The sequence below is a fragment of the Aplidium turbinatum genome, chromosome 5, assembly GCF_918807975.1.
Source record: "Aplidium turbinatum chromosome 5, kaAplTurb1.1, whole genome shotgun sequence".
Lineage (NCBI taxonomy): Eukaryota > Metazoa > Chordata > Ascidiacea > Aplousobranchia > Polyclinidae > Aplidium > Aplidium turbinatum.
Window position 1 is genome coordinate 18287856 of NC_137476.1, and position 144179 is coordinate 18432034.

Consider the following 144179-nt stretch of genomic DNA (forward strand, 5'->3'; position numbering starts at 1 on the left):
TTTTCTTGTCATGAAAGGAGACAGCATTGGTGGTCAGCAACTCTACATTGCTTTTCGTCGCAGCAACTCCTAAGCGAGATACGAGGCTTGAGGAGCATAGACTGACGCTGGACCCTTCATCGATAAAAGCATAAGTATAGGTATAGTTGGAGGGGTCCCCAGCCCATACCTTAACTGGTAAAACCTTAAAAATTGTTGTCCCAGATGTAGCTGGCACAGTTGCGGACGTTGTTGCTGAGATGCTCTTCCTCGGGGAAGAGGGACTTTCCACTTCCACACGGTTTACATGCAGAAGTGAGTTATGCCTCGATCCACACGTTGCACAAGATTTCTTAAATCTGCAATCAACCACTCTGTGGCCTGCTCTCAAGCAACAAAAACACAGTCTATGCTTTTGCACCAGGGTTCTTCTTTCTGCAACAGGTTTTTGTTTAAACATCTCACACTTCCATAGGGCATGCGACTCTGCACACAAACAACAGGACTCTTGTTTATGGTTAGCAGATTGGGAAATCTGCTCTTGGATTGTGCAAACCGAAGCACGCTTGTAGCCACCTTGCGGATTAGATCGAGCCAGCGATGGTTGTGGAGCTCTCTTAACATCTTTGCCTGGTTGCATAAGATGGCCATATTGGCTGTCGGCTCGAGAGGCTGCATCCTCGACCAAGACTCTTAAATCACCAAACGTGGCACAGTCCGATCCTAAGTGATTAACATTAACGAACTGCTCCTTTAGCTTATAAGGAAGTCGCAGGAACAGCCGTTGAAGCACCTCATCACTGTTTAAAAGATGGGACTTACCCCAGCCATCGAAACTGACTTCACACTTATACATCTTGTCGCAAAGCTTTGTGAGGCCCGGCGCATCCCACTCTGAAATAGGGGGTCCTTGCAGCAAATCTTCCTTCACTTTGGCCATGAGTTTTCCAGGGTTGCCAAACCTTTTTCTCAATCTATCCCATGCCATTCCATATGCTCTTTCACTATTTTGCAAGCAACTCAGGCCAGAAATTACTTCCAAGGCCTGGCCTACACAATTGTCCTCCAAAAAGGCGATGCGATCTTCAAAGCTTAGATAGTTTGACTCAATGTATCGTTCAAAACGCCTTTTAAAGTTAAAGAACTTTAACACATTGCCGTCAAACTTCTCCAGCGACAACCGAGGACCATGAACATTTTGAAACCCTGCACTGAGCTGGGGTTGAGGCACGACGATGGGAAATTCACTACTATTATTAGCTTCAGTGCGAAAGGGAGATGTGTAAGGATTAAGAATATTACTAGCACTACTGCTGCCCTGAAGGATACCCTGTTCTGCTTTTACAGGTGGTATCTTTACACCACTCTCACGGGGTGTCACGTGACTGCTAGACTCAGCAGCTTTGCCTGTGTCACTGCCTGCATCCATAACTACCGATGATGTTTGATGTGACACTTGCTTGGATTGCTCTCGACAGCTTCGAATGAGGGTAGAGCATGCTTCAAGAAAACCATAAATGCTTTCCCCCATACGGTTCATCCTAGATTCTATTGAGCCTGATTGCTGTGGTTTGCATTTGAGTAAATCTAAACGTTTAAGGGAGAGCTTCCTTTGAAGTTCAAGGCATCTTTTCTTTACCTCCAAAACTTCAGAAGAACTCAGGAAATCATCACTTGAGCATAGCTCCATGTCGATGGAAGTTATGCCAAGCTCGATTTCAACCAGCTCTTGTTCTAACACAACGAGACCTGGCAGCTCTTCGCTACTGTCATGTTGACCACTAATATTAGAGGCGGCCTCATGCTGCTCTGTTGAGCCACTAGCATAACCATTTGGCTTACTCCGTCTTGGGGTTTGCTTGGGCTTTTTACGAGCCATAATTAACACACAGCAATATACAAGCTACAAAAAACAAAATCTGTACGGTACTTACCTTAGGTGAGGTGACAATTGACCTTCACGATATTACGGAGAATGTCAGTAAGCAACCTACTAAAATTACAGGGTTTAACGGTAACCAGTTCTACCTGACTAGAACAGTGGCCTGACAGAGTACAGGCTTAGAAGCTTCAATCTTTGGCAGACCTGACAAGACTGCCCAAAGTGAAGATCTATTTACAAAATTTAAACAAAGTTTACAACGTGGCGGGCTCAAAGGCACAAACCAAAAAATGAATCCTTGGCAGACCTGAAAAGACTACCCTAGGATAACAAACAACTAGTTACAAAGTTCAAAGAAACTTTACAGCATGGCAGGCTCAAAGGCACACACCAAAAAAAATGAATCCTAGGCAGACCTGAAAAGACTACCCTAGGATAACAAACAAATTACAAAATTCAAACAAACTTTACAGCATGGCAGGCTCAAAGGCACAAACCAAAAATGAATCCTTGGCAGACCTGACAAGACTACCCTAGGATAACAAAACAAATTACACAACTAGCTAAAGTGAGCTAGACAAAGGCACATACCATAAATGAATCCTTGGCAGACCTGAAAAGACTACCCTAGGATAACAAAACAGATTACACAACTAGCTAGAGTTAACTAGACAGGCATAACCTTGCACCAAGCAAAGGTATGTTTTATAAATGATGTCTAAAACGTTTTTTGCCTAGACTGGATAAAGTGCAGGCCTTACTTATTAGAAGAAATGGTGTATTGAAAACGACAATAATAAAACGAAACAAACAGTTGCTTACCGAATTCTTACATATTCCCTAGTCACTCCAAATCTCCAGTTCTCCAGATTTATAAAACAATGACCACTCCAGTCCATGCCAAAACGTAAAAAGAAAGATCAACTAGCAAAAATTGTTAATGCATGGCCGGGTCACTCAAGCATGAAAATAGAATGGAGCAGAGATACAACAATAATATTAAATGGGCGGGGAATCGTTTCTAACAGTTAATCCGGCACTGGATGTGCGCTTGAGCAACTTTCAGGACTGCTCTCCATTTAGCGGCACCTAGTGAATGGAATAAGTTTCCGGCAACAACACTTCAACAATCGGAAAACTTCACTCTGCCAATATCAGTGACCGGCCCTGCGTCAAGAGTCACTGCAAGTTTGCGTAACTACCAGGAATAACCAATCAAGGTTTTGTCAGTCCGAGGATAAAGATTCAAAACCAACCAATTTGCAGTGGGCTACGTTAGCGATGTCAAAATAAATGTTCATGAAAAGAAATTAAGTGTTGATTGCAGGAACATGAAATCCATGTTCTTCGGACGAAAAAGCAATGCGAAATTCATGAGGAATCAGAACAGGGCAAGAAAGATTTTTTTGTTTTCAATTCAATTTCATGTTTCTTTGTATGGTAGTCATGATGAGTTGAACAATATTGTAACAAGTAAAGCAGTAAAAATAAATTTAACAATAGAGTACAGGAACAAAACCAACAAAAGAAAAAGGTAGCAAAAATTTCGTCTCGATTTGAAAAAGTTTGTTTCGAACAACTTGTGGTTGATGCTGAAACCAAGTGGTTGATGCTGAAAGAAAATTTTTGTTATTGCAAATTATGTCATTGTTCAATTTTCCAATTTATAAAGCATAATTTACTTTTGCATGAGAAGACTCAAAGCACAAGATACGAGAAAAGGCAACGTGAGCGTGAGCAAATCAATAACAACATTTGTAAAGAAAGACACATCAAACAAATCTATGAGAATTTTTGATATAAAATTCCGTGTTTCATTCATACTAATTTCAGTCATACATACAAATTCATTCATACCAGAACCATTAATCTTGGAGAACTTGCTGAGCAAGAATGTGACATTGTTTGTATGAATTTTTAATTGTGTCAGTTGTTTTAATTGAAGTGTGTTTTAATTGCTTCATATTGGGGACTGGCTTATTTTGTTGTGTCTTGTGGCTTAAAACGCTTTCTGCAACCTGGCAACCCTACCCATTCATGCAAAACTGCTAAACCATTTAGGATTAGCAGACCTACCCAGACGCGCCTCCGCCTGCGTTTTGCCATGCAAACATAGCATAAAAGATACCAATGAAGAAGCAGTTCATGAGATACCGCTTAATTGCAGATCAGAAAGTTGGAAGGTGAGAGATTGTACTGTAATAGTTGACTTACCGGTGCTGATACATTATATCAGTGGTGCTCTTATTAACAATTTATCTAAAATTGACATCATTAAAAACACCTGAAGAAGTAGCCTACCGGTACCGCCTTAAAAGGTTATAACAATTGAAATCAGACAAAACTAGGCCAGTAACATGTGCCATATTCCCCTTAATGTTCTTCAAGTGAAGATACTCATAATGTTTCAGAATAAAATCAAAAAATAAGAAATGGCCTTGATCGCAAATATAGTAGATAGAACTTGGATAACTCGTCACCCCAGGGGGAACAGAAAAAGTGACGACTTACGCAAACTGATGACCAATGCAAACAGCTAAATTTAGCCATTGTTTTGCGTTTCATTAATTTTATGGTATATCGCGACCTATTGCGATAGTGGTAAAGTGAGACGAAGAGGTAAGCGAAAAAAGAATTTAATTACGGTACACAATAAAGTACAGTACAGAAATAACGCACTTAACAGCTTAATTGAAGAACACAGATATTTTTGACTGAGTTTTGCTTGCAAGTGTCTTGTCAACCAAGTAGTCATGCATTTTTGATAGGGTGCAACTTAGTTCGTACCCTGAACAGTTCGTACCCCAGTTGGTACCCTGAAAAGATTGAGAGAAAAAATTAAAAAAGCGGAAATCGCTGATTGCAGTTTCCGCTAACCCTAATCGTAACCCTCACCCTAACGCTAACCCTCGCTGGTCGCAGTTTCCGCAAACATTTTTCTGCATTTTCTGCTAACCCTGACCATAGACTACGGTAATCTATGCTCTAACCCTTGCTGATTGCAGTTTCCGCAAACATATTTCCGTAGTTTCCGCTAACCCTTACCCTAACCTTAAAGTAATCTATGCTCTAACCCTCGCTGATCGCAGTTTCTGCAAACATTTTTCCGCAGTTTCCGCTAACCGCAGTTTCCGCTAACCGCAGTTTCCGCTTACCCCAACTCTAACCATCGAGTAATCGATGCTCTCTAACCCTAACCCTCGTTGATCAAAGTTTTTGTAAATATTTTTCCGCAGTTTCCGCTAACCCTAAACTCCGATCAGCGGAAACTCCGATCAGCGGAAACTCCGATCAGCGGAAACTCCGATCAGCAACTTTGGCTTTGTGCTGTTAAACTGCGATCAGCAACTTCGGCTTTTTTTAATTTTTTCTCTCGATCTTTTCAGGGTACAAACTGAGGGTACGAACTGTTCAGGGTATGAACTAGGTTGCACCCTTTTTGATAGTGAGCTTGCAAAATGCGAATTCGCCACTGTCTTCTTGGCATAACATATAGGTAGTGTTGGAGCTTTCCAACCATCTGCAAAGCTTCTTTTGTAGATGGAGGTGGCACAGGCTCTTCTTCCTGAATAGCACTTCTCTTATCGGCAACAGAGCATGTGCGCGCACACCCGCAATCGACCAGACCAACATACTCCACGCATGTGCGTCTGGCTCGATAGAGTGTGTGCGTGCACACGTCTTAGCGCAGTAATTTCTTCTCGAAAGAGTCTATAAATGCCATTTTGTAAAAAAGCCTATTTGCTAAAACTTGCATTTAGGGTCACAATCAACTTTACAACAAAAAGTTTTCAATTTCAAAGACGTCTTACGCCGGTATTCTGCGTTTTCGTGACGACGCGGCCAAACTTTTATATGTTGGTCACATAAGCGTCGATTTTTTCTTAGAAGAGAGGAATTCTGGGTGGGCGAGAGTTTTCAAACAGATTTCATTGAATCTGTTTGTTTGCAAATTTGCAATGGTTCAGTCTTCGAAATTAGCATATTTTTACTTCGGCAAAAACGTTACCGAGGCCAAATTGCCTCGGCAATTGCTGTGAACACTTATTACGAAAAGATTGTACTAAAATATGTAAAACGAGAAGCTAAAAATATACTAGAGTACTCTATCACGAACGCATTGTTTGATTTGTTGTGATGTAATAATACAAAAAGTAGCGATAAAGCGAGCAACGTGATACGCCATGGATTACGCACGCTGTTACGGTAATTCACGTTAAAAAACTCACGGGGAGGGGGAAAGTAAGTTAATTTTGGGTTGATTCAACGTTCAAAGTCAGCACAAATCGATTTAATTTTCCCGGCGGGTTATATTGCGTAACAACAATGCCCAATAAGAAATTTACGTTTGTTTTACATTAATTCGACATCTAGCGACGTTGAATTATCATAAAATAACGTTAATTGCTCAACCAGGTACAGGTAACAAATTAATAGCTCCCTGCGAGAAGATTGCCTTGATTTACGTATGCACTAACATAATTTCGGCACAATTAGGACACCGCGAGCAACACAAAGTCTGTTTGATGAACTAGTCAGAATCGGTGTCATCAGATGCTGTATCAGCTGGACGAGATAACGGAAAGCGAGGCGCAATAAGGAGAATAGATGCTTACAATAATTTGACGTCTACTGGAGTTAAATCAATGCAAATAGGGTGATATTTCTATAAAAGATTCTCCCAGATGGGCACGTGTCTAAGCGCCGGCGAAGTAGGAAGTAACCCAAATAAAACATCCAGCAATAGTAAGATTGAATCAACATCCTAGTCTGGTGTAGTCTAAGAAAATTAGTTTTTTTTTTAAATCTTGTGGTCCTTGCAAGCGCTCGTGTGGCTTCGGCATTTGTATTGCTAATGCGCCATTCCTGCATCTGCGTCGGCAATTGCCGATGCTAATTTCGAAGACTGTGGCTGGTCTTTCTCACAAAGACTGTGTTTAGCGTCGCTGCAGCAATTAAGCTTTAATAGGTTTGATGTTTGCTTTCTTGCACCTTGCGATCTTATGAGCGCTGCTAAACTAAACAAACTTCTTTTATGTTTTCCTTTGCGACCTAAAAAGCGCGTGATTTGTGACCTGTAATCTTTAAAGTGGCGCCTTCGGATTTGCCGCATTTTGATTTGTAAAAAGCAAAGGTTTGTAAAAAGCGATTGTTTCAGTGCGTTTTTAGTTTGTATCGGTTATTTTATTGTCATGTTCATTATGATGTCATATTGTCATACTCCCTTACGCTGACCCGGAACTGAAGTTTGATTGTGACGTAACGAAAGTGAGACCATTCGGAGAAAAGATCAAACGTGGCTTTCTCTCACCAGGAATTGCCAGCGTGTGGCAGTTGCCGTAGCAACAACAATGCAGTGAGTGCCACCCTTTTTTCACGCAGCGTTGTTGCGGAATGGCTTTGTTCTGTCGGATACCTAGCAAGAGACATAGCGTAAAACAAGAAGTTGCGCTGCAGTTGGTTGGATAATTCAGCGTTTAACAAAAACGGAAATAATTGTAACGAATACTTCATAAGTGTCATGAAAACAGGGTGGGCGAAACATATTTTGCCCACCCTCGTTTCACGACAGGGTGGGCGTCGCCCACCCGGCGCACCCTATTTCGACGCCTATGGTTGGTCATATATTCAGATCCGTAAGTGCTAGAGACTTCATTCTTGGTGCTATGGATGCAGAATGTCCATTTTCCTATCACCATTCAATACATTTATATACCCAAAAGTCTTTACTTTTAGAGATTTTTGCTAAAAACTGATTTTTGCCATGTTGTCGTAGGGATTTATCCAAAAATAATCTTAAAAAACATGAAATTCAACAAATAATTCATGCTAAATGTGCATATTTATACTGGTACCGGTATGTATGATAGTTTAAATCCAGCTGCTTTACTAACTGCTTTTCATTTGTTTTTTGAGACAATGCAATTTAAGTGGTATAATTAGCACACTACAAACTGGCATAAGCCAGTTATATTACAAAGCAACATTACAAAGCACGAAACAAAGGCAAATATCAAATTAGCCATAGCTAGGCCATTAACACAACTTGTATTTGCAATAGGTTCAGACTTAAACAATATCATAACCAGAAAATCGTACATGTGGTATATCTGTAATGACCACCAAAAAAACGCAGATAAACTAAAATGGGTGGTCAAATTAAGAGAAACAGTGAAAAACTCTCAAAAATGCTCAACATTTGCGATACAATCTACTGTACAATGGGATGGCCAACTTTTGCATCCTACAACACAGCACACTCAAACAAAAATGCAACACATGGCTATACTTTTGCAATGCCTCATTGAAGATGAAGAGATCCTCTTGTCTCTAAGTGATGTGAAAAATAGTGACTCTGAATCTGAGATAATTCAACAATTACAAAAATATTGTGTTGATATATCCCAAATTGTTGGTTTAGTGTTTGATACCACTTCTGTGAACACTGGTTGTAACAAATGTATTGTGATTCGTCTTGAAGAATATTATAGATGAAACCTCCTTCTATTTGCTTGCCGGCACCACATCTTTGAGTTAGCATGTGGTGTTGCATGCAAAACTGTTTATGGACTGGAGAGACATCCTCTCCAAAAGACATCACATTTAATGCTTTAAAGGAACTCTGGTCATCACTGAACCTTAATGATTACGATATTTGTGACAACAGTGCTTGGCCACGATGGACTAAGACCAGATGTGAAGATGTGCTGATGTTTTGTTACCTGGCCCTGAGTATTCAAACAAATTTACAGATTATACAGAACTTCTTGTGCTTTCTGTTGTGTTTCTCGGAGGAGCATTACCAAAAAAGGAGAACTTTGCATTTAAAGCTCCAAGAGTCTGGGTGCCACCAGTTATGCTAGGTGGATGGCAAAGCTTCTCTACACTTTTAAAATTGCTTTATTTCAATCGCAGTTGAAAGCAAAAAGTGTTTTCAATGAAGAAGTTCTGAATAAGATGTATTCTTTGGCAACTTTTCTTTCTCTATATTATGTAAAAAGCTGGTTAGAGTGCACTAGTGCATGCGATGCCGCACTGAATGACTTACTGCTGTACAAGCAGCTGAGTAAAGATATTCCATTAATGAAGAATGGTGCATCTTATCTCCCTGCTCAATTGAGTCACATTGCTGAGGAAAATTTGAAGAAGCTAGACTGCTATCTCTGGTATCTAACTGAACCCTTGGTGGTGATGAGCTTGTTTGGCGAAAAAGTAACTACAACGGAAAACTTTACTTTGAGAAAATCCTTTTAAAATGCAAAACAAAAAAAAACAACCACAAGTCAGGCTGTCGTCAGCATAAACCAGATAACTGAACAGCAAATGCCCAAAATCATCAGCAAGGACACGCAGCTGCGAGATTTATTTGGCTCAGAATCATGGATTCTTCTGGACACAATGGGAATAGACTCTTCTTTTCTAAACAGCCATCCAAGGAAATGGGCAGAAGACAGCAATTTCTTGAAAGATGAAGAAATGGTTCACAATATTTGTGTTGTTAATGATTCATGTGAAAGAGCATTAGGTTTGTTGACAAAATTCCACAGCAACCTCATCACCACAGACAAGCAACAGAAACAGTTTTTATACAAAATAATCCAACAGTTTTCGAAAGAACAAGCTATTAAGCAACATCATCCAAAAAATTCACCAAACAAAATATGATCAAATACTTTGCTTAGCTTCTAACACAAAGCTTATTGAAGACTGCTATAATGCTATATAGTAGTTTTATAGAAGTTGTGTTATTCAGATTGGACTCCAGGGTTAAGTTGTAGATTATTCTGCATTGTTGCTGTTAGTTTTATCTATTTTTTAGGCAAGTTAATTGCTTTCAATTTTCTTTTCAAAACATTTTTGCTTGTATGTAAAACTAATGTCTCATATGGTATTATCCTATACACTGAATAGTCCATTATTTTGTGTAGAGTATTGTGATGTTCTGCCACAAGCTTGAACTGCTAGCATGTAACTAGCTTACTGCAACATATCAGTGCTTAAACAACATAATTATACATTGCATGCTAGAGTAATGAGTATGAAATAATGTAGTTTGGTATATGCGACATTGATTCGTAAATGTAATGGTACATTCACTTACTCAGTAAATAACTGGTTTGGTGATGTATGTTCATTAGCTAATTCTTTTCTTTGATTTATAGCAATCACTGCCTGTCAGCTGAATATATACCAGAAACAGGTGTAACATATCAGCATAAATATTCATATTTCCATGAATTTTTTGTTGAATTTCATGATTTTTAAGATTTTTTATGGATGAATCCCTACGACAACATGGCAAACAGTAGTTTTTAGCAAAAATCTCAAAAAGTAAAGGCTTTAGGCTATATAAATGTATTGAATGGTGATAGGAAAGTGGACATTCTGCATCCATAGCACCAAGAATGAAGTCTCTAGCACTTACGGATCTGAATATATGACCAAAATAATGAATTTTTGGCCACGTCGTCACGGAAACGCAGAATACCGGCGTCAGACATCTTTGAAATTGAAAAATTTTTGTTGTAAAGTTAATTGTGACCCTAAATGCAAGTTTTAGCAAATAGACTAAAAAATCCAAAGAACTTTATTTTTTTGGTACACCCTACTATTGAGGGCTAACACTATTGAGTCACTACTGCGCATTTGCCTGGACGGTCCTGACATGGAGATTTACAACCCCGCACCGGCAGTAATTGCTTGGCACAACGATTCTATAACGCGAAAACCACGGAATAAGTGATCGTAGTTGCTTTTGTAATAAGGAAATTTGGATTGTTGTTTTCAATTGTGTTTATTGCGTCATTACACGACTGTCATTAACGCACTGATTTATTTGCAAGCAATCTGCTCCAGTATACTTCAGGGTCGGTTAATTAAGCCATCAAAAAAGTCGGACTGAAGGAGGAAGATGCAAGGGACAGGGTGAAATGGAGAAAAGGGAGTAAAACAATTGCTGCGCGGAAACAATCGGCCACCTCCATTAGTGGGGAACAAACCGACGATGGATTATGATGATGATGATCAACCATTGCAGAGTTATTCTGTTGTAGAAAATCTTCTACAAACACGACTACACAATACTGTAGTGTGATTTTGTGCAAAATCTAAATGTAAAAAATATGTCCGGTTAAGATATTAAATGTCCGCTGAAAGGGCCAGTTCGGTAGGACATGCTTGACCGTCAGAAAAAAGTACAAATTTCGAGGCCTGAGTCTACCATGCAAAATTGATCCATGGTTCTCAATGTTTTCTTATAGAAAGTATGCGTCAAAGTTTGGACAAAAACGCTAAAAATTACAAATGAAAAATTTTTAAAAAAATGTAACAATATTGAACTATACTAGAAAACATTTGAAGTGTATTTTTGATTGTGTTTCTAGCAATTGTTATACATTTGACAACTGTAATGTACCATGTGGTCCTCATTGTCAATGAACAAAATGGCAAATTTTGTCATAATCTTCATTGCTCAGTATGTATTGTTGGCCAGAAGAACCGTGGATACTCGGCACAGCAATTGAACAAATAATGTCATGAAATGGAATCCAGCATGTTTGTTGAATGTTGATGTTTAGGGTCAGTTTAAACATTTGTTGCTTTTGTTATCTACCGTACTATCATAAACTGAACATTGAAGTCTTGCTTTTCATAGCTTTTTTTTACAAATAATGCCAATGTATATAATAATAATAATAACAATATTTATATAGCGCCACATCCACAGTCAAACTATGCTCCTGGGCGCTGTACATGACAATGGTGATAATTAATACGGTACATTCAGTCATAATGTTCATTGAAATAGAACGTTTTCAAGCGAGCTTTGAATTCATTTAAATTTTCAGCTTCTTTCACACAACTAGGCAATCAGTTCCAGCAACTGGCAGCAACAACTGGGAAGGTACGATTTCCATATTGTGTCTTACATGAAGGGTTGCACAAGAGCAATTGATGCTGAGAACGCAAAGTTCTGGCAGGTTTATAATGAACAAGCAAAGTGTCCAGATAGTTCGGAGCAAAACCATGGAAAACTTTATAAATTAATAGACATATTTTGAAGCGAATACGATACAATACTGGAAGCCAATGCAGGGATTTTAGTATAGGAGTGATATGCTCACGTTTACGTGTTAAAGTAATTAGCCGAGCAGCAGCATTCTGAACTCTTTGAAGACGCAAAATAGTACAATGTGGAATGTTATTTAACAATGAATTTGAATAATCAAGCCTGGATGTCACAAGTGCATGAGTTAAAGTTTTACAAGCATCAACATTAATAAACTGTCTGATGGAACCAATATTTCTAAGATGAAAAAAGCAAGATTTAACAGTGGAACTGACAAAGTTTTCTAAACACAAATGTTGATTTAATGTTACACCAAGCAATTTAATTGAGTTAGAAGAAGAAAGATTGATATTACTCGGGGTAAGGGTCATGTCATTAAACTTTGAAATACACTGTTTCGGAGAAAATACAATAAACTCACATTTTTCTTGATTCAGTTTCAACATATTATAAGACATCCAATTTGAGATATCAACCATACATTTTTGGAATTTTGACATAATACAACACAATGAATCTTCATCAGTAACACGCAAATACAATTGTATATCATCAGCATATGAGTGGTATGAAAGCCCATGTCACTTTATGATGTCAAACAGAGGTTTTATGTAGAGGCAAAACAGGACAGGGCCGAGAACAGAACCCTGAGCAACTCCAGAAGAAAGAAATGTTGCAGAAGACATTGAGTTGTCAATTGCTACAGATTGAGTTCGATCATAAAGATAAGAAGGGAACCAGTCAAGTGCTATTCCTGTAATGCCAAAATCTGATTTGAGACGATTTAGAAGAATTTTGTAATCAATGGTATCAAAAGCAGCTGATAGATCAAGAGAAAGTAGAACAACGCTGTGATTACAGTCAAGTACGGTAGCAATATCGTTATGGATTTTTAGTAAAGCTGTTTCTGTGGAGTGATGTTGACGATAAGCAGATTGATTGATATCAAATAAATGTTGCACGTTTAAGAAATCATTTAACTGTCTGCCAACTACTTTTTCCAATATTTTTGACACAAAAGATAGATTGGACACAGGGCGATAGTTCTTGAACTCTTCTTTGTCTAGACTAGGCTTTTTTAAGTGTGGACGAACAATGGCATGTTTACGTTTTGGGGGAACAAGACCACTTGTATATACCAATCAGAATCAAATGTGCAAGACACATATTGGCCTACATTTGCATCATTTTCTGGGAGTTATGATTGACCAAATGACCTCGTGCCACATCCACACAAGGATATGTGAAATATCATCTGACAGACACATTTTTAAAGACTGACATGATTGTGGCATAAAAGTATGATGTGATCTCGTGCCTGTTCTTGTTTTACACAATGCATATTGCATATCGCTTTTCCAATTCAAATTTTGTGTTGAGGTCTTGAATTTCAGTTGAAGAAAGCCAAATATATTGAAACCCAAAAATGTGATTTTGCTCCCATTAGAAAAGATCTTGTGCTGTGAGAATTTGGTTGTTGATTGCTGCTTGAAGACTTGCACATGCAGCTAATGTGTTGGTGATTCCAGCAATTCCAGTGAAATTTTTTTTTCTCAAATCAAAAAAGTGGAGTTCTAAAAACTTGGCATTTGACCCAAAATCACCATTAAAATTGATTTTGGGGTGTGGCACTTTTAATTGGCCGTGCCACTCGACCCTAGGGGTCGCGACGGGGTCAAGCTTCATGAAATCCGCATAACTTTACAACCGTACATGCTAGAAAATTGAAATTGGTCTTAAAAGATTCAGAAGCTACATGTTTCTATCTGCTCTAAGAGCAATTTTTACCCTAACTGCAACCGAAATTGTTTTATCAAAAGAAAACTGATATTTGTATTAAACAAGCATCAAGCATTGTGAGTCGATGAAATGCAAGCAAAAAAAGCATTTTTGGAAATAGAAGAGTGAGAATTAAACAGATTTTTTGACCTAAAGCTAAAGTTGTAAATGAATGCATAGTCCAGTCAAGAATATAGAACACAGCCATTTGACACTTCAGGCATGTTGATGAACTGAAACTTAAAGGTACGACAACAATAAGTAACTCTGTATGGTCACTGCTGAGTACTCTATGCCTGTTCAATGTTCATGAAGCACATTGTTTCTTTGTGTCGAAGCGTTTCATCAGACGTCTAGATTTAATTTTCTGTTTGATGAAACCGTCACGCCTGTCATATCCTGCTACAGAGGATGATGCATCTGTCACCAACTTTATGTGCCGTTCAACTCTTTGATTGTGACTGAAGGCGAAGGCGCAGTGGACTATCTTGAATGTCCTCAAGTGCGGATCGACTTAGAGCTTTGATTAGTGGAGGTTCACAAATCCCAGGGTCATTAAGATTGATAAGCTTGTAATACTTCCTTGCCTTGATGTTGATTTTAGGAACAAGAAATCGACACACACTGGAACTAACATTTGTGCCAGCCTCCTCATCTGATTGTGCCAGGTCACCTCCTTTTAAGTTGTCATTAGGTGTAATGTTGACTCCATGTTGCTGTAAACATCCTCTCATCGCCAATATTTTGTTCACAGCAATTCTGCGAATTTCTTCGCTGCCGTCTGCCAGCATGCCGCCAGAATATTCTCCGGATGTGAAAAGAATGCATTTCTTTGCACATCCTTTAACGAAAATTTCCTCGCTTTTTTGGACGGAAACTGAACGATTTGCTGGACAAGATCGAAAAGATTTTTTGCCCCATCTGATATTTTATCTTTGTGCTTGATTTGGAACCATGCGGGGAAATATACCTTTTAGCAAAATTTATCCAAAGTATGCAGATTTGCGGACGCCTTTGATATTGAAGTATAATATCGCAGGATTCTGCATGCAAGAGTAAGCCACCTCAAGTGGAAAATTGGCCCTATCTCCAACATTGCTAAATCATCGTCCACAATGACCAAGGAGAGTTGCCCAACAAATCCTTTAAGCATAGTGCTGGTTTGTGCTGAGGTCACCGACACGGAATGGCCCGTTTCGGCGAGTCCGATGCGGAGAGTCCGATTCGGAGAGTTCCCTATTCGGAGACAGCCTTTTTCGGAGAGTTCCCTATTCGGAGATTTTTTTAAATTTTTTTTGAAAATTATTGAGTACCGTTTTAACGTCGCTAAACGTTGAAATCGTGCAGAAAAAGATAGAAAATTATCGGGTATTGTAGCCTATTTATCATTGCCGTTTTTACATCGTTGTTGCAACGTCGCTAAACGTTGAAATCGTGCAGAGAAAATAGAAATAAAATGTTTACACAATTAAATGAAAATTCGTCATGTCAGTTCAGTTAAGTTGTTTTTATTTGTGACCATCATTTCAAAAACAATACACGTCAACATAGCAAAGGTCGAGAAAAAGGTAGAAGCGACAAAACGCGAACGTTAAAACGTGCTTGTGACCAAAGTAAGTGATTAAGTTGAAAGAAATTTGGCACGGCCGCAACACCTTCAGAAAAATTTAAGATACGGTATGAAGGGAAAATAAAAAAAGATGTTACACAAAAAAATCACGTTCATGTCCATAAGTTAGTACTTTTGAATAGTTAAAATGATTACCAGTAGTTTGGATCAACAAATGTGTGGCTTACAGCTTGGATCTAAAGGAAATTATCGGGTACCGTAGCCTAGTTATCCCGACCAGTAAAAATTTGTTCCAAGAACCCAGTTAGCCTAACAGTTCCTTTTTACATTGTATATACTGTAGTATCAGATAACCAAATGTGTGGCCTATCGTTTTAACGTCGCTAAACGTTGAAATACCATAGCCTAGTTATCCCAACCAGCAGAAATTGCCGTTTTTACATCGTTTTAACGTCGCTAAACGTTGAAATCGTGTAGAAAAGAGAACTTTAGCTGACTAGGCTACGCATACTAGGATATTCCACAATATCGTTTCTTTTATAGTTGAAATTATCGAAGCTTTAGATGAGTGGGGTTTAGACCTAACCACTGAGATCGTAAATCATATTTATGACACCGGAAAGACCCTAGTGATATGGTGCGTTCCATATTCATAACTTTACCAAAGAAAACCGGAGCAACAGAATGCTCACTCCAAAGAACAATCAGCCTTGTGAATCACCTAACAAACATCTTACTCCGAATCATGATGATGAGATTGAGACCAAAACTACAATAGGAAATTTCAACAGCAGAGTTTTTATTTGTTCCAGACAAAGGGACCACAAAAGGAATTTTTACATTAAAAATGATAACATGGAGCGATGTATATCCGATTATTTTGTTTATTTAGAGAATTTTGTATTTTATTCCACGATATCGTTTCTTTTGCATTCTTGCATTTTATCCAGTGTTTACCTTTGAGTGCCTTCCCAGACGGCAAAATTCTTCATTTTTACATTGATTCAACGTCTGCAGACGTTCGAATCAATGTAAAAATGAAGAATTTTGTTGTCTGGGGTCGTTTAAAATATGTGTTTTACATCAAAACAACAGTTTTCATGATTAACAATAGGGGTTAATGAGATAAAGTCTCAGCAAAAACCTGTCAACTGAAAAAAGACAGTTGCCAAATAGCGTTTGCCATAAAAGATGAAGTTAAAACCTAAGTGGCAGTTTAGAGTAACTTATAATTTTTAAATAATTAATTTTAAAAATTAATAATAATTACCGTATTTTACGGACCATAAGGCGCACTTTAAATCCTTTTTTTCCTCATAAATTGATCGTGCGCCTTATGGTCCGGTGCGCCTAATGTATGGATCAAGTGCGGTAGTGCTGTATTGCCTACACTCAAAACCAGTACCGATACTACTATTATATATGGTCCGGTGCGCCTTATGGTCCGGTGCGCCTTATGTATGAACAAAAAACTGATCAAAGCAATTTATTGACAGTGCGCCTTGTAGTCGGGTGCGCCTTATGGTCCGTAAAATACGGTACTAATAAACTTTTTAAAAAAATTCAAAAAATCTCCGAATAAGGAACTCTCCGAAAAAGGCTGTCTCCGAATAGGGAACTCTCCGAATCGGACTCGCCGAATCGGACTCGCCGAATAGTAGCAGACCCTCACCGACAACCTCATAGGGCAATAATGGAAATGGTTTGAAATTGGTTTGAATTTTTCAATTGGCCAATCCGAAACACAACCATTTAGTTTTGATCCAATCTTTCCTGAGAAAGTAGTAGGGCTACGTGTTGTCCCGTGTATAGCAACAAACACATGTTGCAATGGCAGTTCATTGCAGTATAGAAGGCATATCACTCACTGCAATGGATGTTCTACCTTCTCTTCCAATGCTCTAATTAAGCCATCAGTTCCTACAACTGCAAGTTTGTCGCCCAGTTTAGTGTCCTTGATGGCATCATTGACGGTATTTGCAGTTGTTCTTCCTTTCCCATCCTCAGGTGTGACACGAGTCAAATAATACTCTCCTGGTTCTCCAACAATGACATAGTGCTCTTCCAGGATTGACTGTAAATGGATTTTGAAATATAGTCTATGTTGTTCCTCTTGTAATTCGAAAATGGACGACAATTCCACAATCCACACAGTAGGCTACTTGTGGTTGAGAGCAAAATGATAAAATATCAGTTTCTTCCATTTAAATCATTTTCTGTTGCATTTATGGTTAAAATTGCTCTTAGAGCAGATAGAAACCTGTAGCTTCTGAATCTTTTAAGACCAATTTGAACTTTCTAGCATGTACGGTTGTAAAGTTATGCGGATTTCATGACGTTTGACCCTGTCGCGACCCCTAGGGTCGGGTGGCACGGCCAATTAAAAGTGCCACACCCCAAAATCAATTTTAATGGTAATTTTAGGTCAAATGCCAAGTTTTTAGAACCCCACTTTTTTGATTTGAGAGAAAAAAAATTTTCACTCCACCCTATTGGTCATGAGATGTAGCAAAGAAATGCCACTCAGCTTCAATTCCCAAATCGTTCAATGATGGCAAAGATTGATAAAATTTTTACGGTTTTTGTATTGTGAAGCAGCACCATCGCTGAAATAGATTATTTTTTTCACATAACCAAGTGATTTGATAAGTGGAATTATTTGGTTAATGAATGCATGCACTGTGCTTGAATGTTCCAAGTGATCTAATATTGCAACCAAACTATTTAATGTTAGAGCTCCATCTTTTTTGTAGTATATTACAAAATGGTGAAGGGTTGCTTGAGTGATGTCCCAATGGAACCCCTGCACAGCATCTTGGACAATGAATGGGTAGTTCTCAGCAAAATCAAGTATAATATATAATACTGTACTACGACTTCATCATCAGCTAAATTTTGTTTAATTTGTTTCAAGTAACTCGGTTATGATTTGCTAATGAAGTGATGGATCTTCCAAGCTGTATATATTTGGTACAATGCAACTCAGCTCTTCGGAGTTGAGTATCTGCTTTGTTTCTACTTTTTATGTTTGATTGTAATATGGATCACCTTGAGTTGAGTCTGATGCAAGTAAATATATAAATAATAAATAAAGCAAGAAAGGTGTCAGCAGGCCTCGAAATTCCGGCGGTCATGTCCGCCATGACCGCCGGAATGACCTCGAATGTCTGCCGAAGCCGACTCATTGGTCGGTCATAAATGACCGCCGCAAAATTCTTGACAAAAATAGAGCTAATGCAGCAAAAATATAGCCTATTTTAAATTTGAATTGTTGCAATTGCTTGTTTAACGCGAACAAATACGTAGCTGAAACAATAATAGTACCGTACAGGCAATTGCTTTAAAGATCACATTAGAGTGGCGTGGTTAACGAGCTGATGGAAAAAGTAGCCATTTTTACATCATTTCAACGCCTTGCAATGTTGCCTTGAAATAAAGTTGTCTGAACTTTTCGGCAGGATATGTATTCTAATTTTAACAATGAGGATTATTGCGTTACATTGATCGTTTTTTAAAAATAAACGTCACATAGAAGCAAGTCTCAGCTGGGTTCCGCACGTGCTTAGGCGAATGTGGCGACCGTATTCACGCCGATACTGATAGAAATAGAATTTCTACACATAAGGGAGGGTGTTAGATTAACACTATTGTGTTAGTTAGTTAACACTAACATTATTGAGGGCTAACACTATTGAGTCACTAATGCGCATTTGTCTGGACAGTCCTGACATGGAGATTTACGACCCCGCGCCGGCAGTAATCGCTTGGCACAACGATTCTACAGTATAACGCGAAAACCACTGAATAAATAATCGGAGTTGCTTTTGTAATAAGGAAATTTGGGTTGTTGTTTTCAATTGTGTTTATTGCGTCATTACACGACTGTCATTAACGCACTGATTTATTTGCAAACAAAAAATATGTCCGGTTGAGATATTAAATGTCCGCTGAAAGGGCCAGTCCGGTAGGACATGCTTGACCGCCGGAAAAAAGTACAAATTTCGAGGCCTGTGTCAGACACTGATTCAATAAAAAGTCATCCAGGCCTTTTAGCTGCTCAGATAATGTCGTTCTATCAGTATGAGCCCATTGCTTGTACCTTATAGTATCATCAAGATCATATTTGTTGCTGAATGTATCAATTAAATAGCTCTTCAAACATTCTCTGCCAGGGCAATTATTGCAAAAACTCATGATGCATTTTTTGTTAGAAATGGAACACACCAATTTTTCCTAATAGTCTGTGTGTGTCAGCTTATCAGGTACTACGACTTGCATTAACTTAGCATTCTGATGGTACTTCTTCTTGATTGCAATTAAAGAAAATTTAATACCAAAAGTACGAAAAAAAAGATATCGGCCAGTGTAAAACACATAAAGATAATAATGTCTTAAACTTTTTGCATAAAACGTCTTGCAAAAATTATTTATTGGTTTACAATGTCGTTTGTCAAGCACATAATATTGCTACTGTCACCAAGAAAACTTTATGTAGCTTATAGCAAGATAAAATAATGATCACCCCTACTCCCCTTAAATTTTTCATTTGTAATTTTTAGCGTTTTTGTCCAAACTTTGACGCATACTTTCTATAAGAAAACATTGAGAACCATGGATCAATTTTGCATGGTAGACTTGTCATATCTTAGTGAATATGTGAACAAAATTTCAGTGCAAATTTTCAATGGGGTCATGGGTAACTGAGATGTTAAAAAGACCCCACTTTTTGCTTTTTTTCATTTCGACCCATGTTTCACATTAAATACCTCCCAACCCCTTTAATATTTTGTACTGAAATTTTTCAACAACATTTCTACTAAATTTCAGCCAAACAACCAATCAAAAATAGGGTCTTGGCAACGTTTTAAAATTTTGGAAAATTTACCATTAAAATTACCATTAAAATTGATTTTGGGGTGTGGCACTTTTAATTGGCCGTGCCACCCGACCCTAGGGGTCGCGACAGGGTCAAACGTCATGAAATCCGCATAACTTTACAACCGTACATGCTAGAAAGTTCAAATTGGTCTTAAAAGATTCAGAAGCTACATGTTTCTATCTGCTCTAAGAGCAATTTTAACCATAAATGCAACAGAAAATGATTTAAATGGAAGAAACTGATATTTTATCATTTTGCTCTCAACCACAAGTAGCCTACTGTGTGGATTGTGGAATTGTCGTCCATTTTCGAATTACAAGAGGAACAACATAGACTATATTTCAAAATCCATTTACAGTCAATCCTGGAAGAGCACTATGTCATTGTTGGAGAACCAGGAGAGTATTATTTGACTCGTGTCACACCTGAGGATGGGAAAGGAAGAATAACTGCAAAACACGTCAATGATGCCATCAAGGACACTAAACTGGGCGACAAACTTGCAGTTGTAGGAACTGATGGCTTAATTAGAGCATTGGAAGAGAAGGTAGAACATCCATTGCAGTGAGTGATATGCCTTCTATACTGCAATGAACTGCCATTGCAACATGTGTTTGTTGCTATACACGGGACAACACGTAGCCCTACTACTTTCTCAGGAAAGATTGGATCAAAACTAAATGGTTGTGTTTCGGATTGGCCAATTGAAAAATTCAAACCAATTTCAAACCATTTCCATTATTGTCCTATGAGGTTGTCGGTGAGGGTCTGCTACTATTCGGCGAGTCCGATTCGGAGAGTTCCCTATTCGGAGACAGCCTTTTTCGGAGAGTTCCTTATTCGGAGATTTTTTGAATTTTTTAAAAAAGTTTATTAGTACCGTGAAACCTTACAACTTTGCCCAGATATCATGAGTTAGCTGACAATTATATGTTGTAAATTTTGTTGTAAAGGAGGTAATTCTTGTTGCAATGGCTTATCTGGTGTGCAAAGACATGTGCTAAAGCATGCAACAACTTAAATTATCAGACGTAATCTTTTTCATTATTTTTTTTTTTGTTTTATTTTGCTGGGCAAAGTTGTCCACAAAGTGGCAACTTTGCCCACAGCTAGTTTTTTGGCTATATTTTACACATTTAGTTGTGGATCAAGCAATTTTAACATGGTATTATACAACTTTGCCCACAAGCAGTGTTTTTAAAAATAACTTACAGTAGAAAAATAACTTTCTGCCTAATTGGTAGGGACTTTATACAATTGGTTACCCTCATGGTCGCGATTAGCCACACCAGGCTTAATGATCGTATATTGAAATCAACTTGTTTATTGAATGGGAAAGACGGTGGGAAAGACGATAACCTTCTCGCGGTTCACCCTGTCAGTACTGATTTTTCAGGAAGCTAATCATCGTCTAGGCTTGCGGGCTGACAGCCGCATAAACACCGAGTGGGTGGTAAAAGGATAAACCCTCGGCCCAACCTCGGAAAGATGTCTAACTTTCAACAAGCACCTTCAAGGCCCAACACTATACCATGGGAAATCACCATCGGCACATGGAATGTACGAGGCCTTAATGCTGAAACCAAAAAGCAAACTCTGGGCAAAGACTGCCAAAGCTACAATATTGACCTCTTATGCATTCAAGAAACCAAAATCAAGGACCACCAAGAAGTCAACTTACAAACAGGGCACAAACTTGTCCTGCTGCAACAAAACAAATCAGTTCATTATGGCTTGGGATTTATTATTGGCCAAAGACTGATCAACCACGTTGTGAACTATAAGTACGTTAGCGACAGAATTGCAATTATGGACCTCGCTATTCCAACTCGAAATGGTAGTCTAACAAAAATGCGACTGATCAACGCCTATGGACCAACCTCTGAAAGAGCAGCAGAAACACCAGAAAATCTTGAAAATTTCTATGCAGAACTTCACACTGCTAGCTCCACCCCCGCTAACTGGCTTACTTTTATATGTGGCGACATGAACTCCAAACTCGGAAAGCTTACCCAAGATGACATTGACACGGGCCTAAACGCATGCCTGGGCAGTTACGGCACTGGCCAACGCAATCTGAACGGTAATGCACTCATGGATTTCCTTTCTGCCAATGGTTACTTTGCTAGCAACACTGCCTTTCAACACCCAAGCAGACACCGCACTACCTGGACGGGATTTATTAAAGATCCAAACAACCCCAACTTAAGTAAGCCTATTTACAACCAAATTGACTACGTCATCTGTCAACAGAAAGCACGCCCTCTACTACAAAACGCAAGGTCTTTTGCAGGCACGGACCTAAACTCTGACCACAAGCTTGTTTCCACGAAACTAAGAATTGATAAAATTCATTTAATTCACAAACGCCATCCAAAGAAATCCAAGCAACAGAGAATCAACATCCATCGTCTGAGAGATGATCGAAAGACCCAGCAATCATATAGGAAAATTCTGAAGAATATGTTGAGCGAATTAGACCGCAACGATGATCCAAACACAACTATAAACCATCTACTTGACTGCATGAAAGTTTCAGCCATAAAAGCTGCCGGCATCACAAGAAGCAACCCACCACAACATACGTTTGATCAACAAGTAGCAGATCTGTCCAAACAACAAAAAGCCTTAAGGCTACAAATTTATCAAAGCACAAACAACATGGAACGCTCTAACCTCCGAAAGAAACGTACAAACATCCTACACAGCATATCTAAAAGATTAAAGGAGGTTGCAATAGAAAAAGCCAACTCTTTGGCAGAAGAAATATCCGCATCTGAAGACAGCAGTAAAATGTTCCAAGCAGCAAAACTACTTAAAGCGAGAAAGCCTCCTACCCCCATCATGATTCAAGATGTCAATGGCAGTTTTGTGCTCTCAGACAAAAGCAAAGTAGAGATTGTAAGAAAATGGTTTCAGCAACAATTTACAGATTCAGATGATGAACCAATACAACCATTCACCGGAGAAGCAAGACCCTTGCAAACACCAATAACCACTGAGGAAGTGTCTGCAGCAATTTCTTCTTTGAAAAACCGTCGTGCTGCTGGCCCTGATAACGTCAACAACGAACTCTTCAAATTCTCCAAAGACATAACCTCCGGTTTAATATCACAGACTATTAATGAATCTTTCAAACAACACAAACCAGTAGACACCATCGGCGAAGGCATACTAATTGCTATACCAAAACCCAAGAAACCAAAAGGACCACCAGCTAATCTTCGACCCATTGTGCTCCTCAATAGCATCAGAAAAATCCTCTCCATCATCATTTTGCATCGGATTAGAGACAAAATTGACAGCTTCACAGGACCCTTCCAAAGCGGTTTCAAACGTGGCAGAAGCTGTGCTGACATTGTCTGGGCACAACGTATGCTCGTTTCAGTGGTAATGGCTAGAAAATGGGACTTCCACAAAATGGGAATAGATATGTCCAAAGCCTTTGACACCATCAAACGCAAAAAAATCCTTCAAATTTTAGACCAAGCTGGCTGTGATGAAGATGAACTGCGACTAACCCGCGCCCTGCTAGCTGGCACGAAACTGTATGTGCGCATTAACAACGAAATATCCGCAAACTTTGAGACTACCATCGGTTCCCCTCAAGGAGACAGCCTCTCCCCAATACTCTTCACCTGCTACCTATCTGCAGCATTGAGCTCAGTGCGAGAGCAGTCCTCCAGACCAAACCCCCCTATATCTGACACATGCATGCCTTTGGAAATGGAGTATGCAGACGATGTTGAGTTTCTGGATGAGGAAAGACAGCCACTTGATATGCTACAATCTATTGCTACAAAGAACCTGAAAAACTACAATCTTTTCATGAATGAGACTAAAACTGAATTCACCCACATATTTCTTGCAGACACAAATGAAACTGATACTGATAGCCTACCGATTCGAGGAAACGAAAAATGGCGTACACACAAACTTTTGGGATCATTATTGTGCAGCACTGCCGATGTCAAATCCCGCTGCAATTTAGGCAATGTCGCTTTCAGATCACACTGGAAACTATGGAGCAAGAGATCGAGAATCCCATTACAGTTGCGACTAAGATTGTACAACGCGTACTGCATCCCAATTATGATCTACAACTGTAATAGCTGGTCTGTTACCAAAGCAAGTCTTGAAAGATTGGATGCCTGTCATCGAAGACATTTACGTGTCATAACTGGTCATACTTGGCCAAACAGTCTTATCTCGAACAAAAATCTCTACAAAATATGCAACAGTGAACCATTGTCTTGCAAGATCTCCACCATGAGATGGAACATGTTTGGACACATTCTGAGACTTCACCAGGACTCACCTCCTCAGAAAGCCCTTGAATTTGCAATAATTGGCAGCAAAAAGTACCAAGGCCGAACCGGACGTCACCGTACCAATTTATTACAACTGCTGAGATCTGACATCAGAAAAGCTGGCCTGGGATCCTTGCTCAGCACACCACATCTCCATCGATTGCAAAACATCGCAAAGGACAAAACAGAATGGAGATCCTATCAACCTTGTTGAAAGACTGATCGAAGCCAGCGGATGCCAAACGATTTGGCTACACTGGCGGCGGAGACAGTTACAATAATAATTATTGAATAGAAATTGCTAACATAAACAGTAAAGAAATATGAACAACTACTGAACGACAGTATCATCAATCATGCACCTTTCTGTGACACAGCGGCAACAGTGGATGTTACAAAAATGAATTTTTGGATACCAACAGCAAAACGATTACAATACATGTTTTACAGTTTGTGACAAATTACACAGAAAAGAAAATATTGTTTCGTCGATCAAAGATTGGTTCTGGAAGAACGCGAGATATGGCATCAAAGTCCACAAAGGTCTGATCCTTATTCAAGGGCCATGAGTACTTGTCACAAGACAAATTGTATGGGGGCCTTAAGAATTTGACTTAAACTGAATTGGAAACTTTTTTTGTGATTTGGCCTGCATACAATTTGCTATTGTCACCAGTTGTGTTTCGGGAGGTTGAACCAATATTAAATTCCACCACTACCCAATTAGACACCATTAATTCATCTTTGTTTGGTTTTGAAAGAGCTGCTGTTGTTTCCATGTCGGCATTGATATAGATTCCCATATTTTTTCTGCACAACGTCGTCAGATGTCATATAGTGCCAAAATGTGGTGATTTGGAACGTCAACCTGGTAGACTGCACTAGTGATGGAGCCAGCTGTAGCTCTGGAACCAGAGCTGTGTGCAAGCTTATCCTAAAAATTATAACTAAACAACAGAGAAAAAATCATAGCCATCAATCCCGCTTGTTTCTGCTGATTTAAAAACTGCTAGCAATTAGAGATTTAGCTGAATGAGGTATCACCTCATATTCATGATGCTATTTTAACCAATCACAGCAATGTGTCTCTTAGTGACCTGTAATCAAGTTCATGACCTTAGGTACAAACTTTATAAAAGTTATATGCAAGAAATAGGCAGTTTGTATTTGCTGGAGTGATCATGAGGAGTGGGCAAAGTTGTACCCAAAGCAAAAAATAAGGGGTCACAACCACTAAAATGCCCAAAAAAATATCCAACTTCTTTGAATTTAATAAAAACTCATTTGCACATACTCATGAATAAATATAGAAGCTTTGCATATGGAAAACACTCTGCATGGGTAAATGACCTTTGACCCCCATGTGAAATTTCCGACACATAGTTTTTGCATTTTTTTCCCTTGTATTTTCATTTGGAATTAACTTAATGAAAATAATCTTACAAAGTTATTTTTTTCTGCTGAAACAATTGATAAAATATTCATATTTAACAATATCATTCATTAAACAAAACCAATAAATCATGAAAACCGCATTGTGGTTGGATATACAAGTCACAAATTTTGGGCAAAGTTGTCCACCCGGGCAAAGTTGTAAGGTTTCACGGTACCGTATTTTACGGACCATAAGGCGTACCCGACTATAAGGCGCACTGTCAATAAATTGCTTTGATCAGTTTTTTGTTCATACATAAGGCGCACCGGACCATAAGGCGCACCGGACCATATATAATAGTAGTATCGGTACTGGTTTTGAGTGTAGGCAATACAGCACTACCGCACTTGATCCATACATTAGGCGCACCGGACCATAAGGCGCACGATCAATTTATGAGGAAAAAAAGGATTTAAAGTGCGCCTTATGGTCCGTAAAATACGGTAATTATTATTAATTTTTAAAATTAATTATTTAAAAATTATAAGTTACTCTAAACTGCCACTTAGGTTTTAACTTCATCTTTTATGGCAAACGCTATTTGGCAACTGTCTTTTTTCAGTTGACAGGTTTTTGCTGAGACTTTATCTCATTAACCCCTATTGTTAATCATGAAAACTGTTGTTTTGATGTAAAACACATATTTTGAACGACCCCAGACAACAAAATTCTTCATTTTTACATTGATTCGAACGTCTGCAGACGTTGAATCAATGTAAAAATGAAGAATTTTGCCGTCTGGGAAGGCACTCAAAGGTAAACACTGGATAAAATGCAAGAATGCAAAAGAAACGATATCGTGGAATAAAATACAAAATTCTCTAAATAAACAAAATAATCGGACATACATCGCTCCATGTTATCATTTTTAATGTAAAAATTCCTTTTGTGGTCCCTTTGTCTGGAACAAATAAAAACTCTGCTGTTGAAATTTCCTATTGTAGTTTTGGTCTCAATCTCATCATCATGATTCGGAGTAAGATGTTTGTTAGGTGATTCACAAGGCTGATTGTTCTTTGGAGTGAGCATTCTGTTGCTCCGGTTTTCTTTGGTAAAGTTATGAATATGGAACGCACCATATCACTAGGGTCTTTCCGGTGTCATAAATATGATTTACGATCTCAGTGGTTAGGTCTAAACCCCACTCATCTAAAGCTTCGATAATTTCAACTATAAAAGAAACGATATTGTGGAATATCCTAGTATGCGTATCCTAGTCAGCTAAAGTTCTCGTGAATTACCGTAATACCGTGCGTATCTCGTTGCTCACTTTATCGCTACTTTTGGTATTATTACATCACAACAAATCAGACAGTGGGGTCGTGATAGACTACTCTAGTATATTTTTCGCTTCGCATTTTATATGTTTTGGTACAATTTTGTCGTAATAAACGTTCACAGCAATTGCTGAGGCAATTTCAACTTTTTCCGTTTGGTCTAAGCAACGTTTTTGCCAAGTAAAAATATGCTAATTTTGTAGACTGCATTTACCAGGGTAACTGACGCGTGCCGCAGCACTGCCGCCGCTAATTTCAAGGACTGGATTGTCACAACATAGACAATGTAGCTTAACACTGGTCTACCTTGGCCCATTGTGCTGCAATGTTGGCTATTGTGCTGCATTGTCCTGCAATTCAGCTGAATTGGAAGCAAGGGAAGCATTGAAACAGGTTAAATGAGCATTCAATGAGGTTAAATGCTGCATCATACAAAACTTTCAATTATGACACATCATACGCGCACTGGCACAGTGGCGCACTGCCGCACTGGCACAGTAACGCGAAGCGAGCATGCTACAACGTAAGCGGTGAAATTGTTGAGGAGTTAAATCATTTTGTAATTGCGAACCATTAGAGCGTAACGTGTTTTTTTATTTGGTCATTCTTGTTTTTATTCCTTTCCGTTGTACTGTATTTTGGTTTTGCGTTATTTTGAACGCGTGTTAGTGTGCAATAAAAGATTTCTGCCGCCCGGTGTTGCAGTTTCGCTGATGAACGTTGAAGAAACGTGTGTCTGTTCTAACATTCTCAGATAAAACACAACAACGTTTCTCAGCGAAACTTAATGTTGTAGCTAGTCAGGAAGTGCAAATTTTGGTTTGTATCAGCTACATACTTGAAAGGAAATATATAAGTAAAAATGACCGAATTTTTTCAAGTCATTTCGGACAAAGGACCGAAAACTCTCAGCGAAAAAAAAACAGCCCACTTGGTTTCTCCCAGTTGGTCTTGCCCAGATGTCATGTACCGTCAAGTTGAGTTCAAATGAACAATTATTTAATATTTACTAGCTTAGTAGCACTCAAAATACAATACTGTATGGTAAAGTAGATCTGTGGATATATACAACTTTCAAGATGAAGAGTATGGAATGGAACATATTATGCATATGTTTATATGCTTGTTGACGTCAACAGTATTGGACTAAATTTTATCAATACGATTTAACTTATCTTGTTTCTCATATGGCGAGAAATAAAATATTAGAGCTCGACCGATATATATATATGGGTCAGCCGATATTTATCGGCCGATATCAGGAGTAGCCGATATATTGTATCGGCTATTTTTTGCTGATAAAAATCGGCCAGCAAAAGCACACTCAAAACCAGTCATACATGCCTTTAGAAGAAGCACGAGTTGCTCAAACGCGCATTTAAACTCTCTCATTTTAATTACGTGCAAGCGGCTGCACACAATCCATTTTTGCACGCAGCACGTGGAAGGGCGCTCTTCTAGCTGCCTATTTAATTGGTGCTGCCTGGTTGTGCTTCTGTTTATCTGGCTGGTGGCGGTGACGGGTCTGCTACTATTCGGTGAGTTCGATTCGGTGAGTCCGATTTGGTGAGTTCCTAACCTCTAACCCCTAACCCTAATCCCTAACCCTAAAATGGCAATGATAATTAGGCTACGGTACCCAATAATTAAAAAAAAAAATTGAAAAAATCCCCCGTTAAGGGATCGGACTCACCGAAACGAGCCATTCCGGGTGGTGACACCGGTCTTTGTTGTGTTGGACTGATTTACGATAACAAAAGATGTTCTCTTCTTGGTATGAATGCTGAGAAACCAGGCCTCGAAATTCCGGCGGTCATGGCGGACATGACCTCCGGAATGACCTCGAATGTCTGCCGAAGCCGACTCATTGGTCGGTCCTAAATGACCGCCGCAAAATTTTTGACAAAAATAGAGCTAATGCAGAAAAAATATATTTTAAATTTGAATTGTTACAATTGTTTGTTTAACGCGAACAAATACGGAGCTGAAACAATTAATAGTACAGGCAGTTGCTTTAAAGATCACATTAGAGTGGCGTGGTTAACGAGCTAATGGCAAAAGTAGCCATTTTTACATCATTTCAACGCCTTGTGCAATGTTGCCTTGAAATAAAATTGTCGGAACTTTTCGGCAGGATATGTATTCTAATTTTAACAATGAGGATTATTGCGTTACATTGATCGTTTGTTAAAAAGAAACGTCACAGAGAAGCAAGTCTCAGCTGAGTTCCGCCTGTGCTTAGGCGAATGTGGCGACCTTATTCACGCTGATACTGATAGAAATAGAATTTCTGCACAGAAGGGAGGGTGTTAGACTAACACTATTGTGTTAATTAGTTAACACTAACACTATTGAGGGCTAACACTATTGAGTCACTAATGCGCATTTGTCTGGACGATCCTGAGCTGGAGATTTACGACCCCACGCCGGCAGTAATCGCTTGGCACAACGATTCTATAACGCAAAAACCACGGAATAAGTGATCGTAGTTGCTTTTGTAATGAGGAAATTTGGATTGTTGTTTTCAATTGTGTTTATTGCGTCATTACACGACTGTCATTAACGCACTGATTTATTTGCAAGCAATCTGTTCCAGTATAGCCTACTTCAGGGTCGATTAATTAAGCCATCAACCATTGCAGAGTTATTCTGTTGTAGAAAATCTTCTACAAACACGACTACACAATACTGTAGTGTAATTTTGTGCAAAATCTACGTATGCAAAAAATATGTTCGGTTGAGATATTAAATGTCCGCTGAAAGGGCCAGTCCGGTAGGACATGCTTGACCGCCGGAAAAAAGTACAAATTTCGAGGCCTGGAAACTATGTTTTTTTAACTACAATTTGAAACTGTTGAACTTTGATTATTGAATTGAACACAAAACAGTAGGCTATTGCATTTGGTTGTTTCTTTTTTGTTTGGTGTTTTTTTTTGTGATTAGTGTTACGGTAAGAATGATTTTTCCATTACAGCAACCAATGCACAAACTTTCTTGGACTGGTTCAGGGGACTGGTTTGTTGCTTAAAGTGCCTCTGACAGGAAAATAAATTCGTTAAATTTACCTAAGATACCAAAGAGATGACACTAACAAACTTTCCTAACCAGAAAATCATAAAAAATATCAACAGGCTACTATGTTACACGCTTGCAAACTTTCGTTCACTTTCGGCAAATCTGATACTCATTCAATTGCGAAAATAAAAACGGCAACACCGCTGTGACATCATCATGGGTGGAAAGGATTCTTTCTTTCTCTGTGGTGAGTTAGTAAGGTAGGGTACGACTACTGCAAAACGTCAACGTGTGTGGCTCTATTGGTCTAAAAAGCATGTGCAAAATGAGAATTACTGAAATGAAAAAGTCAACTTATTATTACTATCAGGTTTAGATCAAATAGGTTGAGTTTATTTTTATCAAACAGCATCTCAATTCAATTAAAATTGCAGTTTTTCTAAACTCTTGTAAGTTGTAGGGCTACATTTTTAATAATTTTTTATTTCTCCTAATCTGGCTTGCAGTGTAACAGCAGTATCTCGCAAACATTACTTTTAATTTATGGTTGAGGTAATGCCTGCAGTGACAAAGACGTGTGCTATCTTTTCATGCTTTCAAACAAAACAAGATGCCGAGAAGAAAATAGTCAAAGTTTTCTTCAAGTGTTCGAAAGTGGATGGACCATACAAAACTAGTCGTATATGTTCTCTTCACTTCACTGGAGATGATTTTGTTAACACCACCAACCCGATTTGGATCTTCCCAGCAATGAGTGGCGTGCTGGGAACTCTAGGTGGTGCGTTTGCCACAAGTGCGAGTCTATGTCCCAGCCTGTAGTATTCATGAGTCCCTTTCATTTATATTCTCATATTGATATTGCATGAACCGGTGTGTATTTATGTTACTTCGCACATGCAAACGGATTTATGTTACTTCGCACATGCAAACGGATTTTACGATTATTAAAAAGAAACTGTAAGCAAGCAAAGTGTACTAGTGAGTAAAGGCAGAACATTATACAGCCCAATGAATGTGTATATTGCCATGAAGTGCTACAGACGAAAGAACTTTTGAAGAAAGACACATCTAGCTGTGTTACCAATTTGACCGATTTTACGCCACACTTACATCCTGCAGTTCTGAGGACTTTTTTTATGAGGAGCAGGAAGAACTAGAGAAAAAGCCATAAACTCTAAAGAATGCACACTAAAAGAAGTGATTTTATTTCGTTGCAGGCAGAATCGGTAATTAGTCGCTTACAGGCATGTATTGGAGTGGATACTATAAGGTGATGCTCTCGGAAGCAACAATCGGATTGTGCTGCCGTCATGCATTGTTTGGCGAATCTGAAACAATTCTCAAGTCCAGATGGCCGTTACACCGGATTTCAATGGCCAACTGAAGGCACATTATGAGAGGGAGAGAGAACTTTTATTTATTTATGAATAGTGATGAATGATGATGAATTAAATATGAATGATGGTTCGTACGATTTCTTCATTTTTCACTTCAAGTATATTTTAGGTTTTGTAGGAACGCATCCAGTACAGTTTTATTAAACTGCAAAAAACAATAAATCTTTGAAAAAAGCTTGTACCAACTCCGACCAAACTGTGATCCACCAATTGCATCTAAAAAGCATTAGTTTCATCCGTCGCTAACGACGCCCACCCAGGATGACGTAACACCACCAAAGTCGTCCCAGAGCAGTAAAATATGGAGTTTTGCCTGTGGTGGCGCTGCGGAGTAATCGTTTTGTGTAAATTTCGCCCTAACCAGTCGAACTTCGAGGTTAAAATTAAAACGTTCGCTAAGCATAATTCTGCGCTAGGAAAGGCTTAGAAAAGTTACTATAGGTAGGTCCAACCTGTCAGGGGCACTTTAATAACTTTGTTGGTAACAAATTTTTCGTAGTTGATATATATCAGTATCGGCCTAAAATTTTCATAAACATTGGTATTGGCATCGGCCTGACAAAGTGATATCGGTCGAGCTCTACAAAATATTCTAAAATGGCTTTCACACTTTACAACTGTGTTTGCAATTTATTTTATAATATTAATTTTCCATCACTCACTTTACCGTAAGTTATGTGTTCTGTATTTGGTTTACATTAACCAAGAAAAGGTAGTATTTTAAATAAAATGTTTTCTTTAGAGCCAACAAAAGTGAAGTTTTGAATGAAGAATTGCTTCAGGTTTGTCATATTTTGTGTTTTAAGTTAATTTTGATGAATTTGTATGTGTAAGATTTTACTTAGAACTACAATTATAAAAAACGCTACAATCAGCTACTAAACCAGCGATTTCCAATCTTTTTTGATGTATTTCTCTCTTTGCTGGAATTGGAGCTTTTCATTCTTACCCTATTACATCAAAAGAGCATATTACCGAAACAAGTACATATAACGTCTTTTATGATCAGTCAATCACTCAGTTTGCCCAATGCACATTCTGTGTTGGACTGCTGTCATAGCAAAGTTGTTGCATCTTTAGATAAGCTACTATGGTGATAGTGTGAGTTGTCATTAAACAAAGGTAAATCAACAATGCTTTCAAGTAAAAATAAACCTGCGAGAGCAATTTTTACTTTGTTGGAGATCATTCATCAGTGGTCCATATCCAATTATTCATATGGTTTGATCCTTAATTCGTCTATATTTGGATTTGCCTGCAATTGATTGATGATGCAAGTAATTAGTGATTGTGATGCTTATGATGTGCAATTCAAAATCGTGATGGTGAGGTTCCTTATGTGGAGGGTATTAGCCTTGTGGATTCATGTGCTTCTGTGTAGTCGAAAAAAAAATCAGCAACCCTCCGTGGCATTGCACAGAGTAAGACTGCAGTTAAATAAGCTTCATTGTCTTGACACATGCCATCAAGTGGGAGGTTCGATTGCTGCTCGAGACACATGGATAATTGGACCATAGATGATCCCAAACAAGGGTGAAACTTGAGTATGGCGTTTTCCATTTTCGTTTGATCGGGGCCTTAATAACTTTACAAATCTCCACATCCTCTTAACTTTTTTATAATTGTGTTTGTGGCTGAAAGCAAAAAATTAACATCCAAATTTAAAGGATTTTCTGTTTTTTTTACTCTTTCCACCTTGTCAGAAAACTTCACACCCCTTAAAGCAGGGGTTCCCAACCTTTTTTGCTGTCCGTTCCCCTTTGTCAGGTCAGAGCATTCTTCGTGGGAGCAAGTCTTTTAGGCGCAGACAGTTAGACGCCGGTCAAATAGGCGCGCACACTGTGGCGTCTGGATATTTAGGTGTGGAGCACTGTGGCGCCCGTTCATTTAGGTGCTATCCCTAGTAAAGTCTGCAGATTGTATCAGCTTGGCAGGTAGGGCAATGCTTTTCACACAAAATGTTATATTAAACAGAACAAATGTCATGGCTTCCGTGAGTGAAGCTGCTTTATCCGGAAGTGCTTTCCATACAAAATGTTATATTGAACAGAAACATATATTCTATTTTAATGCGCGTGTTCGGCATTTATTTGTTGTTAGTCCAGGTTTGCGTCGGCGAAAGCTTTATCAATTAATTATTCAAGTTGCCGAACATGACTGAGTTCACTTTTAGTGAGTCATATAATAATTACACTAAACATCAGTAAAAAATACATCGTAGCCTGTATTCAAGCGAGTGGTAGGCTTGAGTGAAGAGTAATTTAGTTTTCCGTCAAAACCCCCTAGGTTTAATAACGAGCAAAGTCACACCATTATGCTTGCAACATGTAGCCAGGGTTGATATGCCCTATAGAAATGAATTCATGTAGTAGAGAGTTGTCTCATACATACTCGCCACACGACCAATCCATCTCGAGTAGACGTAATTGCGAAAGATAACAGATTAAGTAAGGTTCCATCTAGCTGCAACCTGTGTTCAGGATGCATAGCAAATGTCCCGTGAAGATGTGCTAATATCAAGTGTATCAGAGCATTGTCTCGCACCTCATCTCCACACTCGCATTAACAAAACAACGTATTTTTCTGTTCAATATAACATTTTGTGTGAAAAGCATTGCCCTACCTGCCAAGCTGATACAATCTGCAGACTTTACTAGGAATAGCACCTAAATGAAAGGGCGCCACACTGCTCTACACCTAAATATCCAGACGCCACAGTGTGCGCACCTATTTGACTGGCGCCTAACTGTCTACGCCTAAAAGACATGGACCTTTCTTCGTACCCCAAAAAAATCCTGATTGAATTTTTCAGGCATATATTGCTATAAATTAAATTGCTTTTATAGCTCAATTAAACGTTAAACCGATATTTCACACAAACATGCAAAAATTACCAAAAGAAATTAAATTTCAGTTATTTTGTTTGTCACTTCTCAGTAAGATATTTGTTGTTGCTTCATTGATAAAATTCGCTCAAACGTTGATTCGATTTTACTCAAGGCAACACGTAAATCATCTTCCTGTTGCACTGTTGCAGACAATTTTTGTACTTATTCTTGATATACATCATGGTTGAAAAGCCACTTTCACAGTAATAAGTTGTTGAAAAGAGAATTAATACTGTCATGGCTTCCATAGCAAGACTTGGGAAAGATTCATAGCAAAGCACCAAAAATCATCTAACTTTGATTTTTCAAATAGCAGTTTCAATTTTTGGCAGCTTATTATTTCGATGATGTTCTTCAAATTATCCTCATCCGACACTTGTGTTAAATCAAAAAGAAATGGATTTAGCCTACAATCCAATGCTGGAAATAATTCAATTCACCAGCAAAAAAGTAACCATCGAAAGAATCAATCAGCATCTTTAACTCGGAAATAATTGAATTTTTGACATTTTGCAGCAAAGAGTTATTTGCAATTTGATCAAGACAAGGAAAATTAGCAAGGTTTCCAATTTCATTTTCAGCAACAGCAAGTAAAAAACACGTTGTTTATGAGACAATGAGGCTTCTTAGCCTACCAAATAAACAGACATAACCCAGCAACTACACTACATTTAACATTATAAAAACAAAAACAATAAACTAACGTTTTCGGCTAATTATACAGCTCTTTTCAAGCCTATAAGAAAAATATTTTTTAAAGAAATACTAAAGAATAATACACTATCACAACAAAAATATGGACAAATTTAAACATTTGAGTAACTTGCTTAACTAGCTCACACAAAGTGATAACTGAAACTTACGCAGCACAACGGGTCAAGTATTTGAGAGGTAAAATTAATTAATTGTTCAGAAACACTGTCATGGCTTCAATAACAATTTGCTTGAGTCTTTTTCTGAACAATTAATTAATTTTACCTCTATTCTCTTTGTGTATTATTCTTTAGTATTTCTTTTAAAAATATTTTTCTTTTAGGCTTGAATAGGGCAGTATGATTAGCCGAAAACGTTAGCTGATTGTTTTTTTTTATAATGTTAAATGTATAATAGTGTTGTTGCTGGGTTATGTCTGTTTATGGTTTAAAAAAAAGTTACCTCTACCCAAATTGTATCTACCAAATAACAACAATTACTTGTAGATAATTTTTTTTTTATAGCAAAGGCATTTCATAGCAAATGGCATAATATCTACAATTCCAAAATAAAACTATAGCCTACTGTAAAATCTGTTTGAAAAGCTGCTCTGTGGCACTAGGATCTTCGTACCCCTTGATGTTTAATCTCGTACCCCCAAGGGGTATGAGTACCCCCGGTTGGGAACCCCTGCCTTAAAGGTTTTCTATGCTTCTGTTGCAAGTCGTTTATCCAATGTTTTGTTTTTTCAAGCAGCCTACTAATGGGAAAAAAGTTTAAGCCTTGAATTGATTTGCCCTGTTCCATTCTTGTCCATGATTTTTTGCTGAATAATCCGATGGAAACTTCATTGACCTTTAGTTACTTGTTCCAATTTGCTCAAAACAAGATTAAGTTTGATGTATCCTACATTATATATATCTATAACTTATGTAATAACATCTACATGAATGGCCACATACCACCAGAAATGAATGAATCCATTCTTGTCAAACTGTTAAAGAAGCCAAAAGCCACACAGTGTACAGAATTTAGAACCCTTAGTCTGATGAGTCATGTATGATATATACCAAAAAATTTTACCAGAAGAAATAGAAACATCATTGAAAATAAAATTAATGACAATCAAAGTGGTTTTATGCCTGGAAAGGGAACGCTGTCCAAGGAATTTTCGATATGAGAACTATATGTGAATGCTACAACCAAATCAATAAAGATGTTTATACCTGCTTTATAGACTATGAAAAGGCCTTTGACTGAGTTAAACATGAAGAATTGATGCAATGTTTGGCTGAAAAAGGTTTAAATGGAAAAAATCTGCGACTGGTAGCTAATCTATATTGGACGCAAAAGGCGTATATTCAAATGGAAGATGGTTTATCTGATTCAATAGACATAAAATGTGGAGTTTGTACCAGAGATATATATTATCTTCATGTCTATTCAATCTGTGTACTGAAATGATTTTCAGACAGATTGATGGAATGGAGGGTATCCGCAAAGGAGGTATGAATATATCCAACCTACGGTATGCAGACGATACTGTTTTGTTGGCGGAATCAGCAGAAGCACTCCAAACAGAAAAAGAAAAAGTGAACAATACTGGAAAGGAATATAACATGAAAATCAACACAAAAAAGACGAAAACGATGATTTTTACAAGAAAAGAAAATGTACCTACTACCAAGTTTAAATATTACTATTGACGGAATGCTGGTCGAGCAAGTCAAAAGCTTTACCTATCTGGGACACACAATAACTAAAAATGGCAGATGTGATATGGAAATTTTGAGGCGGTTAGAAATAGCAAGAAACAACTTCGTAAAAATGAAAAAAAGACATTAAACAACACGCAAAATTAATATCAACACTCGAAAACGCTTTATGAAATGCTAGTATATATGGATTACTTTACAATGCAGAAACATGGACACTATAATCACAAATGGTTGAATGACTTAAGGTATTTGAAATGTGGATTTATAGAAGAATGCTTAAAATTTTTTGGAATCTTGAATACAAACCAACATGGAAATTCTACAAGCAATTTAATCAAGAAAATTGAAATATTTTGGCCACATGATTCGCAATAATTATATTCAACGACAACTACTAAAAGGAAAAATGAACGGCAAACGAAATAGAGGCAGACCACCAAGAATTTGGACTAATGATATTGAAGACTGGTCAGTAGGGTGGATCGAAAAATCCAAAAATTTTATTTTTCTTAGCTAGTATGTCAAAAAGGTGCGAAATACCCATAATAACATACATGCAAATTTTTTTGGGGTTTTGACAATTTTTTGATCGCCCCCCGCAAGGTTTTAATTTCCCTAATATCGGGTTGGAGAAACTGTATCATAAAATTGTTCAAAAGCATGAATACTGTGTGACTCACTTATGCGCTTTATGATGTCATAATAAGCGACTTGTGTTTAAACAAATAGGCTACAATTGACCGTTTTATCACCATTGCTAAAATACTTGGTTGGGTATCTCAACAATTAGCTGATGCAGTATTTGATTCTTCAAAAGAATTCTAGATATAAAAGAAGCTTTGTAGTACAATTATTGGAATTTGCTTGCACTGCAGGTTCCACAAAGTTTAATAAAAGTTATATGTGCTTCTTACAGATTAAAAGGCAGTTCACTTAGACTAGTACGGGTAACCCTACTGGGCGATGGCCTAGTTTTATTATTACTTGGTGCTTCCCTTCCCCAATCTTCACCATTCAGCGTATAGCAGTGTGACTGCACTGGTGAATGTAGCATTGATCTGGCGATGCGAAACCCAGGATGCTTGAATCACTCAGACACTCACGATGGCTGCTGACTACAGCTAATTAATAGAGCCCTTCTATGTCAGCGATAACAATCCGTATGGGAAACTGCAAGCATTGGTTATGTTCATTATCCGTGTTTATGCTCCAATGTGGTTCACAATAAAATCACACTCATCTTGCAAAGATGGAGCTAGATACATTCACCAAATGATAACCACATCACGATATCTTAGTCCGAAGCACAAGAAAATTATCAACCCAGTTATAGGCTACACCGCAACTCATACTTTGCTCATCCGGAAAATATAATTTTGGCTATGATAACTTACCATCGACCACATATTCAAGAACTAGGCCTGCGTAGAGAGATGAAAGCTAGAGCTGCAAAACCCAGCGAAAAAATACAAAAATTTAAAGTTCCCCCAAAGCTTAATTTTGATGCAGTGAAATACTTCGAATTGATTAACTGAACAGATCTTGCTATCACGGAGCCTCATATAATTAAAGCAATGACGGATGCTGAGCTCCGGCAATTCATCATGATAGATGTGACTCCCACTGTATTTTTCCCCAAATTTTCATGTCACACGCAGGCTGTTGAAAGGCTCTTGGAACTGGTTGCCGACGCATCTAAAGCAGTTTGTGGACCGAAATATCGAGACGGCTTCTTCATTCGTGCCCGAATTGCTTCTCGTCAGTTAATGCCAACGTTTGAGTCTAAACGTGACTTTACTCACTTTAATTTGTAACTGTTTGTTATATTGCTTGCAGTCTTTGTATGCATGAGCGCATAAATTAATAGGAAGTGACTTTGCCAATGGGCCACCTGTCAACCCAGTCATATAAAGTTTAAGCTTGTGAGTCTATAGTCGGCCATCTGATGGTGAATGTTAATAGTCGTTTACCTGTTGAAATCGCGGTTGGCCATCCGCCAAGTCACTTTAAAAGTAATATGCTGAAAGAGGGTGAAGTCAAAACTCTTAATTACGCACATTTTCATTGTATTTGGTGTTATATTAGAACCTTTTGCCATGTCTGCAAAGCGAGTTAAAATCGAAAAAAAATTTGCCTTGCAGTTCTTGTATGTATAAGTGACTAAATTTGAATGTCGCGGGGGGAGATCAAAAACTTGTTCAAACCTCTTCAATTTTTTACATTGTGTTTTGGTGATGTATTGGCAACTTTTGCCATATCTAGCTAATTAAAATTGAGAAAAAAATTTTTTTTTGCCATTTTTGATCCACCCTACTGGTCAGGACTTATATACATAACTGTTTGTGCAAGTTTGTGTACTAAAGTAGAAAAATCTCACAACAGAGAAACTTGGCACCTCATTGCCTCCAACCAGACTTGGATAACTAGAATTTTTCTTGTCTTTCGAACTTAGAATTATAATTACCAGTATCTGAGCAATTTAATCTTTTACAAATTATGCTAGGATCAGAATTCATCATCAGTCGTTATCTCCGCCTGCGGCAGATTGCGCATCAACATGGCTTATTTGCTTCCAAGAGTGGCGATTTTGAGCCAACTCGCCCAGTGTCGTCAAGTGGAGTCCGGTCCATGATTGAATGTTATCTTGCCATCGTTTTGGTTGTCTGCCACGTTTTCTTTTTCCTTCTACTTTGCCTTCTGTGCAAACTTTGCTGATTCCGAATTGTGATCTTTTAGTGTGGCCGAACAGTTTTAAAACTTTTGATTTTATTATTGCTGCAGTTGGATGTAGTTTTGTCATAGTTAGAAGATCTTCTATTTTTGTGTGATCAAGTAACCTTTTGTTGGTCATGCTTCTCATGATGTGATTTTGAAAGGTAGTGAGTTTTTTCATTGTTGATGATGTCCAATTTACGCATTCTAGACCGTACAGCACGACTGGTAAAACGTAGGTGTTGAAAATTTTTGCTTTCAGTTTGTCTGGGAGTCTATTGGATGTTAGAATCTTTTTGTTCTTTTCAAATGCTGCCCAGCCTAAGCCAATTCGGTGTTGCACTGCAGTCTTTCCATCGTTGGTTGCGGATAGTCGGTGGCCAAGATATATGAATTCTGGTACTTGTTCTATTTGTTTTCCATAGAGAGTGAGATTGAGTGTGTTGTTAGTTTTGTCGGTTGTCATACATTTGGTTTTGGACACATTTATTTGGAGGCCGTATTTAGCAGCATTTTTTGACAGAGCATCTAGGAATTTTTGACATATTCCTGCATTTTCAGTTTAGAATTATTCAAAATGGCCATATCGTCTGCGTAGCTTTTTTGCATCACGAGAGTATCTAAAATTTGGTAAAATGATTACCGACTATAACTGAAAGACAGTACCGTTTTGGGGCTCCATACCCACGATCTAAGGAAACCCATCAGGCCAAGAAGCCATACGATAAAGAAATATGCATACTACCATAAGGTTCTCACTGGTGTGTTGCCTTGCGGTCGCCCAAACGAGCAGTTTGAGTCAGCCTCAAATTAAGTAAACGCGCCACTGCTGAATAATAACATGTGTCATATATTCTACCAGCCTGCAATCCCACTGTGCTATATTACAACGAAATAACTCCACCGCCTTTGTTAGATGTTTTTTACTCACCTAACACATTTTCCCAAAGGTTCCTTGTCCACAAAGTTAGATGCAACGTATACTGGTCCAGAATCTTTCCACACAGCAATGGTTTGATCATCTCCAAGGTACAGTTGCTTCATATCTCCCCTCTTCATATTATTGGTCTCTTTTTTTGATGGTAAAGATAGATTGTTCATTCGATTTTGCCTCATTGTCCCCAAAACACCTATCCCTTTCTTAGACAAATGATCTATCAAATCCAGGCTCGTGAAAAGATTGTCGCACACAACCTTCGATCCAGGAATCAGTCGAGCACTTTCCACAAGGCCATAAACAACGTCAGGCCCTTGACTGAATCCATACTTGAAAATGTTTGTTTTTGCTCCAGCGTAGCGGACACAGTGGATTAGCTCTCCAGAGGGGGTGCACATAGACCAAATTTTAAACCCGAATCTTGTTGGCCTGCCCTTTATAAATTGCTTTAGAGGGTGGGGGCCAAAATAACGGATCATTGATTCGTCTACAGCTACGTACTCAGTTTTTTCAACAAATTTGGCTGCTGTCTCATTCAAAGTCTCAAAAAGAAGGGCAGCTTTCCAAAATGGGTCGTCTTTCGGGTGGTTTGAGTTGGCGAAATGGGTATAGCGCATTACCTCATCAAACAGATTCCTTGACATGGCTCTTCTTGCCATCACATTGTTTGTATCATCTCTCCTCTCCCAATACATCCTGCGTGTGGAAGGGGTGATGTATCCCGTCATAAACATTATTGCATGACTTGCTCTTATTAAAGAATTATCCACCTTTGACTGGAAGGCCAATTTGTTTTGTTGCGCTGCATACCTCTTGGTCTCTTTCACTACTTTGTTCACAAAATCATCAGAGATGAAGAGTTTCATAATATCATACGGCGTTTTCACATTATCAGGATCAATGGGTAAATTATCATGGCTGAATTTTTCAGCTTCAGGAAAAGGAGGAATTATTTTCCCTAGTTGATTTTGGGCGGTAGACTGGATCCTATCTTTGTTTCTGACCCGTACAAGTGGTATCTTTTCTTCTGTTAACTCTTCTTCACTTGATGATGAGCCAGGAAACACAATTTTTCGTGGACGGCCCTTTCTTTTTTTAGTTACAAGTGTTACTTTTCCAGTTAGTTTGCATGATTCTGCAAACTTTCTCTTGGCAGGTTTGTTGTACGATAGTTCTTCTTCCAGGTCATTTAACGCAACGGGCGTTGACCCAATATCTTGTGCTGCCAGTAGGCCTACTTTCTTTACATTTCTTCTTGGGTTCCAACGCAATGGGTTGACTTTAGATGGTTTCGGTAGCGACTCTGTCTTATCGTTATCAAATGTAGGCCTCTCCTTATCTTCAACAAGATCCATGTCTTGAATGTCTTCATTCTGATGAATCACTAATTCGCCTTTCTGGTTCAGGATTCCTTTTCCGACATTGTTAACGTTTTTGACACCCTCATCTTCATTTGCACTGTCCTCCTCGCTCACGTTGCCGGATTCATCAGGAGGAAAAATTACAATGTCTGTGGGCTCCTTGGGTGGATCCTCTTCTAAAATTCCCAAAATTTCTTGACCAGTGAAATGAATTTTCCTATAAAGAGTACAAAAAATAAATTAAAGATAGGCCTACCTACATGAACATTTACAGCAAGACCTCAATTTACAGTGCAATAATAGTGAAAGCGCCCAGAATAGATTCTGAAGCACCACCGTCTGCACACGAAAATGATGACCTAACCTACTAGGCCTACCCCAACTAAAAGGCATGGTTTTGAAAATTAAATATCAGCGGGTTACAAATAATGTTCGTTTTTGCATCTAACATGAAAACGTACGAATTCCTATAGCATTAATTTTTTCCACGAACTTTTTGTCTCATTTGCATATTTCTGTAAGTGTAGCCACTACTGGTTACCGCGCGGCGCGCGTAACTGTTTTTACCGATTTTCGCCCTCCAGGTCCAAATCTAAACATTGAACTTGAAAAAAAAACGTAGCCTGGAGACACATCTAAGTTAGTTTAAAAAAGTTGAGAAAAGAAGTTGATTGTGGTCATTAGTCTAAAAGTAATTTTTTACGAATTGATTAAGAATTCACCCTAACCCTACATTTTTGAAAAGCTTTTGTGCACCGCAAAAAAATAATGTAAAAAAAATTACTTCGATGGGCGTCGAACCGGTGTCCTCACGAATATAAGGCAAAAACAAAACCACTGAACCAAACACGCCAACGAAAAAAAGCGTTTCCATTCACACGCTATAAACACAAACTCTATGCGAAGTAACAAAAAGTTTGTGAGAAAAAACATCTCGTGTCCGGGCGAGTGCCCAAGCGTCCCTACAAGGACTCACCTAACTTCTAACTTATATTCAGAAAAAAGTATAAGAGAAGAATAAAATATTTCGCTTTGGGCACGTAGCTAAACATATTTATAGATTTATCAAAACACAAAGTTGATAAAAACACAATGTTACATACCTCGATTTGTAGGTCACAGTTTGTGTACCATGTGCTGGCTCCATATCTCACAAAAGGTCTACCTTGAACGTTGTAGAGTGAACACTAAAATTTGTTTAAGAAAATACTCTTGCGCTGCTTCAATAGCTATAATGTTATTCTAACCTCAGCAGAAAAAAAAACGTTATTATCAGCAATCTGAAGAAAGCAATTCAGAATCTAAAATACCCACTTTTCACGTCCTTGTAGGAATGTAGGGACGCGCGGGCACTAATGAGTTAAATCAAGTAGTTACAACAAATGTGATACCAATCAACATATGTCTATCTTATTTGGTTTTTGAGTTATGGCGACTTTTAAAAAGCTGATTTAGGGGTGTCAGGAGGTGGTGGTAGGGGGATCCCCTGACCCCCAAAAGTTGTTTGGTGTCATTTGACCTTAAATGGACACCATTTATCAATGGAACAAATTCAATTTCCAAAATAAGGGGGAGATGATGCACCCTAATGCATATTCATCATCTCAGATTTTTATGAAGTTTGGTATATATTAACTCTCACCGATCTATCTATAGAATAAAATATCAAACTCAAGTATCCCACTGTTTTTTCCAATACACATTAACGAATTGTCAGTTTTGTGCTGAAGCAACAGTGTGGAATACTTTGTAAAGCGTACAAGCGAGTCTCTAGTTAACAATGCTGCCATGAACTGGGGGTTTTTTTTCGGTCATTTATCGGTCACCGATTTTTTAGCAAAATGTCCGAAAAAAGTATAGTCAATTCGGTCAAAATGTCCAAAAAAATATATAGTCAATTGACTATATATGACCAAAAACGACTAAAAATGACCAAAATAAATAAAAAATGACCGAAAGTTTTCAAGTCATTTCGGACAAATGACCGAAAAGTCTCAGCGAAAAAAAAACCCAAGGCGCCCCCTTTTCAAAAAACCTTGGGGGGGGCGAGAAAGGTGATGATGTCATAACCATAACGTTATTTTATTCAATTAAAATAGTCTTTGATGTTTGAGATGTTTGCAAGCGATTGTCCCCTCAAAAAGACAGGTTCAACTTATACACGGGACAAGCTGTTATCTCCAGCTCGGCAGTTTTCAAAATGAACACATTTTTGCTGCCGCAAAATCATTGCCGAGGTAGATTACGGAGTGTGTAATGGCTTCGGCCGCAGTAAAAGCTTTGAATATGTTTTTTTGCAGTGATTTAAACTTAATTTTTAAATGTAATGATTTTTTGTCAGTTCCAAACTTTATGCACTTGTTGAGCAATATGCAAGGCTCACGAGACTAAACAGCGGAAAGAGCTGTTTTTAGAGATCAATTTTTTTATTTTTGTGTGTAGGATATAATCGTTCTAATTACGTGACATTCCATGATCGTTGAAGTCGATGTCAAACCTTAGTGGCCGCATAAAACAATGATGTCAGGTTAGCTAGGTCATAACAGCGGTAAGAGACGTCGTTAATGCAAGCAATATCTGCGACCAAGACCATTAAACACCTTTTCTTTTATCAGTATTCGATTTAAATTTTCACACATTGCGAACAAAACAATGCGTTCTGTTGAATCATAATTGATCTCACAGCGGGAAGACCTTGTTGAAAATGGCGCGTCTAATTTAGCTGGTTCAGTTAATATTGCAGTGAATAGTTATGTCACTATTCCAGCAGCGTAAGTTACTCTACCATCTACTTTGAAATTTCCATACTGTATGAGAAAGCCATGCGATCAGCTGCTGTTTTGCGGGCAAGATCATCGTAGGCTATTTTTCGTTTTCGGCATTCTTTAAGTCCGTTTAAATGATCTAAATCTCTTTCGCGAAGTGTTTTATCTTTGAAACCACTTGTAATAACCATTTTTATTGCCCCTCAACCATAAATTTACGGGGGGCGCCGCCCCCCCGGCCACCCCGGAAGTCGGCGCGTATGCTGCCATATTTACATCATTTTAACGTCTGGCAATGATGTAAGTCTACATGACTGTATTCACAGGTTGAAAAGCACATTGAACATGTACGCTCAGCGTGTCAATCAACCTACAAAAAGTTGTCTCAATGTATGCAAAGTCATGGTGCCGGTGACTATGACAAAAGACTGGTAAGTTTCATCACATTGTTTAATTGGTGTTTTTATGAAGAAATTGTAAGGGATGCAGTTTAAAGTCTCACTATTTTGTTGCATGGCGTGTATTTTTGTAATTTAAATGTTTCACATTTTAATGAAATGCATTTTTTAACTAGCAGTAGCATTCACTATCAACTTGTTTATGATTTTATAAGACAGCTAAATTGTTTCTACACTATTTTTAGTGATGGAACAACCTCCGGGCCGGAAGTGATGGTGGCTCTGGCCCGGAACCAGAGGTGTATGTGCGAGCTGTGTGTGTGGCTGTGGTTTATTTCATGACTTTGAATAAAAAAAATTGTATTGTGGTGGCTTACTGCACTACTGCAGCAATACAAGAATAGGCTGCACAGTGCACATTAGGGTGTACCAAAAACTAGAGCTCGATTGATATATCGGTTAACCGATATTTATTGGCCGATATCAGGAGTAGCTGATATATTGTATCGGCTATTTTTCGCCGATAAACATCGGCCAACAAAAGCACACTCAAAACCAGTCATATATGCCTTTAGAAAGAGAAGATACCGTACGTCAGTGAGGGCAGACATCTCCAGCATGGCGTTTACCTTAAGACCTTTGGAGATGCCCTGCCTGGGCAAAATGTGTCCGAGGTACTCTACCTGAAGTTGTGCAAACTTACACTTGTCTTTTCTACACCTCAAGCCTTTTGAGTGAAGTCGATCGAGGAGCCGTCTAAGATTCTGGAAATGCTCCTCAGCAGTAATGCCACTGACAAGAATGTCGTCTAAGTAGACTGCGACCCCTGGAAGGTCGGCTGTAAGGTCGTCCATGATCTTCTGAAATAACCTGGAGCAGAAGATATGTCAAAATGTAAAACATTTTGTAAATGTACGCTATGGTGAGTGCTTAATGCGAGTCGTTTTCGACTGTCAGGACTAGAGATGTAAAAAAACGTTTTTTTTTTGTTTTTAAAAAAAACGACCTCGTTTTTTTTGTTTTTTATCATTTTTTGTTTTTTTATTCGTTTTTTTTGTTTTTTTTACCTATTTTGACACTAAATGTCACAATATGCAGCAATTAGGGTAAACTCATTGCAATAGCGTCTCTTTCAACAAACAAACAGTCTCATAACTCGTATAACTTATTTCAAATCAGACTATATGTCTGGTATATTGTTTCATTGCAATTTTGTAGATCTCAAGTCTCAACACACAAGCCATAAAGATTTCTCATTGTCTCAAATAGTAGTAACAGTGTCCTATGGTTGGCACATCTCAAGTATTGTCCGTAATTTGGTTCAGCCCGTTGTTAAATGCAGTACCACAGTCGTGTACAGTTTCGAAGCCACCTTGGATTTTGGTTATTATGCATGTTAGGACCAGGTGGTCAGTGTCCTGTTTCTCTGCTTCACAAAGGCACTTTTGACCAGCACACCACACCTTTTCCAGTACAACGTCAAGAGGTTGTTCCAGTTGATGTGCATTTGGTGCAAACTTGATGAAAACCACGCAAGCGGTTCTCGAGTTATAAGTGAAATAACCTTAGCCGCTAGGTGACTTTATAGATAAAAAGCAATAGAAAAATGGCAATATCTCAAGAACCGCTCATCAAATTTGGATAATTTTTAGCTTTACCCCTTGTTTTCTGGGTGGGCTATCTGTTTATGAACATTAAAGCAAGTTTTGGCTACTACTTTTTGAGATAAAAAGAAATTAACTCGCTGTACTGTACTGCTCGCTGTACTAGTGACTGCTCACTACTGCTCAGCCTTGTGCTGAAAGCCGGGAAGAGCGCCCCTTTCTTCACAATGTCCTCTGCCCTGGCGCCTGCTGGTTTTGTTGGCTCTTTTCTTTCCACAAAGATAAGAGTTAAACTGACTGGTAAAGCGGTGGTCGAATACCTTTGTGGCAGAATTAGTGGTGCGATACTGACGAGCCCAGCCTCATGGACGAAACACGGTGTCTATCGCTGTCAATTCTTGCTACAAATCGGCTGCCGAGAAACAACCTCTTGTCGTTACGCACCGATAAAGCCATGATGCGTAACTTCAAAAAAATATTTTTTTTGAATTGGGTAGAGGAAAGATAGATGAAAAGTTTGGCAAAGCAGTGTAGTGCTAAAGTCCCAACTTTTAGCCCCAATCACATTTAAATGTATTGAAAGATGGAACATTTTGATGCTTTTTATTTTCCCTGAAGAGGTTCAATACTCCTTTGTGATGTCATAGTCATGTTTGTTTTATCTTAATCACACCATTGTGCTGTCATACACTACACATGTTTAAAAGAAATATGGTTGCATTTAATCCATCCAATCTGAACTAGTTTGCAGGACTTTGAGACTTCTGCACTTTTTTGTTTTTGCCAAACTTTTTGTCAATCTTTGAGCTACCCAATAATTTTTTTTTTTTAAGTTACGCATCATGATTTTATCAGTGCGTAAAGACAAGAGGTTAATTTCTTTTTATCTCAAAAAGTAGTAGGCCTAGTTCCCAAATAAAATAAGTTTTCATCTTTGATGTTTGTTTTGTATTTTTATCCTGCATTGCGAGAATATGGGTAAAACTTTATACTTGTCTGGAAAAGTACTATGAAGCATTTATTCCTTATGTGAACACTGAGCAGTGCTGAAAAACTCCATTTTAAAGGGAAAATTTCTTCATTCAGGATTGGTAGTTACTAGCAATAGCCTACAGTAGTCAACATGGGTGGTGGGCATTTGAAGGGAACATTAACCTAAACCTTTTATGAGAAATGCACGTACTTTTGACAGCTAAAAATATCAGTGATAAGATTTCTTGCATTATGTCACAAATGATCTGCAAGAAGCATCAATGACAAAGTGTCTAAGACCTTACAAGTTAGGCCTACAACACACGAAAAGAATACTTCTGTTTCAACATTTATAAAACATATACATCGTTGTTAAGCTATCAGTTAAACATGTTTAAACAAGCTATTGGCAATAGCTTGCATTAGTAAATTACCACAAACAAGGTAATGTGTGTTCTGAATAGTGCCATCTTGTTTTTGCCAAAATTTCGTCAACCCATTGTGTGTGTACAAGAATAACCAGTCCCGGTATACTACAGTAACATCGTAGGCTAACTTCCATAAAAGGAAAAAGAGATTAACTCATCTACATTATGTCATGTATCAAATTGCATTAATTCAATGTTTGTCGGGTCTACTGCCACAAACATGCCTGAGAATGAAGAAGAAAGTGAAACAACGTAGGACTATGCAAAAAAACATATGCTGCTGCCAAGCACAAACACTCTTGTGCAAATTTCAGCACAACCATAAAATCATTTTTACTAGTTTAATGTTTTTCAAGAGCACTATAATGAAACTAACCTGCAAATTGTAAAAAATTTGCAACTTTTCCAGAAAAATATGAAAAAAAAACAAAAAATGCATGTTTCTTTTGGCCCAAGTTTTTTTTGAAAAAAAACACGTTTTTTTTTTTAAAAATACGGTTTGTTTTTTTTAAAAAAAAACGGTTCTTTTTTTTTTGCATTTACATCTCTAGTCAGGACCAAGGCGAATCTGATTGTAGGCATTAGCCAAGTCTATCTTGCTGAAACCATACCCACCACCCAATCATCTTGGTGACGTTGTTCTTATTCTTGGTAACGTTTTTCGTGTTCTTGGTGACGTTCTTCGTGTCTGGCAATTTGCTCCTTCGTCTGGCGTAGTTGGTTAGCTATTTGTTGTTGCAGAACTTCGATCAGTTTCTCCATGATTCTAAAATCCTGTAGAAATTCTGTAAGGATCCTGCCGGCGACGCCAGAGAAACTATAGCCAAATTCAAAAAGAGGCTGTCGATTATTTTTGCTCTGAAGAAAATTTATCAATATCTCTTTGGTAGATCATTCATTTTAGTCACTGATCATAAACCATTGCTCAGTCTTTTTGGCCCGAGAAAATCGACACCTTCTTTGGCAGCAAATCGTTTGGCTCGTTGGGCACGGATAAAGTCTTCGATGAAATGGAAAGTGCGGATGACATTGATATCGTCTGCGCTATCGATGCTTTGGATTTGCAGGTCCAGACCCCAAATGCTGCCTCACTACGTAAAGAATCTTCTAAAGATCCTTTCATTTCCACGGTAATGTGTTTTATTCATGAAGGATGGCTGGCCAAGTCTTCTCCACGAGACCCGGTCGAACCGTTTTGTAAGTACGCAGACTCTCTTTCTAGTTACGGATGTCTACTTTACAGCTCCCGAGTGGTCATTCCGTCCAAACTTCGTCCTCACCTGTTTTTTGTTTTTTTTCGGTCATTTATCGGTCATTGTCCGATTTTTTAGCAAAATGTCCAAAAAAAATATACTCAATCCGGTCAAAATGTCCAAAAAAATATATAGTCAATTGACTATATATGACCAAAATTGACCGAATTTTTTCAAGTCATTTCGCACAAATGACCGAAAAGTCTCAGCGAATAAAAAAAACCAGGACTCCTCACATTTTTCAGTTGCTTCATGAGGGACATTTCGGCATTGAGAGAATGAAACAGTTGGCAAGAACGTCTGTTTACTGGACAAACATCGATCGAGACATAACGGAACTTTGTCACAAGTGTAGTAGGCTACCTATGGCGAGTACCAACCGCAATCTAAAACTCAGGTCCAATCATGGACGATTCCAGAAGCACCGTGGAGTTGCTTTTTCAAAATACCCATGTATTCATGCTACTACTTCCTTATCGTCAACAACTACTATCAACCTGCTATAAGAAGATTTTGCTCATTTCGGCTATCCCCATACTATAGTTACTGGTAATGCTACTACTTTTAAATCCACTGAATTCCAAACTTGCTGTAAGGAGAGGGGTATGGTACACATCACGGATGCCCCTTACCATAAAAAAACGAATGGTGTGGTGGAGCGCCTCATGTGTACATTCAAGCAAGCACTTTGCCAATCTTTCTCTACCCCCGAAACAGGCGTCTTGGAGTTCCTGCAGCAGTGTCAACGCCCCCCCCTCTCCGGGTGGCTACTCTCCAAGCCAATTACTCAACAATCGTCAGATTCGAACCAGTATTGACACGCTTCTCCCCACATCGTCTCAAGTGGTACCCAGACAAAACACTTGCAACACGGCGGAATGGCCCGTTTCGGCGAGTCCGATTCGGCGAGTCCGATTCGACTAGTCCGATTCGGCGAGTTCCCTATTCGGCGAGAGCCTTTTTCGGCGAGTGCCCTATTCGGCGAGTTTTTGAAATTTTTAAAAGGAAATTATCGGGTACCGTAGCCTAATTGCAATTGCCGTTTTTACATCGTTTTAACGTCGCTAAACGTTGAAATCGTGCAGAAAGGAATAAAAATAAAATGTTTGAACTATTAAATTAAAATTCGTCATGTCAGTTCAGTTATTTTTATTTTTGACCATCATATCAAAAACAATACACGTCAACATAGCAAAGGTAGAAGCGACAATTCACGTCAACATAGCAAAGGTGTAGAAAAAGGTAGAAGCGACAAAACGCGAACGTTAAAACGTGCTTGTGACCGAAGTAAGTTATTGAGTTGAAAGAAATTTGGCAAGGTTGCATCACCTTCAGAAAAATTTAACATATGAAGGAAAAATAAAACAAAGAAATTGTTACAAAAAAAATAATGTTTATGTCTATAAGTTAGTACTTTTGAATAGTTAAAATCATAGGCGCCTAACTATTTTTTTGGCCGTGGGGGCGAAAGCGTGTTTCATCAGCAGCAACGTAAATTCAGCGAAATGTCACGCAGATGGATGACGTAATTATGTCGTCACACTAGAATTGCTTTTATTGCCACACTCGGAGTTATCGCTACGTTCGACTTACTGTTAATTATTATAAACAAAGCTCGACCAAAACACATGCTGTGCGTCTGCGTTGGCTAGCGGTTGATGGACTGCGACTCTTTAAGCTAAGCGCAACATAAAGTTTAGCAACGAACTAGATTTATTAGCATGAAACAAGAGACGAAAAGGTTTACTAAAAGGTATACTGTAAATGGAATGAAAATACTAACTTGATCATATGCTTGAAAATATACCTGTTGAAAGCAAAATCATTCATGTTTACATCAATTCAACAGCACGTCACCTTTAATAAATTTAAAAGTTGCTGACATCCGTAAACAGCCCTTGACAAATAGTTACAGAGAGACGTTTGATTAAGTTTTCGACTTGACATTGCTCCCTTTTCACTACAATATCGCAACTTATGGCTGACCACTGACCAGCTTTCAAGTTTCAATTCGCTGTAATACGCCCGTTTTCGTGTTGCAGATGAAACAAAAGATGCGCACATTCCCCGCCTTTGATCGGGTTTCTATGGCAACGGACGTGTGTGCGCCATGCAGTTTGCGCGAGTCCGTTGTTGTGTTGATTATTCCGCTTGTGCGACTGTGGGCAATGCGGTTTGTACCAGCCCTTGTTGCGTTGGTTAGTGGTAACCTCGGGCGAGACTTCAAGTTCATTTTCACAGCAACCGATTCACTGCCGCAACAATTCTCTGCAGAGGTTTCGACTTTCGAAAGCGACAGCGAGCCTGTTTGCAAGCGCATTAAGTTAAACGCACGCTGCGTCAACGTAGCAAATTATGTTGTTTTTGGGTGCATTCAACATCTGATGACATTGAATCGACTCAAAATGGTAGATTTTTGTTATGTCACAGGCAGCAAAATCAGTCATTTTTACATTGATTCAACGTCTGCAGACGTTAAATCAACGTAAAAATGACAGATTTTTTTGTCTGGGGTGGGATTGTAGCATCGCTACTCGTTCTAGTGATTATTTACTGCGAAGCTGTTGCGGTTTGCATTTAAAAATGTTTTCCTGCTGCCGATCGCTAGTTCATCTATTGTTTTATGTATCAATGCCGCATAAAAAGTTGCTCCCACGCGGAAATATGCGTGGGGAAGTATGATTAGTTTGGATCAACAAATGTGTGACCTACACTCCTACAGCTTAGATGGAAAGGAAATTATCGGGTAGGCTACCGTAGCCTAGTTATCCCGACCAGCAAAAATTTGTTCCAAGAACCCAGTTAGCCTAACAGTTCATTTTTACATTGTAGTAACAGAATGAAATGGCTAACCAAATGTGTGGCCTATCGTTTTAACGTCGCTAAACGTTGAAATCGTGTAGAAAAGGGTGCTTTTGCTGACTAGGATACGTTGAAACTGAGAAACATTCACAGAAGCCCTACGATACGTTGCATTTTTAAGATAATGTATTCAGACGTTGAATCAATGTACAAATAAAATGTTATGCTAAATGGGTTCTTGGAACAAATCGTAGGGCTTCTGTGAATGTTTCTCAGTTTCAAAGTATCCTAGTCAGCAAAAGCTCCCTTTTCTACACGATTTCAACGTTTAGCGACGTTAAAACGATAGGCCACACATTTGTTTAGCCTTTTCATTCTGTTACTACAAACAATGTAAAAATGAACTGTGTTCTTGGAACAATTTTTTGCTGGTCGGGATAACTAGGCTACGGTACCCGATAATTTCCTTTCAATCCAAGCTGTAGGCCACACATTTGTTGGTCCAAACTAATCATTTTAACTATTTAAAAGTACTAACTTATAGACATAAACATGATCTATTTTATTTTTTTTTTGTAACATTTTCTTTGTTTTATTTTTCCTTCATATCTTAAATTTTTCTGAAAGTGTTGCGACCGTGCCAAATTTCTTTCAACTCAAGAACTTACTTCGGTCACAAGCATGTTTTAACGTTCGCGTTTTGTCGCTTCTACCTTTTTCTACACCTTTGCTATGTTGACGTGTATTGTTTTTGATATCATGATCAGAAAGAAAAACAACTGAACTGACATGACGAATTCAAGCACGTTTTAACGTTCGCGTTTTGTCGCTTCTACCTTTGCTATGTTGACGTGTATTGTTTTTCATATGATGGTCAGAAATAAAAACAACTGAACTGACATGACGAATTTTAATTTAATAGTTCAAACATTTTATTTTTATTCCTTTCTGCACGATTTCAACGTTTAGCGACGTTAAAACGATGTAAAAACGGCAATTATAATTAGGCTACGGTACCCGATAATTTCCTTTCAAAAATTTCAAAAACTCGCCGAATAGGGCACTCGCCGAAAAGGGCTCTCGCCGAATAGGGAACTCGCCGAATCGGACTAGTCGAATCGGACTCGCCGAATCGGACTCGCCGAATAGTAGCAGACCCGCAACACGGATGCCTCCAAAGATACAAAACGACATTTTAAACCAGGAGACCCCTGCTATGCGCTATCCTTTACTCCGAGACGGAGCCAGGACCCTCGTTGGGTTCCAGCCGAAGTAATTAAGCGACAAGGCAGCCGAATCTTCCTGGTACGGCTATAGCCACATGGTCCGACGTGGAGGCGCCATATGAACCAACTACATCCTCGTTAGTCGTTATGCATCATCAGAGGACCTGGAGCCTGGAAAAACTCCTATACCAACAGTCGACTCCTCCGCTGTTTCCTTCTCAGCTCGAACGGATTTGGACGAGACACCTACTGTACCTGAATTCGGGCCACACAATCCACGAAGGTCGAGCCGTCGCCTCAGACCTCCGGCTCGTTTCTGACTTTGAGTTTTATTAATTTGGTGTCCTGTTCGTATCTTTCTTTGTGTATAAAAATTATCGGGGAGGTGTTGTAGTCGCCATTTAATATACGTTGATATTATGTAACTTGTGACCAGCGTCACTGCATAATCACATTCAGCGTTTTCTGGTACAGACGTTGGAATTGATTACCACTGCGCGTCGTAATCAATTAGCGTGCTGTACCACGTTCTCAGTTGCATGACTTGCGTTTCTTTGTTGCTATATATTGCGTTACGGTACTTTGTACAATCAGTTAAGTGAGTATCAAGAGGTAGGCTAAATGAATTTTCACTTACTTGGTTTGCTATAATTTTTATACTACGTTTTGTATGTTGACAGTTTATTTGTCACTGCGACCTTACTTTATTTTTATTATAGGCTATGTCTAAAAATACAACACTGGTATAATCTGCAGTATTACCATCAAGCGCCTAATGAAATAGACTTTACTGGGAATAGAACCTAAATGACCGGGCGCCACAATGCACCGTACCTAAATCAGGCCTCGAAACAATTTTTCCGGCGGCCAAACGTGTCTGACTGAAGCAATCTGTTTGGCAGCTAATCACAAGCACATGGCGGTCATCGGAACTTTGACACGCATCAATAATGATTTATCGCATTAATAAAGTGTGTTGTGATATCACTTACATCCTGCTTGTCGTCAGACATCAGCTGCTTGGTCAATCAATATTGTTAACAATTCAAGCATAGACAGACAGTGTGTATTCTGATTTAGCCTATCGGGTGCTTTGACTGAGCACTTTCCAATCCTTTGTGATTATAAGTGGCAAAATATTGTATTCACAAGACCGCTTGCGTAAAATTTTCTGGGAACTTGATGGCAGACACATGCGGCGACGGAAGGGCTACGCCCGGCGGACAAAATGTCGATTCTTGTAAGTTAATCGCGGCGATGGTTGCCTTCAGTTTCGAGGCCTGCGTTGATATCCTGTCGCCACAGTGTGTGCTTCTACTGTATTTGTAAGCCGCTTAACTGTCTGCACCTGCAAGAGGTGCTCTGCTTTTTAGAGGTCTTGGTGAAAGTGGTATACAACCGTACGGTTGGAACATTGATTATTATGAAGTAGATATTATCAAAGGCCGGAGGTTTTGGCTTCTGGCGGCATTGCAATTTCCGGCCAGAACATCCGGCCTCCAGTCAATATGATGCCTCTCGTGCATTAGGCCTACTCAGTATTTTGTGACAACTGCATTTCTAAACACAATATAAAATGTAGAAACGCTTATCTGAAAACACATTGGCCCAAGCTATGCAAGAAGCATGCAGAACTCTACTCAGTGAAAACGGATCTAACCAAAGTCTTGGGTGAGTATATCTTATGGTAAAATGATTTGTGTCAGCAACAGTTCAAACTAGAAAGTTGTTCTTCACTTTACAGTGCTGCACATGCAACCCTGCACAAAGAGTCACAAGTCTGCTTATAGTGCTTACTAGGGTGGCTCTTATTTGGCAAAAAATGAAAAAAAATTGAATTTTGTGTGGGACACCCTTTTAAAAGGTGAGGTTGTAAGAAAAAATAACACCTGTAAAAAATTTTTGAATTTCAAATTGATTTAGAGGTGGCCCTCCCCCCCTAAAGTTTTGCGCCCTCCTCCAAAATACAAAACCTGCATATCTCAAAAACTGCTTGAGCTAGAGATACGGTTTTTGTGTCAAAAGATGCAGAAAGCATGATTTCCTATCTGCTTTCTGAACAGTGATTGCGTCTATCTTGAGTAGAAAAGCAGTTATTTAGAAAAAACCTGTTTTCGGTATTCTAGCACAAAACAGTGCTAAACAAGTATTGTGGCCCAACCTATTCAATTAACAAAGTTCATAAACTAACCTGTAAAACTGGTAAAGCAATAAACGAAATAAGTATTCTTTAACTTTTATGCATTCATGCATAGCTAAAATAACCGTTTTTTATCATATTCCTTGGAGAAACTCCTGAGCGTGGAATCCGCTTTCCAGCTTCAGGTGCTATGCATCGCACTTGTTGGATGGCGAAGGCGATTTATGCAAAAAGCTTGATTTGCATTCATGGTATCTGTCCGAAGAAATGGTTGGACTAGCCTTGTTTGACTCTTGATTGTCTGTGGAAAGTAAAAAGCTAATGGTGGCAACCATGTTAGATGAAACAGGAGAACGTCCACCAAGGAGACCAAGCATCAAAGTAGATGCGTTTCTTAGCAATAAGGGTCTAGAACAGTATTACACCTCTGATTCAAAATGGCTTCTTCAGCTGTTGGGTGAAGATGAAGCAATAATTATACTTTCAAAGGATCTTGCTCATTGGACTGAAGATGGTGCATTTATTCAAGCTTTACACATGGCGAAGGGACTTTCAGTAGTGAATGACAGAGCAGAGAGAGGAGTTGCTTTAAGTCTAATCCAGGATTTTAACAAAATCTTAACTGAAGATGAGCCACAACTTCAGTTTCTTTTGCAAGTTGTTACTGAACACAGGAAACTGTTTCCAAATTCCAACAAGAACAATATTGTCGATTCTTCTTCGTTTAAACCTTCTTTGTTACTCCAGGGGTCAAGGGCTCTGTCTTTTACCACTCTTGGGCAGTGGCGATGCGGTTTAGATGCTTGAGCAAGTGTCGAGCAGCAATCCTTTGATTCGTCCATTTATCCATTGATTCGTCATCCAGTTCAAGCAGACCACGCACCCCATTTGGCGCAGTTACAGATGGTGTGGTCTGTGGTTTGTTCCTCTTTGCCACACTCACAGATTGCGGATGGAGCCATCCCCCATTTGTGCATGTTGGAGCGGAATAGTCTGACTCCTGTAGGCTAGCCCAGTACGCAGGCGGTTGAGCCGCACCCAGGCCTTCCTTGGCAAATTATGCATTCCGGTTGGATGGGGGCTGGTGTCGGAGATACAACTTTAGAGTCTTGAGGAGTTCTTCTTCCACTCTGAGCTCCATTTGTTGTCCTCCCAGGTAGTCGCGCTGATGGATTGGTCTTCAGCGGTTTTCATCAGGAGTTGTGCATCACATACAAATGGTTGTCTCGATTTCAGTTGCCGAGGATGCTCGATTGCTCGCTCATAGACTCATAGAGACTTGAGTGGAGCAAGTGGTTGGGGTTCGTAGTGCGGCGAGAAAGAGACAGGATGGCTTCTTCGCGACGAAACTCAGTTGGTTGGTTGCCTGCAAGGACAGGGAAATTGTCCGATGGTGTAGGTCGCAGACATCCTGTCACGATACGCAAGGCAATATGTAAAATATTGTCGATAATATCGCTTCTTCCAGTACTGACCAGAATTACATTTTGAAATGAATATTGTTACCAGTGTTCCCTCTAAGGTGCAAAAATTAAGACAAAAAAACGAAATTTTGTAGACGGTTTCGTGGTCACAAAAAAGGTTGTAAAATCAAGATTTGGTCAAATGCGTTTTTTCTAAATAACTGCTTTTCTACTCAAAGTAGATGCATTCAATGTTCAGAAAGCAGATAGAAAACCATGTTTTCTGCATCTTTTAACACAAAAACTGTATCTCTAGCTGAAGTGGTTTTCGAGATATGCAGATTTGGTATTTTGAGGGAGGGCACAGAACTTTAGGGGGGGAGGGCCACCTCTAAATCAACTTCAAATTTAAAAAAAATTTGCAAGAGTTATTTTTTCTGACAACCTCACCACTTGAAAGGGTGTCCCAAGCAAAATTCAAAAACTCAATTTTAAGAGCCACCCTAGTGCTTACTGCTTATGTGACTGCTGGAATGTTGTTGCATAAACTTTGTCTTCCTATATTACTTCACATAGCTATAAGGGACTTAACTCACTTGAACTTACGAGTTGTGACGCTGTGTAAAACTGTTTTTGATGAGGACAGAACTATTTCTATATATTATATAAGTTCTTTTTTTAACAAAGTGCTTAGTAGCCTTTACACCAAGTCATTTTTCACCATACCATTGCCATATAGTGCAGCGGGTTATCATAACCATTGTGCAAATTATGACTAAAGCATGAAATTTTCATCAGTGTTAGTACATACCATAAGGTTCACTTTAAGATTGGGAGGTAAGTCAGATTTGACCTCTGATGACCTTGAGAGGTCAATGACCTAAACATGACCTAAATTACAGGTTTTCAAGATTCTGGTGCAGTAGGCTATGTCTGTCTCGGAAATTATTTGAAAGACATGTTATGATAATTATTAAAGCATGATATTTTCACCAGCGTTAGTACATAATATCATAAGGTTGATTTTAAGATTGGGATCATCATCATCATAATCCATCGTCGGTTTGTTCCCCACTAGTGGGGGTGGCCGATTGTTTCCGCGCAGCAATTGTCTTGATCTCTTTTCTCCATTTCACCCTGTCCCTTGCATCTTCCTCCTTCAGTCCGACTTTTTTAAACTCATCCTTCACTTGTTGTTTCCACGTTCTTCTTGGACGACCGCGTTTCCTCTTCCCATCCACCTTTAGATCTAGTGCCTTTCTAATAAAACTTCCTTCCTCCCTCCTTATCACATGTCCATACCATCTTACTCCATTTGCCCTTGCCAGTTGGTCTATGGTCTCTCTCATCTCTAGCATATCCAACAATTCTTCAGTAGGGATATAAGTCAGATTTGACCTCTAATGACCTTGAGAGGTCAATGACCTAAATTACAGTTTTTCACGATTCTTGTGCAGTTTGTTTGTCTTGTGAATTATTTGAAAGACATGTTAAGATAATTTGCTGCAGTTTAATGTACATTAGACAGAGGCTATAAAAGCTTGAAGTACAGTGAGGCCAGGCGGGCCTCAGACACATGAATAGTACATATCGGTAATGATATTCAGACAAATTATCCATATTGCCGCATAAATGTCGAGGTGTGTCATCGCAGCTAACAGTCTCCCGCTGTTTGTTTTTTCGGTCATTTGTCGGTCATTGACTGATTATTTAACAAAATGTCCTAAAGAAATATAGTCAATTCGGTCAAAATGTCAGAAAAAATATAATATAGTCAATTGACTGTATATGACCAAAAATGACTAAAAATTACCGAAATAAATAAACAATGGCTGAAATTTTTCAAGTCATGTCGGACAAATGACCGAAAAGTCTCAGCAAAAAAAAACCCAGGGTCTCCCGAACATGCGCATAATGCAGTGCACTTCAGTGCAGCCTTGGTGCACTTGCAGCAGCCGGTACACTTCTTGTAGTTGCAGTGGATCAGTTCTTGGCAAGAGTTTGATGCCTCTGGCAGTGTCGTCCAGAGAGGCTGCCACCCAGAAGCCTCCTTTGTCCAGCCCCAATTAGATGGGATCGGAAACTTAGGATTTAGGACCAGAGTTCCAGCAGTTGGCCTGGAAAGAAGCTTGATATGTTGCTGGAATGCTGCCTGCGAAGAAGGGTTGTTTTCTAGGCTTGCGTGCGAAGAGCTGTTTCCAAGCGTCGTTCACTTTCATGATGTCGCTGGTGCGGTCATACATCAGCACTACAGCAGTGACATTGACTCTTCACTGACATCACTTCACATGCGTAGTAGTTCTTCGAATGCATCAGTCACCTCTGGGAAAACTGTCCAAATCTCCCAGGCAGTCTTCTTTCCTCTGCCAGCGAATGCAGACACAGTGTCGCACCCTATGAGGGCATGAAAGACCGGGAGAGTAGCACATCGTCTGGGGTTCATGACAGCAGCCAAACGGTGAACAGTTATGTACCGGAAGCTGGACCTAGTACCAAGAGCTATCCACAGCTCGTCAGGGTTAACGTGGTTGAAGGAAGCCACAGCCAGTACCACAACATCAGTATCTACAGTACGTATGGTCAACTTCCTCATCCCCTTCTGGACAGCATCTTCCACGTAGAAGCATGCGTGTATCCGCCTCCTCCTGAGAACATGGGGAGAGGTTGGTCAAGTCGAACTCAGCAGGAGAGCACGCAGGACATCAATTCCACCATAGGCGCCGACTTTTCAAAAAACCTTGGGGGGCGAGAAAGGTGATGACGTCATAACGCTGTTTTACTCAATTAAAATAGTCTTTGATTAAGCTTAGTGTCTTGTTTATATTGACACCTAGGTTGCAAACGGAATTTATTAGAACCACTGCTTGAAACGATTAGTTTTACGCAAGCAGTACTCCCAGTCGTAAAATTTTTGATGTTGTTAGCTCATAATTGGAACAGTTGGAAAACAAGCCGATTCATTTCCTTTTCGTGCAAGTGAATAACAAGGATCAAGACAGTGAAGTTATCGAAATGAAACGCAAAAAATATGATCTCAAGCAGAGTGGAAACCCGCTATCAGTTTTATTAGCTTAGTTTCGCTCATTTTGCTAATTACTTAGCTTCAAAGCGTTAACAGCAGCGAAATGTTTTCTCTTCTGTTTTTTTAAGGAAAGTCTTTATCGAATACCGTATATCAGTAAGGTAGCCAGGAATTTTGAAAGGGGGGGTTTTGACAACCCAGCGGCGGGGGTCTGGGGGGTTTCCCCGAGAAAATTTTAAAAAATTACTTTGAATTTGGTGCATTCTGAGAGCATTTTCAACAAAAATGTGGGTATGAATATTCTTGTAAAATAGTGCTGTCCGGTAGCATAACAAAAGGATAAGATCATGTTTTCTTCGGCATTTTTCGGAAATAAAGCTAAATCTCTATGTTTTCTTGTTGCTTAATTCCTGGCTGAGATTATTGAATGTTTGGTATTGGCAAAACTCGCTCTTTTAATGCAATTTTGTTTAAAATTAGGCAATTTTTTTTTGACTGAAAGCATCATTCTCAATATTGTGACGTCACACGCGTGCCAAAAGGGGGATTGTAACACCCAACCCCCCCCCCCCCCTGGCTATGCCATATACTCGAGTATAGGTCCAGATGTTCGCAAGTAATTTTCCCTCAAAAAGACAGGTTCAACTTATACACGAGACAACCCATACAGAATAATCCGTAATTTTTACATTGATTCAACGTCTGCAGACATTAAATTAATGTAATTATGACCGATTTTGCTGTCTGGGAAGCTCGGCAGTTTTCAAAATGAACGTATTTTTGCTGCGGCAAAATCAGTGGCGACGTAGATTACGCAGTGTTTGAATACGTTTATTTGCAGTGATTCAAACTTAATTTTCAAATCTTTCTTGTCAATTCTAAACCTTATGCACTTGTTGAGCAATATGCAAAGCTCACGAGACAAAACAGCGGAAAGAGCTGTTTTCAGAGATCAATTTTTTCATTTTTGTGTGTAGGATATAACCGTTCTAATTACGTATCATGATCGTTGAAGTCGATGTCAAACCTTAGTGGTTAGCTAGGTGATAATAGCGGCAAGAGAGGTCGTTAATGCAAGCAATACCTGCGACCAAGACCATTAAACACCTTTTCTTTTATCGGTTTTCGGTTTAATTCCCACACATTGCGAACAAAACAATGCGTTCTGTTGAATCATAATTGATCTCACAGCGGGAAGACCTCGTCGAAAATATCGCGTCTCATTTACTGGTTTCTTAATATTGCAGTGAACAGTTACGTGACTATTCCAGCAGCGTAAGTTACTCTACATCTACTTTGAAATTTCCACATGTATGAGAAAGCCATGCGATCAGCTGCTGTTTTGTGGGCAAGAGCAACGTAGGCTATTTTTTGCTTTCGCATTCTTAAAGTCCGATTAAATGATGTAAATTTCTTTCGCAAAGTGTTTTATCTTTGAAACACCACTTGTAATAACCATTTTTGTTGCCCCTCAACCATAAATTTACGGGGGGCGCCGCCCCCCGGCCACCCCCATCGCCGCCCATCGGGCGCCGCCCATCGGCCACCCCCACTAGTGGCCCACTAGGTGTAAAAGCACCACAGGTGCATACATTTCCTTGCCATCAGCAATTGGAAGACGAATGGTCTCTCTTGACAAGAAACCAAAGAGTTCAGTCTTGTTTTGATCAACACGAAGGAAGTCCTTCCAGTTCTTAGGCATAACAGTAAAGGGAGCCATTCTATTCCCGATGCCCTTACCCCTCCTCTGTCTGGTCGTCGCCTTCAGGCTGTCATATACATTCCAGACAAGGCCTAGTCTTTGGACCTTTTCCAGTTGAGTGAAGATGTAAGGTGCAAAAACTGTATTCATATACACTTCAAAGGTCTTTGCCGCAACAGGATTAAGCATTTGAACAATAGCTGCCCCATCAAGGATTATGACATCAACCACATGTGCTCTTGCGGTTTCAGTTTGGTCTAATTTCAGGCAGTGTAGTAGATCTGCTTTGACTTCAATGTGCAGTTGGTCTCCTGTTGATAATGAAGGCGGAGCTGGCTGGTTCTCATGGGAGAAGAACTGGTCAAGATCCCCGTCACGTGATTGACATGCAATATACAGCCTCGAGAAGAGACTGCAGTCACTCTTCACTGCTTTGACTGCTTCTTGGTCTGTGGCCGACTGAAGAACGGCATCTTGTTCTTGGTCAGTGTGTCTGTAACTGGCTTCGTGCATAGTTCCAGCCTTTCTTCAACAAACATTGTTTGTATATTGCTTCTCACCAAGGGATTCAATCTTCCTCACAGTTTCTGCCACTGGAGTTTCCACGATGTCGTGTCAAGGACCAGTAAATCTTGAAAGCTCTGTAGAAAGGGATTTCCCATCTCTTGAAACAATTCCATAAGCACTCTGACATCCTTCACAAAGGCTGTCTGTACTCCAGGTTTCTGGTCATGGTGAAGATGCCTGATGTCGTCACGTCCTCTCTTCGTGGCCTGGTGTTCAAACTCTGTAATGATATTAGCTATTTCTGGCCCTGTCACCATCCAGCGCCTGAGTGCTCCTGGATTTCTTGTCAGTCCATTAGCTCCACCAGACCCTTTGACCAGTAGCGTTGTTCTGCTCATGACATTGGTCGATTGCCATGGCAGAAAACTTATTGCTGGCCTTGTGTACCACAAAGTTTCCAGACTTGAATTCTGCAAGGATATCTGGGTGCTTGTCAATGAGGTTTATCATATCACGAATGTGTACAGAAAGCCACCTGGAATATTAAAGTGCTTCGTCGTAATGGCAATGGGTGGCACACTTGTGTACACTGAACGCTGTTTTTTTTTTTGTTGAGACTTTTCAGTCATTTGTCCGAAATGACTTGAAAAAATTCGGTCATTTTTTATTTATTTCGGTCATTTTTTCTGATAAAAATATTTCTATTCAAGTAGCTGATACAAACCAAAATTTGCACTTCCTGACTAGCTACAACATTAAGTTTCGCTGAGAAATGTTGTCGTGTTTTATCTGAGAAAAGTTAGAACAGACAAACGTTTCTTCAACGTTCATTAGCGAAACTCAAACCTTTGACATTTTGACCAAACTGACTATATATTTTTCAGGTCTGCTACTATTCAGCTAGTCCGACTCGGCTATTTCCCTATTCGGCTACAGTCCGATTTGGCTAGTTCCCTATTTAGCAACAGTTTTGAATTGTATTTTGTATTTTATTCCACAATCATAGGCGCCGACTTTTCAAAAAACTTTGGGGGGCGAGAAAGGTGATGACGTCATAACCATAACGCTATTTTACTCAATTGAAGTAGTCTTTGATTAAGCTTAGTGTCTTGTTTATATTGACACCTAGGTCGCAAACGGAATTTATTAGAACCGCTGCTTGAAACGATTAGTTTTATGCATGCAGTACTCCTAGTCGTAAAAATTTTGATATTGTTAGCTCATAATTGGAACAGTTGAAAAACAAGCCGATTCATTTCTTTTTCGTGCGAGTGAATAACAACGATCAAGACAGTGAAGTTATCGAAATTAAACGCAAAAAATCATGATTTCAAGCAGAGGAGAAAGAAACCTGCTATCGGTTTTATTAACCTCGTATCGCACATTTTGCTAATTACTTACCTTCAAAGCGTTAACAACGGCGAAGTGTTTTCTTTTCTGTTTTTTATCGAAAGTCTTTACAGTCTTTTATCGAATACCGTATATACTCGAGTATAAGTCGAGATGTTCGCAAGTGAATTTCACCTCAAAAAGACAGGTTCAACCTATACACGGGACAAGCTATTGTCTCCAGCTTGGCAGTTTTCAAAATGAACGCATTTTTACTGCCGCAAAATCATTGTTGGCGTAGATTACGGAGTTTGAAACGGCTTCGAAAAGTTAAAGTTTTGAATACGTTTATTTCCAGTGATTCGAACTTAAATTTCAAATTTCATGATTTCTTGTCAATTCTAAACTTTATGCACTTGTTGAGCGATATGCAAAGCTCACGAGACAATACAAAAAGAGCTGTTTTAAGAAATCAATTTTTTTTATTTTTGTGTATAGGATATAATCGTTCTTATTACGTAACATTCCATGATCGTTGAAGTCGATATCAAGCCTAAGCGGTCGCATAAAACAATGATGTCAGGTTAGCTAAGTGACAATAGCGGTAAGAGACATCGTTATTGCAAGCAATATCTGCGGCCAAGACCATTAAACACCTTTTCTTTTATCGGTTTTCAATTCAATTCTCACACATTGCGAACAAAACAATGCCTTCTGTTGAATCATAATTGTTCTCACAGCAGGAAGACCTCGTTGAAAATAGCGCGTCTAATTTAGCTGGTTTACTTAATATTGCAGTGAATAGTTACGTGACTATTCCAGCAGCGTAAGTTACTCTATCATCTACTTTGAAATTTCCATACTGTATGAGAAAGCCATGCGATCAGCTGCTGTTTTGCGGGCAAGAGCAACGTAGGCTATTTTTCGCTTTCGACACTCTTTAAATTCATTTAAATGATCTAAATCTCTTTCGCGAAGTGTTTTATCTTTGAAACACCACTTGTCTAAAACACCACTTCTAAACCCCACTCATCTAAAGCTTCAATAATTTCAACTATAAAAGAAACGATCTTGTGGAACAAAATACAACATTCTCTAAATAAACAGAAAGCGTCCTTAGATTTGGAATCTTGTAGTAGTTGAGGATTCTAATATATTCTAACTTTGCATACAGACAGTGACGTAGGATACATGTCGATTTTACGTGAGCAAACATTTCAATTTAATAGTTCAAACATTTTGCGCTAAATTTCATTTCAATTTATTTTTCTTTGTTGGAATCCAATAGAAACGATATTGTGGAGTAAAGTACAAAATACAATTCAAAACTGTAGCCGAATAGGGAACTAGCCGAATCGGACTGGCCGAGTAGGGAAATAGCCGAATTGGACTAGCCGAAACGGGCCATTCCGATATTTTTCGAACATTTTGACCGAATTGACTATATATTTTTTTGGACATTTTGACCGAATTGACTATATTTTTTTTCAGACATTTTGCTAAAAAATCAGTCAATGACCGATAAATGACCGAAAAAAAAGAAAAACAGCACTGAAGGCAGAGGTGTTACCGTCTTAGAGGTGAAGATGTCTTGCCCAAGCACCAATACACCAAGATAGTGTCCACCATTAAGGATACACCAGTGCCATGGAAATAATCCTTGGCCGTAGCAGAGCTAGGGTTATGGTCAATATTATCAACATTCCTAGTAATGAACAGCTCTTGGCGCAGCTTGGGTGGGAAAACAACTTCTTCCATGGTGAAGCGCTGACAGACGCCATTGGCAATCTCTGCTGTGAGCTGTAGTAATATATCATACGAAACACACATCCCTAGGCCAAAGAGTGGTCACAGCGTGAATCTTGAGGGTCAGGTAGAGTGGGAATGGGGTTTCTCTCTCGCGGTTGTGGCGCACTGAGGTTGACTCCATGCAGCATTAATGCTTCACATTGTTGAACACCAGTAGCTGCGATAGTGTAAGCTCAACAGTTGTGTTGGCCAACTGAGTCTGGTGCTTGATGTTCATCCTATCGAGGATCATGTTAACCAGAGCAAGGAGGGGTGGTGTCACAGAATTTATCAGAAAATCAGCTCGGAATGCACTTGCTCAGCACGGAACGCAAAATCAGCTCAAAGGTGAATCTTGTCTCAAACATTTTTCTACGGACTACCTGTGCTGCTCTTACTAGGTACATCATATCACTCTCATGACCATAGGCCTTCCTCAGAGCGGGAGCGGGACCTATGTCTTTCTTAAGCAAGAGAAGTGTGTCTCGGCCCTGCAAATGCGCTCTCAGATCAGGAAGTGCAGAAAGAAGCCTATCCTTCTGTCTGGTTGTGTGTACCCTGTTGGTTACCGTGGCACCCAGCTGCTCTAATCTGGTCTTGTAGAGGTTAGCCACGTGGTAGAGTTTAAATACAGGGGCATTGTCCTCATCTTCATGCATATCCTCCATGAACACCACCAGCTCAGCAAAGGCTATGCCATGCAATCGATCATCGTCCTCGTCTTTGAGTGATGCTGGTCTGATTTTGTTGTATAATGCACGGAGACAGTCGCGATGGTAGTTTGCCTCGATTGCAATCAGGTCTCCTGCAGACAGCTTGGCCTTCAGTGTCCTGCAATTCAGTGGCCAGCTGGCTTATTGCAGAAGGAAACAGCTCGGTTGACTGTGGAAGCCTGTGGGCAGCTGCTGATCGTGTGCTGCGCAGGGTTGAAGTACCGGTACCAAATTGTTGTCCTGAAGCGGATTCTGCTCTGTTCTGGTCAAATATTTTTTGTTGAACTTTAAACGACATTTCTTGTGCCACTGAGCACTGTGTCTCCTCAAGTTAGCTTCTTTGTCATCGCCATCATCCAGTCTGTTGACGTCGAGTTCCATCGGCATGTGACCAAGTCCCTTGAACTGGCTGAGGTCTTCTTTCAATGATGCATAGCCAAAACCTCTCGGTTTCATGGTAGATCTTAGTGGGCACTGCAAACTAACAACCATTGCTACAAGAGCAAGAGTGTAACACTTCCATCCTTGCTGCCTGCGCACTCTGCACATGCGCGTTAACAAATAACAATCACCACTACTGAAAGAATAAAAGACAAGTGTTGCCATTGTTGTTTCAATCTTACAAAATACAGTAAGCTAAATGCAAAAAGCCAAACAGAAAATTTGGAGCCAAACCAATATGAAAAAAAGCCAAAATAAGGCCAAAAGGCCAAACCCAAATTTTTTGCCCTGGAAACGACTTCAAAAAAGGCCAAATTGGTGAAGTTTAGTCGTAAAAGGGCCAACCTGGCAACTCTGGTAATAATGACCAACACACTCACACAGTCAAAACTCTGTAGAATGTGTACACACTTTTATTATAACACCTATGCATGGTTTGTACATCATACACACGTTTAAGATTAAGCAATGACGTCAAATATCAATATTCTGATACTTTGAGGTCATTGACCTCTCAAGGTCATCAGAGGTCAAATCTGACTTACCTCCCAATCTTAAAATGACCCTTATGGCATGTGCTAACACTGGTGAAAATTTCATGCTTTAGTCATAATTTGCACAATTGATTTGATTATGAGAGGGGATCAGCTGTACTTTTTTTTTAGATCAGCTGTACTAATAGGTTAATTTGATTCTTAAACCAACGACTGAAGGACAAGGTTAATTTTAAAATTTGATTGAAGCGAGCAAGAGATTTTTTTCTGGTGCAGAAAAAGATTGTATCGACTGCAACCCCTGGCATCCGCTATCAGAGCTGCGCTGATTATTGAAATTTTTTCACCAGTTATCTCAAATGTATTTTCTCTCCTTGTAGTAGTAGTAGTAGTAGTCCAGTTTTAATCCGGTGATGTCCCCGTTACCGAGGGTGACCGGATTCACTTCCAAATGTAATCGTCTTCACACCCTGCCTCCACATCGATCTGTCTAACGCGTCCTCTCTTGTTAAGCCCACCTTGCTGCTTTCTTCCTCCACTTGCCTTTTCCACATTTTCTTGGGTCTTCCTTGTTTTCTACCGGAATGGCCCGTTTCGGCTAGTCCGATTGGGCTGATCCGATTCGGCTAGTCCGATTCGGCTATTACCCTTTTCGGCTACAGCCTGATTCGGCTAGTTTGATTTGGCTGATCCGATTCGGCTAGTTCCCTATTGGGCTACAGTCTTTATCGGTTAGTTCCCTATTCGGCAATTTTTTGAAAATCCAACGATAATCCTTCTGTAATCCAACAAAATCCAACATCGTTTCTTTTGCACTCCGACAAATTTAGCGAAAAATGTTTGAATTATTAAACTTCTTTTATATTTGAAATTATCGAAGCTTTAGATGAGTGGGGTTTTGACCTAACCATTGAGATTTTAAAACTAAAAAGCGAATTAAATTTATTTTTGAACTATTACTGTTTGCTCAGATGAAATTGACATGTATCATGCGTCGCTGTCTGCATGCAAACTTAGAATATATTAGAATCCTCAACTATTACAAAACTCTAAATCCAACGACGCCTTCTGTTTATTTACAGTAGAGAATTTTGTATTTTGATCTCGAAGCTTTAGATGAGTGGGGTTTAGACCTAACCACTGAGATCATAAATCATATTTATGACACCGGTTACATCCCTAGTGATATGGTACGTTCCATATTCATAACTTTACCAAAGAAAATCGGAGCAACAGAATGGTCACTCCACAGAACAATTAGCCTTGTGAATTACGTAACAAACAGCTTACGGTACTCCAAATCATGATGATGAGATTGAGACCAAAACTACAATCGGAAATTTCAACAGCACAGTTTTTATTTGTTTCAGACAAAGGGACCACAAAAGGAATTTTTACATTAAAAATGATAACAGAGAGATGTGTCCGATCTCCAGATCTTATCAACGCTTACAGTGAGATGATTTTGAGAGACATCGAACATATGAATGGAGTAAAGGTTGGGGTAAAAAGTGTAACAAGCTTGAGATACGCTGATGAATGATGATACAGTCCTGGTAGCAGAATCTGCAAACGATCTACAGGACTTATTAAATTGTGCTGTCAATAACAGTACACCAATGGGTTTAGAGTTAAATTCAAAAACAGAATGTACGACCGTATCAAAAAAGAAAACTTATCCAAATTGCAACCATACACTCAATGGTGTGTTGCACTCAATGGTGTGAAACAAGTTGATAAATTGAAATATCTTGGGTACACTATAACTTGCAATGGCAAAGTGACACTGAAATTAAAAAGAGAACCGCTATAGCAAAGGATACTTTCAGTAAAATGGGCACAGTCTTCAGGAATCGCAACATGACAACAAAGACCAAAATTAAACTTTTGAAAGCATATGTAGAATCAATTCTAACCTACGGATGTGAATGCTGGACAATAAGTAACGATATGATAATAAGAACAGTTAGATGGCGCCAGATGCAATTTGTAGGTCATATTCACAGACATGGAGATTTGGAAACATTTGGGATGGGTAAAGAAGCAGTGGTCGTCAAAGATTAATTTATTTAAACAGATTGAATCAATGGACCACAAACACAACAGTCAAAACGAACGATTTTATACGAATGGCAAATGACAGAAATGTTTGGAAGACCATGATCGCCAACGTCTGTATCAGATGAGACACATAATCATCATCAATCGTTTCTTTTGCATTCCGACAAAGAAAAATAAATTGAATTGAAATTTAGCGAAACATAAAAAGCGAATTGAAGTTATTTTTGGACTATTAAATTATAATGTTGCTCACATAAACTTGACATGTATCCTGCGTCACCGTCTGTATGCAAACTTAGAATATATTCGAATCCTCAACTATTACAAAAATCCAATCCCTAGTTTAACAAGTCAATACAATCAATACGGTACATAACAAGTAGGGTGGGTCGAAACGGACTTTTTCTCCGATTTCATTGCTACAAACTTTCTTTCTTGCGAATAATCATAAAACGACATTCCTGAAAGTTTGAGCTTGATCGAACATCGTCTTCATTTCTAAAAATCGCGATTTAGGCCAGTGTTCACTACCTGTGAAATAAGTAGGGCCAGTAAAAGTCATTAAAGTCATATTTTATTGGTAATGCAGAAAGTTGTCAAACCGATAACAGTGAAACAACGACGTTTCTACGGTGTCTATTTAAGAAGTTGTAAAGTCAAAAAAAGTTATATTTTCTGTTTTAGATCATAAAATATGACTTCATTTTTACTTCAAAATACAAAGATTGAGCCGGAGTAACTTTGTAAATGCAGTTCAAACAGCTGCTGTAGACATTGAAATTTGATAATTTGTCAATAAGGGAGGTAATGAGAGTTCTCACGCTGAGTCTCACGAAGCATTGGAAGCAACATTTTTATTACTTTCTGTAGCCTAGTAATAGCGCTTGCTGTTTGATGTTAATTTGCATTGTGACATCATCTTGACACATTATTTTGCAACACACAATCCAGTCTCTGAACATTATAAACACTTGCAGTAGGCCACTACGTCGCTAATAAACTGAACCGTCGTAACTTAAAAAATGCAGTTTTGAGAAAATTGAATTTTAAAGTTCACGCTGTGTTTGCTGTACCGTACATTGTTTGATCTTTCTAAAAGTTCTCTAACGGAAAAACATGAAAACTATATATACATTGTTTTTTTTCATGGAGCTTTGTTGTTGAAAAAAAAAAATACAATTATTTTTTGCAAAAATTGAACGTTAGAAAAATGATATGGACATACGATAGTTTAACAATAAAAAATTGTCGAAATGTAGTTACAATAAAACAGCAAAATTGTTATGCGAAATAGAAAGAAATATAAGTAAGCCTTAAATATCAACATGCAAAAAACGATTGAAAGAAAAATTAACTAACAGAAAAGGGAGTGTTAACATGAAACGTGTAAAATTACTTTCAGAGCAGAGTATCGTATTCGTAAGTCCCATTTTATTATTTTATTTTTTTGCAAAACTATCGTAACTCCAATTTACGATAGTTCATCGTTCTGTATCATCAAAACTAAAGCAGATGGACTTACGATGCTTTAACAAAATAAACTGTAGTTTATAAAGATATCAAATCAATCAAAAACGCAATTTTGAAAAATTTGGTCTTACGATAGTTCAGCTTATTAACGGCGACTAAGTCAACCAGTGCGGAGACCTCAAGAGTCAAGGGTACTTTTCGACTACAGAGCTTTGACTCTTACTACTAAGTAGCTGGTTTGGTAGGTAGGCCTACACATAGGCGCCGACTTTTATTTTTGCACGGGGTGGCAGATAGCACAATATGGCAACCTATAAACTTTCAAACTGCATGTTTTTGTTTGATTTTTACTAAGCATTCGAAAATTGCATTTTTTTAATGAAATTTGAAAATATATATTCATTTAGGGGGTTGAGCTATCAATCATCGAGATAATTTTATGTCCGAGTATTTTATAGCTGTCATTATTTATAGCGATATTGAGCAGTTTAAAATTTTTCAAAAAAGATTTTTGGGAGAAGCAATGGAAAGATCGTATTTTATTGATTGATAAATCCCATTGTAAACCTAACAAATGTAACAATGACTTATGAAAAGTAACAAATAAAACGATCGCAACAACAACAAGGAAAAAAATCGTAGCCACGTGTTGCGTAACCTTCACGTAGCTTGCTTGATGTTACGCGAGTATCATGCTTACGTGACAAAAACAATCATTTTCTTCGCAATACTGTATTGGTTCCCCTCTTGCTTTACGTGGACTTGAAGCGAAAACCAATGATCAAAAAAAGATTTAAACGTCCGTTCAAATTACATTTATTTGCACTGCAGTAAGTAATGTAACCTAAACGGGGTGGCTGCCATCATGCCATAGAGGTTATGGGGTGGCGTGGCTGGCCACCCCGTAAGTCGGCGCCAGTGGATGCATAAGACATTTGAATTTTTGTAGTGATTTTCCACCGAAATAGAAGTGTTTTGTTAGTTGTTCGAGTGTGTTATTGTTCAAAATACATGTAAAAACTTACATACGAGTTATTAATTAGAGATTAGCATAAATTTGATGCTTTAAAACAAAGTCATATATTATCATATATTTCAAAAAATAAAGTCATATTTTTCAATTTTTTAGGTAAAAAAATGGCCCTAGTAATAAGTAATAGCACAACGTCACTATCAAAGCAGTTGTAATTATTACGGTAGGCCAGTCCGTGGTGCATTCCCAGGTCCAACGTCAATGCAGGTGAAACAATGGTTGCGATTATTACAATTCAAGTACTTGACATTTCTTATCACATTTTCTCAAATGATCAAAATATAGTCATCATAACACACATTATTACCTGATTTGTTGCCGCACAAGTGTGGATGCGAGCCTTGCATTTGTCATCACGTCGGGAACAACGCCAGTATTTCTTAAGCCCGTCTGGACTATATTGAGCTAGTTGAAACATGTAGCCATCATGCAGAAAAACCTCACCTTTGCGCTGCGTAGCCTACTAATCGATTCCTCTGCCATGATCAAGTAACATCAACTGAGAGTCTAACGATGAAACTAACCAAAGGCATTTCAGGTCATGTAACGTCGAAACCCAGGTTTACTCTAAACTGCCACTTAGGTTTTAACTTCATCTTTTATGGCAAACGCTATTTGGCAACTGTCTTTTTCGTTGACACGTTTTCGCTGAGACTTTATCTCATTAACCCCTATTGGTAATCATGAAAACTGTTGTTTTCATGTAAAACACATATTTTGAACGAACCCAGACATCAAAACTCGTCATTTTTACATTGATTCAACGTCTGCAGACGTTGAATGAATGTAAAAATGACGGATTTTGCCGTCTGGGAAGGCCCTCAAAGGTAAACACTGGATAAAATGCAAGAATGCAAAAGATACCATATTGTCGAATTAAAATACAAATTCTCTAAATAAACAGAAGAACCGGACATACATTTCTCTGTTATCATTTTTAATGTAAAAATTCCTTTTGTGGTCCCTTTGTCTGGTACAAACAAAAACTGTGCTGTTGAAATTTCCGATTGTAGTTTTGGTCTCAATCTCATCAACATGATTCGGAGTAAGCTGTTTGTTACGTAATTCACAAGGCTAATTGTTCTGTGGAGTGACCATTCTGTTGCTCCGATTTTCTTTGGTAAAGTTATGAATATGGAACGTACCATATCACTAGGGATGTTTCCGGTGTCATAAATATGATTTATGATCTCAGTGGTTAGGTCTAAACCCCACTCATCTAAAGCTTCGAGATCAAAATACAAAATTCTCTACTGTAAATAAACAGAAGGCGTCGTTGGATTTAGAATTTTGTAATAGTTGAGGATTCTAATATATTCTAAGTTTGCATGCAGACAGCGACGCATGATACACGTCAATTTTATCTGAGCAAACATTGATAGTTCAAAAATAAATTTAATTCGCTTTTTAGTTTTAAGATCTCTATGGTTAGGTCTAAACCCCACTCATCTAAAGCTTCGATGATTTCAACTATAAAAGAAGCGATATTACAACATTCTCTAAATAAACAAAAGACGTCGTTGTCCATTTTATGTGAGCAAACAGTTCAATTTAATAGTTCAAACATTTTTTGCTAAATTTCATTTCAATTTGTTTTTCTTTGTCAGAATGCAAAAGAAACGATGTTGGATTACAGAAGGATTATCGTTGGATTTTCAAAAAATTGCCGAATAGGGAACTAACCGATAAAGACTGTAGCCCAATAGGGAACTAGCCGAATCGGATCAGCCAAATCGGACTAGCCGAATCGGGCTGTAGCCGAAAAGGGTAATAGCCGAATCGGACTAGCCGAATCGGATCAGCCCAATCGGACTAGCCGAATAGTAGCAGACCCGTTTTCTACGACCCTCCACTCGCAACTCCAGCACTCTTCTCAAAACATCATCTTCATCCCTTCTCAAAACATGCCCATACCACCTTACTCCATTCGCTTTCGCCAACTTATCAACATTTTCATTCAACCCAAGCAAGTTCTTCAGTATTCCTTTTGTCCATCAGCTTCACACCACACATTGCTCTCACCATCGCTCTCTAAGTTCTTCTTAAAATCGCCAATTCGTTTTCTCGTAAGCACCATGTCTCACTTCCATACAGCATTGCAGATCTCACACAACTAGTATAAATGCTTTGCTTGTTTAATTATATGGAAAATGATTGCCGTTAGTAAATGTATATATAGAATATATTGTATAATGTATATAGCTTATAATTTGTTTTGTTGGTGTATCACTCTCTCTCTCTTTTGCACGTGAAACCGATTGTACTGTCTGGGCTTTAAAATGTCGATTCTACCTGGTTAACAATTAACATTAGTGATCGTATATAGTATACCAAGGGTCTCAAACATCCGACATTTGCTTGGTTTTCAGAGCAATTTGAGTTAGAGACCTTTGGTTTATAGGCATTTTATGTACACAATTGCCACATCACTTTCCAATGTTGCAGCATTATTTATTTAGACGTGCCATGAAAGTGTGTGCTGAAGCTCAGAGTGGACTTGCCAAAGAAAAAGCAATGTATGAAATGTTTGTAGATGAACAAATCATTTCTCCGCTACAAAATTTAGTGGAAGTAAGTTTTCATTGCTGATAGCATTATTGGTTTCCAATTCGTGCTGGGTTCAAGTAACAAAAATTTACTGTTTAAGTAATCAGTAATTTTTAACAGTATGGTAACTTAAGTAATCCGTAATTCATACAAATCTAGTAGTTATCAGTCTTTAAAACATCAAAGCACAACATCAAAATTGTTACAACCCTCACATATTCAATCATTCATTTCACAAACGGTCAATAAAAGCTTTTGACTTGTTCGATCAGCATCCCGTCAATAGTAATATTTAAACTTGCTAGTTAGAAGTAGATAAGTTCATAAGGAAGTAGTCAATGGCCAAACTATCTTTCAGATTCCACGGAAGACTAAGAGAATAAAGAATTAAGGCAGAATTTCAATGTTTTGTGCATTCACTTTTTTAAGTCTTAAATCTATTGTCTACGCTGGACATTACATTTCCTTTGCCGACACCTGACCCATGGGTTTGTTCCAACCGATACAGACATGGATGTGCCTAGCCTCAATCGTCTTCGTACGACGTCGTGGTTTTCCGTTTAAACATGCAACAAAGGGGAATGGCATCTTGTGAATATGGTGCTGAGAAACAGATCGCAGAGCAAATCATCAACCATCTTCAGATTGTACAATCTTTAACCAATCTAAGGTAGTGTACGGTCAGCGTGTCTTGGATGGGGAAACCGAAGATTGGCCGCTCTCTAGTAGCCTTTCAGTGTAGTCCAAGAGCATCATGAACCTGGCTTTGAAAAAGGACCATCGGCCTTAGAACCTGACACGAAGAACACGCAATGATTACATGTGCACCATGTCATGTGTTCTGTAGTATTGTGTTTACTAGCAAACGCAATGTACCTTTTGAAACCTTTGCTTTTCTAATATTACTTAAAAATATCAAATTAACGAGAAATTCTACAAGGTGATAATAAGTAAAAGTTTTCAAGAGATTTATAGCGCACTTGAACCCACTCCTATTTAGACTGAATAGCTGATGAAAGTAGCGAATCTTGCACGAGTTAAGTGTGAAACTACTTGAAAAAAAAAACTTTGTCCATCACTTTTGGATAAAACGTTTGAAGTCTGTTGTTCAACTTGTATAAGATATCATTTTTGCTTTGTAACATTACAAATTTCAATAGTTGTAAATACATCTTTATATCCGTTGAAAGAAATATTTCAGTTGGCCCAACAGGTAAAAATTGCAATTTGACATTTCCTTGCTCTCACTTCCCAATTATCATCACTGTTCAATTGTTCATGCTGTGGGAATATAATTTTGTTATGTAACTGCAGACAGTGCGCACCGTGTCAGCCTTTCGGCCTCCTCAGTGCAGTAGGTACACTGGGTAATGGGTATGGCCGCAGAGATATATTATACCTCCGTGTGACGTTTTCCCATTTGTGGAACCCAAAGAGCTCCAAAAATGGTAGTAACGCCAACCTTGCCAAAGTGCTCAACTACAAGCAGTGACCTTTGCGCAATGCGCAGCAAGGTGCCTCCAGAAAAGTGCTCAATAGGCATATGCCAAGAGCGTCCATAACTGCAGAGCAGACGGTGCACACCGTTCCGGCCTCCTCGGTGCAGTAGGTACACTGTGAAAACAATTATACTGTGTAATTAATTACTATTGAATTGCTTCAGTTGTTTGTTTCGGTCACGTGATGATTTTTAAGATGTCCGTAGTAAGTAGTTGCAAAATCTTTATTTTGTTCTTGACATGGCCTTTTGTTTTTATATACCTTTACTTGCAAATATTTTATAATTTAATGCGACAGTCAGTATGCTCATGAATTGTTAAAATCCCATCGAGGTATAAAAATTGTTTGGCACTTTCATTTTCAACATAAAGTTAGTAGTATTTTTAAGTTTCTAAGTTTAATCTTCATTATTTAAAATTCTATTCAAAATTTTAGGTAGAAATTCCAACCGTCCAAAAACAACGAGATCGTTTAAAAAGGCTGGTTTTGGACCGAGATGGAGCTAACCAAAACTATCTAAAAGCACAAAAAGTTCTTTTAACACCGGGGATCAACTATCAACAAGCATCCGCAAAAGCCGATGCACTGAAGGAAGAATATGACCAGGCGGTGACACGCATGGAGCAATGCAAGGTATTATACTGGATCTGTTGTCAGAAGTCATAATATTACTTGAGGGTCGACGCATCTTAAACCTATAGTTTTGGCGAGTGACTGACTATTCATCTTGGATGAGTCATCACTGGGCGCATTTCGCTTCAAGACTATTTTTTCACATCTGTTCTATTATGGATATCTTACCATGAACCAATGTTACACAAACATTAAGCAGCAAAGATTCGATCATGATTGTCAGGATTGGTGAATAATTATATTCCGCTTTGCATGCTACATGTGTTCTCTAATTCAGTGTTCTTCAACCTTTTTTGTGATGGTGCACCATTAAAAATGTTGTGACAAACTCGTGCACCTATTTTACTTAAAAGGCAAATCGAGGTGAAAAATGATACGAACATCATCTTACAAAGAGGCGATTACTCTATGATATTACAGTAGAATTCGCCTATAATGGCTTCGTTTATAACATCAATTCGCCTATTACGTCACATTTCGCTCGGTCCCGGCAAAATTCTTATCTTTTATGTACATTGTAGTTCGGCTACAACAGCATCGCCTATAACGTCAATTCGCATGTAACAGCACCCTTTATTAGTCCCCATACGTCTTTTGTTCGTTTATAATGTCACTTTAAGCCATCACCTTCACCACGAACGGTCAGTCTTTTAATCCAGTTAGTGCTGCTGCTTGCAGGGACTTTAATTAACTGAATTTTTTCTCGCGTGAAAAACCATCACGTGTAAAAAGCAGCTCTACAGCTGACCTTTAAACAACTCAAAGCAACAGTTGTACGTGCAGTACTGTATAAACTATGTAACAAGCTGTATTGCGCAAATTTCCTGTACCTTTCGCTGTAGGTTATTTTTTTTAAACAATTTCTTTGTTTACTGTATTTTCTGCGTGATTTTTGTCAGTTTGGTGGTACACAGTAAACCTGACTGGATTATACACCTCTTTCTTTAATGAAAAGACAGTTTTGGAATAGTTTGCAGTAGTTCGTCTATAACATCAATTCGGCTATAACGTCAGTTTTCGCAAACCCCTAGAGGTGCCGTTATAGGCGAATTCTACTGTACCTGAAACAAGCAAAGAAAATTGAAGAAATAATATTTAATAACTTTTTTAGCTGAATTTTAATAACCAAAAACGATTAGTTATATGGCTGGCGGCTGAGTAACCGAGGGGTGAGAGTCCTGGTACCGCAATCGAAAGGGCGCCGGTTCGACCCCGCTAAAGAGCGTGCCCATCGAGACTGTGTCTTTGGCAGGACATTTTATGGCATGTTTGAGGGTGGACATAAAGATTGGCTTCATTGTTATTCCTCGACTACAGTGTATCTAAATCTTCAAACATTTGGTGTAAGCCTGGATAGCACAAAAAAGAAACCAAGAACTCAAACCGAGGAATGATATCCATTTCAATTCCGCCCCTCGTCAGTGTGTGATTGCATATTTTTAAGATTAGATTTCACTCAAACAAGATAAATTACCCTCGCATAAATGCGTAATTGGCATTTGAATTAGCATGCGCAAGTTGCCTTTACTGCTATATATTCTGGCAAATATAACTGGTTTACCCAGAAATCAGCTCATGGATCTTTTTAAATAATGCTTTCGATTGGAGATCAATTAAATCTTCGAGTTCTGTAAAAAGTCTATCATACGTGTGGCATTCTCTTCAGCGTTAAAATATTCTTCAAAACTGTTCTGCAATAATCTAACATGGGATTGGGCATCAATAAGTGGAAGCAATTGCTTTTGAAAATTAATTTCGTGATGGTTTTTTTCTTCATAGTATTGACTTTGGACATAGGCCTGTAGTACTTTTAAAAAGATTTTTTTTTTCCTCTGCGAAGTCAGTTAAGTTCATTAAGTTGTTTGAAACGGGAGGCCATATACCGGTACGCTGCAATTTGTGCTAACCAACAATTGTCATAAAATTTGCAAGCACCTTGGCCATGCTCTTCTTTTAAAAAAAACCCACTTCTTCTCTGAGTGGAGATAGTCTGAAAACTTTGCCTCTGGAGAACCACTGTATTTCCGTATGCAAGAGTAATTCTGGGAATGACGCATCTATTTGTTTACACAACTTAGTGAATGTCCTACGCTTTTTTGCATGGCTTCAAATACAGTTAACAATATCAACAACTTCCTGTAGTAGTTTTGTAAAAGTCGTATCATTTTCGTCATATTACCTCTCCTTTTCATTTTCTTTGAGCTTTAAGAGGTAGGATGCAATGAAAAGAAACACATTTAGAAGAAAATTCTTTTTTTAACACCGTTGATATTTTCTATATTGCTGCTGCACCATCTGTGATAACTGATTTATATTTTCTTCAACTGAGTGATTTCTCCTTCATATAACCACCCAATATCTCAAATATAGAATTGGCGGTTGCATCCACTCCAAAAGGTTTGCAAAATAAGTAATGCTCTGTGATTTTTTTACGTGCAGAATCAGCAAATCTACAAAACACAATGAGTTGAGCTTCTGAATATAGGCTACATCAGTTGTTTCATCTAACTGGATGGCGAATGAAGGGCTTTCTTTTTCTTTTTTTATCAACTAAGTTTGTTGTTACACTTAGACATAGGTTATAAACTGTGGTATCCGTCAAAGAAATTTTTGAAACTTTATCAATTAGGCTATTTCTTTGCCGCCCAGGTATCAAATCTGCTGCTTCAATTTCAATGTAGCAGAATATAATAATAATTTCCATCTGTTACAAATTAAATACTTGTCATTGTTTGATTAATTGGTTGTTTTTGCTAATAAAAAAGCTTTCGTGAAAGGCATCTGTTTAGTGTGATGAGATTGTGATTCATCCTTGTGTAGGCTACTCTTTCGTGCTGGTGCACCCCGAGCATATTTTGGTGCAGGCGTGCACACCGGTTGAAGAGCACTGCTCTAACCCATGCCCAGATTCATACAATGCAAAGCTACAAGTAAGTAGGTAACTTCGCACTTAGCAGACCAACTGAAGTTGCCACTCATCTGTTATCTTCTCAACCCAGCAATGGGGAAGCGCACTAGATATTTATGCAACGCATGATACGCCACAAAGCAACGCCAATGCTGCTTTTTCTTCTCAATCTACCAGGCTCATTCAACAATAGTAGCGCTTGATAATATTTTTCGTTTGTATAAATCCTGTTCATAGTTCATGGTACTCCGTTCTAACGGAGTACCTTTCACATAGTAAAGTTGCATTGCGCCACAGCGCACCACTCTATCTCAAAGCAATTCAACACCGTGGGTTAATAAAATTAAATTTGTTAAGTGTTAGTGCACTTCCAAACAGTGGGTTAAAATTTACCTAATCTGAAAAGCATAAATACTGCCAAACTTCTTAGGTTGTTCAAAACAACTGTTATTCAAAATCTTTGCTTTCAAAAAATAGATCTGTATTTTCAAATCACATTTCGTTTAAAACATCTCTGAGATGTGTTTGGAACTTTTAGAGTTTGAAATAAAATAACTTGCATTTTGACATACAACCACGACAAAGGTACTCCGTATCTTAAGAGCTATTATTATTTTCACTACAAAAAGTACCCAATGCCTAGCAGAGAATATTCTAGCATCGATAGATTACATTTTCATGCCTAGCTTTTGCCTTTCACTTTCAGATTGTGTTAATCGTGCTAGTAAAGTAGGTTAAAGTTTAAAATTTCTTAATAGGAGTTCAACAATAGTAATCAAAACGCATTGGTATGTCATGAGATATCCATCGGAATGACCCGTTTCGGAGAAATCCCATTTCAAAGACAGCTTTTTTCGGAGAAAACCGATTCGGTGAATTCGTGAGAGTTTGTTTTCACCATTGGTTGGGACAGCTCGCTAATAAAAGCAACTTTAGTTTTATGTTGAAACGTTTTTGAAACAAAATTTTGTTTCGTATGATGTATTCACAGGATTGTAGAGATTTTTATCATCTTTAAACTACTTTTTTTGCTGCAGAGTAAAAGCAAGCCACCACATCGAGTATTTAAAAATATAAACTACCCGTTTACTGCCAGATGCAATCTTAACGTAACTTGCATAAAAAACCTCTTTGTAGGCCTACTCTACAGGCAAGGCCGGCCAAATATCGCGTGCAATATTTTTCACAATTTACATTGCATTGCCCATTTTTTTTATTTAATAAAAAAAATTTCAATAAAAAAACGTAATGTGAGTAAACTTAGCCTAAACGGCCATCTTGTGGCCTTCATTATGAGCACAACTTTGATTTCATGCCTACGTTTTGTGACCTGTCAAAACAGGACTTTTTTGTTTCTGTCGTGAAATAAATACAGTTTATATACCTTAGTAACATTGTCTTTAACAATTGTTTTCAAACCGCCCCCATGAAAATTTTTGTGTAGCCTACACCACTGAAACGCACATTGTAACTGTTTATTTTTTTCTTGCTGAGACTTTTGTTGAGCCTTTTTCGCTGACATTTTACTTTCTGTTTGACCATTGCTTTTTTGGCTGAGAGTTTAATTAATTAACCTCAATTGTTACAATAATCATTTGATAACTTTTTTTTTTCTCGCTGAGACTTCAGTTGAGACTTTTTCGCTGACGCTTTACTTGGTCAACCTCTATTATGAGCTAATTCCTTTGAATCAAAAAAAGATGCTGCTGTGAAATATTAGAAATCTCCGAATTGGGATTTCTTCGAATCGGCTTCTCTAAATCAGATTCTCCAATTAGTAACAGACCGGATATCCATATGAAAGATAGACATGGGCAAACAGACTCAAGGCTGATGAACCGTGCAGTGAGTCACCCAAGGTGAATAGTCTCTTGCCAAGCAGTCCTCATCAAAATTGTCAAAAATTCTGATCACACGTGATGGAGATGCATAAGCATTCAATTTTTGGATATTTAAAGTTAGGTTTCACTTTGTTTCCCCAGTTTTACTATTGAATAAACAGAAAAAGTTATTTATGTTATGTGATTTGTGGACAGTGTAGAGTCAACACTGTAGTGAAGACAACTACTTGGTGTAAGATGTGCATACAAAACCACGCAGTTCGATTTGGCCCAACCTGTCAATGTGCTGTAGCCTGTACGTACTTTATGCTACCAGCAACTTGTAGCAATCCTCTGTGAGGTAACTAATGCATTTACCAGTACATTCAAGTCATACATTCTACACTGTTTCATGTATTCGATGTAGCAACTTGTTTTCTAAATAACGTTTTATAAACGTTGGTCATATCCTGGAATATTTCATCATGTTCATTCATCTCTTGGCTACGTCATCTTCCGTTTGCGTATGATTGGACCTTATGTCGAGGCAAGTTTTAGTAATCCCCCAACTTTTTGCAGGAGTCTGTTGCTTGTAACATTTTCGAAATATGCTTTCATAGTTTATTCTTTGACGAAGTTGTTTTTTCTACCTGAACTACTGACATTGTTAGTTCAAACTATTACTAGCAGGATTTAATCAGTGTTTGATTGAAAGACCTCGGATGTAGACACAAATTTCATCCCTTTGTTACTCAGGTGAATGGAATGGAAAGCATGTAACTTCCATGTAGGCTACCGTAGTCTACTGTCTATCGCCCTGTATTTGTAGGAACTACATATCATTTGCAAATTCACCCACATCAATGATTAACTTGCGGTCTTTGTCGAGTTTGCATGAAATAGTAATGTACATTGTACAGCTTAACTGAAAGGGGTAATATTAAACCATCAAACCGTTTATAGGGGTCTGCTACTATTCGGTGAGTCCGATTTGGTCAGTTCCTAACCTTTAATCCCTAACCATATCCCCTAACTCTAAAACGGCAATTATAATTAGGCTACGGTACGCAATCCTGGTTCGACTCCCGGCTTAAACTGGTTGTTGACAAACACTGCTCACCTCTACCCAGGGTGTAACAAATTGGGTGGGCGTAGTTGCTGAAGGAAAGGTGGCCGAGAGAAAGGAACTGGCCACCCTACTCTCGTTAGTGCCGAAGGCTTAGTCTAATGAGAACCTTATCTTCTCGTTCCCCGATGCTTGGATCAAGTATGGGACCCACCTTTACCTTTTTACCCAATAATTTAAAAAAAAAAATTGAAAAAATCCCCGTTAAGGGATCGGACTCAAAGAATCGGACTCACCGAATCGGACTCACCGAATCGGACTCACCGAATCAGATTCACCGAAACGGGCCATTCCGGTTCATAGTGGGTATTTTGCCTGTTTACTTTTATTTGTGACACACTATTTCCATTTGATGACAGCATTCCCACCAAAATGTTACTGCAGTATTCATTTCTTTGCCGAATCATTTGAAATTTATAGACATGTTTGTGCTCTTGCAGGACCAGCTTGTCACTGATATGTTTGAATACATATCTAAGGAGGTTGGTCATGGACAAAGAATGGCTGACGTGAGTACCATGCACTGATGAATATCTTGCCTAGTCTATAAGCCCACCATATTTATGCACACAAGCTTTACACAAACTTTGCTAACCCGTGAGCCTATAATAACATTATATGCACATATTATATGATTGGAGGCTAGTGTATTTTTTATTTTGTACTGTAGGCTAAATGTAGCCTACTTCATGTGTCTTTGAAATGATTGTTCTAAAAAATCAAATTGTCCTCCAGGGATTGATAGAAGTACAGGTTGACCAATTAGGCTTCGGTATCTGACAAGTGACGTATGTTAAACAAAAGTGCTGCTAGATATTTTTACAAAAAATAGTTTTTTGAAGTTTTTATGGTAGTGGTCACCCAAAGCTTGACTGTTTATAACTAGCCTGAAGCTTAAAGTTGCATAAAATTTGCAAAATTGATTTAAAGAAATTTCTAGTTATGTTATCTTGCAATGAGAAACTGAATTTACTTACAAAACGTAAATTGAAAAGAACTTCTTACAATTTTAGAAAATATATTACTGAGCAAAAAGATAAAAAAAAACTTGAGAAAATTTAAAATACACCTCATGAATAGAAAGCTTTATGTTTTCAGTGTTGAAGCATGTAATTTTATTTCAGGTTACAAGTTCTGTGTAGTGGTTATAAGTTCTGTGTAGCACAGGTTGTGTTTGCAAGCATTATGATGTTTTGATAAGTGGAAAATAAAATTGCTTTGGATTAATTTTAGAGTAGTTTTTCATTAGCAAGTTTTGGGTTAGCGCCAATGTAAAATCACAATTCCTCTGAAAAAGTTTGAAAAACAGTTGGCAACACTTCCGTTTAACACATTCTTTGCTTTGGTAAATTGGACATCCTGTACTTCTATGAAACCCTGGTGTATTCATTAAATCTCATATTCACTTAAAAATTCCTGGTTTTATTTTAAAAAATTATATAAAAAATGATTCTCCATACCAGTATTACCAGATGCTCTTCGATCAAGTACCAAAATATAGTCCAATATTTGTATAGTAACACGAAGATATCCCAAAATATCCTCAAAAACTATTTTTATCAACTACTATTCAGACGTTTTTCTGGTGATTCTGAATGCTATCAAGCTTAGCACCTTAGCAGTTAGCCTCCAGTCAAATTTGACGTATGCACATTGATGTGGTCTGCAGGTCGCCATCATGCAGACATACGAAAGAATCCACTGTAAAAGAATAATCATCAGTTTTATTCCAACAAAATAATAAGCGTAAAATGAAAAGTTATATATAATTGTTTTGTGTACGTTTTATGCACGGGTTGTAGTACTTTTACTAAAAATTATACTCTAAGAAAGTTCAGCCTGGAATCTCACCAATGCTTTTTCATGGGCCAACCAGCACTAATTGATGAATGTGATCTTGAAAAATCATGTAATTTGCCGGTACCAGGATCGTTTTTCAAGCTCTTACCATTCGATTGAGATTGCTGGCGCTGGTGTAACCATACTTTGGTCTTGACGCACTTCAATAACTTGAGTATATTTATCATGTGTAGTTTCACGCCAAGCAACTCGATTATCATCGAAGATGTGTTATTATGCTGGAAAAGCTTGAACCAGACCTGAATGACATACAAGGTAACGGTTCAAACAGTGGCAAATACAAGGCTGTGGAGTGGGGGTCGTTAAAAAAGGCTGACTCCGGCTTGATACAAAGCGAAAAACAATAAAAAAATTGTTTGAGTTTTTGTTTAAAATATTGTTTTGTTTTCGGTATTGCAACCTAAAACTTTACCAGAAAATATAAGTGTTTATTCTTGTCAGTTTATGTGAGAGTCGTCTGTTCGATTTCAATCACTACGTGTGAAACTAAACTTAAAAGGCAATAGCTAAAAAAATCTGGCATCACTGAAGTCGGAGCCGGCCAGTTTTTTAGCCGAGGAGTTGGAGTCATGTATTTTTTTCTCGACTTCACAGCCCTGGATTAAAAAACTTTTTTGACGTAACGTTTGTGAGTCACAATCTACACTCGCAAAGTCATTGGAAGCAACATTTTCATTATTTTTTGTTTTAGTTAGATCGTATATCACAAATTAAAAGTCATATTTTATGATCTAAAACAGAAGATATGACTTTGTAACGACTGACAAGCTTCGATGAATTCAACCACTCTTTGGCCATTTGTTTGTCTCTATTCTGAGGGGTTTCTCTTAAGCTTCACGATAAACCGTGATGCCGCAAAGCAACTAGATAAATTATATATGTCACCACCACTAAACTTTCGCTACCGTCGCCCACTTTGGCCATCGCCCACTTGGCTCCTCTCCCACTTGGTTCGTCGCCCACTTGGCTCGTCGCCCACTTGGTCTCGCCCAAGTGGGTATGGCCCAGTTGTCGTGTACCGCAGTTTCATTTGTAATTTTACAGACGCAAAAGCCTAAAAAGTGCTGATGTTTAGAACTGACAAAAAAATGACGTTGCATTGCCGAGTTTTTACTCTTTAAACTTCTATCGGATGCAAACACCAGTTTCACCAACTAAAATGGGACAACCTGATGATAAAAAAAATTACTGCATAGTGTACATAACCTACCACTATTTAAATGCCTTATTGAAAGAGAAAAGATTTTTATGATTCTCTGAGAGAATCAAATATTTTCCCCAATTTTATATTTTAAGAAGTACACTCAAAGGTACGTACAATCGTACATGGTAAGATACAGATACTTTACCAACTCATAACTAATATTATTGATAAAAATACAGCATATCAATCAGTTTTTAATCAAACTTTGCGCTGCCAAACGTTTAGGATATAACAAATGAACGACAAGCGTCTTGTTGGTGTTGAGTGCCGTAAAGCACATTCAAGTCCATGTCATTCAGATTTACCACTATAATCTTCCAACAAGGCAGAATCCCCATCTCAGGTAAACCTTATTGACCAACAAACCCGTGCAACAAAAGCCATCTCTGGCTTGTCTCAACCTTTTCGGTTCTCGTCACCACGACACTGTCTTCCAGGAGAAGACGAGCTAAACATTTTTGGCTTGACTTCGTAGATTGTTGTGGTAGACATTACATAGGCATCGATTACGTGGGGGTAGGGGGGCAAGATATATCTGTCACTCTCGTTGAAAATCTGCAACTTTAAGAAATCGCTTTCAGAACTGATAGGAAATTTTTGCTTCCTGGAATTAGCTTACTTCAGAAAAAAATTCCAATTGACCTATATGCTGTGACGGCATGGTCACTACTTCGTGATTTTTTTCCGCGGTTTTAGGCTGAATGAAGAGAGCTTCAACTTCTATATTTTTTATTGTTTTCATAAAAGCATTCAGTCAAAAGTGATTCACTCGCTTTACAAGGTCTTTCGTAGTGCAACTAAAGTTCTGAAGCTGTTTCATTGATTAACCAATAACCATCATTGAAAAACTATCTTCAATGCTTTTGCTGAATTGACGCTTTCTACACAATTTGACGTCAAACTTATTCTTCATGTTTTTTTTTGCGAGAATACAATCATGTTGGTAACATTGATATGGAATGACAGATTCGTTTTTGGACAGTTTTTAACCTCTGCTGATTGAATGTTGTACCTTGCAAGTAACTTTCTCTGTCTTTGTGTAGCAAATAATAAGTACAGTACCTCATAAATTGTTCTCACATTTTTGGATTGTTCACATCTGTGCTGTTTTGTTTTTAGAAAAAACTGTGGTCCACTCCTGGTTCGGTCGTCCGTTAGCGGAGCATTTGAAAATAACCGGCCGGGAGATAGCGTCTCCTATAGAAGCTTGTGTGTTGTGCTTGCTGGAATATGGCATTAAAGAAGAGGTAAAAGCATGTTATCAATGCTGTTTCGTGATAATTACTGAACCGGTTTTATACACATGTCTCGCGTTGTCGCGTTACTTATCAGGTGATCCGTGGATTGGTCATTGTTTGTTAGCTTCACTCTTCCGTAAAGATCAAGTAGTTTGTTCCAGGTGGTGGTGTTCTTTCGCATTCATCAGAGTAGTTAGAAAAGATGATATTTTTACAATAATGTAATTCCTCAACATGTTCAGAATCTATTTCTATTTTGTTATACTAAAAGTAAAAGCATATTCAGCTAACGCATATAAAAATCATTTGTTGGAATTGAAAATAAAACTGAAAAATACCTGAAACGAACATATAAACCAAATCTATTAAAGAAAATCCATTATACTTATAAAAATGTCTAGTGTGAAATTGCTGTGCAGTGTGCACGTATGATATTTTATTCTCAAATAGAAAGTCGTAACAACTACGCGCTGGTTTGTAACGTATGCTTCTGCAAATGTTGTTATGATTATGTTTGACTTTAAAATGCCGTCTTCTCTCACTGACTAGTTGTAACTTGTAATCCGGATTTTCAATGGTAAGTTGTGTGTTGTGGTCTTATTTTTTATTGTAATCATTGTATTTTCACAATTAAGTTGAATATTGTTAGAATTTGTGCGGTTTCTTAGTCGTAAAATAAATTTCGTCTATTCGCTTTTAGTAGAAACATTCCAACGTTGTTAGATGCTGGGTTTTCTTACAAAAATGTTCAGGGTATATTCCGTATCGGAGGTGGAGCTGCCAAGCTGCGCAAATTCAAAGCGCTCGTTGATGGAGGAGTTCTTGATCTTGGAGGTTATGATGCTCAGGATGACATACATGCGGTGGCCGGAGCATTGAAGCAATACCTTCGTGAGCTCCCGGATCCTCTTCTGACACATGACCTCTACGATGAGTGGGTTGCTACTGCCAGGTACACTTTCCATGCAATATCGATGGAGCATTTTAGTAGAGCCGTGGAGTGGTGACTGATGGTGCACGCTGTGAATATGGGTTTGATCTTTGTTCAAGCACTAGAACTTGCTCAGATTAGTTCTATTCGTATTATGATTTCATTACTTTTACTTTGTAAAGTTTCAACAAAGAAAAGTTTGTTATTCCTTTATAACAGCTTTTATCTTTTATAAGTCTAAGCAGAAAAGAATAGCTTTCTGTTTTTTTTAGTGTAATACGGTTGTAGTGTATGTTTTTCATTTACATACAGCGTGCAAGAACAAGACGAGAAACTTCAAAAAGTGTGGCAAGTCGTTGAAAAGCTTCCACCCGAAAACAAGACTAACCTCAGGTGTGTCAAAGAATTGCGACTGGTAACATCATTCTTTCCATAGATCCAACGATTACAAACGTTAAATCCATGAAAAATCAACCATATCTCTACTCCGGATAAATCTCACTCTTCTCGCTAATTCATGTTCTTGAAAGTGTAGCTGAGATACTTGACTTTATGTGCAAGTCACCTCAGGGACGATTCCATCGAATGTCGTAATATGTTATAGCAGGTAGCAACCAAACCAGGACATACTTTCATCAGTGTTATTTTGTTGAGTAGTAACGGTTGCAAATGACAAGAACACAAGTGATAACGTAACAACAAGGAAATCCTGTTTATCGTTGCAATTAAACGTTGGAGTAAATTTGTTTTAATTTTTTAAAGTTTGCACAGGTAATTTTCCGCTGAATTGACGTTTTCTAGACGTAAATCGTAAAACAAACATAATCCCGATATACCTAAAAGCACTGTGAAGAGTAAAGCCTAAATAAAAGTTCAAAGCCGCCCTTCGCATAAAATTTTCAAAGTTCATAGCAAGTCGTGGAAAGCCAGGTCAGGTTAGCTTCATCCAGTGCTTCCAGACCATGCATCTTGTTTGGTGCCTCTTGTAGATGGTTTGTTTCGGTGCCTCGACAAAAACATGATCAGTGGTTTCTTTCTCATCGTCACTCTTCGCGCCGCTGAGGGAGCCAAACCCCACTAATGACTAGAATGGGTGGCCAACTTGTGTTAGCAGTCGACTGAGCTTGATCTAAATGGGTGGAGGCAAGTCCTGGGGGCCTGGTTTTTAGGGATGCTTGAAACCGTGGTGTCGATGGTACATCGTTATGCATTCCGAGTGTGTTTCACAACAGTAAACGCTGGAAATGAGAACCTTCGTGTTTGATGACATTATCACTTCACTAAATGCGCCGTGACGGCAGTATAAGCCATATTTAAAAGTACTTAGTGCACTAGTTTCGTTACTGAGCTTTATGTAAATTTGCTCCCTCGCAAAGGGTTAATGGGTTATGCACCAAACCTGTGATTTCGTTTGAAATGAATGACACTCTGTAGAGTTGTTTCTGTGATGGATGGTTTATAAGATGGCTGTTTATTATATGTACTACATAGCATAATATCATATTTTCCCATTGGAAAACATTGGTTGCTATACTTTTCTTAAGCAACTTCGCAAAGAATTCACTAGCCCTTATTTTAATGCAAATTTTGTGATTTGTATTGTAGTTTTGTTATTTCCATGTATTGTAGTAGAAAAGAAGGGAGTCAGTTATTGCTTTTACTTGCCGCCTTTTCACTAACTTTCATTAATCAACAAAGGTTGCCGTATGTGGGCGTATTTCAGCTATTTTTGCCTCCCCCTTTCCACTGGCACAAACTGCTGTATGCTCCACTGTTTGCGTAGACAACTCAAGTAACCGCTGATCAATCTTGTTTAACTTTATTACTCACTTAAGTACTCACATTTGAGGACTTTATACGTAACCTGTGTATGAGCATGGGAGCTTGTGCTGTTCCTTTTTTAGCTTTATTCGACGTGCCAAATGTCCGAACATTGTTCCATGAAATATTATTACAATGCATTCTTGACCAGATATCTTATCAAGTTCTGTGCCTTGGTGGCAGAAGGTCAAGAAGTCAACAAAATGACTGCTAGCAACCTTGCCGTAGTGCTTGCCCCGAATCTGCTTTGGTCGAATATGGATGACATAAGGTTAGTTTAGCACATTACATTAGATTGATTTTTTTGCTTTCACTTGTTATCTATTGAAATTGACATTGTTTGCACTTGCTTTTAAAACTGTTTGTTAAGTTTTACGAGCAAGAGTTGTAAGTTTAACGCGGCTCACAATCGTACACGACCTCAAGCAAAATCAAACAAATCGAATTGATTGTATTTTCTTTCTTGTCTGACCAAGTTAACTTCCGATCTTCAGGAAATCGTTTTCAACACGAGGCACTGTAGGCTTCTATAACTTGTTTTAAACATCAAATTCATGTATAAATGAAACGCTATTTGTGACTTTCTATGAGACAGCACCTCGTGATTACAGAACTCTTCTAATTGTTAGTAAATGAAACAATGGAAAAACAGCCGTTTGTTGCTGTGAACATCTTAAGATCGGCATGACCTGCTGTGTAAACACAGTCAGGCTATGCATTGGGACTAGCACTTCCGCTTATAACTACTCTGTTTATTTCCTTGTACAGTATAGTACGGCTATACCGTGCTTGCGTATGATGTTTAAAAGTGTTGTTTTAGGTTGATTTGAAGCAAGTGTTTGTTTGATTGACATTACAAAAGTAAGATTTTGTCAAAAGGAAAGATTCTTACAAAAGTAAGATAAAACATATCGTAAATGTGATACGCTGTTATATCGTGACGTCACATCATGCTTCACTGCTAATCTGGGTATGACCACCAGTGTTTCCAATTTCCTTTTGCAATTTAATATTCCAGCGTTTCATCTATACAGCAAACAAAGAAACACTTGCTTCGTATTTAAAAGTTTGTAACAAGTTGTAGGTGAAAGCTAATGTGTGATAGCATAATTAAAGGAAATTTTATTTGCAATGCATAATTATATGCTGAAAACACCAGGCATTGTTTTAAAGTGACATCATGCTTTTGTGCGATCTCTCAACGTTTCTGGATAATTTCATGAAATGTCGATACTTTAAAAGATAAATATTTTTCCAGTAAACCGGATGTTTCATTCTTCCCCTTAATAAAGATTAATGAGATTTGATCCATCTACCACTTCTAACTTATCATCATCTATTTGGATGTTAGTAATGGTTCTACCCTCTATGGGCCGAGCTTCTCCAGTGCATCGTTTACACTTAAAGGTTGGGTGGGATTTCCGTCCTACACTTTTTGTAAACCCAGAGGAGGCAAGTGTTGCACTGGATAGAATTTGTGCCCACGCCCGCCCTACACACAGCATAAAGGTCACGTCCTTGTATTTTAGTCAATGCAACTCCTTTTTGTTGATCTTGGTCTTGGCCATGTTGACCTATAGGCCTTTGTCTTCCAAGTCGTCCTTCCTTATCTTCAACCTTTCCACCAGCTCGTTTAGGCATTCAAAGATGATAATCAGGTCGTCAACATAGAGGAGTTCCCAAGGACAACTCGCGCGGAAGTCACATGACGGTGCCTTGAGAACTATAATGATAGAGCTGAAGACAGACCCATCTCATCAATGGATACTGTGTCTCTGATAATTTTGTCAGCTACCCTCTCAATCACTTTCATCATTAAATTTTGGTCTAATAGCTTCAAATCTCCATATAGTAGTTACCTCTTTGTAGGGCATCTCCTCTGCCTCTGTAACAGTTGATGATGACGCTCTCCTTCCAACCCTCTGGTACTGCATCCTCTCTGATGATATCATTGGCTAGATCTGTGATGAGTTGGATGCCTGTGTCGCTGGATGCGTTGAGCTTTTCAGCCATGATGCCAGATGGGCCAGCTGCCTTTCCATTTTTTTATTCTTTTAAGTGCCTTAATCATTATGTCTTTAGTGATGTATATGATTATGGATGGACCTTGGACAGAAGGTTCCAAGAGAATTCTTCATTGAGCAGCTTTTCATAATATTGCTTCCAGGCTAACTTCTTAGTCTTGTCATCAATTGAATGGTTACCGCCATCAATCATCATCTCTAAATGCATTTCTCACAGCTGTGACATCTTCATTTTCTTTTTTCATCTGTTTAGCTAATTGGAAAATCTGGTATCTTTTGAGATCTAATTCGTTTAATTTTTCCTTAAATGCTGATTCTTTTACTTGATATATGATTTGTTTGAGTATATCTTTTGGCTTCGATGTAATCTTGTTCCTGCCTCCTCTTTTCCACTTCCTGAAACATCACCTTTTCTCTGCAACCGCTATGTTGACGTCGGCATTCCAGTTCCACCACCAGGTTTGTCTGTGCCATTGCCGCTTCTTGAAGTAGCCGCATAATTTGCTTGCGGCATTATTGAATCACTTCAGTTTGCACCAGCGCTTCTCCATGGTTGTGGGTTGTGCTATTTGTGCATCGTCTAGTTCTTCCAACATAGGCGCCGACTTTTCAAAAAACCTTGGGGGGCGAGAAAGGTGATGACGTCATAACCATAACGCTGTTTTACTCAATTAAAATAGTCTTTGATTAAGCTTAGTGTCTTGTTTATATTGACACCTAGGTTGCAAACGGAATTTATTAGAACCGCTGCTTGAAACGATTAGTTTTACGCAAGCAGTACTCCCAGTCGTAAAATTTTTGATGTTGTTAGCTCATAATTGGAACAGTTGGAAAACAAGCCGATTCATTTCCTTTTCGTGCGAGTGAATAACAACGATCAAGACAGTGAAGTTATCGAAATGAAACGCAAAAAATCATGATCTCAAGCAGAGTGGAAACCCGCTATCAGTTTTATTAGCTTAGTTTCGCTCATTTTGCTAATTACTTAGCTTCAAAGCGTTAACAGCAGCGAAATGTTTTCTCTTCTGTTTTTTTAAGGAAAGTCTTTATCGAATACCGTATATCAGTAAGGTAGCCAGGAATTTTGAAAGGGGGGGTTTTGACAACCCAGCGGCGGGGGTCTGGGGGGTTTCCCCGAGAAAATTTAAAAAAATTACTTTGAATTTGGTGCATTCTGAGAGCATTTTCAACAAAAATGTGGGTATGAATATTCTTGTAAAATAGTGCTGTCCGGTAGCATAACAAAAGGATAAGATCATGTTTTCTTCGGCATTTTTCGGAAATAAAGCTAAATCTCTATGTTTTCTTGTTGCTTAATTCCTGGCTGAGATTATTGAATGTTTGGTATTGGCAAAACTCGCTCTTTTAATGCAATTTTGTTTAAAATTAGGCAATTTTTTTTTGACTGAAAGCATCATTCTCAATATTGTGACGTCACACGCGTGCCAAAGGGGGGATTGTAACCCCCAACCCCCCCCTGGCTATGCCATATACTCGAGTATAGGTCCAGATGTTCGCAAGTAATTTTCCCTCAAAAAGACAGGTTCAACTTATACACGAGACAACCCATACAGAATAATCCGTAATTTTTACATTGATTCAACGTCTGCAGACATTAAATTAATGTAATTATGACCGATTTTGCAGTCTGGGAAGCTCGGCAGTTTTCAAAATGAACGTATTTTTGCTGCGGCAAAATCAGTGACGACGTAGATTACGCAGTGTTTGAATACGTTTATTTGCAGTGATTCAAACTTAATTTTCAAATCTTTCTTGTCAATTCTAAACTTTATGCACTTGTTGAGCAATATGCAAAGCTCACGAGACAAAACAGCGGAAAGAGCTGTTTTCAGAGATCAATTTTTTCATTTTTGTGTGTAGGATATAACCGTTCTAATTACGTATCATGATCGTTAAAGTCGATGTCAAACCTTGGTGGTTAGCAAGGTGATAATAGCGGCAAGAGAGGTCGTTAATGCAAGCAATACCTGCGACCAAGACCATTAAACACCTTTTCTTTTATCGGTTTTCGGTTTAATTCCCACACATTGCGAACAAAACAATGCGTTCTGTTGAATCATAATTGATCTCACAGCGGGAAGACCTCGTCGAAAATAGCGCGTCTCATTTACTGGTTTCTTAATATTGCAGTGAACAGTTACGTGACTATTCCAGCAGCGTAAGTTACTCTACATCTACTTTGAAATTTCCACATGTATGAGAAAGCCATGCGATCAGCTGCTGTTTTGTGGGCAAGAGCAACGTAGGCTATTTTTTGCTTTCGCATTCTTAAAGTCCGATTAAATGATGTAAATTTCTTTCGCAAAGTGTTTTATCTTTGAAACACCACTTGTAATAACCATTTTTGTTGCCCCTCAACCATAAATTTACGGGGGGCGCCGCCCCCCGGCCCCCCCGGAAGTCGGCGCGTATGTCTTCCAAGAAGGTGTGATGGAATTCCTGTTAAACCTTCATGTTCTTCAATTTCCAAGTTCTCAACATGGGCTTAAATCTGTTCCTCGCTGAGTGAAGAATGACGATTGATAAGTCACAAATCAGAAGGTGATCCTGGAGGGCACACTCATCACCGGAGATTTCATTTTTATGTCTTTCACTCGTTTCATGTTTTTTCTCCTTACAAGAATGTAGTCCATCTGTGTTTTATCTCTACCGGACTCATAGGTTATCTGATGACTCTTCCTGAACCACGAATTGCAAATTGCGAAACTGTGAGCAGTAGCAAACTCAAGTATTCTTTCTCCCTCTGTGTTGCGTGTGCCATAAGCAGTTAAGCACGCCTGCTATGTATTTTTCTACGTAAATTATCATGAAGGTGAAAAATCACTACTGTGCTTGCAACACCATTATTATTATTATGTACTTCTTCATAGCCTACAGCAGCTTTTCTTACACGTCCATTCCAGTCTCTGCACGGGAGTAGAAATTCTTTGTCTTCATGGCAGCCACTATGAGTAGGTCATAGAAGGCATCCTTGCTGGCATCAGTGAGGCCCACTTGGGGTGCGTAAACTGACAAGAAGTTGAAAACATAGCTACTCACCACAAGCTTTAGTTGAATAATTCTATCCGAGAAATGTTGAATATCAAAGACCTTTTCAATCCACTTCTCTGCAAGCAGAAAGCCCAAATCTGCTGTGCCTTGGCTGTTTCCTGACCAAAAGAACTTGTACCTCATGTCTTTCCCTTGTATCATGCGCGCTGTATCATCTTTCCATCGAATTTCTTGAAGGCAGAAGATATCAATTCCTCTACGAGAGACTGTCTTTACCACTTTACTGGCTCTTGCTCTCATTGTTCCAATATTTTATAATGTAATCCTAACCTTTGGTTGTGGGATTTCGCTAAATAGCAATCTGGACGGCCCACTTCCACCCCTACCGTTTACGACACCAGCAACTCCTAGGTTTCTGATTCCGTGTTCACGCGTGCAGGGCTGCGATTTTTGCCTTTTTCGGTGACGAGGTCACTCGACACGCGCCATCACTATTCGACAAACGCCGTGCCTTGCAGAAAAAAAAAAAAAACGAAAAAAAATTGAAAATTTATAGATGAAATAACCTAGGCTACGTTGAGTTGTCAACGTCTATGCCAGTTTGTATTTCGCCGTTTGAGCTAATTAACAATATTGCTCTGGTAAAATGACTGTTGGATACTTGCTATGAATTTTTTTCACATGTAGAAAACAGCCTAGTTCCCGACCAGACGTTCAGAAATACAGATGAAAAAAGCCGCTATTTTTATGGAAAGAAACATTTTGAACACTGCGGGAAAATGCTTTGATCGAAGTTCTAACGCCTGGCATCAAATATTTCGCCACACACGTTTCGTGCTATTCGACACAACGAGTTTCTAACTTTCTTTGAAGTAGGCTACTTTTACTTGTCAACGTCTATGCAAGTTTGTATTTATGTCTGACTTATGCACTTGTTGTTCCAAGAATGGAGAATTTTTTGCAATGTGAATAAAGAATAGTAGACAGATAAACACGGTTGCAACTCGACTTCCTTCCACTAAAAGGGTTTCTGTGATTACGTAATGGGCGACTTTGCACTTGCATTCACAAAAGCACCCAACCTAGCTAGCAAAACCCGTCGTTTTTACATTGATTCAACGTCTGCAGACGTTGAATCGAAAAAAGGAGAAGCGAAAAATATACTAGAGTAGTCTATCACGACCGCATTTTTTGATTTGTTGTGATGTAGGCCTAATAATACCAAAAGTAGCGATGCGCACGCTGTTACGTTAATTCACCTTAAATAACTCAGGGAGGAAAAGTAATTTAATTTTGGGTTACCTTCAAAGTAAGTTAACAGCACAAATCGATTTAAATTTCCTGGAGGGTTATATTGCGTAGGCTACCCAGACAGCAAAAATCATCATTTTACATTTATTCAACGTCTACAGACGTTAAGTCAATGCAAAAATAACGAATTTTGATGCCTGCGTATCAATGCCCAAGAAGAGATTTACGTTTGTTTTACATTAATTCGACATCTAGCAACGTTGAATTGAATTATCATAAAATAACGTTAATTGTTCAACCAGGTACCGGTAACAAATTTAGAGCTCACTGCGAGATGATTGCCTCGATTTACGTTTACACTAACATAATTTCGGCACAATTGGGATACTGCGAGCAAACACGAGTCTGTTTGATAAAGAACTAGCTGTCAGAATCGGAATTATCAGATGCTGTATCGGAGGATGAGGTTGTCGCGTCGTCACTTGAAGACGCAAAACTGCCCGTTCATGAACGCGCGATGCCATATGATCGGAAGCATTACTTTACTGCCCAAGAACCATTTATCGAATTTCGTATTACTTTTTTAACTTGACCCCGTAGCTTTTCTAATTCCAATTTGTTTCCGTCATAAAGTTCTTTACAAATATTGCAAAATACCCGCTAACTTTTCCTTAATCTATAGCAGGTAAATTCTACTTTTTAACTGTATCTTATTTCACCATAATTTATATTCGCAACGACATCGGTAAACAATAAGCATTCGATGAAAAAATAACTTTTGCGTAACAATAGGCCGGTATTTATAAGGTTGCAAACTTTTTACAGTTCACAAGAGCATTGTCAGCGTATAAAATAGCTTGCGTGATGCTCTAGGCCAGGGTTTCCCAAAGTGGGGTCCGCGGACCCCTGGGGGTCCGCAAAGACTGCACAGGGGGTCCCTGACGATATGACAAAATGGCGAAAACAGGCTTGACATTGTACGGTACCGTACTTTCATTGTCGCAGATGAATGCCGCCGTGATTTGTAACTAAAATGAATTATTTAATGAATGTTAGGCCGTGTCAATCTTAAATATTTGAAATGAATTAGTACGTCTTCGTAATTGCTCTACCTTAAAAATTGCATTCGGCGTCTATGATGCAACAATTAAACGTACGGTGTATAGCAGTGGGGAAGGTTTGCTATATAGCTACAAGGCTAAACTGTTTTTCGGTTAGCTACCTGTAGGTCTATGCAGTCCGAGCATTAAAATAGATAACCCCATAAGTGGTAAAGTTATGAAGTTCTGAAGTTTCAATTTTTGTTCGAATTGGCCTTAGGCCTAGCTTAATAATTCAAAATAAAATAAAAATAATAGATAAAAACATAGAAATAACTCAATGCGAAGGGGCGGTGTTTAGGTATAAGAGTAGCAGTAGCAAAGGAACGATAGAATAGTAACGAATCGAAGTTATCAGTTAATTCATTTGTGTTAACTTTTGGAAGAATGGCAAAGGTGGCACTGCAGCTGACAACATTTTTTACAAATATATTTCTGCGCAGCTTTTTCTCCGGTAGTCTACAAAGTCAGTAGGCCTACAACAATTGAGGCTAAGCGATAGCCTGTTGCAAAAGTTTGTGCAGAAATAAATTTGTCAAACATGTACCGGTAGTCAGCTGCAGTGCCACCTCTGCGATTTTTCTAATATCCTGACTGACACTGATATTTTTTTTCTGTTTTTAAATTTTAGTGTTATAGTTCAAATCTTATGGATAAATTTTTGAAGCGAAAGGATAAGTGGAATGATTCGGAATGTGAAGCTCAGCAATCTCAGGATGTTTCATCCCGGAAGACGAAGAGACAAAAAGTTCGAACATACGAATGTCCTTCAGATGTTACTAAGCCTCAGTGTTTAATATGCTACAAAACATTGTCGAAGGAATGTATGAAACCAGCCAAGTTAAAACGGCATTTGATGGCTCAACATCCTGAGCTAGCTGGAAAGCCACAGGCTTTTTTTGACAGAAAGAAGAAAGAATATTTAAAGCAAAAAGAAACTTTTACACAATCTTTGGTGTCGAACGAAAAAGTAATGAAAGCATCTTATTTAGTGGCGCTAAGGGTGGCTCGAGCCAAGAAAGCTCACACAATTGCGGAAAATTTAATTCTTCCAGCAGCAATTGACATGTGTGAAGTAGTTTTGGACGGCAAATGTGCAGCCAAGCTTAAAGAAATTCCCTTGTCGAACAACACAATTTCAAGAAGAATCAATGAACTTTCGAATGACATAAAAGCACAGCTGCTTGAAAGACTGAATCAAACTAATTTTGCAATCCAATTGGATGAAAGTACGGACATTGCCAGCCAAGCACATCTCTTGGTTTATGTTAGATATTCATGGGGAGACGAAATGATAGAAGATTTCATGTTTTGTCATCAAATGCAATGCAGAACAACCGGTTTAGACGTTTTCAACGTACTTTGTGATTTCTTTTCACAATCAGAACTGTCGTGGGAACGATGTGTGGCTATATACCGATGGTGCAGCTTCAATGACCGGCAAGCACTCCGGGGCTGTAGCTCGTATCAGGGAAAAAGTACCAAACATTATACGAACGCACTGCATGATTCATCGCGAAGCGCTTGTTGCGAAACATTCAGGAAAATCTTTGTCTGAAGTCTTATCTTTATGTGTCAAAGTTATCAACTCTATCAAAGCTCGCCCACTGCAGTCCCGAATGTTTTCGAAACTTTGCGATAAACTAGGCTCAGAACATTCAAGCCTTTTGCTCCATACGGAAGTTAGATGGCTGTCGCGAGGAAAAATTGTAGAACGCCTGTTTGAACTGCAAGAGGAGGTTTTAATTTTCTTGCGAGTGCACAATGCGGACTTAGCTTCACTAGTAGCCGATGAAATTTGGCTTGGGAAACTTGCATATCTGGCAGATATTTTTAACCTTCTCAATCAACTGAACTTGTCACTTCAGGGAAGAGATGCGAACATTTTACTCAGTCAAAACAAAATAACAGCATTCACAAAGAAACTCAACATATGGAAAACGAGAATAAATGAAAATGTTGTGGATATGTTTCCTGTTCTGTGTGACTACATTGCCAACAAACCTTTAATAAATACAGATTTGATTTTCTCTGACATTCAACAACATTTGGAATTGCTTTCTGTACATTTTACGAAGTATATACTTTTTAAAAAAGACATATGAGAATTTTGACTGAATTTTAAACACTTTTGTTGTTGCAAAAACTGATCTGTCAGGACGCAAAGAAGAAGAATTGGCTGAATTGTCATCTGACCGAACTTTAATGATTAGTTTCAATCAAAAACCTCTTGCATCTTTCTGGTTAAGTGTTGAGAACAAATATCCACTGCTCTCACAAAAGGCTACCAAATGTTATTACCTTTTGCCACTAGTACCTACATGTGTGAGACAGCATTTTCAGCTCTTACAAATATGAAGACAAAATACCGGTCCAGACTTATCGTAGACTCTGAATTGCGAGTTTGCTTGCCACAAATTGCTTCAAGAATTGACAAGTTGTGCAGTAAGAAGCAATCACATCCATCCCATTGATGTTGTCATTTCGATTAATAAACATGATTCAGTGTTACTTATTTTTATTTGTATTAACATTTATCGCTGTTTAGGCGGAAAATTGATGCGACGTAAGATTGGGGTCCGCAAAAAAACACTTTGACAAATAGGGGTCCATTGCCCAAAAAGTTTGGGAAACCCTGCTCTAGGCTACCGCCGTGTGACACGCGATGAAGAAGCGCATAAAATTTCGTTTGATTAAACATTAAAGCATACGGCAATTGCCGCCGTAATCCAAGGTTTGTTGATTTAGCGACGGCAATGTTTTTGCCGTCGTAGATACAAGCTAATTTCGAGGGCTGTATACATGTCCAGTAGGTACATAACTTAGCGCTTAATACTCCTTTGCAATCACTCAACCAGCGTGCGATTAAAAGCTTAAGTGACTCTGATACCACACAACTTGTGCGGTAACTCGCGGCCAAACGCTTATAATCTGACTCTTGTGACGTCATATTACTATTCGACAAACAAACGCAGAAATTTTGGTCGTTCGACAAGAAAGAAAAAATCGCAGCCCTGCACGCGTGCACCTATCCGAGTCGAGTATCCTATCCTATGCTGGGTCTGCTACTATTCGGTGAGTTCCCTATTCGGTGAGAGCCTTTTTCGGAGAGTTCCCTATTCGGTGATTTTTTATCGGGTACCGTAGCCTAATTATCATTGCCGCTTTTACATCGTTTTAACGTCGCTAAACGTTGAAATAAGACCCTAACCCCAACCATAACCCCTAATCCCCAACTCCTAATCCCTAACCCTGAAACGGCAATGATAATTAGGCTACGGTACCCAATAATTAAAAAAAAATCAAAAAATCACCGAATAGGAAACTCTCCGAAAAAGGCTCTCACCGAATAGGGAACTCACCAAATCGGACTCACCGAAACGGGCCATTCCGTCCTATGCCAGCCCGTGCACCTATCCGAGTCATCTCTGTTGGACCCAGGTAGGGCTGGATGCGAGAATGCAGCTAAAGGTACTACATCTGGGTACTTCTGCAATAGTTTACAAGCTTAAGCAAGCACCAAAGCGAAGCAGGAATAATCCATCTGGCCTCCATTCTGAAATTTGAACTAGTATGAAAACAATAATCTCTCGGACGTGTAGTGCGTGAATCTTTAGCGACCACTAGCTTACCGGTATGCTATTTTAATTTAAATACATTTACCAAACACATTCGTTGACCGAAAGAAGAACATCGTATTTTTAAACTTCACATGCATTGATAAATTCTAGTCTGTAGGATACGGAATAAAATATGACTACGCTATTGATTAAGTGATAAAAAAAATCACCTCGATCCATAAACACTGCCACAATGTATCAATAATAATAAAAAAAAATGACTTATTACAATGCTGTGAAATAACATGCAACTCTTGGCACTTCTCTATTTTGAAAAACACTGTGTAGTATGCAATTATCGCCTACTGCACTGGACCTGAGGTTATTCTTGAAGATTCCAAGCCGAAGTTCCTTATCCTGGAGAAAATCTTAATGAAGCTGAGGCTATCATATTTTGCATAACTTTGAATGCAGCCTTAAAATGGCACAGCTTTTAACTGGAGATTTCATTGCCTACTTCCAACTTCTAAGCTCTCCACTGAAGTTTATTTCTGACAGTTTTTAAAACAATCATAATAGTAATATGTGTTTTGATAGCGCTGTAGTGTATACATAGCAGATATGCGTTGCTCTCAACGCTTTGCAAAAGCAAACAGTGTCAATTGTCATTGTAGTCGCATACAGACACTATCGAGCATGTTGCCATGAAGCTAGAAGTACGCGATTCCATTTCACGTTATAAACTTTGTCGTACTGATGCTGCATACAAGGTTGTGCGTGACAGCAAAGAAATTGAAGAGCGCTACAGCTCATGTTAAGACAAGTCTTGTTTGAGTGGCAAGTCAGTACAGTATCCCAATACGTAGAAGTGAAGTGTCAGTTAATCCAGGCGAATGTGGTCTTGTCGTAGTTATTAGTAAGTTGGCGCTGGGATACAGGCTACTGCTATTAGCGATCAGTACGATTCGATCTTGATACAAAACAATGAACGTACAACAAAGCAATCCGCATAAGCTGTTGCACATTTCACCGACACAAAGCTGACGTGTATTTTATTCACAGCAAGCGCATGATGGTGTCGAACATAATTGCAACCATCATTGAACTGATGATCAGTAGTTCAAGCTGGTTCTTTCCGACAGGTATGTGACCTAGTCTTTTTAACCAATAAGTTTTAAGCATGGTGTCTTATGGGTAATTGGGTATTTTTGTAAATTATCATCATCAACCAGTCATGCCACCGGTGGCAGATGGCCTTCACGTACTGTATGTTTCTACACCATTATATCTTTCGCTGTCTTATCCAGGTGATGGCAATCTTTTCTTAAATGTCACTTCGCCATCATCTTTTCGGTCTCTCTACTGTAGTTCTTTTTTCATCTCTTGGTGTCCTCTCTGTTGTTCGCCATGCCCTTTCCTTTGCCGTTCTAAAGATTTTGGTATTATAATAATATCTTTTATATACCCAGCTAAACTATCACGCGGTTACGAATTAATTGGAATAATATAATATAATTATAAAATATTATAAATTTCGACCATGGCGACCTTTATACACCTGCCATGCCAACGTGCTGCTTAAAATTTGACGAGGCCGATCTGTCAGTTAGCCAAAATCGCTGGTACAAGTCGATAGTTTAATTAGTAGTTACTAAATATAGTCTTTGTGTATATATATGTATTTTGTATGATATTGCACTAACTTTGTGCTGTTATTATCATACAAATAAAGGATTAGATTTTGGCACTTGTGCTGGAAATGCAAAAAGCATCTGACAACGCTGGTAATAGAGAAACATTTGTCATTGTTAGTTTTGCAGTGCTGATTCAATGATCCCACTCTGGCAATTTGGATTTTCAAAACTATCATTTCAAAGGGACATAAAGTAAATTTAGCTTAGAGTTTAAAATCGAAATTACATTCGCCTCCAGTTTGCACGTTGGTAAGGCTTGTGTGTATAGATCGTTAATGGTTAAGATATGACCCATTATATCTTTCACGTTTCAATTTGAACTTTCCCAAAATCATTTCCTTCTGTTTGATTTCTGTAAAAAAATACTTGTGACTCTGATGTTGCGTACTGGGCTACTCTTTCCCCCCATACATTTCTCTTTCCGTTTCTATATACCGTCCACTCCAGCGGTATTTCCTTCACTCCGTTGATGTTTTCTTATTTTTGCATTAAAGTCTCCTATGATTAGGCTACTTTGTGGTGACTTTTATTCTTTTCCATGACATGATGCATTTCCTCGTATATTTCTTCTTCTTCGTCGTCATGGCTTGTGGTTGGTGGTGAATGTATTATTGTATTAACTATTATATTTGTATTTTTGCATAGAGTATTTAGTGTTGTTTTCATTGTGAGAGAAGGCACTTTATCACTGATTTCTTATGTTTCTATAATCTACAATCTTGCGCTTAAATTGGTAAAAAAAAAAAACTTTCTTCCGTTAAATCTTACCAGCTGTTTTCCTTTTCTTCTTGTTCCCGCCAGTCTGCTTACATGCCACATTATCCATGTTCCATTTAGCTCGTGTATTAGCTCTAGTGGTCTGTATTCATCTTCCAGTCTTCTTACAGTATAAGTAGAAATGTTGATTTTGGGGGACGGAGATTTTTTTCGCACCCTTTGCGTTTCGGCTGCCGGGGACTAAGGGTATGTGTTCATTTGTGGGTTTAAACCTTCTCTCACCACGCTGGTTCAATGCGAGTTGGTGAGTAGGCTACCTGCAACTTGATCAAGTAGCAGGTGACACAGGGTTATTTATTTATTTACCTGTAGCAAATCTACTGAACTGACCAAAACTGTTTTTAACTTAATAGGGGTGTTATTCTGTCAACACATCAAGCTATTTATTAGCTTTCGGATGCTTGTTTTTTATCATTTTCGATTTTAATTTCAGATATTGATTTTGTCGTAACTCCGGATGCAACTTCGTATTCCTTCAGCAATTCCACCTTTGAGGCCAAGTTTCAACCAAGTGGTCCATCCCCATTACCAACAGTTCTTCCGAAGAAAGAAAAGTCCCTTGGCCATTCCCCTACCCCTTCCTTAGATTTAAGCCAACTTCCAGATAAGTAAGTTATAAATGCTACAAACTGAAAATGCGTGCTAGCTATATTAATATCTAATTAATGTGAAGAACAATGGAGAAAGTTGTGTCGTGTGATAAGTATTGCTGATATGGCTATCAACCTCATTTCAATGTTTTATTACGTATGAATTTTGTTAACGCTAGTGCTTATAGTGTGAATTGTGTCCAGAACCGAAGCAAAAAAAATTGAAATTCTAACGTTTCGTTTTATTTCCGTTTATTTTTAGCTCTATTAAATCCACTACCATACAACGTAGGAAGACAAAGAGGGCGCCACCCCCTCCACAGCCCCAAGGTCCTCCTCCAGTGTGAGTCATATAATTTGGATTTTTAGCTATTATATTATAACAGGAACTGTGAAAATGAAATCAATAATTTGTGACACACACTTTTCATGCTCTAGCCTTAAAAAAATGGTTGCAGAGCAGCCACGATGAAACTCATTACAACTTTATCCACTACATGTTACAACTCTATCTATCTTAATCCTCTATCCATGCTGAGTAATAACTTGAAACGACACTTTTTAAAATGAGATTTATGGTTTGAACGGACCTGGTGTGCACACCTGGCCAGCGAGTCAGTTTTAATATAAAAATAAGAGTTTTCTAAAAATTTATTGTTTGTACATACAGTACCTATTTTAAATTAGTTTACTGTGAATATTATTTCAAGATGTTTAACTTTCATTCTCAAGACTCAAGAGTATCACTTGATAGTAATGGGTTGTTTTTTTTCCCCTTTAATATCTCATAGCAGTTGCTTGCTTTTGATGTTTAGAAAGCCCGTTGAACGGAATAGGTCATCACCAGTTGTGTCATCAGCTCCATTGTCCGTAACTTCAAATGGAAACAGCTCACAAATGAAACCTCCCGTTGCCACCAAGCGCACGTCATCCAAAAAGCAGATGGCGAGTCCGCGTTCACCAATAACCCCAAACACCTCATGGGGAGACGTGCCTCCTGAAAATGAAAACGTGAAACCAAAACCTCGTCCTCCTGTAAGGAAGTTATCATCACGTGGAGCTCCTGATCACCCACCTCCTAGTATCCCTCCTATCAAAGTTACTAAACCGGCCCTTGATAATTGCTCAGAAGAAGAAAAAGACCAACCCAGTCCCCCAATGCCCAGTTCACCCCCTCCCCCGCTTCCTAGTGATGTTGAAGAAGACATAGGAGCTAGTTTAACTTCCGAACTTCATCCAAGTAACAGAAGTTATGACCCCAGTGACGATGATGGGCCATCTGGCGCCTTCTTCTAAACTAAATAGTAATTGCTTTTTAACACTAGCTTTTGTTCTTTTTGTATGCTTCAGATATGTTCAAAAACGTCGCTTCGTTGCAATTAATCATAGTTTAGCCACATCATTTGAGATGTTAATTTTCCCCTTTCTTACACAACAAAGTAAATCTTCAAAAATCTTTTTATGCAGTATTTTCAGTCATGATACGTCATTGTTTTTGTGTTAAATTGATTAATATCTTATATCTATAACAAATTGAATGCTGTATTACACATTCGTGAAAGTGTTATTGCAGTAGCTTACAATGTCGCTTGTAAAAGTGCAACTTATTATTATTTGCAAATTTAACGTCCAACGACGTCTTTTCAACACAAAATGCATTCTTCAATACTTAGTGCAATCTTTGAGTCGTGATAGTTCCGTTGCCAGTTTGTTTAACTTCGAAAAATGTCTATTTAAGCGTTATTTTATAAAATGAATAAACACGTTACTCAAACGGTATTTTTTTATAATTCAAACACTTCCACATGCCTAGTTGATGTCGACATATTTTCAATAACTCTCATGTCGCATCAGGTCTCATTTAACTGCGACAAATTATTACCACAGCTTGCCTCCGGTTGTCAAACGCAAACTCAATCTCCAAATTACAGCTCTGTTGTGAACATTTGCTCGTGTCCTCACTTACGACATCACTTCTGCACATAATTGCGAGCGGTTCTCTATTTTTGGCACAAACCTAAAAATGTATTTAAACCCCTAATTCGACCTGAACGTTTTCTGTGTAAATCTGATTGACTTCAGCAAGCTGGCTTATTTATAGATTTGTGAAATTTAACTTATGGCTGCAAACCTATCTGTAGTCACAATTTCAAAATTTCATTTTTCAAAAAATAGTAGTTCTTGAACAGGATATAATGCGATTTTGCTGAAGTTGCTAGATTATTTACTAAGTAGCGCTTTTTTCAAGGTTTATAGCGCCACCTAGTTAGTCCATTCGTGTATTTTTTTCTAAGCTGAAAGTGATCCGACCTTACTAAAAAGCTGCTGGTACTGCAAACTACGTCTGGGGCGCCGAAGCTGGTTTCTCTCTTGAAAAGAGCAGCCGAAAAGGTATTTAGGTTTTAAGCACTATGTGGTGGTATTCTAATATTTTATCATCAGTTTGTAGTGTAATGTCAGCGGTTATGTTGCTGTTGTAATCATGCAGACGTTTCTATGCACATTGCACAGCCACACATTGCAAAGTACACAAAGCTCACTTTCAGAGAGACAAAAATTTTGCAAGCTTGTTGGGCACGCTCCAATGACTATTTCCACCGAATTTTGCATTGTATGATACTGTGAATTCTCAATAGTTGTCAAGATCTTCAATGCAACTTTTTACTATTTTTTGTTGTAGTTCTGAAGGTGTAATCAGCGCACCCCCAATTTAAACATCGCTTTTCACATTTCATTTATTTCACTGACTTATCGCATGTTGAAATATCTCGAATCAATGTTGTTATTTTTGCGAATTCACTTCGTTCACTCAATAACATCAATCGCAACATTGGGTGGAGAATGGAGATCGTCTGCCTGCTTGCGTTATTTGCGGGGCTGGACGTTTAACTGCTTCTTCAGTTAAGAATTCTTCTCAATTTTTACCTCCAATTAAATCAGAAACATTCCACAACTATTTTTTTAAGAAGAAATTCCAATTCGAGTTCAATTATTTTCTTTAATCTATTAATCAGTTCATAAACTGTGTCTGTTTTACGTACTATAACGTTGTATGTCGACGTAATAATTAAAGCTATACTCTTGTAATTATCATATGTGATATGCCTTTCGTATTTACTGTATCAATTCAGTTTTTGTAAAAACAAACAGCACAGTTTGTTTCCATTCGGAAAATGGTCAAGAGCTTCTCATTTAAATAGAAATACATTTAAATATGTTCTAAATCAAATGTAGTTATTACTATCTGAAGCCTTTACAAATTGTTTCACCTAACGGATCATCAGAAGGTCTGTAAAAACATGTAAACAGTAAAGAATCGATAATTCTGAAAAGATATTAAATATTACAACTGTAATTTAATCTGCCAAAAAAAATCTCTAAACCTGTACTTCCTGAGGAGATATTAAATATTACAACTGTAATTTAATCTGCAAAAAAAACCTCTAAACCTGAATTCCTGAAAAGATATTAAATATTATAACCGTAATCCAATCTGCAGAAAAAAAAACTCCAGAATTACTAAGGACAGCCTCCATCCGCCACGATAAAGTTTCAATCAATTTGTCCCAATGGAAATTTCCATTGGGACAAATTGATTGAAACTTTATCGTGGCGGATGGAGGCTGTCCTTAGTAATTCTGGAGTTTTTTTCTGCAGATTGGATTACGGTTATAATATTTAATATCTTTTCAGGAATTCAGGTTTAGAGGTTTTTTTTGCAGATTAAATTACAGTTGTAATATTTAATATCTCCTCAGGAAGTACAGGTTTAGAGATTTTTTTTGGCAGATTAAATTACAGTTGTAATATTTAATATCTTTTCAGAATTATCGATTCTTTACTGTTTACATGTTTTTACAGACCTTCTGATGATCCGTTAGGTGAAACAATTTGTAAAGGCTTCAGATAGTAATAACTACATTTGATTTAATTCGCTCTGCTTTGCCTTTTTGCTTGGCATTGAGCACTTTTTGTAGTATTAATAGTTTTCATTGTTTTAAATATGTTCTATGTAAATACTAAGCTCCTAACATTCCTTTTTGAGCTGAAGTAGTTGGAGAGATAGAAGAAAGTTTACGTAGTTAGAGTTTGAGACCGACCGAACTTCGATTTCGGCACCGACAAACGTTTTTTTTTTTTACTTTCACAATTTATAAGAATGTTTTTTTATTAATTCAAATTGTGAAATCATGGTCTGGTTAGTTTACATCACGTGATGTGAAGTTTGCAATTTGAATCGATTCTGACAAACTCTAATTTCCTTTCGAAGTTTGTTTTTAAACTTAGTGACGACCGACTGAAGACAAAATGTTTTGTGTTGTCGTCTCTGTTTGCTTACATTTTTGCTTGAATGAATTGTTGCTTCAGTTTTCACTATTTGGGATCTTTGGTAACATTTTTGCTGTATTTGATGCTAAAAGCTACATTACTAATAAGTTATTACTACAAATGATGATGATTACTACAACGTACTTTGCAGTAACATGTGTGTCGAAGCAAACGACTGGATCGTTGCCGTTTCCAAATGAAATGAAACAACCCAACTTTGTATGAACATTATGTGGCATCTAAACTTTATGTTTAATTGATAAGATATATCGTAGCATGTTGCCATTTCTTGCTGTTTGTTATTTGACGTTGTATTACCGTCAGAACATTTGAAGTATGGATATTTACTGTTCTGATTTATATCCACAAATATCTAGATCAGTTGATTTTGTTACATAGCTTGCTGTTTTTCATTTCATTTTTGTCAAAAGTCAACTTGTAGGGGAGATGCGGGAGAGTTGAGCCAATTTTTGCTTTTGAGCCCATATTTCCGATTGTATGGTTGCTGGTCCAAATGTTATGTGCTTATGTTGAAGTAGAACCAATTGGCTTCCAATCACTCTGATTAAATGTTAGTCAATATCAAACGTATTTTCAGAATTTAACTTTAAAAAAGTTTTGCCAAATGGCTCAACTCTCCTGCACCTACAGGAGAGTTGATCATAGGGTTAAGGAGAGTTGAACCGGATAAGGAGAGTTGATCCATGTAATGTAGAAGTTCAAAGTTAGAGTAGCAATGTTCGGCGAAAGCTGCATAAACCTTGTGAGTCATAATTTGTGCTTTCGACAAACAATCAGTGCAGTTAAGAATGACTTTTTCTGTTAAACAGTAACCTATCTGTAAGCCTAAAGTACTGTATATTTATGCACCACAGAATTTTATGAGTGCAGACTTTTTTAAAAGAAAACATCAAGCTTGTAAGCAGTATGCCATAAAATACACCCGGATTTCTACTCGTAGTAGGCTAGCTCTGAAGAAGATCTCCAGCGTGCTGCTGAAGCAAATAAACGTGGCACCTGGATTCGATCAGCTGCAAACGAATTTGGGGTCAACAACAGGTCCACTTTAGAGTGATATATTAAGAAACGCTAAGAAAAACGTCATGACAATTTTGGATATAAGAAATGTAAAACAGCTAATATGATATTTACAATGGAAATGGAAACCGAGCTAGCCGATCACGTGAAAGACTTGGCCTCTATCTATTATGGCTGATCAAAAGACAAATGTCGCATGCTTGCCCACGAATTTGCTGTGAGAAGTAACGTTGTTATTCCCGATAGCTGGAGAGAGGACAAGAAAGCAGGACAAAGCTTCTGGTTGGGATTCAAAGATCGCCAACAGTTGTCGATACATAGCCTATACTCCTGAAGCGACATGATTAGCAAGGGCAACAGCATTTAATAGATACACTGTTGGTACCTTCTTCGATAAACTTGCAACTGAATGGATTGCTATCATTTCCAGCCACAAGACATATAGACTACGGTGCTGTATTTAGGAAAAACAAGTTTTACTCAATGTGTCCGCCATTTGCGTCGATAACAAGTCGGAGACGCTTCGAAAAGGACCTGTAAGAGTCACGAATTACTCTTTGAGGTATTTAGGTCCATTCTTTTTTCAGATTAGCCTTTAGCGCTTCCAAACTTTGGTTGTGTTTAGTCGAAACCTTGTTCTCCAGGTAAGACCAGATAGCAAAGTCTAGGGGGTTCAGGTCTGGGCATGAAGGAGGCCATTCTTCCTTGGAAATGAAGAACGGCACATTATAGCTGAATGCCAGTTTTGCGTTCTCTTTGCTCCACGTGAAGGGACAGAATCTTGTTGGAATGACCAGTTAAGTTTTTTTGAAGTGTTTCTTTGCCCAAGGCAACAATGAACCCTCAAGAATATCATTTCAGTAGTTTTCTGGGTTCAATTTTACTCCTTGGTCCACAAAAATCAATGGATTCCTTCCTGCTGATTCGTTGACTGCGGCCCACACCATAACTGCTTTTGCCGCCCCTTGTCTCCGAGTGACTACCCGAGGTTCCATGTAGCCTAACCATTTCTTGACCAAACACGATCATTTTGACTGTTAAAATGATGCTAGACATCAAATTTCTTCTCATCGCTGAACACAAGGTTTGGCAGCGTACCTCCTTCAATGCGTGAGAGCAGAATTCTGGCTCTGGAGAGACGTTTCTCAATAGTATTGACATTTAGCAACTGTTTCTTCATGTATTCAAATGGGCTCATCTTCAAATCTTTCTTGAGAACTGTGAACATGGTTCCATAGGCCACGTTCGCCTTCTTTGCCAGTTTTTGAATTGGATCTCTTGTAACGTTAATTGTTGATGACCCTTGTAATAGATAAGCCGTTAGGTTAGCTAGGCTATTCAATCACAGTATAACAAATAAATCAGCAAAGATAGCTTGAGCTCTTTTGTAGAACTCACCACAATGCCTGAAATATTCGCATGATTGGCTAGACTGTTTTAACAAATAGGTTGAAGCAAAAGTCCAGTTGCTTTGATATTTTTGCTTTAATAATTAACTGTTGCAAGCAAGTAGGGCTATAGGCCTATCGTTTTTAAGCATAAAACAATAATTTAAACGCTAGAATTGTAGATTTGAGAAAAAAAAATTTCATTAAATAAAAGGGAGAGTTGAGCCATGTGGTTTAACTCTCCTTGACGTGGTGGTTCAACTCTCCTAATTGTAGCCATTTTATATTTAGCGTGGATTTCTTCAAAACGCTTTTAAGAAGTTGCATGGTAATTGTTGCATACAATCACCTTTTCCAAAGGTACCCTGCACTATATTTGTAATTTAAATATCTTTTATGGATCTAGAGTTATTTAAGCAAATGCTGAAATTTGTCAAACCTACTTTTTGATACATTTTTTGCATTTTCAAAGATAACTTTCCGTTGCTATATCGTGAAGCCTTCTTGATTACAATGAAGCTGTAACATTGTTTTTTCATACCACTAGTGACAGTAGAGTGCAATTGTGTTAAACAGAATTTCTGCTAGAGGTGGTGGTTCAACTCTCCCTGTGCCTCAACTCTCCTGCATCTCCCCTACATCACTGCTTGGTTTATTTTGCAAAGTTATGTGCAAAGCTATGTATTCACAGCAAACTTCAACCCTTTTTCACGTTGATTCAACGTCTGCAGAATTACTGTAAAAGTGGCAAAAGTGGAAGTTTCCTATCAATGATACTTGTAAGTAAAAAGATATCAACAAGGGTGCGGGTTTGATATCAAATACCACATTAACCCTTACTTTCTGATGCTAGAGCTGAACATTAAGTAACAGCTTAATTCCATGAAAGATGTATACAGTTTTGGTGTACCATTGGTGTATCGTTTGATTTAAAGTATGACCTTGACCGTTGACACTGAACTTTTTGTGGCGCAAACCACACTTAGGGCATTGTCTCGCTAAAAATACCACATTGCCCAACACCAGCACAAATTGCTACATTATCAAAAGTGAAGATGGTTTGGTAATTGCCGAAAAACTTTTTTGGAGTTAGAATGTAACTTTCTGAGTAGGTCGGTGTAGACTTGGATTTGGAGTTTTTCGCATTTTTGTATTTTTAAGACATAGAAGCATTAAAAATCCAGACTAAATTTGAATGTAAAAAGTAAGTATTGTGCGAAAAACGTAGTTAACATATGACAATTTAGAAGAAGGTTTGATGAAATATTTAACCCAGTCAGTATTTGAATATCGTGATTAAAGTATGTTAAATGTTGATGGTTAATTAGATGTTTAACGTTTATAAATGTTACCAAGTCTGATACGGTATATTTCATGCAACTCCTGTCAAAAGAAATTTCTTCCTTTTGTTTGTGGCATATTTATGACCTTCAGTGAATTATATACCGTACCCCTGAAGTGTTGAGTCGTTATTGTATGCAGGAATGCTTTTACTCTTGGTGTCATTAAACGTCAACGATTGCAATGTTTTTGTCGCTGAAAATCAATTACGTGGTATTGCATTGCACCAAGTGGAGGGAGTGCTCATGTCCGAGTCAATGGACTGTGGTTCGATACCTCATTCGATCACATGAATGAGTGGATTTAAATAGCACGCCTCTGTGACAGAGGAAAGATATCGTATGTTTTATTTCAAGATCAAGCAACAAACATTATGTGGAATGAATGATGAACTCATAAATCGGATTTGGTAACTAAGTGGTAATAGAGTGTCCGCCCATGAAGCGGTAGGAAATAAGCATGGGTTCGTTTAGGTTCGATACTCGGTCGAGTCATACCAAAGACATTAAAAGTGGTAACTAAACTTAATTTTTGCTTGGCACTCTGACTCAACGTTCAACAAACTCTGCAAAAGAATAGGTCCGGGATCAGGACAATAATAATAATGTTAAGAATGTCCACTTGAAATACTTCTGTTTTCAAAATGTGATTGCAATTTAAAGGAATAGCCGTGACATTCCAAGATGCGTCAGTAATGAAGTATTTACAAACGCATTTATGACATCATCGTCTTCAGAAAATTATGGCCAAAAAAATCTTTGACGAAAAAAAGTAATAAAAAAGGAGTAGCTGGTAATGAATTTCTAATATTTTTGCCTACTTTTGTTGTGTATAACTAAACCTAATTGGGTTGTATCGAGCAAAACCAGGTTACCATCGACTCGGGAAAAGCACTCACTTTAATAACCAGTCTATTTTTCAATTTGAAGGCATAACGTTGGACCAGCTCAAAGCTCGACGTAGAGACTAGCCTACCTTCTTTTTGATCGCAATCTGTTTAAGTTATTCAAACTTTGGTTGACAACATTGTGTGTTTATTTTTTATATTTAAGTATAAGAATGATTTTTATGTGGTAACATTTATTATTTGATGTCTAAGGTATGTTTATATTTTTATAAGGGATATCTAGAGAAGGGGATATGAAGGCTCGCAGCGATTGCCTTATTCTCATGGCACTACCAGGGCGGTAGTTTGTAGCCTACTGCTTTAAACATGTGGTTCTTTTTAAAATCGTAGAAAGTTTTGTAGTGCAGCTGGTACAATGAGCTACAGAAAACAGTTAGCAAATGTTACGTAGAGTATATTTAAAGAATACTTGTTTACAAAGACAGTTGAAAAGTTACCCGTAAGCTGTTTTTTTTTAACAAAGCCTTTGCAGGAGGTTAGATGTAAAGCAAGTATATGGATAGTTGAATTAACAAGCAACCACGAGCATGCTGTGATTATCCAGGTATGGTGCAGACATGTTGCACTGGGGCTTGGCAGAGAGTGGGGTGAAATGCAGACGGCAGCCCACATTATCAAGATTGCCGGCTATGCAGACTACCTCATGGTATGGAAGGCCTAGTTTCCATCGATGACGACACCAGGCAGTGGCTAACCAACGGATGCCCTGACATACAGCGACAACACGAGAGAAGAATGCAAGTTATCATAACAAGATTTATTAAATTACAATCGGTGCCAGTTGTCATTTTACGATAAACACAGATTATTTACGATAAACAAAAGCCCTTCTATTGTCAGACGTAATAAAAACCTTCGTTTTCCCTTATTTAGATGTCCCTAATTTTTATTAATATTAAGGCTGTCTGACCTGATGAAATTCTATCTATCTAATTTAACTGTCTGACTTCACTATTAGCACTCAATTGTTACCGTATTCGAATTATAATTTTTAATTATCAGAATGTGTTCGTATCAGTGACGATCGGTGAGGGAAAGCAGTGCTTACCTGAGCGAAAACTATGCAAAATATAATGACTGAATTCTAGGTTTAACTTCTTATTATTTTTATCAAGTCTATTTTAACTTGAAAATTACTGTGTTCGTGACTAGAATTACTCGTAACGCTTGTGAGTAGTCTAAGTCCTCACCAAACCGCATTTCTTGCCTATAAATGCCAATTAACGCAAACGCTTTTGTCAGAAACCATCACTGAAGCTCCAGGAAAATCAACTTTCAAAATTGCTTACCCTACATTGAAAAACGCCTTCGTTTTATCCAATCCTCAATCGTTTTGCAAAACGACACCAGCTGCTTAGCCAATCAGATGTGTTATCTGGTGTTATTGTTAAAGTTGCTTTCCCAGTGACGTCAATGCGTATCTCATAGCGGCTGCTTTTGGTTTCAGGCGAAAGGAATACAGCCTCTACGCATGAGTGATTTTCGGGCTTGTAACTATAGGCTACTGAGTACGCTGAAAATAAAGCTGGTTCTCTTACCAAACAAAACATAGATTCTACAATAAGACATGCAATTCCAAAGGGTACATTAACCAACCAGTACTGAAACAGCACAAGTGTTTTTTAAATTCTTTGGGTCAATAGACTGACATCACACGTTCAGAGCAAACATACTTTTCTTCAAGAATGGACTAGCTTAATTTATAGGCTAATTATTTGCTCTTTACTATTGCACCAGTCCAATGCATGTCGTAGCCTAAATGCTTACAGATGACATTGACAATAAGTTTTTGTGCTCAGTCTAAAAAAGCAGCCAACATTCTAGACTAGTCCCAGTTTGATTGATTGATTGAACCTTTATCCTCGGACTCGGAAAGTCCGAAGATTTTGTTTTGAAAATGCTCTCAGAGCGCACCAAATTGGAAGTGTTTTTCAAAATTTTCTGGGGGAGGCCCCCCAGATCCCCCGCTGGAAGTGTTGCCTTCGGCAACACGCCTTCGGGCTTCGCCCGACGGTTACGCCCCTCGTGCCTACTACCTTGCTGCAACATATTTCCAAGTTGCTTTCCCAATGGTTTAAGCCATCGAACGTCACTGGTTCGTATCATATTGTAGGTTTATAACAAAAATGAATTTAACCCTTACGAGGTTGGGCTCCCTGGAGTCTTGCTCAGTTTGGGGGGGGGCTGTCGATTCTTCTTATGCTTTAGGAGTGATATCTCTGTTATTTTTTAAGGTACGGCTTCAAACTTTGGGATTCACTTTGTAAAATTATTCACGCTGAGCATATCCGAAAATTAAACCTATGTGAATTTTAGAACTGCTCATAGACGTTGAAATGTTGAGGTGACTTATGACTTTTGGATTATTTTGCGATTAAAGCAATTGTAGCGTGAGTTTACACATTATTTTTTGGTAGAGTAATGAAGAACATGCATTGCCATGTTGTGATTAAATTTTTTTTACATAATCTCAATTTGAATCTATATTTTTCATGCAAAATAATAACTTTTCCCACGCTCAAAATAAAGCTCGCTTCTTGACTAAAAGAACAATGCTTCATCAATTACATGCAGTAATGAGATTTCTGAACGCGTGTCACACCAATTTGGATTATGATCTTGTGACCTCGGTTCCAAGAACAGCAACTCCTACGCTTTATTAACAAATGTAGACCAGCTGAAGAAGCAGGGTGGCGTTTATCAAATACTATTATGTAATCCACGAAACGAATGGAAGATCATGCAACAAAAAAGCGGTTTAAATGCAATGTATTGTAGTTGCAACAGCGTCTCTCAATGTAAGTTCAATGTGAACTCGGCTACATACAAGGCTAGTACTAGGAGTAAGATTACCCGATAAAGTCGATGATGCTTTACATAAACAGAAGTCAGAAAGAAATTCAAAATAAAACAGTTACGGTTCATTAATTAACAGAACGTCACAACGCTTTTCATCAAAAGGAAAATCTGTAATGCCTCGGGTCATTTTCTTGTGGATTCAATAAGCTCTCTAAGATTCATATGCCACACACTAAAATCCAAACAATATTTAGATTTATTCAAAGTAGTATTTATTATGCGTCAAATCATTGTGAACCTGGAGAAATACTTTACAAAGAATCAGCTGCCTTTTTTTTTGCCTAATGGGCGTTTATGCGATAAAAATGTCAGTTTGGCAGCAAAATATTGATAAGTATTTTGATTTGGTTACAGCAATACCGGACTGCAGCAATTGGCACAAGGCTCTTGCAGCAACGTTTTTCAACTTGATTCAATGGTAAAGCAACCTGTGTTCTGTCAGGTTATGTACACACAAATTCAGAAATATTTAGGAATATGCAATGAGGCACATTGAAATTACAAGTGGCTGCACATTTACAGTTCGATAATACGAGAAATTGAATACAACGCTAATACAATCATTTCGACGTGGATTCAACATTGCAAGACGATGTAAACATGCGCGGGTTTGCAATTAGATTACTTCTCTTCTGTCCTTGTTTGTATAAAAGTCATAAAATCAGTCGTTGTATCCGTGCTAAAATTCAGCTATGCTCAAACCGCATTATATTGATATTTTCTAAATAGAAAATGGATTTATAAAATATGAATACAATACTGTTTCAGCATATAAAAATGCTGAATTTTACATCGAGTATTACGATTAGTTTTATGACCCACTTTTTATACAAAAAAGGATAGATGATTTTGATAAACAATCTAATTGCAAAACCGCACATGTTTACAAGTATTCAACGTCTTGATATGTTGAATCAACGTAAAAATAGCTATCTGTCTAATAAAAGGAAAAAAGGAAAATCTCTCATTGAGCTCCGCGTTTTATTTAGGCTGTGGTTGAAGCCAAAGTTTATAAAACCGCAATCATTCAAATAGTTTATTCTGCGCAAAAGCAAACTTGACATACTCGTATGGAATGTGCAGGGCATAAAGGCTTTTCACAGCATTGACATTGGCCACGGTTTTTTGGTAGTTTATTTTTTGTGGCTTTGGCACCTTCTCAATAAGCAAACGCAGTAGTTGTCCACCGTGGGGACTTCGCTTTGCACGTGAATGAACCAACCCATCCTTTGGTCGATGATATCGGTGCCACCCTTTGTGAAGTCGTAAAGCTTATACAAGCCTGGCTTCTTTTTGCCGTCATCCTTGGTAATCCCCAATAGAGGTTGCATGGTCGTCAACATCAACACATTCCGCATGCCAGAATTCTTCGTTTTTACTACATAAGAATGTAGGCTGAGATCAGCCTCACTCGTCTGCCAATAAATTTTGTACGAAGATTTCTCCCTACCACTCACTTGCTTCACTTCCAGGGGTATTCTTCTACGTATAGCGTTGAGGGTTCCAGCTGACGTTATACCCCTGTCAAGCAACCACTGCGCGAGTGGTATGGAGGTGTAAAAGCGGTCATACAAAATATTCCGACCTTGAAGGTCACCGTGTTGTTCCAGGCTCATCACCATTCCTTTTACCAGTTCTTCTGTTCCACAAACGTAAAAATTAAATGGCTCTTCCTTCGGTTTACCTGAATAGACCGATGCCGCAAATGTGTATGGGAATCTGCTGGCGTTTACCGACTTGAACAGAAGGCCATATTTCGCAGGCTTGTTTGGATTATATTGCTTGAAGGCAATTTGTGTCCTCATGGGGTATAGCGTTTTGTCCAACGACAAGTAGTCACCTGGAATGACATGTTTGCCGCAGTTTTCGTTAAACATTTCGAAAACGACTCGAAATGCGGCCAACCGGTCATTCTTCCAACGTTGCGGCCTAGTATTTTGGTCGTCGAACGAAATGTTCGAAAATAAAAATTTAAAGCGGTTCTTGCTCATTGTTGCACTAAACACGGGATGTCCTTGCAGTTGATTGAACAATACATCCGTGGAATGACCAGCCTGTCCTAAAAGCCCCCGAAAATACTCCAATTCAACAAAGGCCAGCATCTCCTCGTTGTTGGTTTGGCCAAAATAGCAGTATCTGCTGTCATCTAAAATTCTCTCTGGCAATTGAGAAATGAGTGTGGCAATTTTTCTATTTGTTTCTTGAACAATAATGTTCAAAATGTTTAAAGAAAAAAATAGTTCCCATGCTTGCCGAGGGGTCTTGGCTTCTTTGGCTTCTCCTCTAACACCAATCGGGCCAGATATAATGTTAGCCCGGCCCCTTCTCCCATTGTGCACCGGTCTCGCATTAGACCAAGTAATGCTGACGCCGCCCTCTTGTCTGTTCTTTGGCTTTTCTACAAAGTTGTATAAGACTTCAGTGTGTCAGGAAAACTCAACAGCATCGTAGTTGTTCATGTCGAGATAGGAATCTATGCTGTTCACCAGTCTTTTCGATGTTATAATCCGTCCTGATGGCGCAAACTCCGGTTGAACATCGCCCATGGAAAGTAACTGGTCGTCAATCTCGATCGGAATCGCTGTTGCGGAAGTTGACGGAGAAGAATCCGCTTCTTCATCTGAATCGGAGTGCCATAAATCCTCCAAATCATCCGCCTGGCTTTCGTCGTCAGAATCCAGTAAAACATGTTGCAATATTTCTTCAGCACTGAATCCTTGCCTTGCCATGTTTTATTTAAAAGTGAAAAGGACGTAATTTTTTTAATAATGGCGTTGAAATACTAAAGAAAATGTATAATGAAACAAATTGTTAGTCCCATAGAAACTAGTTAGAAAAAAACTGTTACACAGAATTATAAAAATCGAGAATAAATCAAAACTTTGCAATATAATAAATTGTCAGACCGTTGTTAAAAATTGTGAAGTGCACTTTACATATTTACTGATGATGAAACTATATGAATGCTATGGTTATCTATGGTGATTCAGATTAGCTTTTTGAGCAATGCTTCACGTTTATGATAAACTACACGTAGAAGGGAAATCCAACAGGCGTTTGCACAATATCGTCGTTTAGCGACGTAGATTCGACGAAAGCGGCGTAATAATTAGTAGGCCTACCTGGTATCAATATTGGCTGTTTCTGCAATGTTGCGTTATGACCATGAACGCCACGTGGCTTGAAAAACAACATTATAACGCTGAATGAAACCATGTGCATGAAACTGATAATCTATCTAATAAAATTATCTCTGATGTAAATTCAACGATTGGGCAATGGTATGTCTCAACAAAATTACCAAATATTCCATCATTTTGACGGCTAGAATGCATTGTTGAACCTAAACCGAAAAATATAGATGCGCTGTTCATTCATAATTTTTGATATTTGTTTATATGTTTAGTGAAAATAAGCTGTCATTCTTGTTATTATATTGAAAATGAAAAGAGCAGTTTGCAAAACGTCTATATTACCATGAATGCGGTTTCATCTATTTTGATTGTCCCTTGCTGTAGGCCTACTCAGGCAAGTTGTAATTATCACAATCTAACTTTTCCAAACTATGAGCACTATATCTCGATGCGCATTTGTGTATTGTGAGAAAATTTTGATGGTGTCCAAAAATCAAATACTATTTACAAAATAACTCGGTCTCTTACAATATCCTCATATGTCACATCAACAAATACTTTCCTGACTTACCAATAGGCCTAACTAAGGTAATAAAGAAACATTCTACTAACGGACAGTTCAGTGATAAAAAAAATCCAAAAGTTTGATATTTCTTGCAAATGCAAACAATATAAGTTTTTCATAAAAAGATGAAGTTCAATAGCATTACAAGAATTCCATCACCATAATTCAAAAAGAACCTTTCCATTACTTGGGTTGACCCTTGCGATTACCCCGCATATGGGTTATGTTATGTACCACTATAGTTCACCGTACTGCCGATTGCCTAAAGCATGAAAAAAGTTGCATCTGTCTGCGGTTATAAGTTATATTTTTTTCTAAATTCAACTAAAACAGCTATTCGCATTATGAAACAGTTGGATAAGTGCCATAAATCAAACTATGGAATAAGTTTGTATCTCTATAAAAACGCCTGCCTGCAAAATGATACCATGTTCATAAAAATTACTAGATGTACATAACGCAATATACTTTATGATATTATATTTTCTGATTATACATTTCCAGTCCTTGTCACAGACTGCATAATGCTTACTCATTCACTTTCAATGTAACTGAAAGTAGTTGTTAGATAAAACCTATATATCACACGCGCTATCAAGTAAAAGCGTTCTATTTTACATTGATTGGATTGGCTCAATATGAGATGGCTACTTCTAAACTACACTTATGAAGGCAGAGTCTGCAATTACTTGAATTTTTGCAGGTGTTATCTACAATAAATAATGCGATTAATCGAATACAATTCTCACACAACTCGTGAATATGTCTAGTCAATCAGCGCTGACATAATGCTGGATGATGCATTATTGTTTATTGAATAATTTAGTAAATATGCGTAACTTCATTTGTTTGTTATTGTGAGACGAAACTAGGAAGAATGGAAATAGAAATGGATAAAATAAAGGTATTTTTATTCAATGTAAACGCGCTGCCGCGTGTCATTATCTAACTAAAATATCTCTCGCCGCTAGCCTATGTCGATTCATCGTTTTCTGACGTCACGTCCATTCGATAATAAACGATTTCTTTCATGCATTCTCAGTTCAGTTTGGCAGTTACCCGCCTTTCCGTCGATTCAACGTTGCAAGACGTCGCATAAGTTCATATCTTTAGTTTGGTAAACGGAGATAAGATTTCATTGTGACATTGCTATGCAAACTTATATTTCACATGAGACAACTTGACAAGTAATTGCACAAGTTTTCACAATTTATGACGAGTTATAGCACATGGAAATGTTACGCTACAATTGCTTTGCGAGGTACTGCATCGCGGTTTAGTTTATCAGTGACAGTGAACCTGGTACAAGAAGCCTCGAATATATTGATTCAACTAAGCTGCATCACGTATAAACGTGGTGGAACGATCGTCCTTTTCACAAAAGCGTGATGTTCTGGTTTATCCTACACAAATGAGAAGCGTATTGCATTTCAAATCTTTACATGTCGACTTGGAAATAAATGTTTACAAGTATATGTGAGAAGCTTTGGGAACATCGACGCCTTTTCTGCTTTTGATAGTGTGTCGGACAAAAGGAAAGATTTGAAACCAAAATCATAATATGTTACAGAGCAGCTTCTATAGTAGGCAATAACGTTGTAGCCTATGCTTTGTTTGATTGAAAGGACATAATTGTCTGCGAAAAACTATTCTCGCTCTAGATGCATTGGCACCAAGTCTTATGTTTAATTTTACGCAATTTCAACCGCAAGCGACGGTAACTCATCGTATCAAAGTTGAAGCTTTTCTTGTATCGACGTCGCTTATAAGCCGTGGTGAGAACAAAAGGTCCACGCATACTGTCAATTTCCTTCACGCTGTGAAGCAGTTAGGATTAACGAGACATGGGCCAAATTAATTACTTTCATCCAGCTGGTGGGAAAATTTTGAACAATAGAATATGAAATATTTCAGAGGATGTGCTGAGAAATGCCTTATATCTCTCAATTTATAACCTTTATTCGCTCAAAATTTCAGCTCAATAGAGGTGAATGAAAGTTAGGAAAAGTCAAGAAATCTCATAGTCGCAGCCTCAGTGGTTTTAGAGATACAACTGTTGATGCAAAAAAGTTGAATTGACAGCCCCCCCCCAACCTTCAAACAGTTAATTTGTGCAACTATCCGTGACGAGCTCTCAGACATCCTAGTGCTTACATTTGAAGCGCTATCCTCAGGATGTATGTCAGCGTCCAACATATCTGAGAACTCTCTTACTTTTTCTTCGAAGTTATTTTTTAACGAGTTAAATTTGAGATCTACCCTATCACGAAGTTCTGCCAAGATTGCAGAGTTAAAAATTTTAGTCAAAAGAGCATGGAAATGCCGTAAATCCTCTTCCAAAGTAGATAAGTTAGATCGAAAAATCAACAGTTCCTGCTTATCACTCAAAGAACCTAGGGCTACAGAAAGTTCCCAATTTGAGTCAAAATATCCCGTCTAAGATGCCGGGCCTCTCGAACTGACTTAGCCTCATCGTCACTGGGTCCCTCCCCAGAATGGCCTGCCCGACCGCAAAGAACATCATCAGGCTTAAAGTCAGTCGAGTCGACGGCGGTCGAGTCCCTGTCGCCACCGAGGGTAGACATATTAAATGTTGGGGCTCAATTTAACAATTAAAAAATTGACACAAACACACAAAATATTAAGTTATAAAAAACTTAACTGCAAAGACCGTAAAAATACAAAAAGAATTTAAATGCACAATACCGTAGTTGTACGGGTATATGAAGTCCTAAAGTTCCACAAAACTTGCTTGGATTCGTTCACTTGAATCTTCAAGCACAGACGGATTGTCTTTAATCTTCTTTCTTGCCAATGAATGTCAAAGTTGTTTTCCTTCAGAACCAACAAAGAAACGCCTTTAATTTTTAGCTTGAAGTTCTTCAGTACCAACTTAGAAGAAATGTCTTTAATTTTCTTTTGCTTCTGCACCAAACACTAGACAGAGTAACGTCTTTTATTCTTTATGTGCTTCTAGTGCTTCTTGGCCTACCAACTAACAAGCCCCGTCTTTTATTTTTTATGGTCACAGCGGTAAACCATAATCTCTTCGTGGGAAAATTGTAACATAAGATTCCCAGATCCGTTCGTCTGTATGTAATGACCGAAAAGAAACACTCTTTTATAACGTCTATTCGAGAATTATATTTCTGTAAAAATAGCTTCAAAGCTGTCGAAAATGGGGTGCAACGCGATACACCACTAAAAACTTGTCACTTCAGAACAGATTACTTGGATAAAAGACGGAAATTTTCGTCCAGCTGACAAGCACTAAGCAAAACAGTTAAACATGCGACCAACCTCTTCAAGCAACAATTTTAAAATGACTAGAATAATTTGCGATATCTCAAACTCACGTGAACAGTAACTGTGACGCAATAGTGAAAGACATTGTCACGCAATTCAAACAGGTGTTCAAAGGTGGTGATCCAATGTTTCATGTTTAAACAGGTTTGACACAAGTCTTACGAACGATGGTGCAATTTTGGCTCATTTTTAAGAAAAATTCCATGACGTAATACGCTAAGATTCAGTAGACCTGAACGGTTTTTATATGATGTTTGATTAGGTGAACATTTGTCTGGAACACTGCTATTTAAGTATAATGCTACCGTAGTTTTCGGATCTGGATTGGATATTGCTTTTCCTATTATTTTTGGATCAGGATTGGATTCGGATATTTCTAAAAAATGTCGATTGGATTGGATGATTAATTTTCAATATCGGCACAACACTGGACTGCGCTCACACTCTAAGCCATCCAGTGGTGCCAGATGTCACCACTTCAGCGGATAGAAACTTATCCGCTACAATTTTTTATACTTGCTATTTTTCGGGCTCTTTCAGAAATATTTTGGCTACAATTTATTAAAACCCGCTACAAGTCATAAAATATCAATAAATATGAATATTATTGGCATTACTTTGATAGAAGCAGGTAAATATTTATTTGGCATTGTTTTATCTGCCCGCCAAGTTAGCTCAGTGGTAACGCGCCCGGATTAAGATCACGCTGCGCTGGGTCGACTCAGTGACGTAACTACCCATTGGATCTTGTGGATAAATCCAGGGCGGTACGATGCTGGAGGGCGGAAAAATGTGATAACGTTTTAAACGAACAAAGACAGTCACATTAGTTTATTCTGAAAGTGACTCAGACTTAAACGACTTAAGTTAACACTGATCAAAGTAATGCCAAAAAATTACACAAGTTATGCCTCTCAACTAATTTGTAACTTTTTTGGATTGTGACTGACTACGTGTTACTTGTGACGGTATAATGATGCTCATGCTGTTGAAGTCATAATATAATGTCGGTTCATAGACTCCTTAAGTAAAGGACTGGAATGTTGCGATCTCGGGGTTTGTAACTTGAGTCTGAAGGAATCTTGAGTCCTAGCTAAAATGACTTCTAGAGAAGTTAGAAACACAATCTTGGATTCCCTATTAAGGTTTTTGAGGATGGCGAGTTCAATAGTGTTACTTTCAAAACCATCTGTGGTCATTTTCAAGGTCAAAATATTATATTTTAAAGATCAAATTACTGAATTTTGGTCATTTTTGCCGATTTTTGCGTCTAAATCGTAAAGCAAAACATTTTTAAAGAAGTCGTGATGAAACTTGTTATTACATAAACAACATAGCCTATGTATTTCTCAACACTATGGCTATTATCTAAAGGAGTCTATGATTACAATGGTACTACGACAGTTTATCGAACGACAGTTTATCGAACGATAGTTCATCGAAACGACAGTTTATCGAACGACAATTCATCGAACGACAGTTTATCGAAACGACAGTTTATCGAAACGACAGTTTATCGAACGACAGTTTATCGAACGACAATTTATCGAACGACAGTTAATCGAAAACCTAACCCCTAAACTAAAACCTAACCTCCACCCCCTAACCCCCAACCACTAACCCTACCCCTTAACCCTACCCCTTAACCCTACCCCTTAACCCCAACCCACTAACCACTAACCCCCACCCCCTAACCCTACCCGTAACCCTATCCCTTAACCCCCAACCTCTAATCCTAACCCTACCCCTACCCCTAACCCTAATCCTTAACCCCCAACCCCTAACCCTTAACCCCAAGCCCCTAGCTTCTAACCCCTAGCCCCTTCAATGAATTGTCGTTCGATGAACTGTCTTTCGATAAACTGTCGTTCGATGAACTGTCGTTTCGATGAACTGTCTTTCGATAAACTGTCGTTCGATGAACTGTCGTTCGATAAATTGTCTTTCGATAAATTGTCGCGTCAAGGATTACAATATAATAGTACACAAATTGACAATGCATAACAAGATGACACCTGGTCACAGCGGTAAACCATAATCTCTTCGTGGGAAAATTGTAACGTAAGATTCCCGAATCCGTTCGTCTGTATGTAATGACCGAAAAACAAACACTCTTTTGAAACGTCTTTTCAAAAAGTGTATTCCTGTAAAATTAGCCCGCGGCTATCGAAATTGGGATGCAATACCGTACACCACTGAAAAATTGTCACTACGATACAAACTACTTAGATAAAAGACGGAAATTTTCGTTCAGCTGACAAGCACTAAGCAAAACAGTTAAACATGCGACCAACCTCTTCAAGCAACAATTTTAAAATGACTAGAATAATTTGCGATATCTCAAACTCACGTAAACAGTAACTGTGACGCAATAATGAAAGACATTGTCACGCAATTCTAACAGGTGTTCAAAGGTGTTGATCCAATGTTTCATGTTTAAACAGGTTTGACACAAGTCTTACTAACGATGAATTACACCACTGAAAAATTGTCACTGAAGTACACCACTGAAAAATTGTCACTACGATACAAACTACTTAGATAAAAGACGGAAATTTTCGTCCAGCTGACAAGCACTAAGCAAAACAGTTAAACATGCGACCAACCTCTTCAAGCAACAATTTTAAAATGACTAGAATAATTTGCGATATCTCAAACTCACGTAAACAGTAACTGTGACGCAATAATGAAAGACATTGTCACGCAATTCTAACAGGTGTTCAAAGGTGTTGATCCAATGTTTCATGTTTAAACAGGTTTGACACAAGTCTTACTAACGATGGTGCAATTTTGGCTCATTTTTAGGAAAAATTCCATGACGTAATACGCTAAGATTCAGTAGACCTAAACGGTTTTTATATGACGTTTGATTAGGTGAACAATTGCCTGGAACATAGCGGCCCCTAGTTATGACAGTCTGACATGGCATAACTAAAAAAGAATTGACGACAATTGTAAGCCAATGAATAAAAACACATGATACACAAATTGTTTGAGTCACTCACGTTTAAGTTAATACGCAAATACAAAGGGCATGCAAAGAATGAACAGCAATAAAGTAATAGTACACGACGATACATGAAATTGGTACCATAGGTACACGCTAAAATGACGCTATGTACAATTGTTGCGATAATAACCGACTGTTCTGGGCTCAGACAAGTGTCGGCCACCGCAGACAAAACCAGGCTCAAACCCTAACACTTAGGTGTTCTTTACGGGGGTGAGGCACGAAATATCCCTCAACACGTAGTCTACTTTCACTTTCCCCGTACTCTCATCATAGTTGCAGACGGCAACTTTGGCTCTACGAACCACAGGCTTCCCTTTCCTAATTTGTAGAACCACCTCATGCACCCTCCCAAGTTGATACTTCCCACGTTTACCAATGTCTTGGAGAGAACCCACCACTACAAGTTGACCAGGCTCCAAATTCTCAGCCATTTTTAGCCATTTTTTCCAGCCCTGAAGACCTGGCAAGTAAAAATCGATCCATTTACTCCAAAACTGCTGAGAAAGTGACAAATTGAACCGATAATCCCTTCTTAATTGGTCACGATCATGTGGTTTCCCGACAGCACAGTATGGGTCTAAGTATGGGGTCAAAAGTGAGGCAGGGGTGATGACAGTAAAATTCCTAGGGTCGTCACTCAAAGGTACCAAAGGGCGTTCATTCACTATCCAAACGGCACTGCCTGTGTACGTAAGCAGTTCAATGAAATTTGGCTTACGTATTGAAGAGTCCAAAATGTGAAAAAATACTTGGTCATATCGGCCACGAAGCCAAATCTACTCAGCCGAAATCTAGCCAAGACATCTGCCAGAGGGTTTAACAAATCAGGACACGAAAACATTACATCATTAACACAAGTTTCTCGAAATTCAGACTTGCCATCGTAAACAATACGCTTTTTTAATTGTGACGTCACAAAGTATGGTAAATACCATTCAAATCCCTTTCATTTTCTGCTTCACCAGCACGCTCAATATAGCCATTAGATTTAAGATCCTTCATGGTGTCAGTAAGGAAATCACAAAGTTCAGGTTGTTTTAAAGCCTTCTTCCTTAAAGCAGCAGCTCTCTCTGACGCCAACACAAAATTGTTAGGTAGATCAATATCTTCCCTCAACGGAACAGGTATCTCAAATCGACCATCTTTCAACTCAATATTCGGTTCAACAAGTTCTCTAGCCAAATTGTCATTGCGAGACAATTCACAGGTTTCATTTTGCAAGGTCAAATCCTGAATGACTTTATTCAGGTCTGCTATTTCCATATCACGAGACTCAATTTTACGCTGAAAGCCAGAGATGACATCCGACTCTGAAGACGTCTGCACTCTGCACACATTTGCAACGCTTTCATCTAAGGGTGACTTACCACCACAAGCCAACCAACCGAGAGGAGTGAGTAAAGCATGCGGTTCACTACGATTTTCACCAACACGTTCTTCTTTTGCCCACATCAAATAAGCGTTGTCGTTGCCAATCAGTACATCTACAGTACTACAATCATTCAAATGAAACATATTCACGTCATGAAAATGACGGAAACCACTTAAATCCTGTTTATGCGGTAAAGTTTTAACATCGTCAGCCCAAGCTGGGTTAACCACCGAAGTTATATCACAAAACAGTTCATCAGTCTCTAACGACTGGATGTTGAGTTTAACAAGGTCAGCACAAGTAGGTTTCTGACCAGCCAGAGTATCCATTTTAAACGACGCTTTATCATACGGTTTAAGGCCAAGTTTGCACACCAAATCACTCGAAACAAACGTCAACTGCGAACCAGGATCATGCTGACAATACACCAACTTCGATTTGCCAGTCATTGGATTCAAAACACGAGCAGCAGTAACGCAGTTAAAAGCTGCTTTAACATTTCCAATCTTAACATTACGCACAGAAACTCTGGCACCAGCATCACTTTTGCCGATCGAATCCAGAGAATCACGTGACGTCACATAAAAATCATGCAGAAGAAAATAGTGTTTCCTATCGTTGTTAGGCCCACACTTACGACAGTTATTTGCATGAACGCAATCCCTAACCATATGCTGGCGCAAACAATTCAAGCATTTGCCAGCTTTCACAATAACATGTCTCCGATCTTTAGGTGTCAAGCGCAAAAATTCTTTACAATTAGACAAAAAATGATATTCAACTTGACCACGTGACGAACAACAAATGCATGCCGGCATGTCACTACGTCTGGCCACACCACCGCGCGGTGCGCCAACAGCAGTCGAGTACTGCTAACTCCCTGACATCACATCATCATGGGGTTTTACCGACGTCTGCCTAACCGGACATGAAGGCAATTTTCCTTTGCCAAACTTTTCAAAATGCTGCGACTCACCAGAATCGCCCATTAGCATAATGCTAAAATCAGTCGACTTGCGCGTTTCCTCTCGTACAACAAAATCGAACAAACTCTGAAAAGTAGGCTCATCAGTAGGCTGGCGCAAAATCTCGAAAAAAATTTTTTTTTTCTTTAAATTTTTCGTCAGTTTGTAATATTGTTCCTTTTGGTAAATGTATCTCCTATACCAAATTTCACAAAAAAATATTAACGTCTGTCCCTGGTTCACCTGGTTTGAATTTTTTCAAAATATCGAATTTTCGCTTATCCCTGAAACTGCTCACTCGCTATCTTCTAATGCACTCTAGCATCTTAATGGACACAATAAGAGGCAGTAACACAAACTTGTAGCAAGCAAAGTGGTTTAATTAGCAGCTCCATGAACACTGACACGTGTATTACTCTCAAAATGTCGAATTCTACCACATTTCAGACATGATTTTCTTTGTGCACCGTTCACTGTAGTAAATATCTACTGCTTTCAGTTTCTTGAATCATTTGACGATGTTTATCGATTTTCACAGGCCAACAAAAATTTTTTATATATAAAGGCAGGACATGTGAGAGTCATTTTAAGGTATTTCGAGGCCCCTGATTCTGAAAATGCACTAAGTTTTATCGAATTGGCTCTAGTTTTTGAGTTAGCCAAGATTCCAGCTACTATTTTTGATAACTAAATCTTTAACTACTACAGTAGGTGGTAGAAATGGTTTTGAGAAAAAAGCTTGACCTTGCTTCAAAACATTACTGAAGGTATTGAGGTTACTCTCAGTCATGCCCGTTTTCCTATTGTTTCAAGCAAATCACCACTTGAAACAAGAGAGGGCAAACAAAAAACAGAAATAGCAACGTCCACGCAATGACTGCCTTGCACACTCCATGTAAACATGATGTTCCAACTTCCTTCGAACATGCTCACCATACAGAAGTATCAATTTTCATGGTGATTCCACGGTTCTCTTTATGCCATGGTACTCTGAACTTCTTAGCCTTGAGCCCAGAAACGGGTTTAAGTGCAATGTTTGCATACTTTAGGAGGAACCCCGGACTTATCTTGATCACCCAGCTTCATGTCAAAGTAATAATAATAACAATGCTTGTTTTTATATAGCGCTGTATCTACCGCGGAATGCGTTACTCCTCTGCGTTGCCTCATGTAGTAAAATATATCTGGGTTGTTTGTACAGAATCCCACTTGTCAAAGGCGTATTTTATTAGCCTATATGCCATTTATTTAGCCTATAGATAATATAGACCAGTAATATAGACCACTATACAGACTATAGACCAGAAAAAAACTTCTTGCAGCAAAGACTTGGCCTTAGCAAAGGCTTAGAATAAAATTTCATTTGTACAGTATCCATTTCAGTATGCCTAGCCTACCTTTTCAATATAAAGCTGCATTCATAAACACATGACTTTCGGGATATTTTTCTTGTGATGTAGGCTTACTGATTCACAACTGTTTACATTGAATATTTATGGCTCCTTACGTTAAACACAATTCATTTCAACCTTTGCTTGCGTTTTGAACTTTTGTTCAATATGAACCAATTGAACTAGACAAGTGTAATTATGACATCATAATGGTAAACAGGGCTGAAAATAAGTAATTTGCTAATTGAAAGCTTTTGAATAACGATTTCAAAAATATTTTCATTGTCGAATATCTCGAAAACTAGAGCCAATTCGAAAAAACTAAGTGCATTTTCGGAATCAGGGGCCCTGAAATACTCTAAAATGACTCTCATCTTTTGTGCCAAAATTTTTTGTTGGTCTTTATGTTATAGATTCACTGACTGCGAAAAGGCTGTAAAATCAACTAAAATGACACTAAAAGCATGCACTATTAGTGACTCTCAGACTTGGAGTAGGGTGAAGATGTTCCACGTGGAAGTTAACAGAGGAAGTGACGTCAAAATCACGTGGTCAAATTTTGAGAAATCCCCTTTTCAGACACTGCTAAACCACTTCAAAATTTACTAATTTTTCAGAAAAATTCAGAATTTCTCCTTGGGTGAACCAGGGTCAAAGGTCAAAACCCAACAAAAAATTTTGGTTTGCAAATATCAGTGAGCAAAATGGAACATTATTTCAAACTGACAAAAATTTTAAAGAACATCAAGGAAAATGAGCCACCCTACTCATCAGTGCCACCATAATGATCACTTAAAAAGTCAAGATAACGCTGCTTAGCGTCAAACGGGAGTCGCTTAGCCAAATCCAAAACAAAACGTCCTTCCAATTTATCACGCTGACCATAAGCTTGCGCGTAAAGCAGACACTGCGACAATTCATCTTTAAACTCTTTCAAATCACTGGAAAAGATCGAAGTCAATTTGCTACCATAGCGATACTTTCTAATTTCTGGTTCTGCGAAAAGACCTCCACGAACTCCAAAACGTTGGGACAAGCGATCTAACGACATTTCTATCCTGTCTTCCTCTGACAAGCCAGGAGTGTCGGAAACCAAATTAGCAATCGTTTGAGCAGCTGTCCTAACACAAGCTGCTTGTAACAAAGTCAAACGAGTTCCTTTAAAGGGCGAAGCTGCCATTAAGACCGTAACACGATTTTTAAAGAAGATAAATGGCATATTATTACCATCGTAACCAATCAAGGCCGCCTTATCGAAAAACGTCCTACTATTTTGGTATTCAAAAAAGCAATCCTGTTGTTGAGAACTCGATTTAGCGGGAGAAGACAAGCTATATCCCTTAAGGGGCTGAGGGGGCTCAGTCACATGCACAGCACGATCAAGATCCTCACAAACGTTAAAATCAGTAGACGCGACACGCCTCTCACAACCACCCAAATTACGTGTAGCTGGGCGATTAAAACCTAGCGGCGCAGAAAACTGTGAAGAGGGCAAAGCATTACTGCTAATGGCGGCCCCGTGACCTGTACGCTCTGGGGGAGGAGTTCTGTTGTAATTCGCAGGCCTTGGCTCTACAGCCTTCGGAAGACCCTTAGCCGCGGCCCCGAGACCTCCTGAAACAGCTGGAAACCGTGTCGATTGGACTGGACCACTTACGGATTAAACAGGTGTCTGGAAAAGGTTATCTAAATTTAACCGAGATTGATGTTCACTTCTGGAATGCCTAGAAAATCCCTTCTTAGAGCTACGCCGGGAGCCCAACTCTGAACGATATTCAGCTAAAACTACGTCTTTACGTTGTTCAGCCCTCAACTGAGCGTCTTTGAGTGCAAACTCAGCAGCTCTCGCTTCGGCTCTCGCGGCGGCCTCAGCAGCTCTCGCTTCGGCCTCAGCAGCTCTCGCGGCAGCCTCTGCTCGTGCGGCCTCAACTCTTATGGCCTCAGCTCTCGCGGCAGCCTCTGCTCGTGCGGCCTCAGCTCTGACGGCAGCCTCAGCTCATATGGCCTCAGCTCTCGCGATGGCCTCAGCAGCTCTTGCTTCGGCCTCAGCTTGGATCTGGAGCTCCTCTCTTCTGAGCTGTAGGTTAATTTGTGCAACTATCCGTGACGAGCTCTCAGACATCCTGGTGCTTACATTTGAAGCGCTATCCTCAGGATGTATGTCAGCGTCCAACATATCTGAGAACTCTTTTACTTTTTCTTCGAAGTTATTTTTTAACGAGTTAAATTTGAGATCTACCCTATCACGAAGTTCTGCCAAGATTGCAGAGTTAAAAATTTTAGTCAAAAGGGCATGGAAATGCCGTAAATCCTCTTCCAAAGTAGAGAACTTAGATCGAAAAATTAACAGTTCCTGCTTATCACTCAAAGAACCTAGGGCTACAGAAAGTTCCCCAATTTAAGTCAAAATATCCCTTCTAAGATGCCGGGCCTCTCGAACTGACTTAGCCTTATCGTTACTGGGTCCCTCCCCAGAATGGCCTGCCCGACCGCAAAGAACATCATCAGGCTTAAAGTCAGTCGAGTCGACGGCGGTCGAGTCCCTGTCGCCACCGAGGGTAGACATATTAAATGTTGGAGCTAAATTTAACAATTAAAAAATTAAGTTACACAAACACACAAAATTAAGTTATAAAAACTTAACTGCAAAGACCGTAAAAAATACAAAAAAGAATTTAAATGCACAATACCGTAGTTGTACGGGTACATGAATGAAGTCCTAAAGTTCCACAAAACTTGCTTGGATTCGTTCACTTGAATCTTCAAGCACAGATCGATTGTTTTTAATTATTTTTCTTCAAATGAATGTCAATGTTGTTTTTTCTTCAGAACCAACAAAGAAACGCCTTTAATTTTTAACTTGAAGTTCTTCAGTACCAACTGAGAAGAAAAGTCTTTAATTTTCTTTTGCTTCTGTAGACTACCAACCAACAAGATCTTCTTTTATTATTTCTTTGCTTCTGTACCAAACACTTAGACAAAGTAACGTCTTTATTCTTTTTGTGCTTCTAGTGCTTTTTGGCCTACCAGCTAACAAGTCACGTCTTTTATTCTTTATGGTCACAGCGGTAAACCACAATCTCTTCGTGGGAAAATTGTAACGTAAGATTCCCAGATCCGTTCGTCTGTATGTAATGACCGAAAAACAAACACTCTTTTGAAACGTCTTTTCAAAAAGTGTATTCCTGTAAAATTAGCCCGCGGCTATCGAAATTGGGATGCAATACCGTACACCACTGAAAAATTGTCGCTACGATACAAACTACTTAGATAAAAGACGGAAATTTTCGTCCAGCTGACAAGCACTAAGCAAAACAGTTAAACATGCGACCAACCTCTTCAAGCAACAATTTTAAAATGACTAGAATAATTTGCGATATCTCAAACTCACGTAAACAGTAACTGTGACGCAATAATGAAAGACATTGTCACGCAATTCTAACAGGTGTTCAAAGGTGGTGATCCAATGTTTCATGTTTAAACAGGTTTGACACAAGTCTTACGAACGATGGTGCAATTTTGGCTCATTTTTAGGAAAAATTCCATGACGTAATACGCTAAGATTCAGTAGACCTAAACGGTTTTTATATGACGTTTGATTAGGTGAACAATTGTCTGGAACAACACCATAATAAACAATGTCTATCACTAGTTGGAAAGCTTTTCTTGCCTCCTAAGGTATCCCGTAGGAGGCAAGCATTGAATGATGCAAGCAAAAAAGTTTTAAAGCAAAAGAAAAAAGCCTCTAAGCAACCATGGATGAATCAAGAGATTCTAGACTTGATGATAGAAAGAAAAAGAAACAAAGACAATAACATCCAGTATTTTAAGCTACATTAAGAAATAAATCAAAAGTGCCAAACAGCAAAACAAAAGTGGTGGGATGAACAGTGTGAAACTATCTAACAATTAGAAGCTACGCACAAGTCACGAGATATGCATCAAAAAGTTAAAGAAATTACTCGTAATAGAAAGTCAAAAGCAAGACAAAACAATTGCATCAAGGATAAAGACGGAAAAATGATTTTCGACAGAGATCTGGCGACGCGAAGATGGGAAGAGTATATTAGCGACCTGTATGGAGATGAGAGAGGAAATATTCCTGCTATTAATAATGAAGAAGGTGAACCAATACTGGAATCTGAATTTGATGAAGCCATAAATGAATTGAAAAGCCATAAAGCTCCTGGTAAAGATCAAATAACAACGAAAATGATAAGGGCTCTGGATTGTGAAGGACTAAAACATATTTATAACTTATGTAATAGCATCTACATGAACGGCCACATACCACTAGAAATGAATGAATCCATTCTTGTCAAACTGCCGAAGAAGCCAAAAGCCACACAGTGTGCAGAATTTAGAACCCTTAGTCTGATGAGTCATATACTAAAAATTTTGCTGAGAGTCGTTCTTAGAAGAAATAGAAAAATCATCGAAAATGAAATTAATGAAACTCAAAGTGGTTTTATGCCTGGAAAGGGAACACGGGAAGGAATTTTCAATATGAGAACTATATGTGAACGTTACAACCAAATCAATAAAGATGTTTATACTTGCTTTATAGACTATGACAAGGCCTTTGACCGAGTTAAACACGAAAAATTGATGCAATGTTTGGCTGATATAGGTTTAAATGGAAAAGATCTGCGACTGATAGCTAATCTATATTGGACGCAAAAGGCATTTATTCAGATGGAAGATGGTTTATCTGGTGCGATGGACATAAAACGTGGAGTTCGCCAGGGATGTATACTATCTCCATGTCTATTCAACCTGTATACTGAAATGATTTTCAGACAGATTGATGGAATTGAGGGTATCAGCATAGGAGGTATGAACATATCCAACCTACGGTATGCAGACGATACTGTTTTATTGGCGGAATCAGCAGAAGCTCTCCAAACAATAATAGAAAAAGTGAACAATATTGGAAAGGAATATAACATGAAAATCAACACAAACAAGACGAAAACGATGATTATTACAAGAAAAGAAAATGTACCAAGTTTAAATATTACTATTGACGGAATGCTGGTCGAGCAAGTCAAAAGCTTTACCTATCTGGGACACATAATAACTGAAAATGGCAGATGCGATACGGAAATATTGAGACGAATAGAAATAGCAAAAAACAACTTCGTAAAAATGAAAAAGACATTAACAACACGCAAAATTAACATCAACTCTCGAAAACGTATTGCGAAATGCTATATATGGACTACGTTACTATACAATGCAGAAACATGGACACTGTCATCACAGATGGTTAAACGACTTGAGGCATTTGAAATGTGGATTTATAGAAGAATGCTTAAAATTTCATGGAAGGATAAAATCACAAACAAAGATGTACTATCCAGAATACAAACCAACATGGAAGTTCTACAAACAATTAAATCAAGAAAATTGAAATATTTTGGCCACATGATAAGCAATAATTCTATTCAAAGACAACTACTAGAAGGAAAAATGAACGGCAAACGAAATAGGGGCAGACCACCAAGAATCTGAACTAATGATATTGAAGACTGGTCAGGACTTAACTACAAAACTGCAGTAGAAAAATCTTACAACAGAGAAACTTGGTGTCTCATTGCCTCCAACCCTCGACGAGAGGAAGGAACTTAATGATGATGATGAAGGCATCCCAAAGACTTTTCTTTGTCACTTACATTGAGGACATAAGCTTTCAATAGAATGTTGGCTAAAATAGTACAAGCAGCATGACTACTAGCTAAATGTGCATCTACAAAGGATAACAGCTCAGCAAAATGAAACCGGCAACGCATTTCAGTCTTGTCATGCAAAGTACAACTATGATTTCAGTAAATTGTTACGTCACAAAAGCTTGGAACCGCAATGTTTTGCAAGGGCATATGAAATCACCAAAATATTTCCCAAAATAAATAAAAAGAACTTCAAAGAACTTACGTAGTGTAGAGAAAATATCTTACACAGTAGATGCAGAAGGTGCACAATATCATATTTCGTCACAGACTTCTTTCAAACAGTTTTGCTTTACGGTTTAGACGCAAAAATTGGCAAAAATGACCAAAATTCTGTAATTTGACCTTAAAATATAATATTTTGACCTTGAAAATGACCTCAGATGGTGTTGAAAGTAACATTATTGAACTAGCCATCCTCAAAAACCCGAATATGGAATCCAAGATTGTGTTTCTAACTTCTCTAGAAGTCATTTTAGCCAGGACTCAAGTTAATCATTCAGACTCAAGTTACAAACCCCGAGCATGGGAGGTTCCAGTCCTTTAAAGGCAGTGCTTCTCAACCCCTGGGTCGCGACCCAAAACTGGGTCGCCGTTTCATTTGGCTGGGTCGCTGTAAGATGTGGTAATAAAAAATAAAGTCTCTTGAGCAAAGTTAAAACTGCCTACCGGTATACCACTAATTTAGTTTTCGTAATTTCCATTATTCAAACTACGCCGCTGGTTTCACCCGACGATTTTGCCACACGCATTTACGGTGAATTGTACACAATTAACAGTAGCCTATAGCCTACACACTAGACTAGGATATTTTAACAATTAATTAGCCTACTTCAAAAACCACACCAAACAAAGACAATTAATTGCTAAAATTGGACAATTAATTGTCTCAAACCTTATCAATTAAAAAATTATTGCATTTTCCGTAGGCTAGCTCTTTCAATCTTTGAACATCACTTGTGTAGGCCGGTGTAGGCCTACCAGTAAATTCGTCAATTACTTAAGCTTGTATGGTTACTATATTCACTTTTTGTATTGCTTTGGAAATAACAACACGAGGCGAAGATATCTTTGCTTTGGTCGCCTCATTTATGAATGAAGAGGGGTTAGAGTGGACAAAATGCTCCAGTATTTGCAGTGATGGAGCTCCAGCTATGCTCAAATTCCGCAAAGGTTTTACTGGTCGTGTAAAAGAAGTGAATCCTATTGCCCATCGAGAAAATTTAGCATCTTGCAGGCTTTCAACCGAATTTGAAACTGTCATGCAAAGATGTAATTCAAATCGTCAACTTCATAAAGGCCAAATCACTATAAAACTCCAGAGTCACGACTACCGGTAGGCTATTTGAAAAATTATGCGAAAATTTTAATGCAGAATACAGAAATCTGTTGTACTTTCCTGATGTGAGGTGGTTATCTCGTGGCAAAGTACTGGAGAGATTTGTAACTTTGCGCAAAGAGGTGAAGGGGTTTTTGATAAACAAAAAGCATAGCTTGGCAGAAAAGTTTGCTGATCAAAAGTGCCTTTTGTTTGTGGCATATCTTTCTGATACATTTTCACAGCTGAACATCTTGAATAAATCTTTGCAAGGACCAAACACAATGTTGGTCGATGTATCTGAAAAACTGATTGCTCTTACAGAAAAGCTACAGTTGTGGAAGAGGAAGATCGCGTCCCAGAAAAGAGCATCATTTACTGTTTTGATTCAGTTACTGGAAGGTACGAAGAATGGAGTTAAGCTTTGACGATGTCCAGCTTGTCATAGAAAGGCATTTGGGTTCATTGATACGAGAATTTGATATGATTATCCCTAAATATGAGTGTGGCTTATTTTTTTATGCTTACAAAACGTTGTGCGAAACGTAGTTTTGAAAATAGGATCGCCAAATCTTCGCTATTAATTTAACCTTAATATTTGGGTCGCCACAAATAAAGGTTGAGAAGCACTGACTTAAGGACACTGTTGCCACTCTCTTGTCATGGAAAAGTACTAGATTAGACTGAAAAAAACACTAGATTCACAAAAAAACACTAGTATCATAAATACGCGATCATTTACATGCATAATGTACAAACATGACAGCCAATGACGTTAGTGAGTGTTAAAAGTCCTTAAAATTTCAAACTAGAACTGAATTTCCTTGAAAGTGAGAGCCCTGAAGTCATAGCCGTAGGAGAGTAAAACATTTTGGGGGAGGGGCGAACAAAATTTTCCCTAATTTGGCCTTTGCAAATATATTGTCAAAAACGCAATATTACTCACAATCATCTCTGAGGTAGTATAGTTTAAGAACTCCACACTCATCAAATGTAAGCCGACGAAATGTAGCCTAAGCCTCCTGTACCATAATGGTAGGCTACGCTACCTACTTTAGTCTACTTTGAACACTTTTTACAGTCCTTTGTGTGTATTTTTTAAAGTATTTATGCTAAATATCTCAAATTTGGTCATCATTGGGTGTAACTAGACAAAAAACTCGAGTCAACTTTGAAAAGCACTACAAACACATTGATGCAGCCAAACAAAAATAGGTGGGCTACTTTGCACACTGTCCAAACTTATGCACACCAATATAGCGGTAAATCGCTAAAAAAACACTAGATAGCAAAAAAAAACACTAGAATACTAGATGCAACCCAAACACACTAGATCTAGTGGAAAAACACTAGGAGTGGAACCACTGCTTAAGGAGTCTATGTGTCGGTTATAACTTGCAGGCCTAAGTTTAAGCATTATTACGTCAATTTAGCTTTGGTAGGTAAGTTTGGAATTACTATCTGTCTGTGTTAGATAGACGGGATTCCTCTATCTTCATGTGTGAAGATGGGTTAGGTTTGTGAAAGGTTTAAAGTTTCAGGTTTGAAATAGATCACTAATTAGCTTAACTCAGCAAGTTTGCGATTAATAGATTATAGTTATTGTTTTTTAACTATTGTGCTGTCAGATTCCAGAACAAGATTTAAGAACGGAAGCAAATTTTTTAAAGTAATTTTTGCATATTAAAAGAGTAGAAGAAAGTGGAGCTTTTTTTAGAAAAAAAAAGAAAGTTAGAGAAGAGGAACTAAAAAAGAATGAAGGAGCCATTTTTAAGTTCGTAAAAATTTCCTCTGCTAAAGAAACAGAAGAGCTTAGCAGCCACAGTAAATCGCTACCTCAAGTTGAAGAAGTGTACCTCAAGCAAAACAATAACGAAGCGATCATTGAAAGAAGTCAACCTATGAATGAAACATTTTCAAAGAAAGATAAAACAGATGATATCTATTCTTCTCATAACGATGTCGCTACTTCGCCAGAAATATTAACTCATAACATGAGAGTTGAGATGATCAAATTAGGGCCCGAAATGTTTCAGAATAAAGAAGGGCCATTCAAGCCGGCGAGTAGAGTAATTAAAGAAGGAGACAAAGAGAAGGAATCCTTATAAGCTTTCTGAGCAAAAGTGGTTTTATAAGACACTAAAGAATGGTGATGAAGTTCTCAGATCATGGTTGCTATATTTGGATAACCACTCCGAATTATAGTCTATTGTTTCTGCTGCAGATTATTTCAATGGAGAAATGATAATTCTCCATTTGTTTTCAAACCGTTTGTAAATTTTTGGCGTCTTAATCCATGCATTTCTAATCATGAAAATTCAAAACTTCACATGCAATGCTTTGATAAAAGGAATGAGCTCGCACTGAGGCTTCAGGTTCATCCAGGGATTCATAGTACAGTATAGAGATCGTCAACTCGGCTGGATATCTGACAAACGGAGTGTAAAAGTATTGCTAGATATTTTTTAAATTTTTAGAAAAAATATTATTTTGGCATTTTTAAAGTGGTAGTCGCCCAAAACTTGCCCGTAAATAACTATTTTAAAACTTATCTAAAGCAATTTTATTATTCACTTATCGAACTATTATATTTTTTGCAAATTTAACGTCTCTTTCAAAGTTTTATTTAAATTTTATGCATAATTTTACATTCTTATTGCAAAGTAAAACAACTACAAACTACTTTTTCAATTTTGTGCAACTTTAAACTTCAGGTTAGTTTTAAATGGACAAGCTTTGGGAAACCACTACTTTTTAAAAATGCCAAAAAAATAGTTTTTCTAAAAGTTTAAAAAATATCTGGCAACACTTTTACACTCCGCTTGTCAGGGTAGGCACTTTAACATTACCTACTCGTCGAAAAGGTACGCAATCATGCGCGACATGTTCATTCGCGATTCAGCTGATTTCAGTCATGTGACTCGACACGTGATATTCTGATCGAAACATTTTGATACAAAGAAATTTAACTGAATGCTTCACCACAACCACCGTTGCCTAATGGTTAGGGTAGAGGAGTAGTAATTTCGATTTCGTTGGTTCGATTCCCACCCTCTGCTAATACTATTTTTTCTTCTGCAACTGAACTGAGTGCAAGAAGGATCTTAATGGTAGCCACTTTAACAAGTCGAAATTGTGACTAAAACACAAAGCACTTTCACATTGAAAAGCAGGCACTCTTCGACGAGTGGGTGATGTAAAAGTGCCTACCGCTTGTCAGATATCCAGCCGAGTTGGCGATCCCTATACTATGAAACCCTGGGTTCATCAAACAACTGACAAAAAAATCCAAGTTCTTATAAATAAGGAAAAAAAAATAGATGGAGAGAAGTCTTGCAGAGCGTAATCGCAGTCATAAAGTTTCTCAGTAAACAAAATCTTCCTTTTGTGATCATCGAGAAGATTTTAATTCAAGGAACCAGGAAAATTTTCTTGAAATTTTAAAACTTCTTGCAAATTACAGTAGGCTAACTTACAGTCATTTATGAACACATTTTTAGTACCAAACTCTCCAAAAAGAGCTTGACACATACCTTTCACCAGCTATCCAAAATGAATTAATTGAGCTTTTTGGTAAAAAGGTATAAAAGATCTCATGCTGGAGGAGATAGACAGCAAAGTAGTTTCCAATTTTACTTGACAGTACTTCTGACGACTCTCATATCGATGAAACGGCTTTTATTGTAAATGCTGGATAGGCTACCTCAAAATCGACAGTAATAACGAGGTAGGCTACAAATAAAGGAATCCTTTCTGATTTTTTTCCCACTGCACGTAAAAAATGCAGACGAAATTATAAGTCTATTCTCAATGAGCTTCAGCAAAATGGCTTAGACATAATGATGTGTAGAGGCCAAGCATACGACAATGCTTCCACCATGGCAGGAGTCCACACTGGAGTAAAATACAGTATAAAAAATATTCGTCCTGACCAGTGCTGGTCTTAGGGTATTTCGGGCCCTCTGCGGAATATGTTTTGCGGGCCCCAATGACAATGAGCCAATTCAGTAGCGTAGCTAGATATTTTGAAAGGGGAGGGGGTGGTGGCGGCGTAATCGCCTGACGCGTGATCGCCGAAGGCGAGAGCCAGCGGCGGGGGGTCTGGGGGGCCTCCTCCAGAAAATTTTGAAATTTTTTTTTGAATTTAGGGCATTCAGAGAGCATGTTCAACAAAAATTTGGGTATAAACATTACTGTAAAATGGTGCTGTCCGGTGGCATAGCAAAAAGATAAGATCATGCTTTCTTTGGCATTTTTTAAATGTCTATGTTATAAAGCTATGTCTACGTTGAGTCTGGATGCAACCTATTTCGTCCCCTGAAAAATTCGTAGCCTACCCCGATTTCGCACCCTGAAATCGTGTAACAAAATCAAATTTCGACCTATTTCATCCCCTGAAAAGATCGAGAGAAATTTTGATATGTTTGTGGCAAATCCGATCAGCGACTTCGGCTATGTTGTTTTTTTCTCGATCTTTTCAGGGTAAGAAATATTCAGGGGACGAAATAGGTTGCACTCGTTTAGTCTTTATGTTTTCTTGTTGCTAATTCCTTTGTTGAATTCACTTGTTGAATTTTTCCATTCAAAATGACAAAATTAGGCCTACTGCATTTTCTGAGTAAATTGTGGGCGCCCTAATTTGCGGGCCCTGTGCGATCGCACGGTTTGCACACCCCAAAGACCGGTACTGGTCCTGACTCCTGAGGCCTCGTTTATCCTATGTGGAAACCACTCACTTAACCTTGCAGGAGTTCACGCAGTGGGATCATAGGAAGCAAACATCGTTTATGTGAATCAATACTTTATTTATTTATGGTCTTAAAGTGCCTCTGACAGGTAAATAAATTCGCTAAATTTACCTAAGATACCAAAAAGATGACACTAACAAACTTCCCTGACCAGCAAATCGTAAAAAATATCAACAGGCTACTAGGCTAAGTTACACGCTTGAAAACTTTCGTTGACATCGGCGAATCTGGCACTCATTCAATTGCGAAAATAAAAACGGCAACACCGCTGTGACGTCACAGTAAGCGGGAAGGATACACTCTTTCTCTGTGATGACTTGGTAAAGTATGGTACGGCTACTGCAAAACGTGAATGTGTGGGGCTCTGTTGGTCTCAGGCATGTGCAAATTAAGAATTACCGAAATGAAAAAGTGAACTTATTATTACTATCAGGTTTCGATCAAATAGGTTGAGTTTATTTTTATCAAACAGCATCATCTCAATTCAATTGAAATTGCAGTTTCATAGGGCTAAAATTTTCATACTTTTTTATTTGTCCTAATCTGGCTATAGCCATTTGCAGTGTAACAACAGTATCTCACAAACAGTACCTTTAATTTATGGTTGAGGCAATGCCTACAAATCGCTGTTTATGTGACAGTGTCAGTGACAAAGGCCGTGTGCTTTCTTTTCCCACTTTTCCACAAAACAAGGTACTGAGAAGAAAATGGTCAAAGTTTTCTTCAAGTGTTCGAAAGTGGGATGGGCCATACAAAACTAGTCGTATGTTCTCTTCAATTTACTGAAGATGATTTTGTTAATACCACTCAAGTAAAAATGCCTACAGGCATGTGTTGGAGTGTATACTACAAGGTAATGCTCTCGGAAGCAACAATCGGATTGTGATGCCGTCATGCATAGTTTGGCGAATCCGAAACAATTTTCCAGATCCAGATGGCCGTTACACAGGATTTCAATGGCTAACTGAAGCTGAAGGCACATTATGAGAGAGAGAGAACTTTAATTTTTTTTTGCATAGTGATGATGAATTAAATATGAATGATGATTCGTACGATTTCTTCATTTTTTACTTCAAGTAGCCTATATTTTAGGTTTTGTAGGATTAGGAACGTATCCAGTAGGCTACAGTTTTATTAAACTGCAAAAAACAATAAATTTTCGAAAAAAGCAACCGCTTGTACCAACTCCGACCAAACTGTGATCCACCAATTACATCTAGGAAGCGTTTGTTTCATCCGTTGCTAACGACGTCCACTTAGGATGACGTAATACCACCAAAGTCGTCCCAGAGCAGTGAAGTATAGAGTTTCGCCTGTGGTGGCGCTGTGGAGCAGTCGTTTGATTAAATTACGCCCTAACCAGTCGAGCTACGAGGTTAAGATTAAAAAGTTCGCTAAGTGTAATTCTGCGCTAGGAAATGCTTTAAAAAGTTACTATACTTGGATCCAACCTGTCAGGGGCACTTTAAGCTTTACCTCACTGTTGCCGTTTTTATTGCAAGCTGTGAAAGAAGTTTTTCAAAACTTAAGTTGATAAAATCTTACTTGAGATCGACTATAGGAGAAAGCAGGCTGTCTGCGCTAGCAATAGCCAGAGATGTACGTATACGCCGCAAATTCTACTCCGCAGACTTGCGGCGTAGACTTTTTGTTTACGCTAACGCTTGCGGCCACATTTTTTGGATAGTTTGCGCTTGAGGCTACGCCGTAAAGTTTTTGCGGTTTTTTAGCGCATAGCGTCAACGCATACTTTTTAATGTATTTTTTTCGATACAGCACGCCAATACAGTACCTTCCAGCGCTGCAGTTGAAAGAATGTTTTCAATGAGAAAGACATATTGGAACCAAAACACAGCGAAATGTCAGATGAACACTTTGAGATGCTTGTGTTTCTTCGTGGAATTTCAAAATAAAACTTGTTTGTTTTGAGTGGTTTATACCGTGTGGTCACAGCGGTAAACCATAATCTCTTCGTGGGAAAATTGTAACATAAGATTCCCGAATCCGTTCGTCTGTATGTAATGACCGAAAAAGAAACACTCTTCTGAAACGTCTATTCAATAAGTGTATTTCTGTAAAATTAGCCCGTGGCTATCGAAAATGGGGTGCAACGCGATACACCACTAAAAACCTGTCACTACAATCCAAACTACTTAGATAAAGACGGAACTTTCGTCCAGCTAGCAAGCACTAAGCAAACAGTTAAATATACGACTAACTTTTAAGCAACCATTTTACAAATGACTAGAATACATTGTTATATCTCAAACTCACGTACGCAGTTACTGTGACGTCATAGTGAAACATTGTGAAGTAATTCTCAACAGGTGTGATACAAGTCTTACGAACGATGGTGCAATCTTGGCTCATTTTTAGGAAAAATTCCATGACGTAATACGCTAAGATTCAGTAGACCTGAACGGTTTTATATGACGTTTGATTCGATGAACCATTGTCGGGAACACCGTGTGAATGTTTGGCACCTAGCAAACAAAATTAGTTTACGCTAGTGTATGCGCTAACGTTGACGCCGCTAACTTTTTTTACAAGTTACATTGACGCATACGGCGTATAGTTTTTCGAACTTTTGCGTTGCGCTGACGGCGTCAATATTTTTTGTATGCGCGTACATCACTGGCAATAGCCTACTCTCCATTGAAAGTGATTTAGTCGAGACATTATCTTTTAATTTCTGAATTTGCTTACAAAAGCTGGACGTATTGAATTTTGAACTTTCAATAAAACTAAACAAACACTGTGTTCCAGACAATGGTTCACCTATTCAAACGTCATATAAAAACCGTTCAAGTCTACTGAATATTACGTCATGGAAGTTGCTAGAAAATGTGCTAAAATTGCACCAGCGTTCATAAGAATTGTGTCAAACCTGTTTGGGCCTGTTTGGGCCTGTTTAAACAGGAAATATTACATCAGCTTTAAACACCTGTTGGAATGACTTCATAATTGTCTTTCATTATTGCGTCACAGTACTGCATACGTGAATTTGAGATATTGCTATCTATTCTGGTCATTCGTAAAATGATTGTTTGAAAGTTGGCCGCACATTTAACTGTTGGCTTAGTGCTTGCTAGCTGGACAAAGGTTCCGTCTTTTATCCAAGTAATCTGTTCTGTAGTGACAGTTTTTCAGTGGTGTAAGGCGTTGCACCCCCTCGTTTTCGATAGCCTCGGGCTAATTTTACAGAAATACACTGTTTGAAAAGAAGTTCAAGTGTGTGTTTCTTCGGTCATTATATACAGACGAACGGATTCGGGAACTTTATGTTAAAATTTTCCCAAGAAGAGATTATGGTTTACCGCTGTGACCATAAAAAATAAAAGACGTTTTTGTTAGCTGGTAGGCCAAGAAGCACTTAGAAGCAAAAAAATAAAAGACGGGTTCTTGTCAGTTGGTAGGTCAAGAAGAAATTAAAGCAAACAATAAAAATAAAAGACGATTCTCTGTCTAGTGTTTGGCACAGAAGCACTTAGAAGCAAGAAATAATAAAAGAGGATCTTGTTAGTTGGTAGTCTACAGAAGCAAAGAAAAGTAAAGACATTTCTTCTCAGTTTGGTACTGAAGAAAAATAACTTTGACATTCATTGGCAAGAAAGAAGATTAAAGGCAATCCATCTGTGCTTGAAGATTCAAGTCGAAGAATCCAAGCAAGTTTTGTGGACTTTAGGACTTCATACTCGTACAGATACGGTATCGTGCATTTAAATTCT

At 38.3% G+C, this 144179-nt stretch overlaps 1 protein-coding gene across 1 annotated transcript; it reads left to right on the forward strand.

The window, feature by feature from the left end:
• The first annotated feature begins 3942 nt into the window (after positions 1-3942).
• Positions 3943-106442, forward strand: LOC145770178 (rho GTPase-activating protein 17-like). Its single transcript, XM_082581764.1, has 16 exons — positions 3943-4044; positions 32335-32374; positions 44993-45097; positions 54932-55020; positions 73912-74023; positions 75935-76132; positions 82427-82495; positions 84020-84101; positions 86170-86297; positions 87041-87240; positions 87532-87612; positions 89192-89311; positions 101050-101129; positions 102892-103066; positions 103311-103391; positions 103864-106442. The coding sequence occupies exons 1-16, from the start codon at positions 3992-3994 to the stop codon at positions 104342-104344; spliced, it is 2094 nt and encodes a 697-aa protein (XP_082437890.1). The 5' UTR covers positions 3943-3991; the 3' UTR covers positions 104345-106442.
• The last annotated feature ends 37737 nt before the right edge of the window (positions 106443-144179 follow it).

Bases quoted from the DNA above. Each gene is read 5' to 3' on its own strand.
- LOC145770178 (XM_082581764.1), top strand. From the start codon at position 3,992: ATGAAGAAGCAGTTCATGAGATACCGCTTAATTGCAGATCAGAAAGTT. The intron at 55,021-73,911 runs GTGAGTATATCT...TTATTTATTTAG, and splicing joins GGATCTAACCAAAGTCTTGG to ACGTGCCATGAAAGTGTGTG. The intron at 76,133-82,426 runs GTATTATACTGG...GTGCTCTTGCAG, and splicing joins CACGCATGGAGCAATGCAAG to GACCAGCTTGTCACTGATAT.